At 41.9% G+C, this 144,179-nt stretch overlaps 3 protein-coding genes across 3 annotated transcripts; 1 reads left to right on the top strand and 2 right to left on the bottom strand.

The window, feature by feature from the left end:
- The first annotated feature begins 35,783 nt into the window (after nt 1-35,783).
- On the top strand, nt 35,784-122,068 carry LOC135208393 (zinc finger protein 239-like). The gene is made up of 2 exons (XM_064240517.1): nt 35,784-35,932; nt 120,589-122,068. Exon 2 carries the CDS (start codon nt 120,653-120,655, stop codon nt 121,544-121,546), a length of 894 nt encoding a protein of 297 aa, XP_064096587.1. The 5' UTR covers nt 35,784-35,932; nt 120,589-120,652; the 3' UTR covers nt 121,547-122,068.
- On the bottom strand, nt 59,613-61,610 carry LOC135208168 (uncharacterized). Its single transcript, XM_064240304.1, has 3 exons — nt 61,412-61,610; nt 60,413-61,023; nt 59,613-60,086 (listed from the first exon to the last, which is right to left on the bottom strand). Exons 1-3 carry the CDS (start codon nt 61,608-61,610, stop codon nt 59,613-59,615), a joined length of 1,284 nt encoding a protein of 427 aa, XP_064096374.1.
- Nucleotides 122,069-123,885: 1,817 nt separating the features above from the next.
- LOC135208166 (tigger transposable element-derived protein 1-like) lies at nt 123,886-124,656 on the bottom strand. Its single transcript, XM_064240303.1, has one exon. The coding sequence runs from the start codon at nt 124,654-124,656 to the stop codon at nt 123,886-123,888; it is 771 nt and encodes a 256-aa protein (XP_064096373.1).
- Between the last annotated feature and the right edge of the window lie 19,523 nt (nt 124,657-144,179).

The following is a 144,179-nucleotide window of genomic DNA, read 5'->3' as shown; positions in this document are numbered from 1 at the left end:
GGAGCTGTCCAGTGTGTTAACCTGCATGGACAAGGCCGTCAGGGATGGTTCGGAAGAGTTAGTGTCTCACTTTGGTACTGCTTTTCTTAAGAAGAGAGCGCTGTTCTGCAATTTTACTGCAAGATCAGTTACTACGGCTCAGAAAGCGGAGCTTCTCTTTGCGCCTCTTTCGAACCATCTCTTCCCCCAGACTATGGTGAAGGACCTGGCAGGTAGCTTACAGGAGAAGGCTACTCAGGACCTCTTGGCCCAGTCTTCGAGACGTCCCGCAGTTCCTACTACGTCTTCTTTTGGACGTCCACCAAAGAAGGTTAAACCCTTTCGTGGGGCTCCTCCCTCGAGAGCTGCTCCTCGAGGGAGAGGGCTTTCAAGAGGAAGAGCTTCTTTCAAACCGAAAGCAAGCAAGTGAAGATCAAGTCCTTCAGACACCAGTCGGAGCCAGACTGAAGTTCTTTGCGGGAGCATGGAGAAAGAGAGATACACGGACCCTTGGTCCCTCAAAATCGTGGAACAGGGGTACAAGATCCCCTTTTAGATCCTCCTCCTCTATCCACAACTCCCAGAGATCTTTCTCCTTCATATCAAGGGGGGAAACGACAAATTCTTTTCGATCTTTTAGATCAAATGATCGAGAAAAGAGCGGTGGAGCAGGTCTTAGACCTGGGGTCACCAGGATTTTACAACAGACTCTTCCTGGTACCGAAGCAGTCATCGGGTTGGCGTCCAGTCCTAGACGTGAGCAGGCTGAATCTTTTCATAGAAAAGATAAAGTTCAAAATGGAAACGCCTCAGTCTGTTCTAGGAGCCTTGAGACCGGGCGACTGGATGGTGTCCTTAGACCTGCAGGACGCATACTTTCACGTTCCAATCCACCCTCTTTCAAGGAAGTATCTGAGGTTCGTTTTGAAAGACAAAGTCTGGCAATTCAGAGAGCCCTTTGCTCCGGCTTAAGCACGGCTCCGATGGTATTTACCATGATCATGAAGAATGGTACGCGGTAATGGTTTGCATTCCTGCATGGGATCAAGAGTCTCTCTTTATCTCAACGATTGGCTAGTCAGAGCATCGTCAAAGAGAGGTGTCTGAAGGACCTTCAGTTCACGTTAGCCTTGGCGAGGTCCCTGGGACTTTCTGGTCAACCTCGAAAAGTCACATCTGACCCCAACACAGTCCATCGTGTATCTTGGGATTCAGATGGATTCAGTGGCTTTTCGGGCGTTTCCGTCCCAGGAACGACAGCTGCAAGGCTTAGAGAGAGTTTCGGCCTTCCTGGGGAAAGGAACTTGCTCGGCGAGGGAATGGATGAGTCTGCTGGGGACCATTTCCTTGCTGGAAAAGTTTGTTTCCTGGGGAGGACTACACCTCAGGCCTCTCCAGTTTTTCCTGGCAGAAGAATGGAGAGTCAAAGAGGATCTGGATGCGACCTTGAAGATCACCGAATCGGTGAAAAGCCATCTAAGATGGTGGCTCAATCCTCGGAAGTTTCGAGAGGGTTTATCTCTAAAACTTCTGAGCCCCGACCTAGTGTTGTTTTCCGACGCCTCCGTGTCGGGTTGGGGAGCAACACTGGGAGGGGAAGAGGTGTCAGGCACCTGGAGGGGGGAACAGGTGTCCTGGCACATCAATGTGAAGGAACTAGCGGCAGTTTTCCTGGCGCTACAGTTCTTCGAGGAAAAGGTTGCAGACAAAGTTGTTCAAGTCAACTCGGACAACACCACGGCCCTTGCGTACCTAAAGAATCAGGGAGGAACACACTCCCGACCTCTATTTCACCTAGCGAAGGAGATTCTGCTGTGGGCAAGTGCAAGGCGAGTCAAGATCCTGACGAGATTCATCGCAGGAGTCCAGAACGTCAGAGCGGACCTTCTCAGCCGACAGGACCAAATCCTGCCTACAGAATGGACTCTGCATCAAGACGTTTGTCGGGAGCTATGGAAGCTCTGGGGACGTCCTCTGGTCGACCTATTTGTGACGTCGAGGACAAAGAGGTTGCCTCTTTATTGCTCCCCTGTGTTGGATCCAGGAGCGATCGCTATAGACGCACTGCTCTGGGATTGGACGAACTTAAACCTGTATGCCTTCCCGCCATTCAAGATCATGGGGGAAGTCATGAGGAAGTTCGCGGCGTCGGAGGGGACGAGGTTGACCCTGATCGCCCCGATGTGGCCCGCAAGAGAATGGTTCACGGAGGTAATGTCCTCCCTTGTAGATTTCCCAAGGACGTTGCCCTGGAGGAGAGATCTACTCAAACAGCCCCACTTCGAAAGATATCACCAAAACCTCTCCGCTCTAGGTCTGACATGTGTCAGACTATCGAAAAGTTGGCCAGAGCGAGAGGTTTTTCTAAATCAGCTGCAAAAGCGATCGCCAACGCAAGGAGGGCTTCATCGAGAGCTGTTTACCAGTCGAAGTGGGCTTCCTTCAGGGCATGGTGTAGAAAGGAGGGAATATCCTCTTCCACTACCTCTGTGAGCCAAATAGCCGATTTCCTGCTTTTCTTAAGGAATGTGCAGAAGTTGGCAGTCCCTACCATCAAGGGATATAAAAGTATGCTGTCAGCAGTCTTTCGGCACAGAGGCCTAGACCTTACTGACAACAGAGATCTTCACGATCTCTTGAAATCGTTCGAGACAACTAAGATACCTCAGGCGAGACCTCCTTCCTGGAACTTAGACTTAGTTCTAAGACTTTTGATGTCGAGTCCTTTCGAGCCTCTCCATACTGCGTCTCTTAGGAACTGACAAAGAAAGCTCTTTTCCTAACTGCTCTGGCGGACGGCGAAGAGAGTTAGCGAAATTCAAGCCATTAGTAAACAGGTGGGCTTCAAAGGTGACAACGCTGTCTGCTCTTTGAGTCCCACTTTCTTAGCGAAAAATGAGAACCCGTCTAACCCTTGGCCCAAGAGCTTCGAGATTAAGGGTATGACAAGCCTTGTGGGCCAAGAACCTGAGAGAGTCCTGTGCCCTGTCAGGGCTCTCAAGTTTTCCGTTCGCAAGACGAAGGAGGTACGAGGTCCCTCAGATAATCTGTGGTGCTCTGTAAAGAGACCCGATTTACCATTGTCCAAGAATGCTTTGCTTTCTTTCCGGAGAGACTTTATAAAAGAGCTCATTCATCTTACCAGAAGACTGATTTGAGCCTCTTGCGAGTAAAAATCTCCTACCGAAGTCAGGAGCGGTCGCAACCTCGCTTGCCTTCCAAAAGAACATGTCGATCAAGGACATCCTTGATGCCACCTTTTGGAGGAGCAATTCTGTATTCGCCTCACACTACTTGAGAGATGTGAGAACGATATACGAGGACTGTTGTTCTCTTGGGCCATACGTGTCTGCAGACACAGTCTTGGGGGTCTGGAGGTAGCTCTTTCCTATCCCTTAGTTAGGTTTTAGGTTAGGTTTATTATTGTGTTTTTAGGTTGTGGTGAGTCTTGTGTGAAGATCTCCCATCCCTTAGTTTAGTGTTCAAAAGGGTCTTTGGATTAGTTGGGTCAGGTGGTGGTCAGATTGCTCTTGCCCCTCTATTTATGGCTCGATGGTCTTGTCACGTTGAGGTTACGTCCCAGTTGACAGATCATCCAGAGCGCACCAGCACTACAGGTCTCCACCTGGCTGGCAACTCTGATTAAGCAAAAGCAGGCTTAAGTGACAGTAATCACAGAGTCTACTTTGCTAACAGGTGAGGAACCAAGATATATATTATCTACTTAATTTAAGTTTCCTACAAATCCTATTCTGTCTCTTCCCACCATCCGAAGGTGGGATTCAGCTATATATATATCTGTCAGGTAAGTTGCATGAACAAAATGTTATTGTTATAATACAATTAAGTTTGTTCATACTTACCTGGCAGATATATATAATTAAAGTGCCCACCCTCCTCCCCTCAGGAGACAGTGGCATTAATAAAATATGAATAGAAAATGGCAATGGTTCCTGATATCCGCCTCCCAGCGGCGGGAATGGGTACTACCACCTGGCCGCCCACTGCGTGTGCCGCGAGTTTTGAAATTCTGTCGGACTTCAGAAAATACAGCTATATATATATCTGCCAGGTAAGTATGAACAAACTTAATTGTATTATAACAATAACATTTCTAACATGTGGTTAGGATCAGGTGGTCGGGATTGGTTGTATGCTCCTTCATAAGGTGTATTGTCATATAAGTGGATCAGCACCCATTGACAAAGTCCTTTCAGGCTCTGCCGAGTAAGCGGATAAGACCCCATCGGCAGACCCACAAGAACTCTTGGCCATAGATCATATATCGCTAAGTTTCTTGAGGTGATGCAGACTACTGGGCAAACACCCACGAAGTCTACCACCTATCAGGTAGGAACCAAGGTTTTATTTATACCTACAACATATGTTGTTTACCTGTCTATTCCAGAATTAGCTGTCTCTTACCCTCCACCAAAGGGTGCCAATCAGCTAAGTATATATCTGACAGGTTTGATTGTATGAAAATGATATTGTTATGATACAATAAAGTTTCATACATACTTACCTGGCAGATATATACGATTATGGCCCACCCAGCCTCCCCGCAGGAGACAGGTGGAAGAGAGAAAATATGATAGAAAACGGGAATGGTTCCTAGTCCTGCCGCCCAGGGCAGGCCGGTAGATCACCTGACCTACCTGTAGCGAGTGGCGCAAAATTTGAATTTCTGTCGGGGACGACGGAGTCTTAGCTAAGTATATATCTGCCAGGTAAGTATGTATGAAACTTTATTGTATCATAACAATATCATTTTCATACAATCAAACCTGTCAGATATATACTTAGCTGATTGGCACCCTTTGGTGGAGGGTAAGAGACAGCTAATTCTGGAATAGACAGGTAAACAACATATGTTGTAGGTATAAATAAAACCTTGGTTCCTACCTGATAGGTGGTAGACTTCGTGGGTGTTTGCCCAGTAGTCTGCATCACCTCAAGAAACTTTAGCGAGATATATGATCTATGGCCAAGAGTTCTTGTGGGTCTGCCGATGGGGTCTTATCCGCTTACTCGGCAGAGCCTGAAAGGACTTTGTCAATGGGTGCTGATCCACTTATATGACAATACACCTTATGAAGGAGCATACAGCCAATCCCGACCACCTGATCCTAACCACATGTTAGAAATGTTATTGTTATAATACAATTAAGTTTGTTCATACTTACCTGGCAGATATATATATAGCTGTATTTTCTGAAGTCCGACAGAATTTCAAAACTCGCGGCACACGCAGTGGGCGGCCAGGTGGTAGTACCCATTCCCGCCGCTGGGAGGCGGATATCAGGAACCATTGCCATTTTCTATTCATATTTTATTAATGCCACTGTCTCCTGAGGGGAGGAGGGTGGGCACTTTAATTATATATATCTGCCAGGTAAGTATGAACAAACTTAATTGTATTATAACAATAACATTTCTAACATGTGGTTAGGATCAGGTGGTCGGGATTGGTTGTATGCTCCTTCATAAGGTGTATTGTCATATAAGTGGATCAGCACCCATTGACAAAGTCCTTTCAGGCTCTGCCGAGTAAGCGGATAAGACCCCATCGGCAGACCCACAAGAACTCTTGGCCATAGATCATATATCTCGCTAAAGTTTCTTGAGGTGATGCAGACTACTGGGCAAACACCCACGAAGTCTACCACCTATCAGGTAGGAACCAAGGTTTTATTTATACCTACAACATATGTTGTTTACCTGTCTATTCCAGAATTAGCTGTCTCTTACCCTCCACCAAAGGGTGCCAATCAGCTAAGTATATATCTGACAGGTTTGATTGTATGAAAATGATATTGTTATGATACAATAAAGTTTCATACATACTTACCTGGCAGATATATACGATTATGGCCCACCCAGCCTCCCCGCAGGAGACAGGTGGAAGAGAGAAAATATGATAGAAAACGGGAATGGTTCCTAGTCCTGCCGCCCAGGGCAGGCCGGTAGATCACCTGACCTACCTGTAGCGAGTGGCGCAAAATTTGAATTTCTGTCGGGGACGACGGAGTCTTAGCTAAGTATATATCTGCCAGGTAAGTATGTATGAAACTTTATTGTATCATAACAATATCATTTTTCCTAACTATACAAACCTGAGGTCCTTTACATATAGTCCCACCTCATGCCACCCCTCACTCTGCGTTTTTCCTGGGCCTAAAGCAAAAGTGATTCTTCACCTACCAGTCGCGCTGCGCGCGCACTGTCGGACAAGCAGTTAACTATCGAACTCCCTTGTTCGAAGCTTACGACCGTTCCAGCTGCCGCTAGTTACCTTCCTATTGTTAAAGGACCTCAGGTTTGTATAGTTAGGAAAAATGCAATTTTCAACAAATTGCCATTTTACGAAGAGCATCACATGCTTATTTAAGTTCGTATGGGACTTTCATATATCACATTATGTTGACGAAACTTCAATCTTTTGAATGGTATGCTTAGAGTTGTAATTGTATTCTTGTTTCACCATTTAAATATCGAGTGAATAAGACCCATCCAGCGTGATGAGGGTTGGTCGTCCGTGATTTTTTACCCTATCTGTAATGTTTATTTACCTTACTCAAGATTGCAGTTGCAATCAGCACAATAAAACAACATTTTGTTGCCTATAGGGTAAACAACCGCATGGCCTGAATCAACTCACCGACGATCACGGCATGTCACCCTCCGAAAAAGTACTTATAATGCGTCCTGACACCGGAGATGGGCATCAGTCGCGACTTCTTGTTGGTGAGAGACGGAGCTAAAGACCTCTACTCTCCTTTCAAAGTAAGTACTTTTTCCAAAGTTAGAAATTAAGGCCAAATTTAAAGCATTAAACAGAGGGTAGTGAAAAGGGTGTGCAACGCAGTGCAAATCTCACCAAAACGTTTTCGAAATTTTTATTTCAAACATCTAACTCACCTGGTAGTTATATGTTTAACTGTCTTCGGTCCACCACTTACAATGGTATAGAACGGAGATCAGTTATATGTCTATTCTTGCTACTGTGATAAGCAAGCATTGTGGTTCTTTCCCTTTCTCGTTGAAGTGACATCAAGTAGATTTTGTTCTTCTTCAGAATTGGGGAGATTACTCAAACTTCCTGAGTTAACTTCTTAACAACTTTATTTCTCTGCTCTATCACTGGAGTATAGGAAAGGTTGGTCAGATGACCGCTCAGTTTGAGGATTTAGGTAGAACTAACTTTACAAGAGGGTCGCATCGATAGCTTAACGCTAGCTATCTCAGTGTTTACAAGAAATAACAAGTAGTATGTAGCCATACGGCTCGGAAGTCATGTGTTTCCGCTACAGGTGAATAGGTCGACAGCTTCCCATGGAAGGTGTTGTGACCTGTTTACAAGAGATGATAATTGTTTATACAGACAAATGCAACCAGGCCACTGCAAGCATTGCATGGCATGGTCTAGTTTTACGTCCTGTTATGGCTGTTGATCACCCTCCTAACTCGCCAATGACCCCTTGGGTCATGGGTTTATTTACAGATATGGAAAATATCTGTATTTAAGTAATGTATTGCATTACATTAGCTTTGTCAGCTACCTGCCAAGCACTGAACATTAAAACTTACGTTAAATATGTTTCATAGGAGTGTGATCTTAGTCATAGCCATAATCAAAGGACTAAGGAATAATATGCAAAAATTATATGTAAAAAATACATACATAATAGACATACTCATAAGTAAAGAATAATGCATGGAAAATACAGATCCATGTTTAAGATAAATGCATAGTCATGAGGATACATACACAACAGAAAGTACTATAGTGCTGATAATTGCATGACATAAGAATTACATTCTAAAATGCATGTTATTAAATGAAACGGTGGTACCATATAAAATAAAAGGTTAGCATGTATACATGAATGGTTATAATAATTGGTAACTGTTTAAAAATAGGTGTTACCGGAAGACTATAGATATATAATTCATATGATTGTGCACAAGATATAGATTCCAGGTACGTACACGCACCAACATTTTAATATATAGGGCTTCAATATTTAATTAGGTGCCCATAATGGTATTGTTTAACTATTCATATTAATATACAGGCAGTCCCCGGGTTACGACGGGGGTTCCGTTCTTAAGACGCGTCGTAACCCGAAAATCGTCGTAAGCCGGAACGACGTTGTTGAAAACATGTCCACAGGGAAAATTTCACTAATTTGCAATTTTTCTTAGGGCCGTATCTCTAAAATTATCACTAATTTACTTTTTTCATGTGCAACACTTTGTATTCACAAATTACTGTATATTTTCATTAAAATACAAGAGAGAGAGAGAGAGAGAAGAGATGAGAGAGAGATAGAGAGAGAAGAGAGAGAGAGAGAGAGAGAGAGAGAGAGAGAGAGAGAGAGAGAGAGAGAGAGAGAGATTACATAAAACCATTAAATTCGTTGACCATTGTATGGCATTGTTACTTTCCCAGCTCCAAGTGTCACTGGAGTTATGAGGTAGGGAAATTGATACAGAAAAAGACGAAGGGAAGAATTTTCTTTTGAAATTAGTTATCGTATTATTACTAATTCTATTATTATTATTATTATTATTATTATTTGAAAATATAATAAACACGTGCATCTACCATAAAAATTTTTTCATCTCGGTAAGAAAGAGGATTATCCTCACAAGTGAAATGGAAAGGTCATTTTCATCTCTTTAAAATACGACCATTATGAATTTTGTAATTAAAGTTTTATTATTATTATTATTATTATTATTATTATTTATTTTATTTTATTATTATGTATTATAGATTTATTATTATTATTATTATTATTATTATTATTATTATTATTATTTTATTATTTATTAAATTAACTGAAATTAGCAATAAACATTTTACATACAAGTACCATAAAAATTCTTTCATCTCGGTAGAGAGTTTATCTCACTCTGTTCTCTCAAAAAATACTTTATAACGCTTCCAGCGAAAGAGAGGGAGGGAGTTACCACTATGACACATTATTATCTTGTGTGGCAAAAAAGAGAGAGAGAGTTAACCTTAATTAAAAGTGACATGGATAGATTAGTACGTATTGTATTTCTTTAAAATACTATCACATATGAATTTTGTAATTACAGTTATTATTATTATTATTATTATTATTATTATTATTATTATTATTATTATTATTATTATTATTATTATTATTATTTGAAAGTATTAAAAACAAATAGTACAAGTACATAAAAAATCTTGAGTCTCAGTAAATGAGAGAGAGAGAGAGAGAGAGAGAGAGAGTGAGAGAGAGAGAGACGAGAGAGAGAGAGAGAGATTCATGAGCACTTGATTGCAACACAGCAGCTCTTCCCCCTCCTGGCTGTCACAGAACTTGATATATATACTGACAGTTTTAGTACCTGGAGTTCGAGAAAAGGTTACTGAAAGAAGACTGGGATTTCCTTCATTCTTCCATAATTTTTTAAATATATAAGCTAAAATCTTACTAATTCACTATGGTATTTTCTGAATGAATTGATATTATTGCTGTATAAATTAATATAATATTTGAAAAATAGTAAATCATTTAATTATCATACAAAAAAACATACATCTTTGTAGTAGAGAGAGAGAGGAGAGAGATAGAGAGAGAGGAAAGAGCCAGAGAGAGAGGGAGAGAGAGAGAGAGAGAGAGAGAGCGAGAGAGAGAGAGAGAGAGAGAGAATTATTATTATGTGATATCATTTCAACTTATTAAACTTACTAATACAGTATTAATCAAAATTAATATTTGAAAATTAGTAAATCATTTTTGTATTATAAAAATGTATTTAGTCATGAAAATAAACATCAAAATACACTAATTAGTGATTATTTTTGTCGGAAAATACAGAGAGAGAGAGAGAGAGAGAGAGAGAGAGAGAGAGAGAGAGAGAGAGAGAGAGAGAGAGAGAAACTATGGTTTTTATATCCATGTCTAAGTAGAGTATAAATAGATTCTTTAAGTGAAATAATGTTTCAATGATATTTTGCTGTTTTGTATTAAAGGATATGTATACTGTTTGAGAATGCGTTCCTTATCCTTGACTATGGTTACCATACAGTTTAATAGCGTAAATTAATTTATGCGCCCTCCGCTCAGAAACTAGTTCTGCGCATGAGGTATCGTTAAAAAGCATAAAAAACCGTCGTAACCTTGGAATTTGCGTTGTAATCTAATAACCAGAAACTTAGTTTTGTTAATTATGTATACTGGAAACAAGCAATGATTTTTTCATTATTTGCACTTTTGGACTGTTATAAACTGCACATCCCAAGCTAGTGTATTAATGCGCTCGGAAACTAGTTCCGCAAATGAGGCGTCACTAAAAAAATTTTAAAAATACGACATAAAAAGTGTCGAAAATCATCATAACCTCAAAATTTTTGTTGTAATCTAATCAAAAACTTATTTTTATTAATTACTGTGCCAAACGATAAAGGATTCTTATCATAGTATGCGTTTTTTAAAAGCGTCGTTAACTCGGAGCGTCGGAAGCGTCAGCGTCGTAACCTCGGAACAAGTGTCGTAACCCAGGGCGGATTTTTCAATGAACATTTAAGAAAAAGCGTCGTAACCTAGGAACATCGTAAGCCGGAGCCCATAATGGTATTGTTGAACTGTTCATATTTATAATTATATAGATATATAATGAAATGCAATGTCTCGGAGTTTCTTGTCATACATGTTGCCAGCGTACGGACCGCTTTTCACACACAACTCAATTCCAGACAATTTTCCTCCGAGTCAAGTAAAATGGCCAATTTCAAATGGCTCTGACGGTAAACGCTTTCAGCGCGATAGGAGTGTTGTCTGGACGTGGCATGATGTTCCTCTGAAGATCCATCTGTGTTCGCCTCAACCTACGCCAGGCAAATATGTTAGCGGTGATGAGAATCACTACCGTAACGCATATTACAGCCAGCAACACGTAGAAACGTAGATTCCCCTCTGCATAAGTCCTTGACGTGTGGTCCATCTCAGCTAGTTACGTCAAACGATGAGCCACCTTCGCGTTGTATGGGAGAGGTAAGGCGGGGATTATAGTGCTGGTCCACGAGAAATTCGCGAAATAAGCCCGTTCCCGGATGATAGTGTTAACTCCTCGGACTGTGTAGTTCGTTGACGTCCTGATACAACTGTCAGCGGCAACGAAGATCTGGGAGTAGGCCGTTGATCCGTCTGGACACGAAACATGAAACCCTTCCTTGTCGTATCGCATCCACGATCCGTTGTTCAGCCTGTAATTGAACTTATTATCGTCAAAAGGATAAAGTTTTTTCAGACAACTTTCGTGTGTATGGGAGAGAGAGAACCGTTTAGCACTATACCTAACTCGCATGAATTCATTGATATATGATGGAATTCAAAGGAGTCAGCTGTACAAACTTTATTATTCATGGCATCTGAACAGTGAGTGAATTTATCTAAGTCCTTGATGACTGTATATGTTTCCTTATCAGGGGAAATCAATACGTGTCCCGTCAGATTGGATATCACTGGACTTGAGTTATTCGTCATGAAAGTTGGGAACGGTGCGATTTTGTATGCTTGCCATGCATCAGAAGAATCAAAGGGAATGGTAATCATGATCCTGTAATTTTCAACGCTTACTGATATTAAACTATAATAAAATTCTATCTTATGGGCGTCTAACAAAGGAACATAATCCAGTTTTTCCCGTCCGTTCTCGAAAGTTAAAGTCAGATCTTTAACAGGCAAAAGATGTGGTGATAAAACACCCCTTATTGCTAGCGTGATAGCTTCCACATAGTCTTTTGATTTCTCAATAAAATGTGAAATTTTGGTCCGGATATGATCAATTTTCGAACTATAATACGCTAACGTTGCCAGCAAGTGTTGCACTTCCATAATCTGATCGATATTACTAGAATGTACGTTCACCAAACTCATTATTTGATTAATTGATGATAATTGTTTACGAAGTTCTGACAAAACTAATTCGTTTTCATGTTGCAAAAACTCAATTCTCTTATTCTGATCATTAATTTTAAGACGATTTGAAATTCCTAAGCCTAAACTTGCAACAGATCCAAAGATGTTTAGTGCAGCAAAGATAAACGGGTTGCGTCTTTCTAGGCTATTGTGTCGCACAGTCCACATCAGCAGATCTCGAGCCAGACCTTCTGCCTCGGCAGTTTTATTTTGCAAGTCGTATGATAACATTTCCGCGACACTTAGTGTTTGAGCTAGCGAACTCTATGGATTAAAAGGAAAATGACGTTGGTACATTTCATTCAACGATACAGCGGACCTCGACAGGTCGCTCTTTAGGTTAATGACGTCATCCTCCGGTAGGAAAATCGCTTGCATATCCACTTCTATACCTATATTACTTGCTGTAATGAAAACGTCTTCTGTTCTTTCAATAATAGTGCCATGTGAAAAATCTATATTTTTATACATTCAACTTCCCTGTCAGATATATACTTATCTATAGACTCCGTCGTCCCCGACAGAAATTCAAATTTCGCGGCACACGCTACAGGTAGGTCAGGTGATCTACCGCCCTGCCCTGGGTGGCAGGACTAGGAACCATTCCCGTTTTCTAATCAGATTTCCTCTGTTGCCGGTACCATCAACATTGTTATTGGTTCCTCTTGACTGGATTTTCTTTTTTCATCGACAATTGATCTTCTTGACCGACTTTTGGTGACGTATCTGGATTGTTGGATTGGCATACGCTTTTGTGGATTGTTTTTGTGGACTTGCTTTGGATTTTTCTTATAATGTCTGACGCCGGAATGGTGATGAGATTTTGTGTGAATGTAGGCTGTAAGGTAAGGTTGCCGAAAGCTTCGGTCGATCCTCACACTGTATGTAAGGGTTGCAGGAAGTATGAATGTTCTTTTGCTAACACCTGTAAGGAATGCGAGGGTTTGAGTGAGAAAGAGTGGAAGATTCTAACTTCTTATTTGAAGAAGTTAGAGAAGGAGAAAATGAGGAAAGCTTCCTCTAGAAGTATGAGTGGATCTAGATCTAATGAACTAGTTCTTAGTTTGGGAACTTTTTCCCCTCTTGTAAGAATTGCCACTTCTCCTTCCTTTTCAGCCTCTTCACTTATTGCAGATCCTGCAGATTCGGCAACGGAACTAGCGGATCTAAAAGCTGCCTTTAAAATCATGGAAAGTAAAATGGCTGCTTTGCAAGGTAAGGTTAGTGATTATACAGTGGACAGTGATTTGAGTGCCCCCAGTGTAGTGGAGGGGGCGTCTGGTCGGCTCCGCAACGCTCCCAGGTCTAGACCTCTTCCAAGCTCCCAAGCCCAGAGGAGAAGGAATGTCGAAAACCGTAAGGAGGTTGTGGAGATTCCCCACCGATCAGGCATCCCTTTGGCAGGTTCTGTGACACCCCAGACTGCCAGGGATCGCTATTGTAAAAGCGTCCTGCGTGAGTGTTTCTCATCGTCTGAATCTTCGTCTCCTAGACGCGGTTGGAGGGATTCTGATCGCTCGCGACCATTGAAGAGGAGTTGGAAAGCACCGGCTCTTGACTCGAGCCCGGAACGCTTCCCAGAGGAGTCTCCTTCGGATATCAAGAGGACAAAGAGAGCTCTCTTGTCTCCCGTAGCTAGCGTGGAGCCACTAGATACTTCCACTCCTCCTTCTCCTCCTCCCGAGGAGGATAAGGAGGAGGCTACTACGAGAATCCTCCTCGCCATGCAGGAGCAGATCTCTTCGTTAGTGGGAGTGCTCTCAAAGGAACCTCCTCGAAGGAAAGATACTTCCCTTCCCATCAAGAGGTCCTCTCGACGTATAGAGGTTCCTTCCTCCAAATTAGTTTCTTCACGTCTTGTCAAGAAAATGGAAGGAGTATCTGAATGTCCTCCTGATATGAGAACGTTTCCTCTTGCCAGGAGTGAAGTACCCTCCAGGCGCGAAGCGCCTACCAGGAGTGAGGCTCCAACCAGGAGCGAGGAGCCAGCCAAATGCAAGGCTCCTGCTAGGAGTGAGGAGCCAAGCAAGAGCAAGGAGCCATCCAGGAGAGAGGCTCCAGCCAGGAGTGAGGAGTCATTCAGGCGTGTGGCGCCAGCCAGGAGTGAGGAGTCAGGCAGACGAGTGACTCCTGCCAGGAGTGAGGAGTCAACCAGACGTGTGACTCCTCCCAGGAATGAGGAGTCAGCCAGGCGTGTGACTCCTGCCAGGAGTGAGGAGTCAACCAGACGCGTGACTCCTGCCAGGAGTGAGGAGTCAACCAGACGTGTGACTCCAGCCAGGAGTGAGGAGTCAGATAGACGCGTGGCGCCAGCCAGGAGTGAGGAGTCAACCAGGCGCAAGGCGCCAACCAGGAGTGAGGAGCCAGCCAGGCGTGTGGCGCCAACCAGGAGTGAGGAGTCAGCCAGGAGGCAGGAGTCAGCCAGGAGGCAGGAGTCGACTAGACTTGTAAGCGGGAAAGTTTCTGGTAGCTCTTCCCCTTCAGATCGAAGGAGGTCTTGGAAAGACTCATCCTCCAAACGGGAACGTTCTCCCTCTTCCGATCTTGTACTAGAAGAGGTGTCGGAAGACGAGTCTCCTGCGAACGAAGGACTGTCTAACTACAAAACGTTAACCTCCTTATTGCTTCAGGAGTATGGAGACACTCTTAGCCCGGCCGCTCCTCCTTCGCCTCGTTCGCTTTTCTCCAGTACTACGACCGTAAAGTCCTCTGCTTTTCTTAAGATGAAACCAGCTATTTCTATGAAGAAGGCCCTCCAGTCTCTCGATTCATGGATGGGCACGAAGAAAGAGTTGGGCAAAACAGTGTTCTGCATGCCTCCTTCCAAACTTCTAGGAAGGAGAGGCATTTGGTACGGGACAGGAGAAACCATGGGTCTTTCTCTCCCTGTATCAGCAGACTCAGACTTCTCGAATCTGGTTGAAGCTTCCAGACGACACGCCTTAGGGTCGGCCAGATCGACATGGAGCATTTCGTCTTGGAGGTTTTCAATTTCCTGGACTGGTCTCACAGAGAACCGCATTATTGTTCGCTCCTTTGTCTGATCATCTGTTCCCTTCTCAGTTAGTGAAAGATATATCACGCTCACTGACTGAGAAGGCGACACAAGACCTCCTTGTGCAGACAACGAAAAAGAATCGCCCTATAGTGTCAACTCTTAAGAAGGACTCTCGTCCTCCTCAGCAGCCCTTTCGTGGCCCTTTCGCGACGGCTCGTCCCCCCTCCAGAAAAAAGTGCTCAGACAAAAGAGGAAGGTCATCCTTCCGGCACTTCAAGAAGAGAAAATGACTCTCAGATCCTCCGAACACCAGTAGGCGCCAGACTCCTGAACTACGCAGGACCCTGGGCGTTGAGAGGAGCCGACTCCTGGTCGATGTCGGTTCTAAGGAAGGGATACATCATCCCCTTCAAGGACAGTCCTCCCCTAACTTCTACTCCTCGGGAACTGTCCGCGAGGTACAGGGACCCTATGATGAAAGATCCGCTCCTTCGAATGGTGGATTAGATGTGGGAAAAGGAGGCCATCGAACTGGTGCAGGATCCACACTCCCCGGGATTTTACAATCGCCTTTTTCTAGTCCCGAAGGCTTCGGGGGGGTGGAGACTGGTACTGGACGTAAGCGCGCTGAACCGATTTGTGGAAAAGAAGTTCTGCATGGAAACGTCCGCCTCGGTTATGTCAGCCCTACTTCCAGGAGATTGGATGGTCTCACTGGACTTACAAGACACGTATTTCCACGTCCCCATTCATCATTCGTCGAAGAAATTTCTTCGATTCATGATAGGGGGCAAGATTTTTCAATTCAGGGGTCTGTGTTTCGGCCTGTCTACAGCTCCTCAGGTCTTCACGAACCTGATGGCGAATGTAGCGAAATGGCTTCATCTAGAGGGAATCAACATCTCCCTCTACTTGGACGACTGGCTAATCAGGGCCAAGTCAGAGAGCCAGTGTTTGGAGGACCTTAGGTTAACACTAAATCTGATACAGTCTCTGGGATTACTCGTAAACCTCGAGAAGTCACAATTGATCCCTAGCCAGAACCTGGTTTATCTGGGGATTCAGATGGATTCTCGGGGTTTTCAGGTGTTTCCTTCACAAGAGAGACTCACTCGAGGCTTGTCAAAGATCTCGAACTTCTTAGAGAAAGAACACAGTTCAGCGAGGGAATGGTTGAGCCTGTTAGGGACCCTTTCCTCGCTAGAGAAGTTCTTTCCTCTAGGGAGGCTTCACATTCGCCCTCTACAGTTCTTCCTGAAGAAGGTCTGGAATTGGAAGACGGGGCACCTTTCAGACTCTTTCCCGATCCCCCTGGAGGTGAAGAATCACTTGAAGTGGTGGTTCATCCCTCTCAAAAAGAACGAAGGCGTGTCCCTTGTCCTGCGGAACCCCAACCAAGTGTTATTTTCCGACGCTTTGGAGTCGGGATGGGGAGCAACGCTAGGAGCAAGGGAGGTGCGGGCACCTGGACAAAGGAACAGGTGTCATGGCATATCAATTGCAAAGAACTAGTAGCCATACACCTAGCCTTAAGGTTCTTCGAAACGGAAGTCAGAGGCGGGGTGGTTCAGGTAAACTCGGACAACACCACGGCTCTGGCTTACATCCGCAAGCAAGGAGGGACTCATTCATTCTCCCTCTTCGAGCTAACGAGGGATCTGTTGATCTGGACCGAGGAAAGAGGCATAACTCTCCTCACGAGATTTGTGCAAGGAGAGAGAAACGTGAGGGCAGATAGACTAAGCAGGAGAAATCAGGTCTCTCCCACAGAGTGGACTCTCCATGCAGAAGTGTGTCAAAGTCTGTGGTCCCTGTGGTTCCTCTCCAAGAGGATAGAGATCTTTTGCTCTTTAGTAGAGGATCCAAGAGCTTTTGCAATCGACGCCCTTCTCCTAGATTGGTCGGGCCTGGATGCCTACGCCTTTTCCCCATTCAAGATTCTGGGGGAAGTGCTCAGGAAGTTCGTGGCCTCAAAGGGGACGAGGTTGACCCTCATAGCCCCATTTTGGCCAGCTCAGGATTGGTTCACAGAGGTACTGGAGTGGATGGTGGACTTCCCCAGATCTCTGCCAAGCAGAACAGATCTACTCAGACAACCCCACTTGGAGAGGTTTCATCAAAACCTCCCCGGTCTCGCTCTGACTGCCTTTCGACTATCGAAAGACTCATCAGAGCGAGGGGCTTTTCTCGCAAGGCTGCAAGCACTATCGCTAGAGCCCGCAGATCTTCAACTAGGCAAGTATATCAATCGAAGTGGGAAGTCTTTAGGAGATGGTGCAGGTCGAAGAAGCTGTCCTCCTCCAATACCTCTGTAACCATCATTGCCGATTTCCTCCTTTTTCTTAGGGAGGAATCGGACCTCTCTGTGTCAACTATCAAGGGATACAGGAGTATGCTATCAGCAGTATTCCGGAATCGAGGTCTGGAGATAGCCGATAATAAGGATCTCCACGATCTGATTCGGTCTTTCGAGACTTCGAAATCGAGAACTCCTAGAACACCTAGCTGGAATCTGGACGTGGTCCTGAAATTCCTCTCCTCGGACAAATTCGAACCTCCACATCTTGCCTCCTTTCGGGACATCACTAGGAAGTGTTTATTCCTATTGTCCCTCGCTACAGCCAAAAGGACGAGCGAATTGCACGCTCTGAACTCTAAAGCTGGCTTTAAAGGAGGTGTGGCTATCTGTTCGTTCCAGACATTGTTTCTGGCGAAAAATGAGAACCCTTCAAAGCCTTGGCCCAGGAGCTTTGAAGTAAAAGGCCTATCTAACCTGGTAGGTAGAGAGATAGAAAGGTCTCTTTGCCCAGTTAGGGCTCTTAAATTTTATCTCAATAAAAAGAAGCAGATGGGACAATAAAAAGAAGCAGATGGGAGGTTGTCAACAGGGTCTTTGGTGTGCTGTGAAGAACCCCAAAAGACCCATGTCTAAAAACGCCTTAGCCTTCTTTGTAAGAAGTGTGATTATGGAAGCGCACAAGAATTGCCCGGATGAATCCTTCAAACTTCTAAGAGTTAAAGCTCATGAAGTAAGGGCAGTGGCTACGTCACTAGCTTTTCAAAAGAATATGTCACTGAAGAATATCCTCGAAGCGACATATTGGAGATGCAATTCAGTTTTTGCATCTCATTACCTGAAGGATATAAGGGTGACTTATGAGAAATGCTTCTCTCTCGGTCCGTTTGTGTCAGCGGATACGGTACTGGGACTTGGAGCAAAGACTGATCCTTAAACATTTTTTTTTTTTTATATAGATGTACGTAAACCCTCTTGTCAGATATGTTCTTGGTTTTCCTACTAGCAGGGGTGCTTGATGTCGCACAGGCGGCCGTTGCCTTTGTTAGTAAGGAACTATGTATGTATATGGCTAGTAGGGGGGTAAAAAAAATTTTTTTTTTTTTTTTTTTTTGTATTATAAAGTGTGTGTGCTTTTTTATGCTTCGAGTTATTTGTTGTTTGTGAGGAGTTTGGGGATAACTCCTTTCAATCTTTAGAACTACCATGGATGTTAGGATCAGGTGATCGGGATCGGTGTTGTGCTCCTTGAATAAGGTGTATTGTCATGTTAGTGGATTAGCACCCAATGACAAAGGCCTTTAGGCTCTGCCGAGTAAGTGGATAAGACCCCATTGGCAGACCCACAAGAACTCTTAGCCATAGATCAATATCTCGCTGAGGCTCTTGAGGTGAAGCAGACTCCTGGGCAGTAGCCACGAAGTCTTCCGCCTAATCAGGTAGGAACCAAGGTTTTATTAATACCTACAACATATGTTGTTTACCTGTCTATTTCAGTAGTTAGCTGTCTCTTACCCACCACCAATGGGTGCCAATCAGCTAAGTATATATCTGACAGGGAAGTTGAATGTATAAAAATGATATTGTCATGATACAATAAAGTTTTATACATACTTACCTGGCATATATATATGATTAATGGCCCACCCAACCTCCACGCAGGAGACAGGTGGAAGAGAGGAAATCTGATTAGAAAACGGAAATGGTTCCTAGTCCTACCCCCCAGGGCAGGGCGGTAGATCACCTGACCTACCTGTAGCGAGTGCCGCGAAATTTGAATTTCTGTCGGGGACAACGGAGTTTATAGCTAAGTATATATCTGCCAAGTAAGTATGTATAAAACTTTATTGTATCATGACAATATCATTTTTTGTTTTAGCGCTCTTCCCACACGACAAAGATGTCTGAACGAACAGTACCACTCCTAACAATATATAAGCTTCATTTTGGAAACCTGCAATGAGTAAAATATATGTAATTACTCATGTTAAAGAAAAATGTTTACATACAAATATTATATATACAGTGGTCCCCCCGTATTCGCGGGGGATGCGTACCAGACCCCCCCGCGAATAGTTAGAATCCGCGAATGTTTGGAACCCCCTCCAAAAATACTCATAAAACTTAGCTATCCTTAACATGCAAACACCAAAGTAGCTAAAAGGACCATCCTTCATCAAATATACATAAAACATCCTATTATGGTTCATATTAATCTTTGAAATATTATTAATACTGTTTTAAAGTAAATCTTACATTTTATGGTTATACATAAATACGTACATACGTATTATGTACGTACTGCATGACTTAGTTACGTATGTGAAAATAATTCAGTCCCCCCATAAGTATTCAGTCATGCACGTTTTCTTTCATACTGTTATTATTTGAGACATCCATTTTCTTTTTACAAGGGAAACAAATGTATGTGAAATCAGAAGCGATAGAGAGAAAGAACAAAATTTGTATGAACATTAAACAATTGTTTTATGCTAGTACAACATATGTAAACCGGGTACTCACCAGTGATGAATGTTGATTAAAGATGATGATGATGAATTAGCCGTGCAGTCTGATGAATGACGATGAAGATATGACTGCACAGCTAAGCAGAGGAGTTACATATCCTCTGAGGGCGCCTCTTCACCTTCAGGAGGTTCTTCGGGAGGCATTGACTCAGGCGATTTGGGAGGCACTTCTTCAGGCGATTCAAGAGGCACTACTTCAGGCGATTTGGGAGGCTTTGGAGGGTCTTTCTTCGTTCGTGTGATGAACATTGTGATTGGCAACTGCTGCCGTTGCTTCTTCATGGTGGTGAGAGCTTGATTATAGGGCTCCAATGCTGTGTCTAGAATATTAGAAAACTTCAAGGAGCGCTCCATGTAAGGATCCCATGTTGCGACAAACTCCTGGAGGTCGTTTACCATTTTTTTAACTTGGGACAGGCGTTCCAAAGTCAGGCCCTCCTCCTCCTCCTCCTCCTGATCCTCTCCTGAACCTGGAGTGTCTTCTTCCTCGCTGGCGGACTTCGTCAGCTCTTCCAAGTCCTGGTCGGTAAGGGGGTCAGAGTGGGCATCAATGAGGGTGCCGACTTCTTCCTCGGTGATATCGTCAAAGCCCTCACCGCAAGTCCAAAGAATTTTTGCCAACTGGACTGCCTTATTAATGGCTGAATGCTGGATTTCCTGGGGAGAAAAGCCTGTATAATTATGGACACAGTCTGGCCACAACTTACTCCAGCAGGCATTCAGTGTCTCCTTCTTCATGTCCTTCAACGACCGGTCAATGACAGACAGACATGTGGCAATCGTGAATTTACGCCAATAATCTTTCAGCGCAAATTCACTGTCACGGTCCATTGCATCAACAAGGTGCTGGAGGGAGTTCCCGGTGTAGAGTGCCTTGAAGGCATGGATGACGCCCTGATCCATAGGCTGGAGGAGAGAGGTGGTGTTGGGAGGAAGGAACTCAAGCTGGACTCCTTTGGAATAAAGATCGAGAGGGTGGCCACCAGCGTTGTCCATTATCAGCAAGACCTTGAAGTTGATGTCCAAATCGGCCAGGTATTGCCTAACTTGAGGAATGAAACTCTGGTGAAACCAGTACTCCGTCAGGACTTTGGTGATCCAGGCCTTGGGATTATGCATCCAGAAGACGGGCAGTAACGCCTTGTTCTTGTTCTTGAGTGCCCTGGGATTTGCAGCCTTGTAAATGAGGCCTGGTTTCAGCATGAAACCAGCCGCATTCCCGCACATCAGGAGGGTCACCCTGTCCTTTTGTGCCTTGAATCCGGAGGCTTTAGCTTCATCCTTCATAAGGTACGTCCGGGACGGCATTTTCTTCCAGAACAGGCCAGTTTCATCCATATTGAACACCTGTTCTGGGCGATATCCTTTCTCCTTGATTATTTTCATGAAGGCCTGCGGATATTTTGCGGCTGCCTCTTTGTCTGCAGATGCAGCTTCCCCATGTAGGGAAACAGACTTTAGATGGAACCTTTTCTGGAACCGGTGGAACTATCCTTTGCTAGCCTGAAATCCTTGGGGAGCTGAGGACGGTCCCGGTTGTGGTTCTTCTTCTTCGTCTTCCTCTTCAGGAGCTGGTTCTCCAAAGCCCAAGAATTCCAACGTCCCTTCTTCATCGCCTTCCAGTGCCTCCACATCTTCGGCTTCGGCTTCCTCTTCCTCACCACCTTGTGAAGCAGTAGGAGTTGATAGCTGCTGGTAGATCTGTCGTGCTTTTTGGCGTATGATGTTGGAGTCAAGGGGCACGTTCTTCTTCCTGCAGTCCTTTATCCAGAACGCGAGTGCAGATTCCATTTTCACGATGGTTTTGTCTCTCACTGTGGACACAGCCTTTGCGGTGCCATAGAATGTTATACTAACACTTTTTCTTATTTCATTTTCTTTTTTCTTTATATATCTAACTGTGCTCTCATTCACTTTAAAATGGCGGCCGACTGCAGCGTAACTTTTTCCCTCCTTCAACATATCGAGAAGTTTCACCTTCTCATCAAGCTTCATTACGGTCTTCTTTCTTTTAGCTTCTTGGCCAGAAGCCTTAGGAGGAGCAGGGTGCTTTTTAGGGGCCATTTTCGGTACGATGCACACAGATATTTGCTGATACGCACAAGAGCTTAGCGTTAACGTTCGCGTATACCTGTAAGTTTCTGCGCAGTGAGGCTGCTGGGTGCTAGATGCGCGATACCCACAATTCCATCTCCGTGAAATGGGGCCAGGGTTCAACCAATCAACACCAAGTGTACAACCAATGAGCGACAAGGAAAGTGAATGCTGCTCCTGGATTGGCTGCTGTGCAGACAACAGCCAACAGCGTTTTAAATATCATTTCGTTTGGGTACTGCTCTAAGAAGGCGTCACGGCATCATAAGATTTGTTTATCTGCGGAAAGTTGGCTTGGGTAGAGCATCTTTTAAGAAAACCCGACTTTGTTACTGACATTTTGCTGTGTTTACATGAAAGTATTACAGAACTGTAATATTTGAAAATGAATAAAGCTTTTTTTCATCATAAAAATGCACTTTGTCACGAAAATATACTAATTATGTACATATGAAAAATACACTTACATGTACTGCGTGCCGCAGACAGAAAAATACGTACCCTACTACATATAGGTAATCATTGTCTTACGTACTTTAGATATGGTCTGCATACTTTTAGTATCATCCTATAACACTTTATGTATATACATATCATATTTAGTAATCATCTTAAAACATTTCATAAAATGTTCAGCCTGCACAATGCGTACCCAATTGACCCAATACGTATGTATGTAAGTTCAGTGGCAGTTTTGCTAAACTAACACGTTTCACGCTAGATCTGGAGTTTTCAGATTTAATCTAACGCCATTGTTTTCCAATTTGTGCGGTTGCGCAATCCTAGAGATTTTTATGATTATCTAGCGTGAAATTTGGCGCGTTATCGAAGGTAATAGAAAAATTATCAATAATATATTAACACAGTGGTGCTTAAAAATCTGTCCTGATGCCAATTTTACAAAAACAACAACTGTTACGTGTGTGACACACCTTTGAATGTCTTTGAGACAAACCCTGAGGCTATAATTATAAGATTATAGGGGTTGTTTTTCATTTCCAAGTACTAATTAAATCTCCTTCCTACATCTGCCCTGCCCTCGATCTCTCTCTTCTACATCTTACAGTTGTCCAAGTGAGAGTTTTTTTTTATGGGATAACATAGGCCCTCCAATTGCCTTTTCATCTGGAAAATATTTATTTTGTATACAATATCCTTTTCTTGGCTGGGAAGTTGATGTCTATCCATGGCTGTGAGATGACCAGGAATGACATGTAAGTCGGTGTCAGAGTCACTTTACACTTCTGTCAGGCCAAAACTTTGTTGCCATATCGTATTCAAGCAATATTCCTTTATTGTTTCTTATCTATTAATTTGTCAGAGAGAGAGAGAGAGAGAGAGATGGCTGTATACAATTGTTTATTTTCTCAATCGCCAAACTCACTCTGTTATGCTTTATTTCATATTACCTTCCTCACCAATTTATACCTACGATATTAAGAAATCAAGATTTGTATAAAGGAGAAATGCCTCTAGACATATGCCGGACCACCGGAAGTGGTCCCTGGAGAGAATCTAAGCAGCTTATCTGTGGATAGAGATTTTTTTTTATTCAATTAATAAACAGAATAACCATATTATGAAATGTCCATGTACGAATAAACACATGTAAAAATTCGCATCCGCGAATAGCGGGGGTGTCCGCAAATAATTATAGATATGTTCCACAGAGAACCCCGCGAATGGGTGAGTCCTCCTGCGAATAACTTCTAGATAGGTTCCAAAGAAAAATCCGCGAATGTGTGAGTCCGTGAATCCAGAGAACGCGAATACGGTGGCCCCACTGTAATGTGTTTGATATTAATAATTAATTGATTTTAATCATTAATATACAAACCCACTTTTTGTGATAGCTTCGATAGCCGCCTTTCTACTTTGTTAAGGGTCGGCGGCAAGGGTATGCCAATATCTTTATTATTATATATTTTCGCCCTTTAATGTTAGGACGAGACATGTATTCATCCGAAATTTGCGCTTGCACTTTCAAAATTACCGAGGGGAAACTTTGGAGCTTTATCCTTTTGTTTCTTATGGTAATTCCTCTTTATCGTCCTTTCGCTAGCTATCGACGAAGATGGAGGAGGGGGTGTTGGTGTTTGGGGTATCTCCCATTTCGGAGGGCGTTGCTCTTGGATGTGAGAGGAGTATCCTTATTATTTTAAATCATATTTTCATACAATCAACTTACCTGTCAGATATATACATAGCTAAGACTCCGTCGTCCCCGACAGAAATTCAAATTTCGCGCCACTCGCTACAGGTAGGTCAGGTGATCTACCGGCCTGCCCTGGGTGGCAGGACTAGGAACCATTCCCGTTTTCTATCATATTTTCTCTGTCGCCGGTGGTATCAACATCGTTGTTACTACCTCCTGACATTCGCTACCGTGGACTGGATTTGGACTTGCTTTTGATTTTTCTTCAAGAATGTCTGATTCAAGTGGTTGTGTGAGAGTGTGTGTGAATGTAGGCTGCAAGGTGAGGATACCGAAGGCTTCGGTTGATCCTCACACTGTATGCCGTAAATGTAGAGGTTTTGACTGTTCTTTGACTAACACCTGTCATGAGTGTGAGAGGTTGAGTGTTGAGGAATGGAAGACTCTAACTTCTTATTTGAAGAAGTTAGAGAGGGATAGAGTGAGAAGGGCTGCATCTAAGGGTGCGGGTAGTACAAGGCCTATTGAGCCTTTTAATGATTCTAACTCTTCTTTAAACCATGCATATGATTCTAATTCTGTATCAGGGCCCTCACAAGCTTTGCATTCAGATTCTGCCTCAGAAATCGCTGATCTGAAAGCTACACTTCAGAGGATGAAATCCAAAATGGCTGCCATGAAAGGTAAGGATTGTGAAAGTGACGCATTTAGTGAAGTGAGTGCCCCCAGTGTTGTGGAGGGGGCGTCTGACCGTCTCTGCGACGCTCCCAGGCCTAGACCTCTTTCAAGCTCCCAAGCCCAGAGGAGAAGAAAAGTCGAAAGCCTTACGGAGGTTGTGGAGAATTCCCCCCAGTCAGGCGTCCCTTCAGCAGGCTCTGTAGCTCGACAGACTGCTCAGCACCGCTATAGAAAAAGCGTCTTCCGAGAGTGCTTCTCTTCGTCCGCTTCTCCCTCTCCTAAACGAGGGTGGAAGGATTCGGACCTTTCCAGGCCCCTGAAAAGGCACTGGAAAGAACCTGTATTTGATTCAAGCCCCGAACGCTTTTCTGAAGAAGCGCCTTCCTCGATCAAGAAGGCTAAGAGGGTTTTGACGTCTCCTTGCTATGACAAAACTCCTTCGAGGTCTCCCTCTCCCGTTGAAGAGGACGCCGGAGAGGCTTCCAAGAGGATCCTCTTAGCTGTCCAAGAACAGTTATCCACCTTGGTAGGAGTTCTTTCGAAGGATCCTCCTCGTAGGAAGGACGTGAGGCTTCCTGTCAAGAAGTCTCGTCTTCCTTCTCCCGCCAGGAGTGGGGCTCCTGTGGGACGTGAGGCGTCTTCTAGGCGTGAGATGTCTTCCGATAGCGAGACTTACGCCAAACATGAAGCGCCAGACCAGCGTGAGTATTCATCCAGACGAGAAGCGTCTTCTAGGATTGAAGCGCCAGAGAAGCGCGAGCAGCCTAACAGGCGCGAGGATTTAGCCAGACTTGAGACGTCTGCCAAGCGAGAAGCATCAGCCAAGCGTGAGGATTCAGTCAGGCGCGAGGCGCCAGACAAGCGTCATCTAAGCAGGGATGAAGCGCCAGAGAGGTGCGAGGCGCCAGCCAGGCGCGAGGAGTCAGTCAGGCGCGAGGCGCCAGCCAAGCGCGAGGAGCTAACCAGGCGCAAGACATCTGCTTTGATTCATAGGGGCTCTGTACACGCTCTTAGCCCCTCTCCAATTAGGAGTTTGTTTCCCGCAGAGAGAGAGATTGGGGAGGAATACCCAGACTTGAAGTTGGATTCTCCTTCTGATCCTTTCATGGAAGAGGACTCAGAAGACGAGACTCACGGCAGAGAAGGGCTGTCTAACTACAAGGTTTTGACAGCTCTTCTTCTTCAGGAATACGGAGATTCCTTGACCCCTGCCGCTCCTCCTTCTTCACGCTCTCTTTTTTCGTGCACCAAGACGCCAAAGTCTTCGTCTTTTCTGAAGATGAGGCCGACGATATCAATGAAGAGAGCTCTTCAGTCTCTGGATAGCTGGATGCTAACCAAGAAGGAGTTGGTTAGAACTGTTTTCTGCATGCCTCCCGCTAGACTTACGGGCAAGAGAGGTATTTGGTACCAGACTGGGGAGAATATGGGACTCTCTCTCCCAGCTTCGGCTGAAGCTGACTTTTCCAGTCTGGTAGACGCATCCAGGAGACATAGCCTACATAATGCACGCGTGACTTGGGGTCTTTCGGAGCTGGATCATCTCCTCAAGGGACTCTTCCATGTTTTGGAAGTGTTCAACTTCCTGGATTGGTCCCTTGGGGTGATGGCCAAGAAGGCCCATGCCTCGGAAGGCCTCGACCCTGACGTACTCCTCTCGATCTTGTCGTGTATAGACAAGGCGGTACAGGACAGCTCAGGGGAAGTCTCTTCCTTATTTGGAGCCGGACTCTTGAAGAAGAGGTCTGTTTTTAGCGCTTTTCTGACAAAAGCAGTATCTCATTCTCAAAGGGCAGCATTGTTATTCGCTCCCAGGTCTGACTTTCTGTTCCCTGCGCAGTTGGTGAGGGACATTTCCCGTTCGCTGACGGAGAAAGCGACACAGGATCTTCTCCTTCAGTCGTCCAGGAAGAAGAGACCAGTGGTGGTGGGAGAGAAGAAAGGTGCTAATACGCCTCTGCAGCCCTTTCGAGGAGGTCCTCCCTCTAGAGCTCCCTCAAAAAGGAAAGCGACTGAGAGGAGAGGTAGAGCTGCTTTCCATCCCTTTAAAAGGGGAAAGTGAAGTGGCGTTCCTCCAAACACCAGTGGGTGCCAGGCTCCGGGATTTGCGGAAGCCTGGGCACTCATCGATACAGACGCTTGGTCAATGTCTGTATTACAGAAGGGATACCTCATACCCTTCCTGGACAATCCTCCCCTGACTTCAACTCCGCGGGAATCGTCCGCCAATTACAAGGACCCTGTGCTGAAAGATACTCTTCAACGAATGGTGGATCAGGTGTGGGACAAGAGAGCGATAGAACTAGTGCTGGATCAAAACTCCCCGGGGTTTTACAATCGCCTTTTCTTGGTTGCGAAATCCTCGGGGGGCTGGAGACCAGTTCTAGACGTCAGCGCTCTGAACAAATTTGTTCAGAAACAGAAGTTCTCGATGGAGACTTCTTCGTCAGTCCTTGCGGCTCTTCGCCAAGGGGATTGGATGGTTTCTCTGGATCTCCAAGATGCCTATTTTCACGTCCCGATTCATCCTTCGTCGAAGAAGTACCTCCGTTTCATGACGGGGGGAAGGATTTTCCAATTCAGGGCCTTGTGTTTCGGCCTTTCCACTGCTCCTCAGGTCTTCACAAGCCTGATGAAAAATGTGGCGAGATGGCTTCACCTGAAAGGTATCAGTATCTCTCTGTACCTAGACGACTGGCTCATCGGAGCAAAATCAGAGAGACAGTGTTTGGAGGACCTTGCTTTGACCCTAAACCTGATCAAGACCTTAGGATTACTCGTGAACCTCGAGAAGTCCCGACTGATCCCCAGCCAGAACTTGGTCTATCTGGGGATTCAGATGGATTCTTGGGGTTTTCGAGTATTTCCTTCTCAAGAGAGACTAACGATAGGCTTAGAGAAAGTCTCTCTCTTCTTAGGGAAAAAACGTACTTCGGCGAGGGAATGGTTGAGCCTTTTAGGGACCCTTTCCTCGCTCGAACAGTTCTTTCCTCTAGGAAGACTTCATCTCCGTCCTCTTCAGTTCTTCCTCAGAAGATCGTGGAACATGAAGACAGGACTTCTTTCAGACAGTTTTCCCATTCCAGTAATGATGAGACGTCACTTGGAATGGTGGTTGCCCCCACTGAAGGAGAACAAGGGTACTTCCCTAGAGACTCAGAACCCGAGCCTTGTATTTTTTTCCGACGCGTCGGAAAAAGGTTGGGGAGCAACCTTGGGAAAGAGAGAGGTGTCAGGCACCTGGAATGCAATTCAGGTGTCCTGGCACATAAATTGCAAAGAACTGTTTGCCGTACACCTGGCCCTAAAGAGCTTCGAGCCTTTAGTGACGAACAAGGTAGTCCAAGTGAATGCGGACAACACAACCGCCCTTGCTTACATTCGAAAGCAAGGAGGGACACACTTGTATGCCCTGTACGAACTCGCAAGAGACCTTCTTTTGTGGACATCCCAGAGGAACATCTCCCTCTTGACGAGGTTTGTTCAAGGAGTAAGGAACGTGAGGGCAGACAGGCTGAGCAGGAGGAACCAGGTCTCCTTCACACCGAATGGACCCTCCACTCAGTAGTTTGTCGGAGTCTCTGGTCTCTTTGGGGGACTCCTCATGTGGACCTCTTTGCCACGTTCCTCTCAAAAAGACTGGAAGTCTTTTGCTCAGTAGTAGAAGACCCCAGAGCTCTAACAGTAGACGCCTTCCTTCTAGATTGGTCTCATGTAGACGTATACGCTTTTCCCCCATTCAAGATTCTGGGACAAGTGCTCAGGAAGTTTGTGACCTCGAAGGGGACGAAAATGACCCTGATAGCCCCCTTTTGGCCAGCTCAAGAGTGGTTCACGGAGGTACTGGAGTGGATGGTAGACTTCCCCAGATCCCTCCCACAAAGGATGGATCTTCTCAGACAACCACACTTCGAGAGGTTTCATCAAAACCTCCCCGCTCTCGCTCTGACTGCCTTTCGACTATCGAAAGACTTGTCAGAGCGAGAGGCTTTTCTCGCAAGGCTGCAAGCGCGATCGCTAGAGCCCAGAGAACTTCCACTATGCGAGTTTACCAGTCTGAGTGGGAAGTATTTAGAAGGTGGTGCAAGTCGAAGAAGTTGTCCTCCTCCAGTACCTCTGTAACAGAAATCGCCGATTTTTTGTTATTCCTGAGAGAGGAATCTCGTCTCTCCGTAGCCACTATAAAGGGCTACAGGAGTATGCTTTCGGCCGTCTTTAGAAATAGAGGCCTAGATCTGGCAAATAATAGAGATCTACACGATCTTGTTAGATCATTTGAGACCATGAAGTCTAAGAATACATCTCCCCCAAACTGGAACCTCGACGTGGTCCTGAAGTTCTTGTCCTCGGGAAGATTCGAACCTCTGCATATGGCCTCGTTTCGTGACCTAACGAGAAAATGTTTGTTTCTTTTGTCACTGGCGACAGCTAAGAGAGTTAGTGAGCTACATGCCCTTGATGATAAAGTGGGATTCAAACTAGACTCAGCCATCTGTTCATTCAAAGCTTTATTTCTGGCGAAGAATGAAAATCCTTCGAATCCCTGGCCGAGAAACTTCGAAGTTAAAGGCTTATCGGGTCTCGCCGGCAGGGAAGCTGAGAGGTCTCTTTGCCCAGTAAGAGCTCTAAAGTTCTACATGCAGAGGAAGAAACAGTTGGGAGGTTCTAGACAAGGTCTCTGGTGCTCAGTGAAGGACCCTTCAAGACCTATGTCCAAAAATGCGTTAGCCTTTTTTGTTAGGAACGTCATTACCGACGCTCATAAGGCCTGCACGGACGACTCTTTGAAACTCCTAAGAGTAAGAGCTCATGAGGTGAGAGCAGTAGCCACGTCTCTCTCTTTTCAAAGAAATATGTCACTAAAGAATATCTTGGAACCGACATATTGGAGGTGTAATTCAGTGTTTGCTTCTCACTATTTAAAGGACGTTCGTGTAACCTACGAGAAATGTTTTTCTCTAGGTCCTTTCGTGTCTCTGGGCACAATCCTGGGTACAGGAGCTAACACCAATCCTTAATATGATGCATAAGTCTACTAGATATGTTCTAGACTTTCTGCTGAACAAGTGCAGATGTCGCACTGGCGGCCAGTCACTTTCGTTCAGTAAGGAACTCTTGTGATATCTTTTTAGATGAGTATCATTTATTTTTTTTTGGAAATTATGTGTGCGTGTGTAATTTGGTTTTGAGTTATGGTTGTTGTGAAGAGTTTGGGGATAACTCGGAACAGTTATTAATACTAACATGGTGGTTAGGATCAGGTGGTCGGGATTGGTTGTGTGCTCCTTCATAAGGTGTATTGTCATATAAGTGGATCAGCACCCATTGACAAAGTCCTTTCAGGCTCTGCCGAGTAAGTGGATAAGACCCCTTCGGCAGATCCACAAGAACTCTTGGCCATAGATCACATATCTCGCTAAAGTTTCTTGAGGTGATGCAGACTACTGGGCAAACACCCACGAAGTCTACCACCTATCAGGTAGGAACCAAGGTTTTTTTTTGTACCTACAACATATGTTGTTTACCTGTCTATTCCATAAGTAGCTGTCTCTTACCCTCCACCAAAGGGTGCCAATCAGCTATGTATATATCTGACAGGTAAGTTGATTGTATGAAAATGATATTGTTATGATACAATAAAGTTTCATACATACTTACCTGGCAGATATATATGATTAGGGCCCACCCAGCCTCCCCGCAAGGAGACAGGTGGAAGAGAGAAAATATGATAGAAAACGGGAATGGTTCCTAGTCCTGCCACCCAGGGCAGGCCGGTAGATCACCTGACCTACCTGTAGCGAGTGGCGCGAAATTTGAATTTCTGTCGGGGACGACGGAGTCTTAGCTATGTATATATCTGCCAGGTAAGTATGTATGAAACTTTATTGTATCATAACAATATCATTTTCTTTCTTTTACAGGCAAACAGTGATAGACAGTGATAGTGATTACAACAGTAGATGGTTGGATATCTCTTCATGTTGGTTATCCTAACCTTGGAATTGTACCTGTGACTCGTAGCATGCTGTGATATTGGTCCTCGTGTGTGTGTACTTATCCTCTGGTGGTAATCATATTCACTTACCACTGCTATCCTGGAGTTTCGTCACCGGACAAAGCCTTCGCCGCTGCCCTGTGATTATCAACTCTATTCCTGCTGGTAAATATACCTCATCCTGTAGAAGAAGTCTTGCAGAATTTGGAGAAGTTTTAGAGGAAGAGAGCTCGTCAAGTTTCGTCATTTTCCTCTTCGAAATCATCATATTTTTAATCAGCCTCCACCCCTTTGACTTCTAAGGCTCCCTGCCAAAGAAGGAGAAGTCTTCCCCCCTAAGAATTCTCGTCACGGGACTTATAAGGGTCTGCCTCCTCAAACTAAGGAGTCAGTTGGGTCATCTGCTGGCCTTCCCGATCCTTCGGGAACGTGTTCGCGAGTCCCCGAGTGCACATAAATCTTCGGATTTGCATGCATCCAGAGTCGGTGACGTTGAGTCTGCTCACCATCACGACTCAGGCACGGAGTGGAAGAAAGGAGCTAGTCACTCAGGTGATTCGCACCTTGCCGGTGATTGCTTTCGCAGTGATTGCTTGGTTCCCAGGGTTGATGTGACGGTCTCGCAGGACCCTGAACGCAGAGACCAGTATGGGCTCCCCCATTCGGTCTTGACGAGGACTTGGACGTGTCAGAAGACGGTAATAGCTCTCTCTGGTCAGGTGCACGCTCAGTCCCACCCAGATGACGGTCACGTTCACATGACCGACCGGTCCCGGCGGTGGCAAACGTTTCACCTACCGTGCGAGAGTTTCGTAACCCTCCTCGGGAAAGCGTTTTCTCCAGACGATAACGCTTTCCTAGACTCACGTCGCAGCCTTCACCACAGGTTGATGGCTGCCTGTGACTTGCTTCTCCTGCAACTTCTGCTAGCAAGGTGAGCAAGAGCGTCCAGTCTTCCTCACACGTGTGAAACTTGGTTGCTGATTGGGTGCAGTGAAGCCAATTACAAAGCTCCCAATCTAGTTATTAATGCGCTTACGTTATAGATCACTTACAAGGGCAATAGCATTACTGAATCACTCATAAAGGGAAAGTTACGTTATTTAAGAATGAGTGAATTGATACACGATTATCAATATTTAAATTACTTCCCAAATATGTTATGTTATCAAACACTAATAACAGTGGGTTATCTTAAACACAAAACAAACTAATTTCAAACATAAAGGGCTTCTCGCAGCATCTCAAACAATAATGGTGAATCAGTTAAGGTATGACAATGGGGGGATATGATGCTGTAGGTTCACATGGGGGAGGTGAGGGACAGGTTCACATGGGGAAGGGGAGGGACAGGTTCACATGGGGGAGGGGAGGGACAGGTTCAGATGGGGGAGGGGAGGGACAGAATAATTGCACATATCAATGAAATATAAAACAGTATAAGAAATAAAAGATGGCAACTGCACTAAACTCGCTTCATAACTGTACCTCAGTCGAAACTAAATCAGAGCTCCTTGATGGCGTCGATGGGAGAAGGGACAATCACTGATAATCAGACTGATTTGTGGCAGGGCCTAGAAGGCACAGGAAGAAAGGGGGTTATCTCAGGTGAGTGTGTTGCTTTCCTGGTTGTGAGAGCGGGTCTAAGGCCTGTTCTTCAGGACTTGTGTGCTTTTAAGCCCTCCGAGTTAGTTTAGGTGGCAAGCCTGTCAGTCCTTTTGTGACCCGTGACCCGTGTGGCGGCCAGGTGTGAACATACATGTAGCATGTGCTCAGATTACAGCATGGCAGCAGTTAATATCTCCCTCTCTTAGGTGCCTCCTGGATCCAGGTAACCTTGAAGAAGCGAGGCGGGAAGGTAGTGTTCGGAAGAAACAATGATTAGTCAGAGATATCTTATGAGTAGTAGAGCGAGATTTATGAGGGGTGAGTATTTCTGTATTTTCTTACTTCATCATTACATTAATTTGAGTTGGAGATGACTTAAATATATGATATTCTGTTACCAGATGCATTGACTAGGTAATAGACCATTGTCTTCAGGTGTGTTACTGAGAAGATAAGTACCTCCTCATCAATATCCTGAAACTCAAGGCAACATTTTGGGCCCGCCTTGAGTTGCGGAATATGATTTTGAGGCACCAATTGGTACTATTAAGCAACAACACCACAGTAGTGGCATTAGCCAACAAACAAACAGTGTTTCATTTCCCTCCTGTAAGGTTAACATGCAGGTGCTCGAGGATAACTGTTGTGTACTCGATAGCTCTTATCAACCAAACACATTTCAAGATGAAATGTACCAGCAAGCGACTCAGCTTCCAGAGTCGTGTGACGGGCAGGGTGTTGCTTTCTCACGTCAAGATTGTTCGTCTTAGTATTGTTTCTCCTCAGTGGAGGGTTAACTACTAATGAGGGACCTCTCTGTCTGGCCATCCCCCCAGAGACCTAAGGTCTCTGATTCTTGATTAGGGTTCCTGTCTCATGTTCCGCACACACCCTACGAGAATCATTCAGACAGGTATGTCTTAGTAGACTCCCTATCATCTTTCTGTTTACCCTCAATAAAAAAGAAGTCTGTAGGTCTTCTGCTCTATAGCGCCTGACCCATTGGCCAGGATGATGATTCAGGATGACCTTTTCAGTTCAAATCGACAGTTATGTCTTCTCTCAACATTTTTTTAATTTGTTAGGTGTTCAACAAGCAACTATGCTTCCCAGCCTATGAGAGGAGATCCCTCCTGATCCAACCTTCAGCACAAGTGATACAATCCCTGTGTCTTTACGACTGAAAGACTATGCAACTTTCCTTGCAAGCATAGGCTATCGCTGAGCTGCAAAAGAAATAGCAGGATAACTCTGTCGGTCATTTGTAACATTCCAGGGATTGGAGCCATCGTCGCTGATTTGTGTCATTGACATGACTTTTTCTCTGGTCAGAATCACAAGAGTAACTTTTCCCCCCTAGTCTTTCACACAAAGGGTATTGTATCTCTTCTGTCAATATTCAACTATTAATGAGAAACTACTCTCATGTCTTGCCATCATAGAGACCTCAGGTCTCTAGACGGCATTGACTCTCGTTTAGGGTGCATATGCCCTTGCAAGACTCATTAGACAGAGTTTCGTTTTTCAAGACTGCATCTCGTCTGGATCCAGTATTGGCGAAGAGGTAAGATGATTTGCTTGGAACTTCTTCATTATCACCCATCAAAAGGTGGGTATAATGTCTCGACTCCGTCTCGGTTGTCGTAATGAACTCTGAGTAATTTGGTATCTGTTGGAAAGTTTGAGTCCTTCATGATCCCATGCACCTTAGACTTTGTAATTGATGATCCAGATCAATCATTACTTTGTCCTATTAGCATATTGCTGTACCTTTGGAAGACCTTGACAGCCTTGACATGATGTCAATAACCTTTCTCAAGTACTGACTTACCAAGGGAAATGTGTCTGATGATACATCTTTCTGTGCACCAACTATGGCGTCACCTGTATCCCTTCCCGAGAGCGCACAGTTTCAGTGGTTTAGTCTTCCTCACATTCTGAAGAATATCTCGGACTGGAAGAGGAATGTGGTCTCATCAGGACTACATTTATGACATTTATGTCTTTCTTCCTTTGGGTCTTTGCCCACAAGCCCTTGGAATCTTTTTTTTTCTTGGACCTGTGGTGGACACTCAACAAGTTTTCTTCTTACCTGGCTCCTTTAAGAGGACAAGTTGCATCTCGCCTAAGGTGTACGGTTCTAGAGGTGAGAAGGATTCGAGCATGAATGGCCTCTCCCCTTCCTGGTTCCTCGGTCTTCTACTTCTCTTCCTTTAGGCTGAGAATAAGACTCGAACCTATACTTGCTGGACTGGCATCTGATGTGGCAAATCTACACATCAGGCTTCCTTTCTATTTTCTTGTTAGAATCATAGAAGCACTCCCGCTCCTTCCTCTAGCAAGGGGAGGAAAGATCTTCTCAGGTCTTTGCCTTAATGCCTCTGCCTCTATATTCTTCTCAGCCTGTTTTTGTATGAGTTATGATTCCTCACTCATTCAAAAAGGTCCAGAAATCTGACTCTTGATTTTGCAGTTCTTATACTCCGATCAGTTTGTCAGAGGCAGGGCACTTCTTGCTCTTTTGACTAGGAGGAATAGCCCAGGTGTGCTGCTGAACTCCAGTCAGTTCAAGAGAGACTATCAGATTCCTCCCTCCAATAAGTGAGTATTCTTATTGTAAAGGACTATTGTAAAGGACTAAGGGTTTGTATATCGTGTAGGAACAAATCACAGTTTTTAAAAGTTAGTTGTTATATATTTCTTAAGTATACACATCTGAGGTCTTTTACACTAATGCCCACTTCATGTCAACCCTCAATCTGAAACCTGGGTCGAAAGGCACACTTGAATGTTTACATCCCGGCAGTTGTATCTCCCCACCTACCAGATGGCAGTTACTGTCTAACCACCTAGTTGAAGAGTTTTAACGGATGTGTTGAAGCTTCTTTGTAGGTTAAATTCCTGTTATAGAGGACCTCAGGTATGTATAATTAGGGAAAAATACAATTTACTTTTAAAATTTATGATTTTTCATACATAAGTTGAACCTCACATGGTCTTTACCTATCTATTGATGTACAAAGCCTACCCCCCAATTTAGATGTTTTATGGAACTAGTAGATAGATATCAGGGGCAGTGGGGGCCCGGATACCCTTCTTGATATTAAAAATACCCTAATTCCCTCAAATGGTGGTTAGGCTAAGCTAGGTCAGGGCATTGGCTGCACCCTAAGGGAAAAGGCCAAACCAAGCATACCTTAGGGTGACCCCCTAAAGACTTTGGGTGTTTGGACTTATCCCCATGAATTTTTCTGCCTCACAGTGGGGTGGACTGCCGAGGAAGGGGTCACGACTTTTTTGGTGGGTGGCTGGGGAACAGTGTCTAAGGTTATTTTAGAGTAAGGTGTGTCTGGACATAAGGACATATTCCTTGGGGTAGAATGCATGAGTAAGGTATCACAAATTATTTGGTGGGGGGAGGGGGGAGTCCAGGGGAAGCAAATAAGCCTAATACACTTCCTATATGTATTTATAATGATGATCTGTTTCTTCATCTTGCAGATAAGTCATGATGCATCGAATGCGACTTGGTCAGAGGTCCTCAGAAAGTGAAGAAGTACTTGATCGTTAAGAAGGAAGTCTATTTGTTGGTTGTGTTGGGAATGTGTTAGGACCGCTGTTCATTTGATTTTTCTGTAAGTATTTAAAAGATTATTTGTATGTTTATGAGTATATACTGTTGTTCAGAGAGAGAGAGGAGAGAGAGAGAGAGAGAGAGAGAGAGAGAGAGAGAGAGAGAGACTATATCACCCATGAATGTTGCACACTACTTTAGCTCCTTTTATAGGTGACCTTGTTTGTGCTGAGGATATTCCTTGCCAAGGAGAGGAAGAAAACATTGACTTTATCTTGTATCCTTTTGGTACTGACTCTGCCGTGACACTTGTGGAAAACTAAGTGGGCTTTCTCCTCATAATGGGATTCGTATATGTCTGAAGGTCATCTACCTTACAGTACTTGACCTGAACGTGTCACACTTTTGACTATGATGCTGGGTTGTCTGTGGGTTTCCAGGGAGTTTCTGAAAGTACAGTACTTGGAACTGTTCATTGTTATCATCTTGGAGCATTTGGGGAGCTGCTTTGGAAATTACTTTTTATCTAGAATGTTTCTTTTGTAATGTTTGTGGTCAGGTGTGACATTTCTTTCATCCTGACCAGTTCTCAGTAATGACCTATTTCCCATCATCAAGGGTCAGTTGTTCCAACATAATATACAAACCCTCGGTCCATTAAAGTAAGAATTACTTAAGGTAGTTCGGTAGTTAACTACTGGTCCGATAGTCGGGAGTCCCTCCCAACCAGACATAAACATTCTAATTTACTTTCTGGCACCGCCTAAAGTAGACTTATGCTTCATTGCTTTCTGCCTTCATTATATTCCAGTGGGATCTTTTTGTTTTTTCTTATCTGTGAATATGTGTTTTCCCATTTGTTATACAAATTATACAAATCCTCAGTCCTTTACGTTAGGAATTACAGTGGAACCCATTTATTCACATTCTCGGGATTCACAGATTTTTCTTTGGAACCTATTTAGATATTATTTGCGGGAGGACTTGCTCATTTGCGGGTTCTCTGTAGAATGTAACTATAAAATTATTTGCACCACCCTGCCCCCCGCTATTCTCAGATGCAATTTTTTTGTACAGCAATACATATTCAGTATTTTCATGTTACTGTATAATATATGACATTAAATATTATTATAATATTAAAGCATGCGGCACTTACTTGTGATGAAAGTTGGTTATAGGTGATGATGATATAGCTGTGCAGCCTTATGAAAGAGGATGAAGATAGACTGCACAGCAAAGTAGAGGAGTTACAGATCCTCTGAGGGCGCCTCTTCGTCTTCTTCAGGAGGGGCTTTGTCAGGGATTTCAGGAGGCACCACTTTTTTGAGGTAATTGTACATTTGTACAAATAAGGCATGATAGGGCTTCACTATTTCATTAACAGTATTGATGAAATTTGTGGCCCTTTTTTCATTCTTATCCCATGACTTAACCATTGTCTGTATCTGCCTAACTTTTCTGATCAATTTGTGCAGACCACAAAACTTTTCAAAGGCTGGTCCATTGTTGAGATAGTAGTGAAGAGGGAGACGAGTTCTTGTCCAAGAATGGCCTCCACAAGTATTTTACCATGCTCATACTCTTTATTAATGCACGCAACTGTACTTTCAGTCACGTGATAATGAACTGTTACGTCTCCATGACTTCTGCCATTTTTAACATGACAGTCACATCTATATTCTCCTCATTTATCATAACTGTAAGGGCTTCTGATGCTTAGGCTTTTTGCCAGAAGCCTTAGGAGAAGCATAACGTTTAGAAGACATTTTAAAGAAGGCTTTGATTATATCACCGAGGAGCAAGTCTGCAATCTCATTGATGCCAACTCTGACCCCCTGATAGACCAGGGTTTACAGGGGGCTTGCAAGTATTTGCAGGTTCTAGCTATTTGTGGGGGGTTCCTCAGTGATGTTGTCAAAGCCTTCACCTCCAAGAATTCTCGCTAACTGGACCGCCTTATTAACATCACAGTCCAGCTTACGCTAATGCATACCCCCGTGACCGGGCTAAAATAGATAATTGCCAATTGCAAAGAAAATATACTGGTCACCTTTCAATTAACGCATGTTTAATTAAAGCGTTTCCGATTTAAAACAAGCTAGAAAATATTAAAACATGTTTAAAAACTGCAAAAATTTCAATTTAATGTGAATTGGTGCCAAAGCATTGTTTTCAAGTCACCCGCACATCAGTTCTGCAGACGACAGCCGTCAACATAAACAGACTTAGCACAGTTCACTGTATGTATTTATTTATTTATCAATAAAGCAAAAGACTTTATGTATTGTATTTATTAATAAAGCAAAACACTATTTATTAATAGTGAGAAAGATTTTGCTCTTTTTTTTTTTTTTTTTTCTTTTTCGTCTGACCTACATAGTACAGTTATTTTCCTAGCCTAGCATGTACTATGGTATACCGTATACATACAAAGATAGTAGCCTACCCTAGGGTATACTTCATACAACATATAAGGTACAGTAATTAATATAAGCCAGTTCTGGAGGTACAACACATTTGAACTGTGATAATTCAGAAAAAAAAAAAAATAAGTGGACACGAAAAAAAAATCTGCTTTGTTCCGACATCAGCATAATTGAGCTATGTCTGGATGCTGATGGCTGTGTATAATTAAAAACGAAACTTTTAAAAAGTTATACATCACTTCACTGTATCAAATAATATTGTATGTATTCTCATATTATTGTATATATTTATAAAAGGGATTTTGACGTAGGAAAAATCTATTTCTGGGCTCGGAAGCCGTGTCACCCAGTGAAATAAAAATAATAAAATAAATAAATAAATAATAATAAATAAATATAAATAATAATAATAAATAATAATAAATAATAATAAAATAAAATAAATAAAATAAATACATTATAAAAAAAAATTAATTACATTAATTAATAACAATAAATAATTACAGACGGTGCAGTCTGTTAAGGATGCTGCTCCCTCCACCCTCAAGATCTGGGTTGGAGGTTTTGGCCGGAACGTAAGGAAGGCTAAGCTGTATATCCTATCCCAAGATATGGCAGCTTTGATCTTCCCGGCCGGAGAAATCGGCCGGATACGTTGACCCAGAAGTCGCAGCACCGATTATCGAATGAATTCGGGATTCAGTTATTGAACAGCAATAGGCGGAATTGCCGGAGCTTGGGTTGTAAGGAGTGTCACTTGAAGTGGTTGACAATTTGCCAATTACACCAGATGTGGGCACAGGTAACAATGTTAATGAGTCTAGCTTAGTTAGTCATCGAGGTCTTTCCTCGAGTCAATCTGATTCTTCCACTCCCTCTCCTTCCAATTCCTTCAAGGGTTTCACAGGAGGATTGCCCCCTTCAAGGTCGCATTCCTTCTCTGTGATACCTAAAATAAAGACAAATCCTTCTAGTAAAACCTTGCTTAAAAGAAAACCAGAATCAAATTCAAGGCCTGGAAAAGTGCCACATGTTCATACACATATTAAACCTAGGCTGAAGTCTCTTTCTAAGTCTTCAAATCCGAGGTCTTAAGAGGGAAATTCTTCCCATTGCCCCACAAGTCACATACCATCAGCATCTAGCCATCGGATACCTCATAAGGTACCGCATGGGGGCAGGAAGACTCCCCTCTAGTCGGCCAAGACCTGTTCAATACGAATATTTTAAATCAAGTCAATAGCCTAGGTAACTTAGCAAGTTCAGTCGCAGCAATAGTCTAGTGGATTAGGTCAAAAACTAGTAGGAATTGTGCACTTTTTGAACAGATTACCAAAATTTGGTTTCTAGGAGATTTTTATGTGGTCTTTCCAATAAGATGAGGAGACAAGTGATCTGAGCACTCTGTGACCCTGAAAAATGACATTTTTCAAAATGGCCGCCTTATATTTGCCACTTTTAAAAATTTTTGCCCCGATGTTTGTTTTTAGGAATATAATTAATTATCTTGATACTTTTTGAAGTACAATGACCATAATGCACTGTTTTTTACCAAAAATAATAAATAGAACACCTTTCAAGATGGCTGCCAACAAGTCAACATTTTATAACATTTAATTTAATAATTTAATAAATGTACAAGCTTGATCTTTGGGAAAATGTCTCAAAGAGTGCATCCAACATATTAATGACAAAAAGGATTTTTCTGAGGTGCATTACAAGTGTTCCATAGACAGTCAAAAGTGCAGCCAACAATTTAACACAGTAATAGATGCATCAGAAAAAATTTAATCTTTAGGCATATGTAAAGTGTTTGAAGCTATAGTAAAATGCATTTCTCAAAAATAGTTATATCACATTTGAGTATTCATCTTGTTTACTCACACCACAATCATAATAATACAGTATATAGTTTGAAATAGTAATATATCTATAATGACTAAACTTAATTAGATTTATCATCAAAGTTACATTGTCCTCATCACAAACTATAAACCTGAGAAAAATGATCTTTTAACTACATGTACTATTTGTGCATGGAACATAATTTGTTTAACCAATGACAAACACTGTGAATACTGTCAAAAGGAGTAAATCTACAGCATCTATAACATTATGCAAACATGATATTAAAACTAGTCCAAAACAGGTGTAACAGGCAATGACAAGCCCATGTCAAAGTTATCAAACTTCTCCTGATGTAGTCATTTGCTCAGCAGGCTCCTCTACAATAACAGAGTTCAGTACATGGCAGTGTAGCCAGAGAACACTTGCATGGAGGCCTGCACGATTTCTTGCAACCACATTTTATCAGCTCTTGACAGGATTTTGCTGCCTCTGGAAGAGAAGTCCAATAGGGTAACCATTCATCATTCACCTTGCTCCATCCCCATTGCTCAGGTGATGGGATCTGTTGCATTGCAACCAGAGACTGGCCCCATACCTAAAAAATAGGATAAGTAATAAGTTACCATTTAATATTGTAGAACACAAAAAATAAGACTAATGAGAGGTGTAAATGCCTTTAACCAATAACATAAGTTTAAAATAAATCAAAAGGATGAATAAATATGTATAATGCCATAATAATAATGAAATGCGAAGTTGAAATACCTGACCCCCTTGGAAGGTTGCTCGTCTTACATGTTCCCTCAGGGCAGCTTCTGTTGGAGGGATACGATCCAGCTGTCTACCTTTGGCAAACAAAGCCTTTCGTAATTCATTGACTTTTTGACACTCACTGGTGCGATCATACAGTAGGACAACATAACGTTGCACCAGTTGGAAATCATCATCTGATATATCTCCAATAGGCTTTGAGAGGTTTACAAAGGCTTCTGTTGCCTGTGGATAGGCTGACCATACATTCCATGCTGTTCTTTTTCCTATGTTTCCAAAGGATGAGCAGGTGTCACACCCTGTAAGTGCATGGAAGAATGTGAGAGCTTTTGACTTCTGTTCCCAGAGATCGTTTGCAATTTTGTGCACCGGAATCACTTTAAATGATTTTTTCATTCCAAAGGCAATCCAAAGCTGTTCTAGTGGCAGCTGGTGAAATGTAGATACAGCAAGTACCACCACATCTGTATCCACAGTTCGTATAAGAACTGTCTTATGGCCCTGTTGAGCACAGTGTTGGGCATGCAGAAGTAGCCTGGTGTCAGCCTCCTCATGATTACTTGGATAGAGGGTGTTGGGCGTGTTTTCTCCAACATCAGGCACAACTTCAGTGTCCAGTGTGCTGTATACAGTTTTACCCGGGAACGGATGATCGGCAATATATTTGGCCAAGAAATGGTACAAATCTGTTTTGTTATCTTCTACACGCAAAAAACTCTGCCAGTTAGTTGGAATAGGTGTTCCTGCTTGGACTTGTATGCGACTTCCTGACCCTCTTCTCTGTCTTGCAAAACTCTTGAGACTTTCCTTGGAATATCTGTCCCAAACAATGTCCAGTCGACTTGCTACCTCAAGGTTCTTCTGTATGTATGGATGGCAGGAAAACTTGGTCTGCGTACTCTACAAAGGTTGCACAGCCTTTTGGTGCCAGCATGTTTACCACAACTGAACCGTCTCAGATTTTGGCAGTTGAAGAAGGAATTTCATGTATGGCAGAGGTTTGCTGATGCAGGCATCCGATGAGATCAGACTTGGTACATGCCCTTAATCCTCCCATATCAGACAGAGCAGGTGGGACAGCCTGGTTTTCATGTCTGAAAAATTCATCCATGTTCCCTTCTCTGGTTTGACAAGCAATGTACATCCGTGAAAATAGCTCAACATTGCTTTTAAGGGCAGATATTTGAAACCTGTTTCTTGAAACTGCCCTGACTCGTTTCTCTGGAATAAAGGCACATTATTCTTGTATAATATCAGTGAGAAGTGCTGAGCCTTTTACAAGTCTGTCCTCAACAAAGGTTTCATATTGTGCCTTTCCTATAGTATTGATAGACTGGATAGACAAAACTACTTCTTTGGGCATGACTTCTTTGGTATCAAGTGCTATGAGGTCTTGGCTTTCTTCATTGAAAGGATTTTCAAGTTTCTGAAAGGTATTTACTATTGCTCTCACATCCTCAGCAAACTTTGCCTGCGTTGATGGTCCTTGATCATGATGCAGACGTACCCTTTCTTGATTTGAAAGCTGGAATGAGTTTTCAAACTCCTCAGTGATTCTAACAACCTCTGGTCCTGCAGTAGCCCACTTTTGCATGGCAGCTGAGTTCTCCGTCAGACCTATGATACCGCCATCTCCTTTGATTTTGGCATTCATTTGCTCGTGCGCTTGGTCCAAGGCCATGAGAGAAAACAGGTGATCTGACCTCTGTACAACAAAATGACCTTGCTTGAATTGGACGTAGGTTGTTGGACACTTCTCTGGTAGCTGTACCATGTCTCTAATGTGAATGGGAAGCCAGTGGGCATACTTGGTATGATCCATGGAAAACATCCAATGAACTAGCTGTCCAAGGCACTCAACATAGAGATCAAAATTGCCTTCACGTAGAGAACGGATATACTGCAATGCAAGTAGCTCCAACTCCTGCACCATATTCCAGTACTGAAACTGAGGTGTACTCTTGACTCTTGAATCAACCCACATGTGGAAAGACATTGGCACTTCATATGGAGCAAGTGATGACAGGTAGGATGCATATGCTTCTTTCTTCAGTATATGTAATGCAGCAGATGTAACTTGATGCAAATAGCGTGACCTGGTCACGTGTGAGCCTTTTAGAATAGCTTCTGCACGCCCTGAAGTGGTAACACCAGCCTGGACTACAATACTGCTCCATCCACTTCCATCAAGAAGATCTCCCAACAGCTTCATTACATTCATTTCAATGTGCAGTCCCCCCATCATGATAACAATTTTGCTCTCACCAAACCTCTCTGGAAATGCCCACTGGATTCTTTTTGCAATGGTTGGTCCACTGTGATTACAGGGACCTGGCCTGGGTTGAGATTTGTAGTGGCCTTTGTTACCAGTTCCATAGAATGTGAAATCATAGCTGCAGTGTGGGCCTGCTCTGTGAATAGTGGGAGTAGAGCTATAGGGGAAGGTGGTCTTATTTGTTCTGTTGTTAGCCTACTTGCGTGGTAGGCTGCCCATGAAACATGGTCATCTGGATCAAGTTTGTCCTTTTCCAATTTCTCACCAACTGTTTCAAGCCAGAGGTCTTCTTGTTCTTTTGCCATATTGGCAATATTTGTGAGCTTTGGTTTCACCTCTCCTTGTCTTGGAACCATTGGCTCTGAACTGGGCATTTCCAGTGGAGGAATCTCTGAGTAATCATCTGGCAATGGTAGCAATTTACCTTGGTTTGGTTCAATACAGATTTTGGTTCTTTCAGTTCCAGGACTAGATACAGTAGGAAACTGAATTATGGAAACAGCTGTTCCATGAAATGAATCCTTTGATGTTCTTGAGGAAGTGTTATGGTCGATGTTGTCCACTGCCCCAACAGTGAATATGCCCTTTCTTAGAGTTGTAGGACAGACACATCCGTCTTGTTCAAACTGCTTGATGACACCATTGGCAAGAGCTGTTGAGAGCTCTTGAGTGCGTTCATATGATATACAGAGTCCATGACTAAACAAAGTATCAACAAGACTTCTTTGTCGAGTTTTTGCATGGATGAGTAGGGCTGCATAGATCGAAAATGGTGTCTCTCTGCACTTCTGATGTCTTGTAGATGAAGCTTCTCTTGAGGTCTTCTTCGTATTAAAAATCAGTAGCTGTGACAGACAAAGGGCTATTTTGGTCATAGCATCATCATCACATTGTTGATCTTTGATACAAGGTCCTTGTAATATCATCTTTACAAGGACAAGAAGACTTCTTGGGACCACATTCTTTTCACATCCTGGCTCAAAGTAACCATCAAATGAGTATTCATGGGAAAGTATATCTCTGCGAACTATTTTAGCTGCATGCATCAAATCGAATACTTCCTCATCAGCATGTGTACAAGCAATGCGGATAGCCTTTCCAATATCTCTGTCAAACATCAATATTATATCTCTTCCCTCACTATGGGCCCTGAGGTCTGGAATAAGAGCTAACAACTTTTCTTTAAGTCTAGTCGTATGCACCTTTTGGGTATATGTTGGATCTATTTTAGCCATTCTTGCATCATACATTTTCCCTAGGTCTGCAAGTTTAAATACTGGAAGTGATTCACCTCTCTGTTCTTCTATGTGTGAAACCAATTCACTTAGAACTAGCCCAGTGTTGAAAGCATCTTTTGTTCCACTGTCATCTATATTCTTCTTTTCCCTAACTTTGTTGTCAAATCTGGTCATGCATTTGTGGTGATAAACAGCATCACGAGCTGGCAAATCTCCAGCAGAAAGTTTGCCGAAAAGTTTTCTGTCTTGTAGTATATGAGCATACTCTCGGACTCTGCGATCAACATTTAGTGACATTGCTTTGATCAAAGGTGCTTCACTCTCATCTTTCTCACAGAAGAAGCATAACTCTGCTTTTGGCATGCTGTCACTGCTTAATCTAAGCTTCTTTTTTGCTGGGCTTGGTTGACAGCCAACCTCCTGCTTTGCTTTCTTTTCTTTAGCCCTCTGTAGCTTCTGGTTGTTGAAAAGGCCTTCACACGACTTGTGAAACTTGGCATCATTTTCTTGTAGCGTTGCTTCAATTCCTTTGCCATTGTCCAGTCTTTTAATGTCGATGTCCAATGGAACACATCCAAGTTGTTCAAATTCATATATATTTCCTTCCACTGGATCTACTTGCATGCACATTTCAGACATTTTCTATGGTTAAACTGTTAGCAACTACAACTACCACCACCACTAGTCTATATACATGTATGTACAACATTCAGGGCGATTGCTTCATGAAGGGTTTGGCTATATAATTGTATTTGATATTTATGCACCTGAAATAAAATGAAACAGGAATTAGATGTTTAAACAGATTGAAAGACATATACAAAAACAGATAGACAGACAGACAGCCAGTCAGAAGGACATATGGATATACAGACAGGATATAAGACAAAGAGATGGATGACACACCTGAAAACATAAAGCACCACCCTTCTATATGGTTTACTCAGGAAATCATGCAAAACCATGAAGTATCTATCATCAATGTATGCACAAAAGTTTAATTTGGAGGCAGCCATATTGAATTTTCAAAATGGCTGCCACATATATTTAATTTTTGAGTTACCTGGAAGACAGGTCACACATTAGAACACAGGTTTGGACACCAAGATCATATTTCCGTCTCTCCTACCAACGAATTTATACATAAAGGTAACTTCAGGGCAGCCATCTTGGATTTCCAAGATGAATGCCACACATGTTGGACTTCTGGTAGCAGCACGTGATAGGACACATTGATCAATATAGGTAAAGCTACTAAAATCTTGTTTCTACCTGACTTACAACAGAAGTTATAGGCATAGGTCTATTTTAGGCGGCCATTTTGAAAAATGTCACTTTTTGGGGTCATGGAGTGCTCAGATCACTTGTCTCCTCATCTTATTAGAAAGAGCATCAAAAAGTCTTCTAGGAGCCAAATTTTGATAATCTGTTCAAAAAGTGCATGATTTTTTCCTAATCTACTAGACTACAAGGTTTGAAGAGGTGTTTAAGAGATTAGGTACGCAGGACTCCCTGATTGCAGACCTCAGACAGGAGTCGGCAGTTCAGGCACCTAATAGTAACTTGGTGCAAGGTCAGAGCATGCCTGACGGAACCACGCTCCCTTCATTCCACCCTAGTAACCCTTGGAGGGTGGCGAACTTCGCTCCGTTTGTCAACGGGATGTTGACTATAGAAGGTTGTGGTACTCGTAGGCTCGAGGACTTAGAGTTCTTCCCCGAAAGGTTACAGCCACCATTCATAGGTTATGTTAGGCTTACTGAGGCAGCTCTGGTTAGAGAGGATAAGGTCCCCAAGGAGGCGCTTATCCTTTCTAGAGACCGGGCTCAGCTGTGTACGAAGCCTGGAAGAGTGGAACTGTGCAAATACTAGGGTAACAGCATTTAGAAGCCCTTTCACAATGTTTACGACGGTTGACGGAAACCCGTTACCTTTTACATCAAAGGTAGCAGAGCTTACCCTCCAGGCAGTGACACGGGAAGAGCCCATGTCCCAGCTTAGGGAGGCAGATCCCACATCATTGCTACTCCCAGGTAGGGAGGATTTGTGGGTGGATTTGCCGGCTACAATCTCGTTACTTTTGAGCATGCAATGTGACTTGTACGACTTTGCGGTTGCTAGGAGAAATTGCAGGAAGCATGTTCTATCCGAGGCTACGATTAGGCACGAACCGAACAAGCTTCTGGCTTCCTCAATTTGGGGTGCAGACCGCTTTCCAGCTTCTGCAGTAAACGAGGTTCAGGATGAGGCATCGCGTCTTAATCAAAGCATCAGGTTGCGTTGGGGTATCCCTTGTAAGCGAAAACCGGAGTCTTCTTCCCCCAGTTCTAGAGCTAAGAAGAGGCAAAGGCGCTTCCAACCTTTCCAGGTTCCACAACAGCAACCTGTGCTACAGGCTGTACCAGTCCAGCAGGTACCCGGGCCTTCGACTTCTAAGGCTCAGCCTCAGCACCATCATCAATTTGTCCTCCTTTCGCCGTCAACTAACCAACAGGCTCCCCCACAGTATACTGTGTCGCCGGCATATAACCCGGTCTATGGTAATCAGGCATTTCAACCTTTTGCCAGGGTCGCGAGGGGTGTCAGGGCTAGGGGCTCCTTTCGTCAGCGTGGAGGAACCAGAGCCCAAGGGCGAACTAGAGGTGCAGGGTCTGGAAGAGGAACCAGACCATCGTCATCTCAATGAAATTTCTCAGGTAGGAGGCAGGCTGTACCTCTTTCAGCATCATTGGGGGTTCAGCAGTTGGGCAAAAAGCATAGTATCCAGGGGCCTAGGCTGGAGTTGGAACAAGGGTCCACCTCCACCCATCACCTTCTATCAGGAACCAACCCAAGAGTTGATAGATTACTCCCGGGACCTTCTCCACAAGGGGGCAGTCTCCAGGACAAAGCATTTAAAATTTTGGGGTCGCCTATTCAGTGTCCCGGGGAAAGGCACCGACAAAGACGGGTGATCTTAGTCTTGTCCCGTTTAAGCTTGTACATTCGTTGCGACAAGTTCAAAATGCTGACCATCTCTCAGGTACGGACCTTACTTCCCTGTGGGGTCGTCACCACCTCTATAGGTCTTACAGACGCCTATTATCATGTCCCGATAGCTCGGCACTTCAGCCCATACCTGGTTTTCAAACTAGAGAAAGCAGCCTACTACTTCAGGGTGATGCCCTTCGGACTGAATATAGCCCCAAGGGTTTTCACAAAACTAGCGGAGGCGGTGCAGTTTCTAAGGTCTCAGGGTATATTGGTGGTGGCGTACCTAGACGATTGGCTGATCTGGGAGTTAGACAAAGACAAGTGTATGCAGGCCACGGACAAGGCCATGTCTTTCCTGGAACATATAAGGTTCAAGATCAGAAGGGCCAAGTCCCGTCTGACCCTGGAGTCCAAATTCTAGTGGCTAGGTATCCATTGGGACTTGGAATCACACACTCTTTCCATTCCATCAGGAAAGGGGAAGTAGATTGCCAGGGCAACAAGACAATTTTTAAAATGCAAAAAGACTTCTAGGAGGAATCAAGAGAGGTTCCTAGGCTTGCTCCAGTTTGCCTCAGTCACAGGCGTTCTGTTGAAAGCCTAGCTTAAGAACATCAATTGGGTTTGGCGTTCAAAGGCCAATGCCAGTTGTTGGGACAAGATTGCCCGGATACCTCTGCTCCTCAGGAAACGTCTCCGTCTTTGGGCAAAGGCCGCGAACCTAGGCAAGGAGGTTCCATTGCATCCCCTCCCTCGTCCCTAGTGGTGCACAAGGACGCATCACTCACAAGTTGGGGAGGTTATTCACAGCACAGGAAGGTTCAGGGAACTTGGTCACCTCAGTTCCAAATGCTTCACATCATCGTCCTGGAAGCTATGCCAGTGTTTCTGACCTTGAGGAAGATCCGTCCTCCGCAGAAAACTCATATCAGGTTGGTCCTCGACAGTGCGGTAGTGGTACACTGTATAAACGGGTGGTTCAAAGTCAAGTCATGTGAATCACGTGATGTTAGCAAATTTTTTCTCTAGCAGCCAAGAACACCTGGCATCTATTGGCTACCCATCTGGCAGGAGTCCTCAATGTCGTAACAGATGCACTGTCCCGATCAGTCTCCCTGGAGTCAGAATGGTCTCTGTAACGGGAATCTTTCAAGAGAGTTTGCAGGAGGGTACCGGGTCTGGAAGTAGATATGTTTTGGTTTGGAAATCAGCTGATGGCAAATATTAGTTTATTTTGCCATATTTACCTCTATTCTGTGCAAATTTTTTGCTTCTAGTTAGCATAAATGAATATCTAGATACTTTACTTATATGAGACAAGGTCACTTTTCGTTATACAACGAATTTTTAAGTCTAAATATGACTTGTATAAGTCTCGTTGTGAACTGAATTATTTTTTTTTTGACAGATTGTGCTGGGAGCATGATTATTGCTTAAAAAAAGATGATTCCATTTGCTATTTTCACTTGCTTTCATCGTAATACATTACATAGCGCCATTTATAATGTAACTACGGTAATTGTTTACTATTATACGATGGTTGAAATGCAAGCAATTGGATGTAGCTGTTATCCAGTTCGGTTGTACTTAGCAAAAAAAGTACGAAGTTCCCGAAGTCCAGGAATGTAACCCCCCTTATTACTGTTATTCCTTATGGAAAAAATATTTTTCATACAATCAACTTACCTGTCAGATATATACAATAGCTAATACTCCGTCGTCCCCTTAGAAGCAAATTTCAAATTTCGCGTCCACACTGCCCTTAACAGGTTAGGTCAGCTGATCTATCCAGGCCTGCCCTGGGCGGCAAGGACTATGGAACCCATACCCCGTTTTGTTCTATCCATATTTCTCTGTCGCCGGTGGTATCAACATTGTTGCTATTACCTCCTGACTTAGATTCATATTTCATCCTTTGATCATCGTTTCTCGCTTTTTGGTGACGTATCTGGATCGTGTTTTGGCATTCGCTACTGTGGACTGTTTTGGAATAACTCTTTTGGATTTTCTCAGTATGTCTGATTCAAATGTGAGTGTGAGAATGTGTGTGAATGTAGGCTGCAGGTGAGGATACCGAAAGCTTCGGTTGATCCTCACACTGTATGCCGTAATGTAGGGGGTTTGTTTTTCAGTGTTCTGCTAATAATACTTGTAAGGAATGCGAGGGATTAAATGCAGGAGAGTGGAAGACTTTGACTTCTTATTTGAAGAAGTTAGAGAGGGATAGGGTTAGACGTCTGAAAGGTGTGAGTTCAAGGCCTATTGAGCCTTTCACGGATAATTCTAATCCTACTGATGTAGATTCTCCCTATGTATCTCATTCTCAGAGTGCTTTTTCGGATTCGGCCTCGGAAATCGCCAATCTGAAAGCTACAATTAGAGACATGAAGTCCAAGATGGCTGACTTCAAAGGTAAGGCTAGTGAAAGTGAGCATTACAGTGAAGTGAGTTCTCCCAGTGTTGTGGAGGGGGCGTTTGATCGTCCCTGCGACGCTCCCAGGCCTAGACCTCTTCCAAGCTCCCATGCCCAGAGGAGAAGGAAAGTCGAAAGCCTTAAGGAGGTCGTGGGGAATCCCCAACGGTCAGACGTCCCTTCAGCTAGCTCTGCTTCATGGCAGGCGGCTCAAGGGCGCTATAGAAAAAGCGTCCTTCGCGAGTGTTTCTCGTCCTCTCCCTCTCCCTCACCTAAACGAGGGTGGAAGGAGTCGAACTTGTCGAGACCGCTGAAGCGTCATATGAAGGAACCTGAAATAGATTCTAGCCCAGAGCGCTTCTCAGATGACGCTCCTTCTTCTATTAAGAAAGCGAAGGTGGCGTCAGCGTCACCTGACGTGTACGCAGAAGTACCCTATCCTTCTTCTCCCCCGAGTGATGACGAAAGGCGTCATGCACTGGACGTGGGAGAAGCGTCAAGGAAGATAATTATGGCAGTTCAAGAGCAACTGTCCTCTCTAGTGGGAGTTTTAGCGCCCCGTCGGAAGGACGTGACGCTTCCAATTAAGAGGTCTCGTCCTCTCTCACCTGCTCAACGAGAAGCGTCATGCAGACGTGAAGCTGCTAAACGTCTTACAGAAGCTTCGAGTTCGAGAACGAGAACGGTGGCTTACGAAAGTTTCGTAACGCCAGAGAGACGTAAGACGTCTTGTAGACGTGAAGCGTCATTGAAATCGGATCATAGACGTGACGCTCCGACCAATATTGTGACGCCAAGTAGGACGCCTTTGGAGAGCGGAGCGTCTTCCAGGCGCGAAGCGTCATCAAGACGTCAGCAAGAGACGTCAGCCAGGACGCTTGGCGAACGGGAAGCGTCATACAAGCGGGAAGCGTCTTCTAATTTTCAAGAGAAGCCTGAGCTTGTGGCGCCTTCCAAGACTATTAAAGCGGGAAAGAGAAAAGATTATCATTCCCTTAGCCCCTCTCCTATTAGGAGTTTGTCTCCTCCAGAAGAGGAACGTACGGAAAGGAGAGCGGAGACTCATGTAGATCCCGAGTTGGATGAAAACTCGGATGATGAATATCATGGAAGAGAGGGTCTGTCTAACTATAAGGTTTTGACTACCCTGCTTCTTGAGGAGTATGGAGACGATTGACTCCTGCCGCTCTCCTTCTCCGCGCTCGCTCTTTTCTAGTGCTAAGACGAAGAAGCCTTCGTCTTTTCTCAAAATGAAGCCCACCATTTCGATGAAGAGGGCCTTACAATCCTTAGACTCATGGATGAAGTCTAAAAAAGACTTAGTGAGAACAGTCTTCTGCATGCCTCCAGCAAGATTAGCTGGGAAAAGAGGCATTTGGTATCAGACGGGAGAGAATATGGGTATTGCTCTCCCTTCTACAACGGAAGCAGATTTTTCGACCTTAGTTGACGCTTCACGTCGACAAAGTCTCAATTCGGCACGTATTACGTGGGGAATTTCGGAACTGGATCATCTCCTCAAGGGACTCTTTCATGTATTGGAAGTCTTCAACTTCTTAGATTGGTCCCTTGGGGTGATGTCCAAGAAAGCCCATGATTCGGAAGGAATCGAACCTGAAGCCCTGTTATGCATATTGTCTTGTATTGACAAAGCGGTACAGGATGGATCTTTTGAAATCTCCTCATTGTTTGGAGCAGGTCTTCTAAAGAAAAGGACTGTATATGGCGCCTTCTTAACAAAGGCAGTCTCTCATGCTCAGAGGGCAGCTCTACTGTATTCGCCTCTTTCTGACTTTTTGTTCCCTTCTCAGTTAGTAAAGGACATTGCGCATTCTTTAACTGAGAAGGCGACTCAGGATCTTCTGACGCAGTCAGCAAGAAAGAAGAAACCTGTTTCTGCATCGGACAAGAAAGGACCTAGTACATCTGTGCAGCCCTTTCGAGGTGGTCCGACCTCCAGACCTCCCACAAGAAGGAAGGCTCCGGAGAAGAGAGGTAGGTCTGCCTTTCGTCCCTTTAAAAAGGGAAAATGAAGATTTCTCTCCTCCAAGCACCAGTAGGTGCCAGGCTCTGGGATTTGTGGAAGCCTGGACACTGATAAACGCAGACGCATCTTCATTGGCGATCTTAAGGAAGGGATATCGTATCCCTTTCCTGAACACTCCTCCCCTAACGTCAATACCAAGGAACTATCAGCCAAGTACAAGGATCCTGTGCTGAGGGATACTCTTCGATCGATGGTGGAACAAATGTGGACAAGAGAGCGATAGACTAGTACGGGATCAAAACTCCCCGGGGTTTTACAATCGCCTTTTTCTGGTTGCGAAAGCCTCGGGAGGCTGGAGACCAGTACTGGACGTCAGCTCTCTGAACAAATTTGTTCAGAAGGAGAAGTTCTCCATGGAGACTTCTGCTTCAGTCCTAGCGTCATTACGACAAGGGAGATTGGATGGTGTCTCTAGATCTCCAGGACGCCTACTTTCACGTCCCCGATCCACCCTTCATCGAAGAAGTACCCTCCGTTTCATGACGGGGGGAAGGATCTTTCAGTTCAGAGCCTTGTGTTTCGGCCTGTCCACAGCTCCTCAGGTCTTCACAAGCCTGATGAAGAATGTGGCGAGGTTTCTTCACCTCAAAGGAGTAAATGTCTCGCTGTATTTGGACGACTGGCTCATCAGGGCCAGATCAGAGAGACAGTGCTTGGAGGACCTAAAGTTAACTCTATTTGATCAAAGCGTTGGGATTGCTCGTGAACCTCGAGAAGTCTCAGCTGACCCCCAGACAGGACCTAGTCTATCTGGGGATTCGGATGGATTCTCGGGGTTTTCGAGTATTTCCTTCGCAAGAGAGAATCGCAAAAGGTTTGCGGATAGTCTCTCTCTTCTTAGAAAAGGAACATACGTCGGCGAGGGAATGGTTGAGCCTTCTAGGGACCCTTTCCTCGCTCGAACAGTTCTTCCCACTAGGAAGACTTCATTTACGTCCGCTTCAATTCTTCCTCAAGAAGTCTTGGAGCTGGAAAACCGGACAACTTTCGGACGTTTTTCCCATTCCAGTGGAGATAAAGTCGCACCTAGAGTGGTGGTTGCCCCCTCTGGAAGAGAACAAAGGGATCTCGCTAAAAACACAGAACCCAGACCTAGTGTTGTACTCCGACGCGTCGGAGAAAGGTTGGGGAGCGACATTAGGCTCAGAAGAGGTGTCAGGCACCTGGGAACCAGCACAGGTGACTTGGCACATAAACTGCAAAGAGCTCTTCGCCGTACATCTGGCTTTGAAGAGCCTAGAACCTCTGGTGTCAAACAAAGTAGTGCAAGTAAACGTGGACAACACCACCGCACTTGCCTACATTCGGAAACAGGGGGGGACTCACTCCTCGTTCCTTTACGAACTGACGAGAGACCTATTGCTTTGGACGTCCCACAGGAACATCTCCCTGCTGACAAGGTTCGTACAGGGAGTAAAGAATGTGAGGGCGGACAGACTCAGCAGGAGGAACCAGGTCCTTCATACAGAGTGGACCCTACACGAGGAAGTGTGTCTCGATCTCTGGTCTCTGTGGGGGACTCCTCATGTGGATCTCTTCGCAACATTCATTTCCAAAAGGCTCCCAGTTTTTTGCTCGGTCGTGGAAGATCCAAGAGCACTTATGGTAGACGCCTTCCTGCTAAATTGGTCTCGAGTAGACGTATATGCTTTTCCCCCATTCAAAATCCTGGGGTTAGTAATGAAAAAGTTTGTGGCGTCAAAGGAGACGAGGATGACGTTAATAGCCCCCTTTTGGCCGGCCCAGGATTGGTTCACGGAGGTGGTAGAGTGGATCGTAGACTTTCCAAGATCCCTACCAAGAAGGACGGATCTTCTCAGAACAACCACACTTCAAAGAGGTACCATCAAAACCGTCCCCGCTCTCGCTCTGAACTGCCTTTCGGGACTATCGAAAGACTTGTCAGGGAGCGAGAGGCTTTTCTCGCGAAGTGGCAAGCGCGATCGCGAGAGCACGCAGACCAAACCTCCACTACGAAAGTATACCAATCGAAGTGGGAGGTATTTAGAAGGTGGTGTAGATCCAAGAAGTTGTCCTCCTCCTCCACTACCTCTATAGCGGAAATTGCTGATTTCCTGCTATTCCTGAGAGAAAAATCTCATCTAGCCGTATCCATCAATAAGGGATACAGAAGTATGCTCTGCTGTATTCAGGAATAGAGGATTGGATCTGGCAGATAATAAAGATCTCCACAATCTCATAGGTCTTTTGAGACTTCAAAGTCTAAGGAACCAGTACCTCCGAACTGGAACCTAGACGTAGTCCTCAAGTTTTCTGTCATCGGAAAGATTCGAACCTCCTCATCTGGCATCGTTTAGAGACATCACCAGAAAATGCCTATTCCTATTATCTTTAGCTACGGCAAAGAGAATTAGTGAATTACATGCTCTGCAGGATAAAGTAGGATTCAAGGGAGACTCAGCGATTTGCTCGTTTAAGACCCTGTTTTTAGCGAAAAAAAAAAACGGAGAATCCCACGAATCCCTGGCCTAAGTCATTCGAAGTCAAAGGCATGTCGAGTCTCGTAGGCAGAGAAGCAGAGAGGTCTCTATGCCCTGTTAGAGCTCTGAAGTTCTACCTTCAGAGGAAGCATCAGATGGGAGGCTCTAGACAAGGTCTTTGGTGCGCGGTAAAAGACCCCACAAGACTGATGTCCAAGAATGCGCTGGCATTCTTTGTAAGAAACGTCATTACAGACGCTCATAAGGTCTGTCCTGACGAACAGTTACAACTGTTGAGAGTAAAAGCTCATGAAGTGAGAGCTGTAGCAACGTCTCTCTCGTTTCATAAGAATATGTCGCTTAAAAACATCATAGATACGACATTTTGGAGATGCAACTCAGTATTTGCATCTCATTACTTGAAAGACGTTCGTGTGACATATGAGAAGTGTTTTTCTCTAGGTCCTTTCGTATCGGCGGATACGATTCTGGGTACGGGAGCCGACACCAATCCTTAAATGTATATACTTTCTTCTTTTTGGATATGGTCTGGAGTCTCTTCGAACAATGGAGGACTTGGTTTAGCACGGGCGGCCGTCTATGTTGTTCAGTAAGAGAATCTTGTCATATCCAATTAGATGAGTATAATTTTTTTTTGAAAATTATGTATGTGTGCGTAGTGGTTTTGAGTTACGGTTGTTGTGACGAGTTCGGGGATAACTCGGAACAATCCTTAGTTCTAACATATGGTTAGGATCAGGTGGTCGGGATTGGTTGTGTGCTCCTTCATAAGGTGTATTGTCATATAAGTGGATCAGCACCCATTGACAAAGTCCTTTTAGGCTCTGCCGAGTAAGCGGATAAGACCCCATCGGCAGACCCACAAGAACTTTGGCGCCATAGATCATATATCTCGCTAAAGTTTCTTGAGGTGATGCAGACTACTGGGCAAACACCCACGAAGTCTACCACCTATCAGGTAGGAACCAAGGTTTTATTTATACCTACAACATATGTTGTTTACCTGTCTATTCCATATAGTAAGCTGTCTCTTACCCTCCACCGAAGGGTGCCAATCAGCTATGTATATATCTGGACAGGTAAGTTGATTGTATGAAAATGATATTGTTATTATACAATAAAGTTTCATACATACTTACCTGGCAGATATATACAATTAAAGGCCCACCCAGCCTCCCCGCAGGAGACAGGTGGAAGAGAGAAAATATGATAGAAAACGGGGATGGTTCCTAGTCCTGCCGCCCAGGGCAGGCCGGTAGATCACCTGACCTACCTGTAGCGAGTGGCGCGAAATTTGAATTTCTGTCGGGGACGACGGAGTCTTAGCTATGATAATATCTGCCAGGTAAGTATGTATGAAACTTTATTGTATAATAACAATATCATGTAAATAACATGATTTTAATTAACGCGAGAGCGGTGACTACATATGTATGGAAAGGTAATAGTGTGCACATGAACATAGAACAGAAAAAAAAAAATCTAAAAAAATTTCTGTACTTACCACAGCGAGTTGATTATCAAGGTTTGTGAGGGCAATAAGCGGTGAGGCAGCTGACCGAAGCGATTTCGCCTGGGATGGGCCTCTTCGCTGACACATATAAATGTATTCTAAATGTTTGCAGTTATATACAGCACATATATAAAGTGAAAGTGACTTACCCTTAAGTATGACCTGTAATGCAATCAAAGTGAAATATACCCGTAAATGTAAAATTTTTTTATATAAGTTTACTTAGATTAAAAAAAGTATGAAAAGCTATTCATTTTACATTTATCTCTCTCTCTCTCTCTCTCTCCTCTCTCCTCCTTCTTCTCTCTCGTCTCTCTCTCTCTCTCTCTCTCTCTTCTCATCTCTCTCTCTCGTCTCTCTCTCTCTCTCCTCTATGAAAGGCCAGTAATGTAAAAGTTATATTATTATATATATAAAATTTATTTGAAGTAAAAGAATATGAAATAAAAAGTATGGAAGTTATCCCAAGGTACACTGCAAATCTAAACCCCTCTCTCTCTGAAATAAAAATAGAAACAATATAGTCGTTAAAGGGAAATATACCTGTAAATTATTGCCTGTAATGCAATGAAAGTGAATTACACCTGTAAATGTAAAAAAAATTATATAAAAGTTTGCTCAAAATAAAAAAAAAAGTATGAAAAGCTATTCATCTTACATTACTCTCTCTCTCTCTCTCTCTCTCTCTCTCTCTCTCTCTCTCTCTCTCTCTCTCTCTCTCTCTCTCCTTCTCTCTCTCTCTCTCTCTCTCTCTTTTATTAGAATATGTTTTGGCTGTGGTATATTTTGAAGCATGGCAGGCATAAGCCAACGCCACAGGTAGGGCACCAGGCTGTGACAAGCTTCCATTTTCTTTCTTCTATTTTCCTTGTTTGGGAACAAATATGGCAGGTCCTTTGGCCAATTTTCTCCGATTTGGTATCGGGAATGCGTTCCAAGAAGTGGGTTTGGCACCATTGTCTGGGTGCCAGACGAGACGTTTGCAGTGGCTCTACAAATCTTCCCTTGGTGGTTCTTTGAAATTCTCCATGTTTGGTTAACAGTTGCTTGCACACATTCATAGAGAAAGTTCTCAGAGAATGGACTGTTTTGTGTGAAACTTTAACAAATTACATATATGCGTTCAACATACTCAGGTCAATGATGTGGGATAGGGCCTTTTTGTGCTATTTCATTGTTCTGCAGGTGCATGCCACGTATCCTATTTGCATGTCAGATTTGTCTACAAGCCTCATGTTCTGCACATAGTCTACAATGACATCTGGTTTATATATGGTTTCTTTTGACCTGTAGTCTTGTTTGCCAGTGGAGACCACTTGATCCGTATGAATGCCCAACAGCAAATTGGTTTCTTTTCGGTCTCTCCATTTTATGGCGAGGTGATGATCCTTTTTCTGGTAAACAGTTTCGTCTCGCTTGATATCCTTCGGGAACTTTGGCATACCCTTTCTATTTTCTCTCACAGTCCCAACCAAGCTAGTGTTGTTTTCGTGAAGATAAGTACTGAGCCCTGGGCTGGTATAGTAATTTTCCGTATAATGATATGGCCTTCGTTCAGATAGATTTCCATTAGTGTCTTCACAACTGCCCCTGAGTGGCACAAGGGATCATTTGCTGCAATATCTACGTCTGTCCCTGTATAGATAACAATGTCCAGGACATATCCTGTTTTACAGTCACCTATTACATATTTTTATTCCAAAATTGTCTTTTCATTCTTATATATTGTTTGAATACAGGTCGACCTTTGAATAGAACTAAATTTTCATCGACAACCAGTTTTTGGAAGGGATGAAAACATGTCTTGAACCGTTCCATCACCATTTCTAAAATGTCTCTTAATTTCCCACAACCTATCATTAGAATGAACGTCCCTCAGAGTATTGTCTGTAAAATGGAGATAGTGATATGTCTTGATATCTATCACATGGCATGAAATTGGAAAATATTGGTGTCAATGTAACAGATAGTGATATGTCTTGATATCTATCACATGGCATGAAATTGGAAAATATTGGTGTCAATGTAAGCATCTGTTGACCAATAATCTCTCGTGCGATGTTTGGAAACAAGAGGCATGAGTAACGTGAGAGCGAGAAAAACAAGCATTTCTCGCAAATAAACATCTACTCATTTCTTCATCATTCCTGCTGTGGGGGACTAGTCACGAGTCCTGAGTGAATGATACTGATTGGTTTTGTCGGCCATGACTTGTTTTCTTTCTAAAAGCACTAATATCACTACCACCATCATCGGATTTGCATGGGTGTGCACCGAGACCACGAGAGGTGTTAGCAAAAGCTGCTGGGATAATGAGACAAGACATGCTCAGTCAGAAGTCGAATTTCAGCAGCTATTTTCATGACAAAGGCTTAGAACAAGCTGCAGTTTGTATGCATGATCAAATACGGTGCAGACATCAAGTCCCAACTCCATCATGGAGCACCGAAATCAGACTTTGCTACATCACAACTACAGTACAACTGCTTCGCCAAGGAACGGATGTCCACAGGCATTCCAAGGACCAAGAGCCACATTTTGCAGTCTACATGGGCCTGTATGTGTTTGCCAAGATGAGGAAGAGACAAATAATTGAAATGCTCCATGAGAATGGGCTCGGCATATATGACCGAGTCCTAGAAATCTCAGCACAGTTAGGAGAGGCAGTTGTTGCACAGTATGTGGAAGATGGAGTAATCTGTCCCCCAATCTTGAGAAAGAATTTTTTCACAACTGGAGCAGTTGACAACATAGATCATAATCCCACTGCGACCACAGCTGAAACATCTTTGCACGGTACAAGTGTGTCCATTTTCCAGCATCCAAACACAGGAAATCCTGGTGATGAACGTGAGCCACTCAAACTAGATATATAGTAAAAAATGAAGATTAAAAAAGTTCCAGAGCTTCCAGAAGCATACATCACCAATAACCCCAATCTTCCTCCAGTTACAAGCCAATCCTTACCAACACCAGAGTCGTTCAGATTACATTTGAAAGAAGAATATTCTTGGTTGGAGGAAGTCTTCGTCACTGAGAATGTGGGTGATGCAGTCAGACAGTGTGACTTGCAAGAATTCTTCAAGCACGAGAATCAGTCATACCCTGCATCTCTCAGTGACAGCGGCAAGCTTCATATGTGTCAGAAGTCAGAGCTGGTTGAAATTCTTGAAGCACAAGTTAATGTCCCAGTGGGAGAACCAAAGGGAAATACAATCATCATTGACAGCTCAGCACTTATCAATGCCTCACCTCCACGTACTTCAAAAACATTTAATGACTATGCCAAAGGTGGAATCCTATGGTGCTCGGTACAAGCGGGTGGACATAGTCTTTGATGTATATGTTACAGTGAATCTGTATAATCAGGGAATATATATATTCTCTTATATTTTCAGGGAATGCGCATAATGTCTGATTCACTCAGAGGATATGTATATTCCCTGAAATTTTTAGTGAATATACATATTCCCTGATTATTCGGCCTTATTATTATACAGATTCCCTGAATCGTGTTTGGTATGAAAGAACAATGAAATAAATAGCTGAAACGATAAACAAAGCCTTGTTTTCACAATGTAAACTTGTATGGTATGGTAGAATAATGGAATAAATCACTAAAAACAGTAATACACTTCTGTAATATTTTATTTATCACATAAAACACTTGGATGTAACAAAATTTATTATGAACAGAAAATAAAACTTGTCTGTCACAAAATACTCATTTAAAATAAAACTAGTAAAAAAATAATAAGGATCGTTCTAATATTTAGAACGAAGCCTCGTTTTCACAATGCAAACTTGCATGACATCGTGAGTTGCATTTAACTTTCAGCTTAAAACATTTACATCGATTTGTTTGACAACGTTTTGAACCAGTACAGTTGCATTTGGCGAAACCTTGACCACCTGACTTCGACTCTTGCTGCACAGCAGTTCGAAGCGAAACAATCCTATCAGTTGTCACATGGTCTTTTGAATACAGTTCATACGTACATAAATCAAACTGATTCCTGGTATATTTCCCACTCAATATACCACTCTTCACTGCAATCGTGTAATTGTCATTTTCTTCAATATCCATAATTATTCCCATGATATTCCTTGGATCCCCACGACCCCTATCCACCATTGGTATCGGAATCGTTACATTGTTCCCGACGTTTCCACGGTCCATAATACGACTACTTCGTTTAACCATACGTTCAGCTTGTGAAAGCTGTGCTTCGCACGCACGTTTTCGCTGAGAGGTAATATTCTTTTGACGAACGGAGAGTGGTGATGTTGGTTCGACAGCAGGTGGTTCAGCAGTAAAACTGGTTCTTGACAGCAGATGGTTCGGCAGTAACTTGTTCGACAGCAGGTGGTTTCGACAGCTGCAGAGAGAGAGAGAGCGAGAGAGAGCGAGAGAGAGAGAGAGAACGGGAGAGAGAGAGAGAGAGAGAGAGACGGATGAGAGAGACATTACACTCACTACAATCCACATAATAACATAAAAATACAGTGTATTGAGGGAAATTTGTTATCCGTTCGACCATAAGGATACCCTACTGACCAACCTCTAATCACAGTCGTGCAAAATACTCCCAGTGCAGTGACTTGTTCGACAGCAGGTGGTTCAGCAGTAACTTGTTCGACAGCAGGTGGTTCAGCAGTAACTGGTTCGACAGCAGGTGGTTTAGCAGTAACTGGTTCGACAGCAGGTGGTTTAGCAGTAACTGGTTCGACAGCAGGTGGTTCATCTGAAGTTGTTTCTTCCGTAATTACTGCCAGCAAATCGTCCTCACTTTGGAGACGGTGAATTACATCATGTGGAAGAGCTAAAGTTGTCAGTTCTACTTTTGCATCGGATCCAAACAATGCAGCAAATGGTGACCTTCTAATGCCAGAATGGTAGCTAGAGTTTTTTTGAAACTGCACAAATTTTAAACCAACTGTCCAGTCTGTTGTATTATTATCACTCAACCAGGCTACCAACATATCTTTAATATCACAGTTTGCTCGTTCAACTGACCCCTGGCTCTGAGGATGTCTAGGTTTTCCATGAACCATTACGAGATCAGGCCAAAGCAGTTTAAGTTCTGTAATAACACAAGCAGTAAACTCCGATCCGTTGTCACTTTGTAGAATTTCCGGTGCACCAAGTAAAAGAAAAATATCCAACAGCTGATACGCAACTTCTGCAGCACGTTTTCATGTGAGAGGTCTCAATACACAGAACTTTGTAAGATGATCTTGATAGACCATTATCCACTTATAGTTGCCTTGCTTCATCGCTTGCATGTCTACAAGGTCAACTTGTGATCTGAATAGGTCGAACAACAGTCCCTTTGGTTGTTGGTCGCTTACGTTTACGCTGACATTCGATGCACAGTGATTTGTAAATAGATATTGCATCATGGGTAATGTTGGCATACTTTTTAGATAATTCCTTTACCATCTTATCGCGCCCTCCGTGGCCAGTTGCAATATGAACACGCTTAATAATGTCGAATGTATCCTCCAATGTAGCAAAATAGATAGGATCTTCATTGGCAGTCCGTCATCTAATCAACTTGAGAACATCACCACACTTGAGGATCTCATACTTCTTCAGAAGGTAGTATTCATGAGGCGTCTTTTTGCCGGACTTGTCAATTGCTGTCAGTTCTGAAATAATTTCATTATACTGTTCTTTTGGAAGCAAGACGGATTTCTTTCCTTCACTTCTTTGGAATAATTCTTCCCGAAAATGTGCTTCTAAATCACGCTCAGTTGGATTTGCCATGGTGTTGACAGTAGGAAGGATGGCGTATGACTGGTGAGTGAAACTTTGCCTGACCTTGTAGTGTTGAGGGGGGGGGGGGGTGGTTTTATAGCACCGGGGTTGGAAGGTGGTAATTAGATGGACTCCTACCATGGTTCGCTAGTTCAGTGGTTTACATTGTGTTTACATTCAAGTTTACATTGTGAAAACAGGGCTTTGTTTATCGTTTCAGCTATTTATTTCATTGTCCTTTCATACCAAACACGATTAAGGGAATCTGTATAATAATAAGGCCGAATAATCAGAGAATATGTATATTCACTAAAAATTTCAGGGAATATACATATCATCTGAGTGAATCAGACATTATGCACATTCCCTGAAAATATCAGAGAATATATATATTCCCTGATTATACAGGTTCACTGTAACATATACAAGAAATCAAGTCTGAAATCAGAGACAAGGTCAAAAAGGGGGAGAGGAATCGGAAGAAGAGTGACAGGAACAAGAGACACCAGGAAACTGGCAAAGCTTCATTCGTGACCCCAGCAACAAAACTGAACTGTTTCACTTTCTGGCCGAAAAGATGTGTGAAGCAGAAATGACAAGCAGTCATTGTCACAAAAGGAGAGGATGCCTTTAGCAACACAGTGAACTCTCTGGATGCTGTCTCCCCAAGTTGTCACGAAGAAGCTGCCAATCGAATATTTGTTCACGCTAGGGTGCATCAACTGACGGGAGCATGTCTATAATCATCAAGGCTAATCAGGAAATGTGGATTGCCTTTGGCCAAGGAGCCCATATGCGATGGATTCCAGTCCATGAGGTAGTTTCTGCGATTGGGCTTGAGAAAGCTAGAGGGATCCCCTACTTTGACGCATTCACTGGATGTGACATTGTGTCTGCCTTCCGTGGGAAAGCGAAGAAATCTGCATAGAAGACTTGGAATGTTTTTGATGATATTACTAAAACATTCACCAGTCTCAGCCAGCATCCAACATTGATTCGTGATCTTGACATGCAGAGGTTCGGAAAGATTCGTCCTCATGTACAACAGAGCAAGCGCAGCCACAGGTGTGGACAAAGCAAGACTAGGTCTGTTTGCCCGCAAGCAGAGGCCATACAATTCTATTCCACCAACACAGGCAGCCCTCAGAGAACATGCAAAGCATGCAGCCTACCAGACTGGGATCATCTGGGGCCAGGCAACCCACTGTAATCCACACATGAGCACTCCAGCTGAATGGGGGTGGACACAGAAAGGAGAAGCATGGCAGATACATTGGACAACACTACCACCAATTGCAGCAAGCTGTCAAGAATGACAAATTGCTCCTGTAAGAGGGTTTGCAAAGGAAGATGCAAGTGCTCTCAGGCAGAGCTTCCCTGCACATCATCTGCAGCTGCATATGTGAATAGTAGCAGATAGAGAAACAGCAGCAGCACGGTATGCATAACTGTGAAAATGTACTAGCCGGGACAAAACTTATGTAAAGAAAGACAAACATCTTGGTGGTCATCTTGAGAAATATGTCTCAGAGTGGTTTTTAAACAGGAAAATATAGTTCAGCAGGCTTCAAAACATAGAATCCACACTTAGATCATGAAAATCAGACAACTACAAATATTTTTAGCAAACCATCTACTTCGGGTGGTTATTTTGGCGGCCATCTTGAAAATGACTGCCATCTTGGATTTTCAGTTTGCCAATCAGGCAGATTTGATTAGTATACCTTGGAGGACACTTGTGCCAAATTTGATGCTTGTATCATCATTTGCACAATTTTTCTGTTATCTGCCCCACTAAGGGGGTGTCTGCTGTGCTGAGGGTCAAGGGAGAAACACTTCCTAGAAGGACGTGACGCTCCTTCCTCTCAGGATACGGTCACATTTGTTTCAGCCCTCCTTTCCCCAGGGGAAGGGAGGGAGGTAAGGGAAAGAAGAAGAAGAGGGGGCAAATGCTAGGGATGGCATTCCCCCTCAGCGGGTCTAGGACAACTGGCCACGGCCGACTGGATGTGGCTGACTGGCCGCAGCTCAACTGGCCGCTGGGGACGACTGGCTGCTGGGGACGACTGGCCGCAGCGGTAAGAGAGAGAGAGAGAGAGAGAGAGAGAGAGAGAGAGAGAGAGAGAGAGAGATTTTCATTATCTTTTGAAGGAAACTAGTGTTTATTTATTTATTTTTTTTAAATACCCTTTTGATTTTTGTGATTGTTGTTATTGGTTATAAACTCTTTCGAAGAAAACTGGTATTTATTGTTATTAATGGTTGTAAACTATTTTCATATTTTTAAATGAGAGCTTGATACTTTGCCAATTGGACTGTTTCCTTTTTTAAATACATTGTTGGACTTTGTAATTATTGTTAATGGTTGTAAACTATTTATTTCATGTATGCATATTATTTTTGAAAAGAGGTTTTCTCTAAGAAAAGAATAATACTTAAAAGGTAAATTTGATTAAACAGCTGAATTACATATAAGTTACATAAAGCTGAATTATTGGAATAAAAAATTTAAGAAAATAAAAGATAATTAAAGATAAAAAAGTTAAATTTCACTAAAAAGCTGAATTATTGATTTAAAAAAATCAAGAAAATAAAAGATAATTAAAGATAAAAAAAAGTTAAATTTCATTAAAAAGTTGAATTATTGGAAAATAAGAACTGCTTAAAGTAGCAGCTACATAACTATACAGTAATACCTCGAGATACGAAATTAATCCGTTCTGAGGCGCCTTTCGTATCATGAGGTTTTCGTATCTTGGACCACATTTTACATGTAAAATAGCTAATCCGTTCCAAGCCCTCCAAAAACACCCCAGTAAATTTCATAATAAAGCTAAATTGACCTATAAACAATGAAATACTACAACAATTTGGACCATTCAATACCTAAATTAATAACAAAATGCAAAATAACCTGTAAATAAAGTGTATATTAGTGTACATGGTAACAAGAAATATACTGTATGTAAAATGTGGAAGCTTACCTTTCGAGTGAGGCTATCTCCGAAAGTGGCGGCAGAGGAGGAGGAGGACAAACGGCAGATAACGTACGTACACTTAACTTTACGAAAAAGCATAAAAAATTTAAGGAAAACTATAAAACTAAAATTTACGAAACACATTAACAAAACTGTAACACTTAACTTTACAAAAAACTAAAAATAATTTCTTAATTTTACTTCGTAGTTTTTTTTTTTTTCAGAATTTCAACTTCTTCACCACTTTCAGCGTTCTGTTTATCACTCGGTTCTTCCTTTTTGCTTTCAACTTTCTTTTTTTCATCAGTTGGTTCTTCCTTTTTGCTTTCAACTTTCTCTTTTTTATCACTTGGTTCTTCCTTTTTGCTTACTCCTGCTAATGCTGAAGGCCTCTTTAAAAAAATAATGATCCAAGGAAAATTGCTTCTGCCTACTTTTCACAATGTTCCTGAAACGACTCAGGCAAACGTTATCTTGTACGTAATTTACGTATAAGTTACACAATAAAGTTTTCGCACAACACGATAATAGTACTGCAACAAAATCACTAACGAATTTACGTTACTAAACGAAATCGTTGGACCGAACAAATGCTGTGTGCGTACGATAAAGATGTTGGTACGAAGAGGCCGAGATCGGTACGCCACCCCGTACGTATAAAATGCATGATGGGAGGGATGCTGTCCAATAGGAGAGAAGGATCTCATGGCAGTGACTAGCATCAGGAACCAATGGGAGAGCAGGAGGATGGTGGCGAGTCTACTAGTACTAAGATGGCGGCGCACTGCGCGAGTTTCAAAATTGTTATCCGGGCGAATCTCGGACTTTCAGAAACCTTTCGTATCTTGAAAACTTTTCGTATGTAGAGCCGTTAAATTTTTCGCATTGGCTTTCGTATCTCGAGTTTTTCGTAAGTTTAGCCTTTCGTATCTCGAGGTACCACTGTATATCTTAAGAGAAGTTATGAGCAATTCCTCTCAGATACTCTAAAATGTTTCTGTTCTCAAACTGTAGTACCACTGATTTTATATGAGCATCAGCTTCTTGGAATTTCTTCAATTTTATGGGTGTCGTTTGACCAGCAATCAACTGTTCGTAATAAAGATCTTGTCCTCGTTGCACCCTTTTCAAACTATCAATAAACTTCCATATTGTTGGGTGTTGCATCCCTAGTTCATTTCTGGGCTCAGCTCGTGTCGGCCTATGAAAGTATCCTTAAGATCATTATTTCTAGGTAAAATTAATCTAAAATTACCAGAGAAAAACAAAATTAAGAAAATGTCAGTAAAACTGACTCGCTCACTCTATAAAAGAAGTGTTGGTATGAGAATATAGGCGAGTGGGATCACTACCACGAGTCATTCACCATTTAGACCTTCCAACATAAAATCCCCACCAGAGAGAGCTGATACTAAAGGGTGATGCGGCCGCTACTACTACTACTACCGACGCCACGGACAGCAGCGCCCCTAGCGGTCATCCTTAATCATTAGCTTCGCAGCGCTAGAGTGCTTTTTCCTCTCGTGTTGTTTTTTCGTGGATTTATCTCGTCATTTACGATGGAACGTGCTGCTATTGCATCGGCTAAGTTAAGTGCCTCATAAGTAGTATTTTACAGTTTTTTAGTCTTCCAGGGACCAGTATTTTCCTTCTTATAGGTCATATACGGTCTCCCGGTTGACTCGTGGCGGCTGTGTGCCGCCTCGTGTTAAGATTTCCCGGTCTCCCATACTGGGACATCTTATACTTATGGGCTTATTATATTTACGTTCATCGTTTATTACATCGTTTTTATAGCTAGGACACAGCCCTTTACCATTTTCTCTTAGTTTGGTATTTAGGGCTATACAGTGTTTCTGGCCCAGCATCCCAGCTCTTGCTCTTCATCGGCTACCGCTGGCTCCGAGTAGTCAACTGTTCTTCGGAACAGCTTGCCTCCTCCTGGGCTTCTTTCTCTTTTGCTAAAAGTGTCTTTTCCTCCTTTACGATGTATTATCAGTGTTATTTAGGGTGTTAGGCTAGCCTAGGTGCTTGTGCCATGTGTTGGTACAGTCTGGTTCACGTGGCCCCCCCATGGTTGTGTTGCTATCGCGGCTTAGGCCACCTGCGATCATGTGTCCCTTAGCACCTTACCCTTCCCCTTCCCTCCCTACCAGGTATAGGGAGGGGTCTGGGGGATCTCCTTGGTTGCCATGACAACCACAGTAGCCTACTTCCCTCTCCCTCTGAGGAGGCCTAGAGCTCCATCCCAGCTGGGGTACAGGGTGACCACTTGTCTCGGGTACCGGGTTACCGAGCGGGTAGCTGTAGTGACGGGGAGGGGTAGGCCACCCCCCCTCTCTCTCTCTCTCTCCCGCCGTATGACGCCGGGACCCCCCCACCTATTGCCTCAGTCCCACCCTTCCCCTACCGTAACGAACGGAGCCTCCGCTGAAGCCGGGGGCCCCTTTGGTTATAGGTCCGTCTGGCTCCGCCAGTGGGCGGGGTGGACATTACTAGTGGTCTGTTGCTTGCCTACTATATCCTGTTTTCCGCTACCGGAGGAGAGCTCGCTCCTTACCCGGACACTCTTCTAGTAGACGGAAAATTTTATACTTCGTTATATATACGGATATACCCTAATATTACGGTGAATTTTAGTTTTAATTTAATTTATGGGCTATCTCCGTCGTTCTCCGTCGTGGTTTCATGGCTCCTCACCACTCCTGGTTGGAATCTTTTTCCTGTCTCCGGCGTAGCCTTAGACAAACTCCAACCGCCTAGTTACCACACGTATTACGGCGGGGCTCTGGTTTAATCTAACTTACATGCTCCGGCATGCAGCGGAGCATTTGTTAGGCTGTAAGTGTGCACCTGATACTCATGTATCTCTCCACTTACAGGCTACCAACTGTCAGGTCCCGGGTTGCAACGCAACGCTCTACGACCCCTGCGCCCATGAGGAGTGTAGGACCCACGCCCCGTGTGCCACCACCCACAATGGACTGATCGTTTGGCACCCGGAGGCTTGCACCATCTGCTACGACCTCGTTAGTCAGCTGTGTTGGGGTAAGTCTACTCTTAGACTTTCTTGGTCTTATCACTACTAACACTTAGTTTTAGCTTCGTTCAACCCTATCTCCGCCGTTAGAAGCTTCATATCGCCTTCTCTTTCAGGCTGCCGCCGTGAAGGAAGTCGCCCTGGCAACCCTGAAGGCTTGGGTGGGCGGCTTCGGGAAGAACGCCGCCAAGGGCCAGCCGTATATCCTTGACAAGAAGCTGGCCGTTCAGATCTTCCCCGGTGGCAAGTCGACCGGCTATGTCGACCCCATCTCGGCAGCGCCTCTCATAGCTTCGATCCAGCAGGAGGTGCAGCAGGCGTTCGGGTCCGTCTCCACGCAGGAGCCGGTCCCAGATGTGGCCAACCTGGACCTGAACATTGAGCCTATGGCGGTAGGGGCAGAGGATTTGTTGGTTGAGGTAGGTGTGTCGGGCGCCCAAGGTCTTTCCTTGGGTGCTCCTGGATCTTCTTCCCCTGTCCTTTCTTCTGCTTCATTCCAAGGCTTTACGGGATCTGAGATCCCTGCCCGCTCTCCCGCTCTTTCTGTACCCCCGAAGGTGAAGGGACAGAGAGAACAGAAGACTCTCCATAAGACGACTTCTAAGAAGTCGTCGTCTTCTTCAGCTAGGAAGTCTACGACTTCCTACGCTGACGCGAAGGCAAAGCCGAGCTCTTCCTACTCTAAGAGCTCTAGAAGCAAGGCTTCTAAGGAGAAGGCTCGCGCTCCGGCTGAGCCAACGCCTTCTCCGGCATCTACCGGATCTACTCCGGTAACTCCTGTTGGGGTGGCGGGACCGAGCTCCTTTGATCCCACCACCTTTTCGGCAGTTGTGATGCAACAAGTGGGAGAGATGGTTGGCTCTCTGGGCTCTAAGTTTGAACAGATGTTTGCGCAGCTGTCAAACACCATCAACCAGTCTGGCCAATCCATTCAAGAGTTAGAGAGCACGAGGACCGTTTTGCTGGACTTAACCAGGCTCCTCAGCCAAGCTCCCCTGTAGCAGGTACTGGTGTTTTGCAGTAACCTCCCTACGAATCCCTACCAGCCTTCTCCATGGATAACCCATGGAGAGTGGCCGCTTATGCCCCCTTCAAGGACGGCATGATCTCTATCCCGGAGTGTGGAACTCGAAGAATTGAGGACTTCGAGTTCTATCCTCCCGGACTGACTCAGCCTTTCATTGGGTATGCTAGGCTGACCGTTGCTGCTCTCACTAGAGAGGACAAGATCTCCCGAGAGACTGTGCTGTATAGTAGGGATCACGCACAGCGGGAATGGGTTCACTGTCTGGAGGATTGGGAGTGTACTAACACCAAACTCCAAGCTTTCAAGAGTCCGTTCACTATTTTCGCTACGGAGGAGGAGGCTTCTCTTCCGTTCGCTACCAAAATAGTAGAAGCAACTCTTCAGGCAGTCCTCAAAGACGAGCCCATGCCACAGCTGAGGGAAGCGGAATCTACTTCTCCGCTCTTCCCAGCCTTTGGAGAATTGTGGGAGAACTTGCCTGCCACGTTCTCAATAGGTAAGCTTAAGCCAGACTGCGCAATGGATCAGTTTGGCGAGAAGCTTCCAAGACTGCCTGATACCCTTATTCAGGCAGAGTTTGATGCTCGAACTAGATTTGGGAGGTCCCTTAACTCCCTAATCATTACGGAAATGGCTGCCCTGTCTTACGGCACAGAACCTTTATTCAAGATTCTGGCTAAATCACAGCTTACTGCCGAAAGCATGTCTTGCAGGAGGCCACTATCAGGCATGAGCCTAATAGACTCCTAGCTTCCAGCATGTGGGGTGCGGATCTCTTCCCAGAGGCCTCTGTGAATGAGGTGCACCACGAGGCTGCTAGGCTCAACCAGAGCCTTAGAGCTAGATGGGGTATCTCTTCCAAGAGGAAACAAGAGACCGCCCCTGCTGCTGGTAAGAAGCTAAAGAAGACAGGAAGAAGGTTCCAGCCTTACCAGAAGCAACAGCAGCAACAGCAATTTGTTCAGGCCGTCCCAGTTACACAACAGGGACAGCCGTCTACTTCAAAGCAGACGCAACCCATCCTCCTGTTGTCTCCTCAGAGTCAACCTTCAACCTCCTACGCAGTCTCGCCGGCCTTCAATTCTATGTACGAAAGCCAGGCCTACCCAGCCTTTAATAGGTTCTCTAGGGGTAGCAGGGCGAGGGGCCACTTTCGCCAGCGTGGCACAGGAAGAGCTGCAAGAGGTAAACACTTCAGAGGAGGGCGCGGAGGTCAACCCGCCTAACAACAGTGAGGCTCCCCAGGTAGGAGGGAGGCTGTTCCTCTTCCGTCACAGGTGGGGGTTCAGCAAATGGGCACAGAGCATCGTGTCCAAAGGATTGGGTTGGAGTTGGATCAAAGATCCTCCTCCAATCAAATCATTCTATCAGGAACCATCAAAGGAATTGACAGATTATGCGGAGGAACTCCTTCAGAAAGGAGCTATTGTGAGAGTCAAGCATCTAAAATTTCAAGGTCGCTTATTCAGCGTGCCAAAGAAAGGCTCAACAAAAAGAAGGGTAATCTTAGACTTGTCAAAGCTAAACTCTTTCATTCGTTGCGACAAGTTCAAAATGCTCACCATCTCGCAGGTACGGACCTTACTTCCCCGTGGGGGAGAACTCAAGGGATAATGGTAGCAGCATACCTCGACGATTGGTTGATCTGGGCGCCAACGGTCGAGGAATGTCTCAAAGCCACAAAGAAGGTAGTTCAATTTCTGGAACATCTGGGGTTCCAGATAAACAAAACGAAATCCAGACTCACTCCGGAGTCTCGATTTCAGTGGCTAGGAATCCAATGGGATTTGTCTTCCCACAATCTGTCAATTCCGGTGGTCAAAAGAAAAGAAATAGCCAAGTCTGTGAAACAATTTCTCAAATGCAAACAAACATCAAGGAGAAACCAGGAAAGAATCCTAGGTTCTCTCCAGTTTGCCTCAGTGACAGACATCCTCCTGAAAGCAAGGCTGAAAGATATAAATCGAGTTTGGCGATCGAGAGCAAACGCCAAATCTCGAGACAAGTTGTCAGTAATCCCACAGATCCTTCGCAATCAGCTCCGTCCATGGACAAAAGTGAAGAACCTTGCCAAATTAGTACCCCTTCAATATCCCCTTCCAGTGTTAACCATTCACACCGATGCCTCCCTGTCCGGATTGGGGGGGATATTCTCAATTCAAGCAAGTTCAGGGGACTTGGTCAGTTCAGTTCCGCCAGCTTCACATAAACGTCCTGGAAGCAATGGCAGTATTTCTTACCCTGAAGAGACTCCTTCCCCCGAAGAAGTCTCATCTAAGACTAGTTTTGGACAGTGCAGTGGTAGTACATTGCATCAACAGAGGAGGGTCCAAATCCAAACACGTGAATCATGTCATGATAGCCATCTTTGCGCTAGCAGACAAACACAGATGGCATCTGTCCGCCACTCACCTGGCGGGGGTAAGAAATGTGATAGCAGACGCTTTGTCCCGGTCAGTCCCTCTGGAATCAGAACTGGTCTTCTAGACGACGGGTCATTCCAGTGGATATGCCGGAGAGTCCCAGGTCTCCAAGTGGGATCTCTTCGCCTCACAAGCGAACCACAAGCTCCCTTGCTATGTGGCCCCCAACCTGGACCCTCTGGCTTATGCCACGGACGCCCTGTCGTTAGATTGGAATCAGTGGAGGAAAATTTATGTTTTTCCTCCAGTGAATCTTCTTTTGAAGGTCTTGAGCAAGCTGAGGACTTTCAAGGGACTAGTAGCACTGATTGCTCCAGACTGGCCAAAAAGCAACTGGTATCCTCTGCTTCTGGAATTGGGTCTCCGACCTCAACGGATTCCCAATCCCAAGCTGTCACAATCAGTACAAATGAGGACTGTGTTCGCTTCCTCAGGAATTCTCCAGACCCTAACTTTATGGACTTCATGAAGTTTGCGGCTAACAAAGATGCTAACATTGATCCACAAAACATCCTCTTCCTAGAAATCAGATAAAAGAGAGTCAACTATTAGACAATATGACTCAGCTGTTAAAAAATTAGCATCCTTCCTGAAAGAATCGAACACCACAACCATGACAGTTAACTTAGCTATATCCTTTTTCAGATCCTTGTTTGAAAAAGGCTTAGCAGCTAGCACTATTACTACTCACAAATCGGCTTTGAAGAAAATCTTTCAGTTGGGTTTCCAGATAGACCTAACAGATTCTTACTTTACATCTATTCCCAAAGCCTGTGCTAGACTTAGACCTTCTCAAGGCCTACTTTGCAGTTTCATGGTTCTTAAATGATGTCCTCAAACTAGCCTCAGATACTGACAACTCGTCTTGCACATTCATAATGCTTCTTAGAAAGGCGTTATTTTTATTAAGCCTGGCTTCAGGAGCCAGAATTTCAGAACTGTCGGCTCTATCCAGAGATGCGGGTCATGTGGAATTCCTCCCCTCAGGAGAAGTTCTACTTTCCCTGGATCGTAGCTTTTTAGCTAAAAATGAGGATCCTCTTGCAAGGTGGGCTCCTTGGAAAGTCATCCCACTTCCGCAAGATCCTTCTCTCTGCCCAGTATCAACTTTAAGAGCCTTTCTATCTCGTACATCCTCAAGATCCTCAGGTTCTCTCTTTATGAGAGAAAAAGGTGGCACTTTATCAGTAAAAGGGGAATCAGACACCAGATCTTTTACTTCATTAAACAAGCCAATCCTGATTCATTTCCAAAAGCACATGACATCAGAGGAGTAGCCACCTCAATTAATTACTTTCAACATATGAACTTTGAGGATCTTAAAAAGTATACTGGATGGAAATCACCGACAGTCTTTAAACGTCATTATCTAAAGTCCTTGGAATCTTTAAAATTTTCTGCAGTAGCAGCGGGAAACATTGTTTCTCCTGATACTGCATAGTAGTTGTAGTATAGATCCAGGTCTCCTTTCTACCTATCTCGTCCAACATGCCTCACCCTATTGCCATGCTACTCGGAATACTCTAGCCTTAGCCGCTAGAATCATATTGGTGGATTGTCCCTTATTTTTTTGCTAGGGACATCCACGTTATGTACATATAATGTACTTCAGTGTTTCTACCCTTATTTTTATGCTAGGGTAGAACACAATGTGTTTGTATATATTTTGTAAATATCTTAATTAAGTGAATCATTCTTTATTATTTTGCCATTACATTATTATGTGTTACTATGTCTAATATAAGTTAATTTTTAAGTACTTTATATTGATTGCTTTCTTTATCATACCATTGTATTAGGATAAGTTAGCTTTAAGTACTTTGTTTGTATACTGTAATGTCCCTGATTCACTTATATTATATATCTCTTTTTTACTATTGGGTTTCATTTGTCCTTATTCCCATCTTGTCTGTTTCTCTGGTACATTTTCATAGGCCGACACGAGCTGAGCCCAGAAAAGGGATTTTGACGTAGGAAAAATCTATTTCTGGGTGATTGGCTCGTGTCGCCCTATGAAACCCACCCTGTTTTCTTTTACCCACCCTGCAGGACAAGATGTTCATAGATTAAGGATGACTGCTAGGGGCGCTGCTGTCCGTGGCGTCGGTAGTAGTAGTAGTAGCGGCCGCATCACCCTTTAGTATCAGCTCTCTCTGGTGGGGATTTTATGTTGGAAGGTCTAAATGGTGAATGACTCGTGGTAGTGATCCCACTCGCCTATATTCTCATACCGACACTTCTTTTATAGAGTGAGCGAGTCAGTTTTACTGACATTTTCTTAATTTTGTTTTTCTCTGGTAATTTTAGATTAATTTTACCTAGAAATAATGATCTTAAGGATACTTTCATAGGGCGACACGAGCCAATCACCCAGAAATAGATTTTTCCTACGTCAAAATCCCTTTTTGCAGCCTACGATGAGCAGCTTCGGCATGATTGTTGGTTCCATCCTCATCATTTATGCATCGTTCGTAAACATTCCAAACGTATAACGGAAAAAGGGGAGAACATCTGCCATTGCCCCTTCTGTTCATTCTTCCAACATAATTGTCTTCCAGCCAATCTAGTCTTTCTGCCTTCCTCCCCCTATAAGGTATGGATTCTATGATGACGACTATTGGCTTGGTTTTGGACATGATTTAGTCTATATCTTGGGATATGAAGGAGGGTGAGGATGGACGGCATGCCACCTCACCCGTAGAACTCTAGTACCTGACGTGGTCGAGCGAGGGGAAAGTTTAATGTCAAACTCTATCCTCAATGCCGGGTCTGATCTCGACGGGACACTCATGACGCCTTAGCACTGGGGATAGGGTGTATATCCAGTAATTACCCCTAGGACGACCCTAATAAAAGGGATGACCCGTCCTCTAAGTGTGACTCCATGGTGGGTATGGGGAATATCTGGATGAACTATGTATTTTACGTTTTATGGCAACCCCCCCTATTTCTGTTGACGACCCTATGCTTTCATCAAAGGACTTGTCCTCGGAACCCAAACATCAATTTTCCATGGTCGGTCCCCAGGATCAGTGTAGTATCCCTGGGCCAAATGACAGAAGGACACAGTTGACGACCCAAAGCAATGCGAGTAAATATAATACAGCCAGGAAAACTAAACAAAAAGCATCTGGTTCCAGTATTGTCACACTGGAACCATTTGCCATGAAGAAAAATAATAAATATGAAATAGCTCCTGGGGTCTTTGTACCCAATTCCTTTAATAAATACCTTAATTTAAAGCTAGAAGGTGACAATATAGACATTTTTCAAGTGCATAGGGAAATCGTTAAATGTTGTGGAAGACAGCCAAAAATAACACCGCAGAATGGAAACATGCTCCTGGTAGAAAGCATCTCCCCGGAGGAAAGTATCAAGTTGATGGGATTGTCGAACCTTGCGGGAGTTACGGTGGAGTGTACTCCCCACTCCAGCCTTAACTCCAGCAAGGGCTTGATTTATGCCCCTCAGTTGATGGCTTTCTCTGAGGAGAGACTTTTAACAGAATTAAAAGACCAGGGTGTAATAAAGGTGGACAGGATGACAAAGAAGGTTGATAATAACAGAATACCTCAGCCTACCTTAATATTAAACTTTTGACACCTTAAGACTTCCGGAATGTGTCTTTGCAGCCTGGTATAGGTTTTTAAGGTAAAAGCAGTTCATCCCGAGAAGAAGAAGGTGGTGTTTCCATTGCCAGCATTTTGGACACACCCTACAATCATGCCGATCCAAATTGCAAGAAAATCCTGCAGTATGTGTCAACTGTGGAGAGGATGAGCATGGAATGTGCACCAGGGAACCTAAATGTGTTCACTGTGGTGAGGGACATGCATCATCGTCTCAGCAGTGTGATATATATTTACTAGAAAAGGAAATACAAGCCATTAGAGTAATAGAAAGAACAACATTTAAGGAAGCACGAGAGAGGGCCAAAGCAAAGATTGTAAGACCCGGTCTAAGTTTTGCTACTGTAGTAGCAAAATTAAGAAATCAAAAGAAAGAGACAAATAAAAAAACCCAAGTTAGGAGCACAAATGTAGAATCAAATAAAGAATCATTAAAGAGACAGCTAACTGAATCATTAGAGTCAATTGATGATGAGAATATAAAGACAAGGTTCACTAGAACCAACAAGAAAGGCCCTAGTATGGAATTGGAAAAAATTGAAGTGCCAGTTGAGATACATCCTCCACCATCTGCCTCTTTGGAGGCAAGGCCAGTGGTTGCTGGTCTGGTGCCAGCTTCTGTTGGTGCCAATTCCTCTTTGGAGGACAAACCAGCAGATGCTGGTCCCCTGGTGCCAGTCCTCGCTGGTACTTCTGCCTCATCAGAGGCAGAGCTGGCTACTGCCAGCAATACAAACACTCTCGAGGTGGTCTCTTTAGAGAACACCTCTGCTTTCTCAGTCTCGACAGAGATGGAGAGCAAAGAAACCAAAAAACCCTTCAGTGTCAAGGACACTGAAGGAAAAGATGTTGGCTCTATGAAGGCAACTCCACCCAAGAGGCCAACAAAGCCTTCCATTAAAATGCCTCCCCCTAGTAGGAAAAAGAGCTCTCCCAATCTTGTCAAAAGGAACCATAATATTGGTCCAAACAAAATAAATAAATTCACTTCCATTATTCAATGGAATTGTCAGGGACTGCGAGCAAAGTATGAGGAAGTCAAGCTTTTGATCTATGAGCACTACCCCTGTAGGGTTATGTTTGCAGGAGACCATGCTAGGTGAATATACACCTTGTCCTAGGGAATATGTTCACTATAGAACTAAATTTGATTTAGAGGTGGGAAATCATGGTGGATCCCTCATCTACATCCGTCGGAAGATTTGTGCCACACTACCAAGTGAAACTAAATACTCCACTTCAAGCTGTGGCTGTAAGAATTGATTTAAGAAGGAAATATACTTTATGTTCCCTTTACATTCCACCCAATAGCCATGTCTCCCAAGAGAACTTGATATACTTGATGGAGCAACTACCAGAGCCATTTCTTCTACTTGGTGACTTCAATAGTAGACATCCATTGTGGGGAGATGTAACATCAAATCAAAAAGGGAATATGATGGCATCTTTAATATAAACTGAAGATATAGGTCTTCTTAATACTGGAGAACCTACTCATTACCACATTCAGACAGGCACTGTCTCCTGCATCGACCTTTCAATATGTAGCTCCAACTGCAGTGTTGATTTTTGTTGGAGAACAAGTGATGACTGGCATACCAGTGACCATTCTCCAATTGTGATCGACACCTATCCCGAGATCACCACGGTGGTGCTTGGAGAAAGCAAATTGGAGAAAATTCAAAGATTTGAGTGAGTTGGAGGGGGATGCAAAAGATTTTCCAAGTGTAGATGATGCCATTGATCTACTCAATGGAACATTACATACTGCAGGTCTACACTCAATTCCTCGAACTAAAGGACTATTCAGGAGACGGCCAGTACCATTGGTGGTCAGAAAGACCTAAGGTTGTTACACCGAGCTACCAGGTCATCATTGACCAGGTGCCGTAGACATCGCACCTTGGACAATGTCATAATTTACAAACAGTGTAGGGCACGATTTCGAAAAGCCATGAAAGCTGCCAGAAGACAAGCATGGGCCGGATATGTATCCTCTATTAACAGCAGAACACCAGTCTGTAGCATTTGGAAGAAAATAAGAAAAATTCAGGGTAAATTTACACCCAGTCCTCCTCCAGTACTTAAATTGAATAATAATTCATGTTACTGATGCCACAGAAATTAGTGATATGTTTTCTGAACACTTTGCTCGAGGTCCCTCTGAAAAATCAGATAGTTCCCCAGGACATCATTTCAGAATGATGGAAGAAACAACAGGTACTTGACTTTTCATCAAACAAAGCTGAATCATATAATATGCCTTTTTCTGAAAGGGAATTTGACTCTGCTTTAGCTAGGAGCAAGAACACTGCCCCTGGTCCAGATGAGATTCCTTATGAAATGTTTAAACACATTTCAAAGAACACAAAACTTTTTACAATAAGTATTATCAATAGAATATGGGATGAAAGCAGCTACCCTAGCATATGGGAATTAGCTACCATGTTACCATTCCTTAAGCCTGGAAAAGATCCTCTCTCTGCAGCAAGTTACCGCCCCATTGCTTTAACATGTTGTTTATGTAAATTGATGGAAAAAATGGTAAATGTAAGACTGATGTGGTATCTAGAGCACAACAATATTCTAACGCCGTCTCAGTGTGGTTTTCGAAAAATGCACTCCACCCTGGACATCTTACTGCAACTCGAAGCCTCTGTCTGTGAAGCCTTTGCCTCCAAGCAACACCATGTGACAGTGTTTTTTGATATAGAAAAGGCATATGACACTGCTTGGAGACATGGGATTCTGAAGACTATGCATAATAGTGGTCTACGAGGCAAATTACCTTTATTTGTGAAATCCTTTTTACATCGTAGGTATTTTAAAGTTAAAGTTTGGCAGTACTTTATCAGAGAAAAAGTGCCAAGAAGAAGGTGTTCCCCAGGGTAGTGTTTCTCAGTGTAACACTTTTTGCTCTGGCCATAAACAGTGTTGCAGCTGTCATTCCAAGAGAGGTTTTAAAGACACTGTTTGTGGATGACTTGTCAATATCCTTTGCTGCACCCAGATGACTGTAGCAGAAAGAAAGCTACAATTAACAATAAATAAAATAGTAAGTTGGGCTGAGAAACAGAGTTTTAAAATCTCTGTAAGCAAGACTAACTACTGTCCACTTCTGTCGGATCAGGGGAGTGCATCCTGATCCAGACCTCTATTTGTATGGCCGTAGAATCCCATGTGTAGAACAAGCACGCTTCTTAGGCCTAGTTTTTGACAGTAGGTTGACTTGGGTCCCCCATATCAAACACATAAAAGCAAAGAGCCTAGAACTCTCCACATCTTGAAGGTGCTTTCTCACACCAGTTGGGGAGCTGATAGAAATCTGTTACTAAAGCTTCATAAATCCCTAATCTTGTCAAAGCTGTCATATGGTTGTGAAGTTTATTCTTCAGCCTCCTCATCTAACTTGAGAATTTTAGATTCGGTGCATCATTCAGGTATTCGTATAGCCACAGGAGCTTTCCGGTCGTCACCAATACCTAGTATGCTAGTTGATGCAGGAGAGATGCCCCTTGAACTCTATCGCCAGTCCCATCATTACTTAGGTACTGGTTTAGAGTGCAAAGACTCCCCAAATCTCTGGCATTTGCTGTGGCAAGTAGAAATATTTTTAACGGTTATGAAAGTCATCCAAGGTATCCCACTCCTTTTAGCTATAGAATTAAAAAATATTTTAGAGGATACGAATATTAAAAAATTTCCCATTATTCCCTTTGTGTATCCCAGTACTCCTGTCTGGAGGTTACCTGATGTGAAATTCTGCAGGTACTTCAGTGGAGCAAAGAGGGATAATCTGATGAGGAAATGAGGTCCATATTTTTTAGAGCATGTATCAGAGCATGTAGATACAAGTTTTATATTACTGATGGCTCTAAGGTCCAATCTGGCGGTTGGATATGGGGTTTTGTAGCGAATCTTTTAACCGAAGAGGTGCACTTTCACCCTTCTGTTGGCCTCAAACTTTACAGCTGAATTGTATGGCATCCTAATAGCACTGGAAACATATTACAACACTCCCAGTTTGTAGCTATACAATATTTTGTGACTCCAAAAGTGCCCTACAGTCCCTGGAAGTCTTTAATACTGATCATCCCTTGGTGTTGAAGATCTTGCAGTGGATTTTTTTGCACCAAAATAGAGGCAGCATTGTTTCATTTTGTTGGGTTCCCGCCCATGTGAACATATCGGGAAACGAAGAGGCAGACAAGCTAGCCAAATCAGCAGCGCAAACTTTGGTACCGAGAAAATGCCCTGTTCCATATCGAGATACATCTATGATATATGGAAATCCATCCCAGTCAGTTATGGGTACTTAAGTGGGACAGAGTAGGCCCCAATAAAATGAAAGAAATTGACTAGTCAGACACACCCTTGGAAATATGACCTAATACCAAAGGAACGGGGTGGGAGATTGTATTGTGTAGATTACGTATTGGCCATACGCGTTTAACTCATGGCTATCTGATGGATGGGGAGAATGAGCCCTTCTGTGACGATTGCTTAGTTTTCCACTAACCGTTAGGCATTTGCTGGTTGAGTGTCCCAGTCTGGTGGAACTTAGGAATCGTTTTTTAGGTTATAGTAGTGGAGCAGGGGGTAATTATAGCATGGCAAAACTGTTGGGAGAAAGCGCATGTATTAATAACATTATCTCTTTTATCAAAGAAGCTGGTCTTCTCAAATATATCTGACAGCTGTGCTGTCTTAGTATATACATTTTTTTTTCTTTTTAATAGTTTTACTGTTTATGTGATCAATCACAATTCTTTTTATCGGAATATTATTTATATTTTTATCAGAAATTTAATTTATTTTTTAAATCAAATTTATATATCTCTCATAAGATAAAGTTATTTTGAATGTTGTATAATATATTATAATAGTTAAAAGATCACATTTAGTATTCGGCGTCGGTGACCCTGGTAGTTGTGACGCCAGATAACTCTCAATCAATCAATCAATCCAGCCAATCTAGAAGTTCTAGAAGTTTCTGTGGAAGGTCATCTGCTAATTCCATTATAGCTGCTGTAATACGATCGGGTGGTACAAATGCTAAGGCAATTATCATTTTAGCATGCAGAGCAAAACTGGCATCAGTATTGTATTGTTGAGATAATCCCAATTTTTTGTAGACATTCTGCACAAAGTGGAAAAAACAGCCCCTAATATTAGTAGATGGGAAATAATATTGAAGACTTTTGAAATGCCCTATTTCATAATCACAGTATATTACTTCTGGCTGTAGACTTGTTTGAATTTCTAAAAGCATAGAAAACAGTTTACCATAAGTTGTACTTCGTTTATTTGGAAGTAGCGCATAGATAAACGGATGCATACCACCGTGCATCTCACCAAGAATCACATACACTTGACAAAAAAGCGGTGGTGTGATTTTGAACGTCCCATCCAAAAAAACAAACCATTCTTTACGTTCCTTAAGGTAAGTGTGTATTGCTTTCCCTTTCCAAATATAATGATTCTGCAGGATGAATCTTGGTTGTTTGCTAGAAGAAATTTCTCTGATCCATAATTTTGAATATCAACAGGAATAACCAATTCTTCTCAAGATGTAGGATTAGGAGGGTATGCAGACAAATTTTTACGTTCTCTTCTCACCATTTTTTGCAAAGCGCTATGGCTAGGCATGACTCCTTGGCATGCTTCATTAACATTTTCTAAACCTTCGTTAATCACAACAGATGTTTGTTCCATTGTTTCTGAAGCCCACAATTTTATTTTCGATCCTATTTTTCCTTTTTCTACTTGAGCGGGGTCAGCATTATGTGAATGCTCATTGATATTTTTTACAATTTCACCATTCTTTACATGTATTCTGGCCTTGCATAGTCTTCTCCTTTCACATCTCCAAAACTGTGTGATATTATCAGCTCCATGTCTATCAAAAACGTATATATAGCCATCTCTCACAAACTTTCCTTTGCCTCGCTGTGAGAGTATACCTGATGCCATTGTAGAAGGTTTACTGCAACTAAATATTTTAATCTAAACTTAAAATCAATATTTCCTAAATAGGTAATCCTAGCCTTTCCAAAAAAAAGGAGAAGAAAATAGTTTACAACCATTTTTGTAAAATAGCATTGTTTCGATGTTACTCATTAATTGACATTTACTGTATCTAAATATTTTCTGTGAGAGAGAGAGAGACAGACAGACAGACAGACAGAAATAAATTTTTTTCTCATCTCTTCGTCTATGGCCAGTTGGGCTGCGGCCAGTTGGCCCCTGCGGCCATTCGGCCACGGCCAGCTGGGCCATGGCCAGTCGGTCGCGACCAGTTGTCCCAGCTGCTCTTATCGGTGGGCGGTTGCCTAGTGAGCTATTAGGCAACATGGCAGCGCTATGGAGCTGCGACCTGGGTATTGGATGTTCTTCAGGAGGGATATCTTCTTCCCTTCTAGTCAAGGCTATCCCTCACTGACTCTCCGGTCTGTCTTCAGACGTACATCCCTGGTTCTGCCAAGGATTTTTCACTGAAAGAAGAAGTGCAAGCGATGCTAAGCAAAGGAGCTGTAGAAGTTGTACAAGATCCATCACCAGGGTTCTACAGCCGAGTCTTCCTCGTGGAGAAGGCCTCTTGGGCTGGAGACCGGTGATAGGTCTCTCTCCTTTGAACCGATTAATTTGCCAGACTCGGTTCATGATTGAGACAGCACACTCAGTGCTCACTTCGATCAGGGAGAATGACTACATGCTTTCGGTGGATCTGAAGGATGTGTATTTCCAGATGCACATCCATCAACCCTCCAGGAAGTACCTTTACTTTATCCTCGAGGGGACGATGTTCTAATTCAGGGCATTTTGTTTCAGACTCGATCACCCCTCAAGTGTTCACGAAAGTGTTCACTTTGGTATCAGCTTGGACCCATTTGACCGGGATACGTCTGTTGAGGCATCTTGATGACTGGCTACTCCTGGTGAGCATGCCCTCGCAGTTGCTACAGGACAGGGACCGTCTCCTCAACTTTTGTCACGATCTTGGGTTCGTGATAAATTTTGAGAAGTCGGATTTCGTTCCCAAGCAGAGGGTAAAGTACCTGGGCATGCTAATATGGTAGCATCATATGTGTTCCCCACAGACTCAAGGATCCGAAAGTTCAGGAAGGCAGCTCAACTGTTTCTGTCCCGGCAGGAGCAGCCAGCTTAGCTTTGGCAAGTCATGATCGGTCACCTGTTGTCACAAATGAAGATAGTCCCTCAAGGGCATCTTCATCTGTGGTCTCTTCAATGGAGAATAAAGGAGTGTTGTTTACAGGCTAGATATCCTCAAACCTTCCTTGTCCCTCTTAACGAAGGAGGTGAGGAAGGATTTATCCTGGGGACTGGACGACAGGAATCTCGATAGGAGTGGAGGTCCACACTAACCCTCTGGACATGCTTCTGTTCTCAGACGCATTGACCGGCGCTTGGGGCGCACACCTGGAGGAGTTGCTGATTGCAGGAGTGTGGGATCGACATAACAAGCACCTTCACATCAACATTCTGGAACTCAGGCAGCCTGCCTAGCCCTCCAAGAGTTCTGGGATCGAGTGATGGGACACTCCATGATGTTGATGACCGACAACACCACAGTAGTGGCATATGTCAACAAGCAGGGGGCCTAGTGCCCCTCTCTCTGCATCAGTTGATGGTGCAGGTGCATGAGTGGTCTATAGCTCATTCAGTAGTGCTGTCAGCCAGATACATTCCAGGCAAGTGGAATGTAGTGGCAGATAAGCTCAGCTACCAGAATCAGGTGGTAGGGACAGAGTGGTCCCTTCACACGGAGTTGGCAGAAAGATTTTTCATCCCGTGTGGGCATCCAGTCATAGACTTGTTTGTCACCCAGCACAACGGGAAACTTCAGGTTTTCTTCTCCATAGTGCCGGACCCATAGGCAGCTGCAGGACGCATTCCAACATCCTTGGGACAATCTAGATGTATAGGCCTTTCCCACATTCTGCCTAATTTGGAAGGTGATCAGCAGGGTGGTGATCACCCAGAATCTCTGGATGATTTTGGTGGCTCCCATATCCCGTATCTGTTGGCTCTTCTCTGAGGCACCGCGAGAGATTCCCCCATTGCACAACCTTCTATATCAGCCGCACATTAAGTGGTACCACTCGGCAGTACAGTCCCTGTGTCTTTATGGCTGGAGGTTATCCGCCATCTCTTGCGAGCGAGAGGCTTTTCTCTCCAAGCAGCAACAGAGATGACAGGATACCTCAGACAGTCCTCTGCAGCAGTGTACCAGGGAAAGTGGGCCGTCTTCTGTGGTTGGTATTGTAGACAGGGTCTCTTTCTGCTCAGAGCCACTCTTCAGCAGATCGCCGACTTCCTAGTCTTTCTTCACTGAGAGAAGCTCCTCTCTGTAACTACAGTTAAGGGCTATAGGTCTGCCTTGGCCCTGGTCCTAAAGCTGCGAGGAGTGGATATATCCACTTCTAGGGAGATTTCTCTCCTTATGAGGAGCTTCGAGAGGTCTTGCCCACCCAGGGAACTCAGGCCTCCTGAGTGGGACGTGACACTTGTCTTAAAGAGTCTGACAGGGATCTGACCCTCAAGACCGTCTTTTTTTGTTGGGCCTGGCATCAGTGAAGAGAGTAAGTGAGCTTCACGCTTTCTCTTAAAATGTTAAGCACTCAAGAGGATGGGGATCAGTTACACACGATTTCGTCTTGGATTTCATAGAAAAGACTCGACTCCATCAGTCCCAGATGCTAGATTCAAGTCCTTCACGATCCCCTCCCTAAAGGACTATTGTGCTTGATCCAGACGAAATGCTACTATGTCTGAGTGTCAACGCATCTTCATTAGCACCAGGGTGACCAAGAAAGAAGTGCCCAAGAACACTATATGTTTTTGGTTATGTGAGATAATCAAGAAAGTGTACTCCTCTGAAGATGAGATGACACCCGTACCTTTCGCCTGAGAGCCCACGAAGTCAGAGGTATTGGTCGTACCCCTGCGTTCTGCAAGAACCTGTCAGTTCCACAGGTACTGAAGGCGGGGTTTGGTCCACCAGACCACCTTTACTTCCATCTACTTTCGGGATATAGCCCATAGTCCTTGGACACTTTCCTTGAGACCCATGGTGGCTGCTCAACAAGATATGTCGCTTACCCAGCTCCTGTAACTGGACAAGGTTGCATCTCACCATTGTGAAACCGTGCGAATGAGAGTGTGACTGGATTATCTTTCCACCTTTTTCATTCTTCTCTCTTCTTGCAGGCAGAGTCGTGGTCATCACACGGTGGAATGGGTAGCTGATGCAAGTAAGCTATATTAAAGAGCTGCATTCTATACCCTTTCGTTAGGATATAGAAGCATGTATCCGTCCCTTCCCTAACAAGGGGGGAAGGGAACCTTGGTATGAGACAACCCAATACTTATGTATTTGTCTTTTTGCTACCATTTATAAAGGTTCTTGTTTGCTATTCATAAGAGGTTACACTTGTCTCCCTCTTATGAAGTGGTCAAGAGGTCTAGCCATTGGTCATGCAGTTCCCATACTCCGACCAAATGAACAGAGGCCAAGTTTCCCTCCTCGCTCTTACGACCAGGAGGGAGACCCTTGGCTGGGCAAAAACCAGTCTGCTCACAAGACTATCAGATTCCTGAGTCCAGTAATTGGGTCTTCCTGATGTAAAGAACTGAGGGTTTGTATAAGTGTAGGAACAAATCACAATTTTTTCAAATGAATTGTATTGTTCCTAACTAAATAAATTTGAAGTCCTTCACATTTAGGCCCACCTCAAGCCACCCCTCACTCTGTTCCTGGCCCTAAAGCAAAGTGGAATATTTACGTCCTGTCAGGCTGGACTCGCAACCGGACAAGCAATCATTGCCTAACTACCTTGTATAATCATCAACGGCCAAATTCCATCCTACGCTGAAAGTAATTCCTAATGTAAAGGAACTCAGGTTTGTATAGTTAGGAAAAATACAATTTACTTTAAAAAAGTGTGATTTTGTTTTCATAGTATGCAAACTCATGAATCACAATTGCTCAAAAAGCCAAGCCCACCTTCTCCCAGCGTGTATGTCCCGGAGGTGGTGGTAAAAGATGCAGTAATTTTCGCTCTCTTGTAGATGTGGAGCCTCATGCCCTTTGCACCTATTGGCAGGGGACGTGAGTGCTCCAGAGATAGTAATTGTGCAGAGTGTTGCAACTGGTCTCCAGAATAGTGGGAGAAGTTTGACAGGAGGAGGCGATATCGTAGGAAGGTGGCCAATGCTTTGTCTGGGGGTAACATGACCCCAACAGCGACCTTGGTGGCCAACCCTTCGTCATCAAGAAGTGTTCTTCAGTCGCTGGAATCTTTTAACCTTTTAAACCCTCTGATTTTCGATATATTTGAATGGCTGCTTTTACTGAAAAGAAGAGGAAAAGAAATAAAGTTCTGTTGGGTGCCTTCCCATGTTGGGGTGGATGGGAATGAGAAAGCTGACCGACTGGCAAAGTCGGCAGTCAACTCGCCAGAACCCACAAGATGCCTACTACCATATTGGGATTTATATCCTCTAGTTGGTCAGAGAATTAAAGAATGTTGGCGAACCCAGTGGGAGGATATTTTAACTAATCAAAAAATGCGCTGTATCACGTCATCAGTAGTGTCTCCTTGGTCATATCCGTATATGCCAAGGAGACAAGAAACGATGTTGTGCAGATTGAGGATTGGACATACAAGACTCACACTTGGGTTCTTGATGTCTCGTGAAAATCCTCTGTTTTGTGAGAACTGTAATGTGCCCTTGACTGTGAAACATTTGCTGATTGAATATCTCAGATTCGGGAATTTGAGACCTAGGTTCCTGTCTTGGGGTCCTGGCATGGCAATGGACTGTTCACAGGATAACTCAATGAAAATCAGAGTGGTTTTAAAACATTACAATAAGCCCAAAAGAAGTAGATATCGCCAGGACCCAACCTTGATTCACTTTGATTCTCTCTTTGGGAAGTCAAAATGGTCAAGGTTTTTGAACTTACAAGCAGACAAAGACATATCTTTATTAAAATTAAAAAATTACTTATTGAATTGATGCCCATCGCAAGAGATGAGCATAAGGCAAATTAAAAAAAGGGAATGGTTGGTTGAAACAACCAAAAACCAATCAGAAAATTATCAGTGTATCAAAAATATAGACAACTTAAATATAAATGTCACAAGGCATGATACTATGAACAGTGTGCAAGGCACAGTAGTAGTACCAAATCTTGATGAAACTCTAGATAAATTAATACTTTTAGATTCACTTAAGAAAAGATATAATAACGTTGAAGACTGTGAAATATATGAGGTCCCAAGCAGGAAAGACAAAAGTAAAACTGAAGATAGCCAAGTTAAACTTCAGTGGCCAAACTTTGCCCTTGAAAATTAAAATGCTGGGATTAAATAGGGAACTAAGAGTTATGTTTCTAAACCTATGCAATGCAATAACTGTTGCAAATATGGTCATACAGCATTTAAGTGCAGAAATATTCATAGATGTGCCTTTTGCAGCTTGCAGGACCATATAAATCACGATAAGTGCCAAAATTTCAACCTTTGGTCAACTTTGACTCGACCAAAATGGTCGAAAAACGCAATTGTAAGCTAAAACTCTTACATTCTAGTAATATTCAATCATTTACCTTCATTTTGCAACAAATTGGAAAACTCTTAGCACAATATTTCGATTTATGGCGAATTTTTGAAAAACACTTTTTCCTTACGTCCGCGCGATAACTACCGAACAAATCAGAAATTCTTTCGTCAGTTTGTCGTAATGTTTGCACCGTTTTATATTAGCTGTTACATAAAGTTTTATATATGAAAATGTGTGCAATTTCATGTAGAATACAACAAAAAAACAACCCATGTTTGTAGCTTTTATCAATTTTGAAATATTTTCATATAAATCACGATGTGCCAAACTTTCAACCTTTGGTCAACTTTGACTCGACCAAAATGGTCAAAAAATGCAATTGTAAGCTAAAACTCTTACATTCTAGTAATAAACTATCAATTACCTTCATTTTGTAACAAATTGGAAGTCTCTAGCCAATATTTTGATTTATGGTGAATTTTTGAAAAAAACTTTTTCCTTACGTCAGTGTAGTAACTACCGAAAAAATCAGAAATTCTTTCGTCAGTTTGTCATAATGTTTGCACCGTTTTATATTAGCTGTTACATAAAGTTTTATATATGAAAGTATGTGCAATTTCATGTAGAATACAACAAAATCAACCCATGGTTGTAGCTTTTATCAGTTTTGAAATATTTTCATATAAATCACGATAAGTGCCAAAATTTCAACCTTCAGTCAACTTTGACTCGACCAAAATGGTCGAAAAACGCAATTGCAAGCTAAATCACTTACAATCTAGTAATACTCAATCAATTACCTTCATTTGCAAGAAACGGGAAGTCTCTAGCATAATATTTTGATTTATGGTGAATTTTTTAATAAACTTTTTTTTTTACGTCCGCATATTACGAATTCATACATCATATTGTGATAATATTTTCTTTGTGTTGCTTTGATCATTTTACAATTTGTTATATACCAAAATCATCGCAATTTAGTGTACAATACAACAGAAAAAAGTTAACTCATTAGCTTTAACCGTTTTGCTCACAGCGCGATTTGTATACAATTATATATGTCGCATTTTTTTTTTGCGCTGTCATATATTCCAATATTTATATATAATAATGATATTTATTTTCATTTCTGATGGTTGCATACTAAACTTCAGGCAATGACAAAAAAAGGAGCCAAAATTGAACTCTTTAATCTTGAAAACTAAATGTGCTGTGATTTTTAAAAAAAAACTTTTGTTCCGCTTTGGCGCTCACTCCTGAACCCCGCTGCCATACGGGAGACACTTTCGGAAATACCGGCTCGGCGTTTAAGGGTTAACTTGCATATAAAAAATATACCCCCATATGATTATTTGAGAAATCACAATAATACAAATGAATTCTTTGTGTCCTTCATTAAAATGACAGCAGACAAAGCAGCAGACAGTTTTACTATTAGAAATAGATGCATTAAAACCTTTATATAATAAAATATCAGCCAAATTTTGAAAAGAAGTGATAAAAGGTAAAATAATATCTTGGAGGTCCTATGTGTCAGAAATAACAAGCAAAACATCCATTCAAAATGTATAGGAAAAATTCTGAAAAATAAATGGAACAAACACTAAACACCTAGACAAGCTATATTGGATAATGGAAATAAATTTTTAGATCCCTTCAAAATAAGTAACATACTTGGGGCAAGTTTTACCAAAATAAGTAGTGACAAAAATCTAGACAAACATTTTTAAAAAGTAAAAAACAAAGCAGAGTCTATTATACTTAATTTTGAGAGAAAGGAAGATATAAATTATAATAAGTTCAATATGGAATAGTCAGAATATGCTCTCTGGAACAGCAATAAATCTGCCCCTGGAGGTGATGATGTTTGTTTTGAGATGATTTGCCACCTAGCACCTCTGGCAAAATCATACTTATTAAAATTTTATGATCATTTATGGCTCCAAAACTTTTTTCCAGATGAATGGCGAAATGCGATAATAATTCCTATACAGCAACCTGGAAAAGACACTAGTAATGCAAATAATTATAGACCTATCTCTTTAACAAGTTGTTTTTGCAAGTTACTGGAGAAAATGGTAAATGCACGACTTATGTGGCACATTCCTGAAAATATTCAGCGTCCCAAAGAAAGGGACCAACAAAAGAAGGGTGATCTTAGACTTGTCCCGTCTAAACTTGTACATTCGTTGGCGACAAGTTCAAAATGCTTGACCATCTCTCAGGTGCGGACCTTACTTCCCGTGGGGCCGTCACCACCTCTATAGATCTTACAGACGCCTACTATCATGTCCCGATAGCTCGGCACTTCCGACCATTCCTCGCTTCAAACTAGGGAAAGAAGCCTACTCCTTCAAAGTAATGCCCTTCGGGCTAAATATAGCACCAAGGGTTTTCACGAAACTGGCGGAGGCAGTGGTGCAGGAGCTAAGATCCCAGGGTATATTGGTGGTGGCGTACCTAGACGATTGGCTAATCTGGGAGATGGACAAAGGCAAATGTATGAAAGCCACGGACAAGGTCATGTCTTTCCTGGAATATTTAGGGTTCAAGATCAACAGGACCAAGTCCCGGTGACTCCGGAGTCCAAGTTCCAGTGGCTAGGGATTCATTGGGACTTGGATTCTCACACTCTTTCCATTCCAGCAGGAAAGAGAAAGGAGATTGCCAAGGCAACAAGACAATTCGTTAAAGTGCAAAAGAGACTTCGAGAAGGAATCAGGAGAGGATCCTAGGCTCGCTCCAGTTTGCCTCGGTCACGGACGTTTCTGTTGAAAGCCAAGCTCAAGGACATCAATCGAGTTTGGCGTTCGAATAGGGCAAATGCCAGTGTCGGGACAAGTTCGCCCGATACCTCTGATTTCTCAGAAAACCCCGCCTGCGCCCATGGACAAAGGCCGCCAACCTAGCCAAGGAGTTACCGTTGCAGTTTCCTCCCCCGTCCCTAGTGGTTGCATACGGACGCATCGCTGACAGGTTGGGGAGGTTATTCACAGCACGAGGAAGGTTCAGGGAACTTGGTCACCTCACTTCCAAAACACTTCACATCAACATTCTGGAAGCTATGGCAGTGTTTTCGACTTTAAAAAAAGCTCCGTCCTCCAAAGAAGACTCATATCAGGTTGGTCCTCGACAGTGCAGTAGTAGTACACTGTATAAACAGAGGTGGTTCAAAGTCAAGTCATGTGAACCACGTGATGATAGCAATCTTTTCTGTAGCAGCCAAGAACACCTGGCATCTGTCGGCTACTCACCTGGCAGGAGTCCACAATGTAGTGGCAGACGCCCTGTCTCGGTCGGTCCCTCTGGAATCAGAATGGTCACTGGACCAAGAATCCTTCGAGAGGGTTTGCCAAAGAGTACCAAGGTCTAGAAGTAGAATCTTTTTGCCACAGAGGCAAACCACAAGCTGCCCCGTTTTTTACGTAGCCCCCAATCTGGACCTCTGGGCATACGCTAAGGACGCCCCTGAGCATAGATTTGAACAGTGACGAGATCTATTTATTCCCTCCAGTGAACCTTTCTCCTGAAGGTTGCTGCACAAGTTGAGGATCCTTCGAAGGGTCAGGTGGCTCTCATAGCCCCCTCACTGGCCCAAGAGCAAACTGGTTTCCCCTTTCTGGAACTAATAGGTCTTCGCCCTCACCCTCTCCCGGACTTTGCGACTATCGCAACAAGTTCAAACGAGGGACTGTGTTCGATTCCTCAGGTCTTCACAAAACCCAATAACTTTATGGATTTCATGAAGTTTGCAGGTAAGAGAGTAGGCGACATGATGCCACAGAAAAACATGTTGTTGGAGTCAGACAAGAGAGAGTCTACGCTTCGCCAGTATGAATCAGCAGTTAAGAAATTTGTCTTCGTTCCTCAGAGAACAAATATCAAAGTATGACTTGAACGTGGCCCATAACCTTCTTCAGGTCTTTGTGTTTTAACAAGGCTTGGCAGCTGCAACAATACAACCACTAAGTCAGCTCTGAAAAAGATTTTGTTCTCGGGTGGTGGTATCAATCTAACAGTCTTATTTCACCTCTATTCCCAAGGGCATGTGCACGTCTACGGCCCGTTCACAGGACCGTGTCAGTGTATGGTTTCTTTAATGATGTTCTTAGGTTAGCCTCGGAAACAGACAACTTCAAATGTGATTACCAAACCATTTTGCGTAAAACAAAAACTAGTTCTTATTGAGTCTAGCTTCAGGTGCCAGAATTCAGAGCTGTTATCTTTATCTAGAGATTGAAGCGCATATTGAGTTCCTTTCCTCGGGGGACGTGTTGCTTTCGCCAAATAAGCAATTTCTAGCTAAGAATGAAAGACCCCTTGATGAGGTGGTCTCCATGGAAGATGTCCCGCTTCCGCAGCCCTCTTGATTTGAGACTCCTGCCTTGACGGGGAAGTTACGCATTTCCAACCTATGTTGAAACTGCGTAGCGGGCAAGTAAGGGCTTTTGAACTGGGAGAATTATCTCCTAGTTTGAATCTAAATGTCTCAATTTTTCTCTTACTTGAAATCTTCCAATCTCTACTTTCTTTCGCTCAGTTGCTCCCCCTAGCTGTCCTCCTTCTCTTCACTAAAACCCTCGTGCAGGTTAGGTAGGAGCTGGGTCTCTGAACTTAGGCTTTACTTGATCCAAATGGCAGGGGACTATAGTGGTTTGGTCCGCCGCTCGATTTATGTTTGGACCCTGAGGATATTGATGTTGGACTCTACATCAATATTATTGGGGCGGGACTACATGTGGGGGCTTGCTTATGGAATCGGGGAGGTATAGTCTCCACAGTAGGACTCTCGGCAATTTATCCGGATTGCCCTCTAAAATAACATGCGTGGTGGATGATTGCATACTAGCTATGCCCTCGGTCTATCAAGCGGGTTTGCTTACACTTGAGCAATCATGTTATGTTAGAGCCATCCCTGTTCGGGGTAGGGGTAGGGAGTGGACATATGGGGTTGGTCTCTGCTGTGTGTCTTTGGTGAGGGGGAAGTCTTTGAGAGGAGACCAGTTTTTTACCATGGCTTGCAGTTGTTTCTTGTAATTTCAAAAAAAAAAAAGAAAAAATGGAATTTGACTATGGAACTCAGTCCCCAGGAACATGTGACCCCATGACACTAGATAACCATTCTGAACCCCTGGAAACGAACAAGGACAACTTTTGTTACACTTCAATCCAAAATATAGCAACCATGGAGCCTTTTACTAGGCCAAAAAGATTTATCAAAAGAAAATTCCAAGCCTAGCCCTTCGCTAGCTTTTTTTAATTTTGAATCACTTTTGGAAAAGACAGTGGACAAGATTTTTGACAATAGAAAGTGAAAACAAGATTTCAAATTTAAAATTGGAAAATTATTTACTGACCAGATACCCAACAGAAAACATGAAATTTCGTCAAACGCAAACAAATACATGGATAGTGGAAACCCACTAATAAAAGCCCAATCAGAAAACTACTTACAAAATTACGAACATAGATAAAACATAAAAATAAAAGTCACCAAGCATAAATAAACTTAATAGTATTTGTGGTACAATAATCCTGCCAAATAAGATGACGAACAAATTAGATAAAAATATGTTAATGGACTCGCTCAAGAAAAAGATATAAAAACATTGAAGATTGTGACATCATGATATCCCAAGTAGGAAAAATTCAAAAATCAATATACAAATAGCTAAATTGAAATTTGAAGGAAATGAACTCCCTTTAACTATTAAAGTATTAGGGCAGACGAGAGAGATAAGACCATATATCCCTAAACCCACTACAGTGCAAATCATGTAATAAATTTGCCATTCAAATAAAAAGTTGTAGAGAAGCTCCAAGATGTGCATGTTGTGGATCAATACAACCACACAACAAAAATGGACTGTGAAAAAACCCAATTTGCATAAATTGTGGTCAGAATCACCACTCAAGATCGAAGGAATGCGCATATTACCTATACAATACTGAACTAAAAATCTTACAAGAAAGGAGTGGAATGTCAATAAGAGAAGCAAAAAGATAGAACTAAAAGTTAAGAGGTTACAAGACCCAGCAAGGAAAAACACATATAAAGAGGTAGTAAAATAAAGAAGCGCAAAACCAAATTCCTACAATATTGCACAGTATAAATCAAACTTTGAAAATACTCCTAATATAAAGGCCCAAAATTCAAGCTCGGAAGCTACAGAACATATAAGCACACAAATTTATATAATATATTACCAACACCAGAAATGCAAGAAGACATGATGAATGTGGAGGACAAAAGCAAAATACAAGAGCTAAGTCAAAAGACAAAAAAAGACTAACTTGAAACAAGCCCCACCCAAAATCCAAGAAACAAATTAAACAATCCGTAAGACCCAAAATCTATATGGAAAAAAATGAATACCGAGAAGACAAAGTCAACGAAAATTGCTTGCAAAACTAAAAAATGAAAAAAGAGAAACCCAAATAAAAGAAAAAGTTAAAACATCAGATAAAATTGAAGAAAGTATTGAAATAGAACCCAAGATCCAAAAAAGCCATTTTTAAATGCACCCCTATAAAAAGAACACCTGAGACTCTTCAGCCAATAAAGAAAACAATAGCGAAATACATCACCCACAAAAGAAAAGAAACAAAGTACAGCAAAATTAATATACAACTTCAATAAAATAAATTCAGAGTTCAGGAAAAACAAATTAAAAAAGATATTAAAACAAAACCCAAACCTTTTTTAAAATGTCTATTTTACAATGGGAATATTAGAGGATACGTATCAAATAATGAAAAACTTAAAAACAATCATTAATTAGAGAATGTAATGCAAATATCATTTGCTTAAACAGGAAACTAAAATAGGTACAATGTTCTCAAGCTGGCTAAAATTATAATGTGTGGAAATCAACACTAATTTTAAATGACAACAGCCAAGGAGGAACTGCATCATAACGCATTCGTCAATCAAATGCCAACCTGTTAGGATTAAAACTCAGTAATACAGGCATGTGCAGTTCAAGTATTTCCTGGAAAAAAAAATAACAATATGCTCCAATTATACAGGGAACCATCTTAGAAAGTCGCTTAATAGATCATCTTGGAAATAATAGACCACAAGTGGGAAGATTTAGAAAATCTAATAGAACAATTACCAAGACCTTACCTATTAGTAGGTGACTCAACGCCAACATCCCATGTGGGGAAGTACTCATCTGACAGGAGAGGAAACATGTCCTAGATTTTATAGATAACAAAAAATTTGATTATTTTAAATGATGGTTCTCCAACAAGATTTGATGTTTATCATAATACCTCATCTGCAATAGACATCACTTTATGTTCCCCAGAAATTGCCACAGATTTCAGTTGGAAAGTAAATAATAATTTATTTGGGAGTGACCACTGGCCAATACAAATTGAGCTAAAAATAATAATAAATACCTAGAATATACCGAAGAGGAAAATGGGGAGGAAGCAAATTGGAATTTTATATAAAGAGAAACGGTGATTAACAAAAAAATATCTGACTTACAAACCACATAGATGCTTATGAAACATCTATAAAAAAAACAATAGATGATAAAGCAAATGAAACTATTTCCATTACCTCAGGCAATCCGGACTAGACCCACTGGTACCCTGGTGGAATGAGGAAATGTAAAAGCAGCAAGGAAGATAACGAGGACATGCTTTTAGAAAAATATCTGAGACCATAAAATGTGATGCCAATAGAATTGCATATTTGAGAGGCTAAAGCAAAGCAGAAAAAGAATATTCAAGATAGCCAAAAGAAATTCATGGAAAGAAAAAAAACTAAATATTAATAAAATATAAATTCTAAAAACTCAAGACAAAGAAATCTGGAAGAAAATAAATAAACTGCAGGGTAGATATCGGCCAGAAACCCATTATGCCTACATTAAAAGTAGAAAAACAACTATATTTCAAACCCCAAACTAGTAGCAAATGACAAAATGGGGAAAAATGCTTCGCCAAAACATCTAGTATCTCGAACTATACAAAAAAAATTCCAATTAAAAATCAAAAAATTGATGTCCCAAATACCCAATAAATCTAATAACAGGAAATCTATAATCTTCCTTCACCATCCTGAAGAACGGAAAATGTCCTGAAACTTGCAAGTCCAACAGCTCAGGGGAAGACAACCATTAGATATGAAATTGATAAAAAATCTACCAGATGAAAGCAAAACCTTATTAGAAATGAAATTGAATTATGGCACTCTCACAGCATACCTAAAACCTGGAAAGAATCTTTAATCATACCAGGATTAAAAACCAGGAAAAAGACCCAGAGTCACCCAAGCAGCTAAGGCCCAATAGCCCTTACTAGTTGTCTAAGTAAGATATTTGAAAAAATGGTGAATAACAGATTAATATGGGTATTAGAAAATAAAACAGCTATTATCAAAACAGACAGTTTGGATTCAGGAAAATAAAAGTACCATAGATCCCCTCTTAATGATTTACAAGGGAGATACAAAATTCAATGGTGGTAAAAAACAAACAATAGGAGTATTTTTTGATTTAGAGAAGGCATGATGACCACCTGGAGGGGTGGGAGGGATTTTTAAAAAAATAAAAAAAAATTGATAGAATGGGGAATAGGAGGCAATTTTATATGAATATATTAGGGAATTCCTATCTGAAAGATATATAAAAGTCAAAGTGGGGGCAGAAAATTAAAATCTCTGAATCATTTATCCAGGAAGGGAAGGAATTCCCCAATGGCAGTGTACTAAGTGTGGCATGTTTGCTATAGCAATAAATGAGATAATTGAAATTTGATCCCACCCAGGAGTCCAAGGATCCCTTTTTGTAGATGACTTTGTCATATATAGTAGTGGCTGAAAAAGCGCTGACATAAACCAAAACAGATTGCAAGCAGCCATAAATAGGATAAAAAAAAAATGGGGCCGATAACAAGGGTTTTAAAATTTTCACCGCAAAAAAAATAAAAACTAAAGCGGTAGATTTACAAGATCAAGAAAAACAGGAATTAATTCCTACTTTATTCATAAAAAATGATATAATTGAATATGATGATGAGATAAAATCCTTGGTGTAATACTTGAATAAAAAAATTACATATAAAGAACATATAGAACAACTGGCGATAAAAGTAAGAAAATCCTTAAATATAATAAAAGTAATTGAGCATAATGACTGGGGGTGCTGATAGAACCTCTCTGATAAAAGTATATAAGGCTATTTGTGTAAGTAACTTGATTATGCGTGTCAAGTATATGGTAGGTTGCTTCTAAAACCCTATTAACAAAACTGGATGTCATACATAACATGGGTATTAGACTATGCACTGGAGCCTACAGAACTTCCCCCGTGGAAAGTCTGTATGTAGAAGCAGGAATAGATCCCCTGAAAGTACGAAGAGAAGAAATTGGATTAAAAATGTAGCTAAAATAAATAAACCTTAATGATAATCCAAACACCCAAATATATGAAGAACATAACAAATAATTATGACAATAAACCAAGAGCCTCTAAACCATTGGAAAATAGATTAAAACCTGATATAGAAACACCTAAAAATAGGAACAAGTAGCATATCAAAAAATAACCACTCCGAAAATACCTCCGTGGAGACATGCTAAAATAGAAAATCTGTGAAAAAACATTTAATAAAAAGGTAACCCGATGCACAATAAAGAGTGAATTTCTGTCACACCAGGAAAAATATAAACGGGACATTAGTATTTATACAGATGGTTCCAGTCGAAGGAGGGTGTAGGCTATGCTGTAGTAACAAAAAATATAAAAATAAGGGAAAAAATTCCCAAAATATGCTCGATATTCCACTGCAGAAAATAAATGCTATATTAGAGGCTATAAAAACACAACCTTTATGGGTGGGGGGAAGGCAAACGATAACCTTTGTAATATACACGGATTCTTACAGTGCTTTAGAAGCGCTAAGACCCAATACACAGTTTGTCATCCCCGTAATTGAAGAAAAATAAGGGAGTGGATAGAATATAATAAGTAAAATGGAAATCTATAAATATAAACTCTGTGGGTCCCTTCCCATGTTGGGCATAAAGGGTAATGAAGAGAGGTGGATAAAAAAAGCCAAAAAGGCAGTAGTAAAAAGGAGTCTATCAAAAAAAATACAAAATTACCTTACAATGACATTAAAACAACAATAAATGAATACTGTCAATCAAAAATGGGTAAAAAGAATGGCTAGAATTGAATCATAAATTAAAGCATATTAAAACCATCTGTAAAACCTTGGAATAGACAAACAATGTCAAAGAAGGGGAAGATGTCATATTAACAAGATTAAGAAAGGACACACATACTTGAACACACAAAATACTTGATGTTGCAAGGCGAGGAAAAGACAGGCCCCTTACTGTGACCATTGTCGTACTCTTGTCACCAGTCCGTCATCTGCTAATTGAATGTAATAAATTCAAAAGAAAACGAAGATCCAACAACATATATAACATACCACTTGAAGAACTATTAGGAGAAAATGCCCCGCTTGAAAACATAGTAAATTACCTCAAAGAAATAAACCTGCTTTATATGATATACACGTCTTATAGTATCATAGTTATACAGTAAGCGCTGAATGGCCTTTGCTGCCCCAGTGCTTGGTGTTACACCTAAAAAAATTTATAAAAACCAAACCAAACCAAACCGCTCCGCAGGATCCATCGTTATGTCCTGTTAAAACTCTTAAGGACTATTTATCTAGGACGTCTACCTATCCGAAGGCCCCCTTTTCATTAGAAAAGATGGTGGTACACTATCTCTAAAAGGCATTAGGCAGCAGATTTTATATTTTATCAAGAAAGCCAGCCCAGGGTCATTCCCCAAGGTGCATTGACATTCGGGCAATAGCAACTTCTGTTAACTTCTTCAAATATATGGACTTTGATGATCTGAAGAAGTATACTGGTTGGAAGTCACCCTTGGTTTTCAAAAAGCACTACCTTAAGTCTTTAGAGGGATCTTAAATATCATGCAATAGCTGCAGGAAGGCCAGTGTCTCCTACTGCTACATCATTATAGTACCGTCCTTGTGTCATATGAATCTTTTCAATTATGCCAGCCTCATTAACATTTTACCTACCCTCAGCAAATGCCTTAGCTATTAGAATAAGTGTATAATCGTGTATAGTTTTACGTACATACAAATTATCTGTAATTATTTTATTATGTATGTGACTTGTTGCAAATGTTGCCACATGTTTTGGCTATATAGTATATTTTGTAAATAAATTGTATTTTTTTCCAATTCTAAACTATTTTATTATTTCCTTTGATTTCATTAATATGATTTTTCCTTTCAGGATAGTATAGCTTGGTGTTTCTCTGGTACAATTTCACGGAGCGACACGGCTGAGCCCAGAAAAGGGATTTTGACGTAGGAAAAATCTATTTCTGGGCGAGGAAGCCGTGTCGCCCAGTGAAATCCCCCCCTTTTTTCCTTTTTTCCCCCCCTTTTTTTCCCCCCCCTTGCTGTGCACCAAGCTTCTTTGCTATCGATAAGTATGACGCCGCAGTCCCCTTCAACAGGGTAGCTGGGTGTGACCTATAGGTCGGCTCCCCGTTTTCAGGGTCTTTTGATGAGGAAAAGGCTAATTGGAGGGGTTGCTGTGGTAGTGTTTAACACTCGCCCCAGTTCTATACCGACACCTTTTATTTAGGTGAGCGAGTCAGAGACTTCTGACATGTCCAATTTAGCAGTTCTCTGGTATCATAGCAATATTTTACTAGAAATAGTGCTAAAGAGGACACATTTCCTCGCCCAGAAATAGATTTTTCCTACGTCAAAATCCCTTTTTAAGTCCTTCACAGTTTGGTTCACAACGTAATAGGTCTACATTAGATTCTCTGTGTAGTTTGGAAGACCATATACGTAGAGGATTTGAAAGAAAACAAATTACAATAGCTGTCTTTTTTGACATTCAAAAGGCATACAACACTACATGGAGGTATGCAATATTAAAATCGTTACATAATGATAACATACGTGGCCATCTTCATAAATTTATTAAAACCTTAATGACTGATCGCACTTTTCAGGTGAGAATAGATAATGTTTTTTCCAAAATATTTCTATTTCAAAATGGAGTTCCACAAAGTAGCGTCCTTAGTGATTACTCTGTTCACATTGGCAATTAATGACATCAGTAACATGCTACCGGTCAGAATTAAAAGTAACTTGTATTTGGATGATTTTGCAATATATTACACAGCATCACGCATAAAACATCCAGAAAGAATGATTAATAAAACTATAACAAAAATAGATGAATGGGCCTCATCAGTAGGCCTTAGATTTTCCGTAGAAAAAACCCAAGCTGTCATGTTTTATAAAAGTCTTCTTCTTCTTCCCAGCTTTATCCCTATTCGGGGTTGCCGTTTCTAATGAGTCTCTTCCATCTACCTCTGTCCCGTGTCATTTCCTCCCATACTCCCTTCTCCCTCATTTCATCTCTAATGCAATCTCTCCACCTGGTCTTAGGTCTTCCTCTCCTTCGTGTTCTATCCTCCTCCACGTCCATCACTTCTCTTGCCATGTGTTGCTCTTCTCTTCTCATCAGGTGGCCATACCATCATAACCTTGCCTCTTGCACTTTCTTTGATGCTTCAGTGACCTTTACTGTACCCCTAATATGTTCATTTCTAACCCTGTCCTTTTTGGTTACTCCACTCATCCACCTAAGCATCCTCATCTTGGTTATGTTCAACTTTCTGCTTCTGCCCTCTGTTTTCTTTAGAGGTGCTGCTTCCAATCCATATGTCATTGCTGGTCTGACCACTGCCTTGTGCACTCTGCCCTTTAGTCTTATAGGGACTTTCCTATCACATATGACACCAGACACCTTCCTCCAGTTGTTCCAAGCACACTGAATCCGGTTGTTAACCCTCTTACGCCGGAGCGGTAAAAAAAAAAATTGTCTCCCGTGTGCCGGAGGTGTTTCGGAGTGAGCGCGGAAGCGGAAAAAATATTTTTTTCAAAAAATCACAGCGCGCTTAGTTTTCAAGATTAAGAGTTCATTTTTGGCTCCTTTTTTTGTCATTGCCTGAAGTTTAGTATGCAACCATCAGAAATGAAAAAAATTATCATTATCATATATAAATAATGCGATATATCATAGCGCAAAAAATGAAATTTCATATATAATTGAATTGTATTCAAATCGCGCTGTGCGCAAAACGGTTAAAGGTAACAAGTTACTTTTTTTCCGTTGTAATGTACACTAAATTGCGATCATTTTGGTATATAACACATTGTAAAACGATAAAAGCAACACAGAGAAAATATTATCACAAAATAATGCATGAATTCGTAACGCTCGGATGTAAACAAATATTTTTTTCAAAAATTCACCATAAATTCTTAATATTGTCCTAGAGACTTCAATTTCTTTCAAAATGAAGACAAATGATTGAATATTACTATACTGTAAGAGTATTAGCTTACAATTGCAGTTTTCGACCATGTCTGACGAGTTAAAGTTGACCGAATGTCGAATTTTTTTATATATATATTTTTTATATGCAATTATTTCGGAAATAAGAAAAGCTACAACCTTCAAATATTTTTCGTTTTATTCTACATGAAATTGGGCACATTTTCATATATAAAACCCTATGAAATGCCTAATATGAAACGGAGCAAATATTCCGAGATTGGGACGTACGTATTTTGGAGATTTGTGGCGGAGAATCCGCGCGCGGAGGGAAGGAAAGATTTATTTTAAATTCGCCATAAATCTAAATATTTTGCTAGAGACTTCGAATTTGTTTCAAGATGAAGGTAAATGATTGAATATTACTAAAATATAAGAGTTTTAGCTTACAATTGCGTTTTTCGACCATTTCGGTAGAGTCAAAGTTGACCGAACATGGTTTTTTTCTATTTATCGTGATTTGTATGCAAATATTTCGAAAATGAGAAAAGCTACAACCTTCAATTATTTTTCGTTGTATTCTAAATGAAATTGCGCACATTTTCATTTATAAAACTTTATGTAACGGCTAATTTAAAATGGTGCAAACATTACCACAATCGCACGTATGATTTTTTCGGAAGAGTTACCGCGCGGACGTAAAGAAAATGTTATTTTATTCATAAATTCACCATAAATCGAAATATTGTGCTAGAGACTTCCAATTTGTTGCAAAATGAAGGTAAATGCTTGAATATTACTAGAATATAAGCGTTTTAGCTTACAATTGCGTTTTTCGACCATTTCGGTAGAGTCAAATTTGACCGAAGATTGAAATTTTGGCAATTATCGTTATTTATATGAAAATATCTCAAAACTGATAAAAGCTACAACCAGGGGTTGTTTTTAGTTGTATTGTGCATGAAATTGTGCACATTTCCATATATAAAACTTTATATAATGGCTAATTTTAAAATGGTGCAAACATTACCACAATCGCATGTATGATTTTTTTCGGAAGTTACCGTGCGGACGTAAGGAAAAAGTTTTTTCATAAATTCACCATAAATCGAAATATTGTGCTAGAGACTTCCAATTAGTTGCAAAATTAAGGTAAATGATTGAATATTACTAGAAAATAAGCGTTTTAGATTACAATTGCGTTTTTCGACCATTACTGTAGAGTCAAAGTTGACCGAAGGTTGAAATTTTGGCAATTATCGTTATTTATATGAAAATATCTCAAAACTGATAAAAGCTACAATCATGAGTATTTTATTGTTGTATTCTACATAAAAATGTGCACATTTTCATATATAATACTTCATGTAACGGCTAATTTACAATGGTACAAAAATTATGTCAAAGTGACGAAATAATTTCCGAGATGTGTCACAGATACTTTTTAGTGCGGCAAGAAAGAAATTCGCGCTTGCGCGCCTGCGTATCGATTGTAAACAAAACAACACCTTGATCCGTGAACTCCCAGCATCCCCCAAGGCGCGTGATTCAAAAGTTTTCGGCTGGTAGGCCTATAAGTATTTTTCCGCGAATTTTAAAAAAAACTTTTGTAAGTCGACGTAAAATACGTCCAGTCGGCACACGGGAGACAAAAAATGTCGACGTAAAATACGTCCAGTTGGCGTAAGAGGGTTAATTTCCTCTTCCATGTTCCCCTCATTGTCAATCACTGAGCCAAGGTACTTGAATTTATGAACCCTTTTGATGTTTCCTCCGCCTAATTTCATTGTTGTTTGCTGGTCGCCATCCAATTCGATTGTCATATATTCTGTCTTTTTCCTGCTTATTCTTAAACCTCTACTCTCCAAGGCATATCTCCATCTTTCAAGTTTCCCCTCCAGTTCTTCCCTGTTCTTGGCTACTAAGACTATGTCATCTGCATAGAGCAGACACCATGGTGGCTCCTCCCTGACATCCTCTGTTAACACATCCAAGACGATGTTAAACAGAAGTGGGCTTAGAGCAGATCCCTGATGTAGCCCGACTCCAACTTGGAAATTTTCTGTTCTTCCAACTGTAGATCTGATGCTGGTCTTTACATTTCTATACATCTTCCTGATCATTCTGACATACTTCTCCATCACTCCTCTCTCCCTGAGACATCTCCATATTTCCTGTCATGGTACTCTGTCATGTGCCTTCTCAAGGTCTATAAAGGCCATATGCAGGACCTTTTGCTTCTCTCTGTTCTTTTCCATAATTTGTCTCAGAGCGAAAATACCTTCCACAGTATTGAGCCCCTTCATGAATCCTAGTGCTGTCTACCGATGAAAACTTGTTGCCTTAATCTTTCATCCATAATTCTTTCTAATACCTTCAGTGTATGTGACATGAGCTTTATTCCTTGGTAATTTTCATAGCACTGTATGTCCCCTTTCTCTTTGAATATTGGGATTAATATATTTTCTCTCCATTTTTCGGGTATTGTCTCACTTTCCATAATCTTTTTCATTAACTGCCATGTTTTATAAAAGTAAAATTTGGAAAAAAGGTGAAGAAGCAGAATTAAAAATTAGCCAAACTGCAAAATTTTTAGGTTTGATATTTGATGCACACCTGAACTGCAAAGTCCATATAACTTACATAAAATCAAAATGCAAAAGAGCATTAAATCTAATTAAAAAAAACTATCACACACATTGGGGAGCTGATAGACATACTCTTACTATACTATAAAGCAACAGTGCTATCAATCATTGATTATGGAAGGGAAATACTGTATGGGTCAGCTTCAGAAGCAGCACTGAAAATATTAGACCCAGTTCACAACGAAGGCCTAAGAATATACACAGGAGCATTTAGATCCTCACCAGTTCCTCTGTACAAGTTGAATGTAGCGAACTGCCACTGTCCCTCCATAGAGAATTCATAACCATGAAAAGTGCATTAAGAATTAAGACAAATGATTCACCAACAAAAAGTCTATTTGAGCCAAAGGATGTCTTTATAAACAGTCATTCACCACCTTTCCCAGTTAGAGCTAATAGATTGTTCGAGTCACTGGATATAAATATACAAGTACCTCCAAAAGTAAAGTTACCGCTCCATTGGACTATGATTAAAGTAAAGACTTGCACTCACTTAAAATATTTATCAAAAAGTTATGCATATACCCCAGAACACCATAGACAAAAAACCATAGAACATATAAGACAAAATAGTTCACATTATGCAATATATACCGATGGGTCTAAATCTCAACATGGAGTAGGATATGCAGCTATATCCCAGAACAAAACATATAAATTTTCTTTACCAAATCCCCCTAGATGCTGACCCCTTGACGTGGGTAGGGGGCTTAGGGACCAGCAGCTGGGGCGTGATGCCTGGTGGGGTTGCTTTCTCACTGGTCCTTGGGACCCAGCTGCTGATCCAACTAAATTAGTCAGAACTTTTTCTTCTTTCTGCATTTTTTCATTCTTACTAATCCTTCTCCTTCATGTAATTTTTTTTTTTTTTTTTTTTTTTTTTTTTTTTTTTTTTTTCTTTTTTTTTTTTTTTTTTTTTTTTTTTTTTTTTTTTTTGATTAATTATGTGGAAATTTTACTTTGTTTTACCTTTGCTAAATTTACTGGACCTGGTAAACAGAAGAGATATCATAGCTGGGACTGGGGTTTATATCTGGAGCTAAATAGTGGGAACCGTGGCAGGACCATCAGCTGCCCGATAATGTTTGGACCTGAGTGATATCAGGCGGAACTATTTTGCAGGGCTGGACCACGGATTCCAGGGGGGTCTAGTTTTGTGGATAGGACTCTCGGCATTCTGTCCGGTTTGCCCATAATGTGATTAGAGTGGGGATGATTGTATTCTGGTAATACTCTCAGTCCTATCAAGCGGGTTTGGCTTACACTTGGGCCACTCTAATTATGTTGTGCCATCCCCTGTGGGGTAGGGTAGGGATGCGGACATTTGGGAGTCGGTTCTCACTTGTGCCATTAGTGGAAGAATAATCTCCATGAAAGGTTGATGATATCTTTTTAAGGTTTTCAGGTTTATTTATATATATATATATATATATATGATATTTTTTTTTTTTTTTTTACTTTGATCTTTATGGAATCAGAAAATAAAGATACAAGTACCCCTGGACCCTTTGATGGCGGTAAATCGGCACAGGTAACGACTACTGGAACCTCCCTGACAACCTTCCTCTGGAAAAATCAAAAAAATCTTCCAGTGTAATTACACTGAAACCCTATGCTCCTGTACAGAGTAAAGGGAAATTAAGCAGAAGACATGTTTGAAATTGACCTGGTATTTGAAAAGTCATATGAAAAGTATTTAACTTTAAATTTGGAAGAAGATGGTTATGATATTTTTGCTGTATATCGAGACATTGTGAAGTGTTGTGGCCGTGAGCCTAAGATTTCCCATGAAGGTAGAGGAAAGCTGACGGTGGAATCTACCTCAGTCAAAGAGACTGAAAAACTGAAAACTATTATCACACCTTGGAGGAGTCAAAGTACAATGTGGAGCACATGCTTTTTGGAATCACTCCAAGGAATGATATATGCTCCCCAACTGATGACATACGCCGAAGAAAAACTTGTAGAGGAACTAAAAGATCAAGGTGTAATAAGAGTTGAGCAAATGAAGAAAGAAGGTAAATGGAGTCTTTGTACCACTTCCCAATTTGATTATTACATTTAATTCTACTAGATTACCTACTGTAGTAAAAGCAGCCTGGCTACATTTCAAGATTAAACATATATCCCAAGAAGACGAGGAGATGTTTCCATTGCCAGGATTTGGACATATGTTAGGGTCCTGTAGACAGAAACTGCAAGGCAAGCCAGCCATTTGTGTCAAATGCAGTGAACCAGAGCATGGCATATGTAATAATCAAGCCAGATGTATACATTGTGGAGAAAATCATCCATCATCTTCACTTAATTGTGATGTATACATCATGGAAAAAGAGATTCAAACTTTAAGGGTAACAGAACGTATCACATTTAGGGAGGCAAAAGAGAGAGTATCGAATCAATATGTTAGACCAGGAATATCCTTTTCCAGTGTCGCTGCCAACCGAAAGAGAAAATATAAATGTTAATAAGGATAATTTGAATAAGAAACTGGTAACGACCCTTACTCGTGCCTCTTTGGAGGTGGCGCCACCTTGTTGCTGGCGCTCTTCCTCTTGCGGAGGCTGCGCCAGTGATATCTGGTGCTCCTGCCTCCTCGGAGGCCGTGCCAGTGATTTCTGGTACTCCTGCCTCTTCAGAGGTGGTGCCAGTTGATTCTGGCGCTCCCATTCTTTAGAGGCAGTGCCGGTGGTTTCTGGCACCATTGCTTCTATGGAAGCAGAACCAGTGATTTCTGGTACACCTTCCTCTGTGGAGGCTGTGTCGGGTATACCTGGCACTCCCACCTCTCTGGAGGAATGTACTAGCTATAAATGCTTTGGAGGATGCACCAGTGTCCAATCCTCACACCCCTCCTCAGGCGACACCAGCTTTGTTCTGCTGTTCCTGAGACTGATAACCCTCTAAAAAGGAAGGGGCAGCCCTAAAACAATCGGTCTCCTTGCCAGAGAGCAAGGTTGTAAGCTGAAAGCTCTTAAAAGAGGCTCCAATGTAACAGCCTCTAAAGGAAAATAAAATTCATTAATTTTCTCCAGGGAACTGTCAGGGATTGAGAGCTAAATGGAAGAGTTAAGGCTGCTCATATTCAGAAGTTGTCTCCTGGTTTGTAAGCTCTGCAGGAGACCATGATGGTAATAATATGTGCCCCAGCCCACGAGTATACATCCTATCAACTCCACTATAATTTAAATGTTGGAAGCCATGGTGGTGTTGTTTTGTATGTTCGAAATGACCCCCACCCCACAAAATCCTATTATTATTCAATCAGCATTGCAAGTGATTGGTGTGCAGATCCATTTGCAAAGAAAATATACAGTATGCTCTCTCTATCTACCACCTAACGAGTCTTTCCCCATCAATGAATTCAACTCTTCTTTATTCAAACAGTTACCCCACGTCCTTTTCTGATTTTGGAGATATGAATGGCAGAAGGCCCTCTTTGGGGTGATATCATCACCAATCAAAGAGGAAGGTGCTTAGGTTCCATCATAGAAGATGAAAAATGTGGGGATCCTCAACTCTGGGGAGTCTACGCATTTTCATGTTCAAACAGGCACGTTATCAGCAATTGATTTATCTATATGTAGTGATGACTGTCTTATTGACTTTACTTGGAAAGCTATAATTGATAGATTTACCAGTGACCATTTTCCAATAGTGGTGAGTGTAGCATCAAGTCCTCCATCTTCAAGGCTACCCCAAATGGAACATTGGTAAAGCTGATTGGTCAACGTTCCAGGAGCACAGCTCAATAGATGACTCTGCTGATGACTTTCCCTGTGTAGATGACGCTCTTGACTTTTTGAATACAATAATGTTCTCAGCTGGTCTTCAATCTATACCTAGGACTTCAGGCAAATTTGTCCGCCGACCAGTTCCCTGGTGGACTCGTAAATGCCAGGAAACCCATAGAACTATGAGATCTGCCTTCACCAGACCGCAGACGAAAATGTGAGTATTATCGTGTAGAATTTCGAAAAGCGAGAGCTCATTTTACGCATGGAAATCAAAAAAGCACGAAAAGAATCTTGGACAATTTTCATATCTTCACTAAATTCAAAAACTCCTCTGACCCTAGTTTGGAAGAGAGTTAGAAAAATAGCAGGCAAGTTCACTCCTTGTCAACCTCCAGTTATCAAGGTGAATGGTTTGCGAGGTAGCAGACCCCCAGTTAGTGGCAAATGAGTTTGTTAATCATGCTAATGTTGCTAAGAAAAACGATGATAGATCCTATTCAGCTCAAAGACGGATAATGGAAACAGTCGAATTCGAAATTTTAATTTTAATACCTCAAGACATGAGCAGTACAATGCTCCTTTACTATTAGAGAATTTGAATCGGCTTGAATAAATGTAATGAATCAGCTCCTGGACTGGATGATATAACATATTCAATGATTAAGCATACCCCTGAAAATACCATACTTTTCATATTAAGCCTAATTAACAGAATTACCGAGAACATATCTTCCCCAAGCTTGGGAGAAGTTAAAATTACTGCCATTTGTGAACCTGGAAAAGAATCCGTTCAAGACAGAAAAATTATCGTCCTATTGCATTGACATCTTGTTTGCGTAAGATCATGGAAAAAATGGTGAACACACGATTGATGTGGTACTTGGAGAGAGGTAAATACCTTTCGGCCTGCTCAGTGTGGTTTTCGGAGTATGCACTCCATAACTGATGTATTGGTACGAATGGAATCTTCAATATGTGAAGCTTTTGCCAACAAACAGCATCACATCACCGTTTTTCTTTGATCTAGAGAAGGCTTATGATACAACATGGAGATATGGCATTTTGAGGGTCCTTTATGAATGTAACCTGAGAGGCAATTTGCCCCTGTTTATTAAGGCTTTTTTGTTAAAAAATAGGATATTTCAGGTTCAGGTTGGAGCAACATTGTCAGATGTGTTCAATCAAGAAGAAGGAGTACCACAAGGAAGTTGTTTTAAAGTGTAACCTTGTTCGCCTTGGTAATCAATGGGGTTTCTAAAATAATTCCCCCAGATATAACCTATACCCTATTGTAGATGACCTGTCAATTTCCTTTGCAGCATTAAGGGTGGTGGTAGTGGCTGAACGCCGCCTTCAGCTCTGCATTGATAATATAGTAAAATGGGCTGAGGTTATGGTTTTAGATTTTCTGCCAGTAAAACGATAACTATGCACTTTTGTCGTATAAGGGGAATCCCACCCTGATCCAGATCTATTCATTCATAGGCAGAGAATTCCTTGTGTTGGTGAAACAAGGTTTCTTGGTTTGATTTTTGATAGTAAGCTGACTTGGATTCCACATCTGAAATATGTTAAAGCAAAATGCTTGAAAGCAATGAATTTGCTGAAAGTCGTGTCTCACACTTTGTGGGGTGCAGACCGAACTCAGATGTTGAGATTATATAAAGCCTTGGTCTTTTTCAAAATTAAGTTATGGGTGTGAGGTGTACACTTCTGCGGAAGCAAATAGCCTTAAAATGCTCAACTCAATTCATCATGGAGGAATACGATTATGTACAGAGACAATTTAAATCATCTCCCACCGAGAGCAATGCTTGTAGATGCTGATGAGGTGCCACTGGATCTTCATTACAAGCGTCTGCTGGTTCGGAGCTGGTATAGATTCCAGAGGCTACCTAGGTCTTTAACCAGCATTTGTATGAAAAATGAAAGGCATTGGCAGTTTTATGAAAAATCACCCCAAGCAACCTCTCATCCATTTGCTTTTAGAGTCAAAATTTTATTGTCCGTGAATTAAATATGCCAAGATCGAGATTTTAGCAGCAAAATATTCAGTTAGTCCCCCCTGGAACTTTCCAGAGGTAAAATTTTGTAGATATTTTAACTTTACCAAGAAAGAATTGTCCAGTGAGGTCCATGCGGTCAATATTTTTAGAACATTCCGTGCAACATGATGACTCCATTGCAGTTTTCACGGATGGCTCAAAGTCAGATGCTGGCGTCGGCTTTTGGTGTAGCCTTCCCTGATGTAGAGAGAAGTGGCAGGTTATCATCTGTTGCATCGATTTTTACAGCAGAATTATATGGAATTTTAAAAGCTTTAAAGGAAGTTTTAATTTGGAATGAAAATAATTTTATTATATATTGTGACTCAAGAAGTGTTCTTCAGTCACTGGAAATTTTTAACCCTTTAAACCCTCTGATTTTAGATATATTGGAATGGCTGCTTTTACTAAAAAGAAGAGGGAAAGAAATAAAGTTCTGTTGGGGTGGCTGGGAATGAGAAAGCTGACCAACTTGCAAAGTCTGCAGTCAGCTCCTCAGAACCCACAAGATGCCTACTACCATATCGGGATTTGTATCCTCTAGTAGGTCAGAGAGTTAAAAAATGTTGGCAGTCCCAGTGGGAGGATATTTTAAATAATAAAAAAATGCGTAGTATCACGTCATCAGTGTCTCCTTGGTCATATCCGTATATGCCAAGGAGACAAGAAACGATGTTGTGCCGATTGAGGATTGGACATACAAGACTCACCCATGGGTTCTTGATGTCTCGTGAAAATCCTCCGTTTTGCGAGAACTGTACTGTGCCCTTGACTGTGAGACATTTGCTGGTTGAATGTCCCAGATTCTTGAATTTGAGACATAGGTTACTGTCTTGGGGTCGTGACAGAGTAGGTAATTTTATCCTAGCTACAATTCTTGGAAAGGATTGTAATATAGAGCAGCTATCTATAATAAGGAGGGCGGGCCTTCCTTAACCAAATTTAAATTATACATAGATTGTCTATGTAAGAACTTATATATGAACAAAATTTTTATATAATATATTTATAGATCTTTTTATATGAAGTTTATCAAAAATTTAATTTTTTTATATTTAATTTATTTCGGTGTCAATTACCCAGATGATGTGACGCCAGATATAATACACAATCAATCAATCAATCTTTACCCAATAATGCCTCAGTCTTCACAGCAGAGTTGTGTACAATCAAAGTAGCTATCAAAATTATAAAGCAAACATCATTCAATAATATTGTGATTTTTAGCAACTCAAGAAGCGCTATAGAAGCTGTTCAGAGTTACTATCCAAAAAAGGGATTTTGTACGTAAGGAAAAATCTATTTCTGGGGGGCGATTGGCTCGTGTCGCCAGCGAAATATCCTTTAATCTATTATTTCTAGGGTAAATGTACTAACACATACCAGAGAATAAATAAAATAAAGAAAAAGGTCAGTATAACTGACTCGCTCACCCTCCAAGAGGGTGTCGGTATGACACTAGGCGAGTGAGACCACTACCACGAGCCAAATGCCAATAGAAATCTCCCACTACAAAAACCCTCCATGAGGGGAGCCGACCCACAGAGTGCAGCTAGTACTACTACTACTCCATCCCATGCTGCCGACTGCTGCGCCTCTGGTGGCCGCCATCCTGAAGTTAGCAGACAATCTTGGCGAAGGGATGGGTAGGGTGGGATTTCGCTGGCGACACGAGCCAATCGCCCAGAAATAGATTTTTCCTTACGTCAAAATCCCTTTTCTGGGCTCAGCTCGTGTCGCTGCGCGAAATCGTACCAGAGAAATAGCACAAGATTGTAAACAAAAGTAATAAAATAAATCAGAATAGGTCTCAAATAAAAGAAAAAAATAAATATAAAAAGAATATAATTGCTAAAAAGATACATATACACAGTGATACAAAAATAGAAATATGCTTAAATTACACTTAATTCTAATCATGTTTCTTAACTAAGGTAATTTACATATATACAGAGGTAAAATGGCTTACATGTATCAAAATGGTATCTGTGTAAAGGCATGTATCAAAAATATTATAGCAATTAATATAATCAAATGAACAAATTAATCAACAATGATAATATATAAAGGAATGTATATGACTTAATATACAAAACCCGTAACCATTATAAATAAGATGTATCCCCTAGCATAAAAATAAGGGGGTGGTAACATCCATGAGATCAATATCTATAATCATCTGTGAGTGTCCCTAGCAAAAAAATAAGGGGCACCCACTACACCATTATAAAAGCAGCTAAGACACAAGGTGAATGTAAATGAACAAGGCAGGAATAGACGAACTGTTGGGTGAGGCAGGTAGAAAGGAGGACTGAATCTTCTACTACAGATTAGCTAGAGTCAGGGGAAACTATGTTACCCGCTGCTACTGCTGAAAATTTCAGAGCTTCTAAGGACTTAAAGGTAATGACGTTTGAACACTGTCGGCGATTTTCCATCCGGTATACTTTTTCAAACTCATCGAAGTTTCATATGTTGGAAATAATTAATTGTGGTGGCTACTGCCCTGACATCATGTGCTTTCGGGAGTCAGGATTGGCTTGCTTAATAAAGTACAGGATTTGTTGCTGATGCCTTTAATGGATAAAGTTCCTTTTTACCTTTTTCCCTCTTAAAGAGGGACCCGATGAGGATGAGGAGGTCCTGGACAGAAAAGGCTCGTAAGGTTGAAACTGGGCAAAGAGATACATCTTGTGGAAGGGGTAGTACCTTCCAAGGTTCCCACCTCATCAAAGGATCTTCATTCTTTGCTAAAAAGCTACGTTCCGGAGAAAGTAGGACTTCCCCTGTGGGAAGGAATTGAATATGATCCGGATCTTCTGGATAAAGCCGACAGTTCTGAAATTCTTGCTCCTGAAGCTAAGCTTAATAAAAATAGGGTTTTTCTTAAGAGCATTATAAACGAGCATGTGTCATTATCGGTTTCTGAAGCCAGTTTTAGAACATCGTTTAAGAACCATGAAACTGACGTAGGCCTTACAGAAGGTCTAAGTCTAGCACATGCCTTAGGAATAGACGAGAAGTAGGAATCCGTCAAGTCTATGTTGAACCCAAATTGAAATATCTTTTTCAAGGCTGACTTGTTTGTCGTAATCGTGCTAGCTGCTAAACCTTTTTCAAATAAGGATCTGAAAAAGGATATAGCTGAATTAACTGTCATGATTCTAATATCTGATTCTCTCAGGAAGATTGCTAACTTTTTGACAGCAGCATCATACTGTCTCAAAGTTGAATCCCCTTTTATCGGATTCCAAGAAGAGAATATTCTGAGGGTCAATATTCGCATCTCTTTTTGCCGCAAATTAACTTCATGAAATCCATAAAGTTAGGGTTTTGAGAATCCCATGAGGAAGCGAACACAGTTTTCGTTTGTACTGACTGGGAGAGCCTGGGATTGGGGATCCGAAGAGGACGAAGGCCCAGTTTCCAGAATTAGGGGATACCAATTGCTCTTCGGCCATCTGGGGCTACTAGAGCCACTTGACCCTTGAATGTCCTGAGTTTGTTTAAAACTTTCATGAGGAAGATTCACTGGAGGGAAGACATAAATCTTCTTCCAGTTGTTCCAGTCTAGAGCCAGGGCGTCCGTGCATAGGCCAGAGGGTCCAGGTTGGGGGCTACATAACACGGGAGTTTGTGGTTCGCTTGAGATGCGAAGAGATCCACCTGTAGCCCTGGAACTCTTTGAAGGATCCATTGGAACGAACCGTTGTCCAGTGACCATTCCGACTCTAGGGGCACTGATCGGGATAGCGCGTCTGCTATGACGTTTCTCACTCCAGCTATGTGAGTGGAGAGAGATGCCAACTGAACTTGTCTGCCAGGGAGAAGATGGCTACCATGACATGATTTAGATGACGTGAACTTGGAGCCTCCTCTGTTTATACAATGTACTACCACTGCGCTGTCCAGGACTAGCTTTATGTGGGGAGTACTTTGGTGGGTGGGCGCAACCTTTTTTAGAGTCAAGAACACTGCCATTGCCTCCAGTACGTTTATATGGAACTGACGGAACTGAGGTGACCCAGTTCCTTGAACCTTTTTGACCTGGGAATACCCTCCCCGAACCGCTTAAGGACGCGTCTGTGTGGATGGTGATCCCTGGTTGGAGGGAACTGAAGGGGTACTGACACTGACAAATTCTTGACTTTCGCCCACGGCCGAAGTCGATTCTTTAGAATCAGAGGGACTGAGGATAGTTTGTCCCTGGACCATGACATTTGCTCGTGAGCGCCAGATTCTGGTTAGGTCTTTCAGTTTGGCTTTCATTAAGACGTTCGTCACTGATGCAAACTGGAGAGAAACCCAGGATCCTTTCCTGAGTCCTCCTTGACGCCAGTTTGTAGACTTAGAATTGCTTGACTGACTTCGCTATTTCTTTCCTTTTGGTTGATGGAATCGACAGAGTATGGGAGGATAGATTCCATTGAATGCCCAGCCACTGAAAGTTTGACTCTGGAGTGAGTCTTGACTTGGTCCTGTTTATCTTGAAGCCTAGATATTCCAGGAACTGAATCACTTTCAGTGTAGCTCTGTTGCATTCCTCGACTGTTGAAGCCCGAGATCAACCAATCGTCGAGATACGCTACTACCATAATCCCTTGTGTCCTGAGTTGTTGCACTACCACTTCCGCTAGCTTCGTGAACACCCTGGGTGCCACGTTGAGTCCGAAGGGAACTACCTTGAAGGAGAATGTCTGGTCTCCTATCTTGAAACCCAGATACGGACGGAAGTGTCTTGCAATAGGGATATGATAGTAGGCGTCTGTAAGATCGATAGAGGTGGTGACGGCCCCACGGGGAAGTAAGGTCCGCACCTGCGAGATCGTGAGCATCTTGAACTTGTCGCAGCGGATGGCTAAGTTTAAGCGGGACAAGTCTAAGATTACCCTTCTTTTTTGTGAGCCTTTCTTTGCACGCTGAACAAGCGACCTTGAAATTTTAATCTCTGACTCTCGTTATAGCTCCTTTCTGAAGGAGGTCCTCCGCCGTACTCTGTCAATTCCTTGGAAGGAAGTTGACGGAAAGGTCTGGATGGAGGTGGGTTTCGTCAACCAGCTCCAACCCAGGCCTTTTGACACTATTGCTCTGAGCCCATTCGCTGAAGTTCCACCGGTGGCGAAAGTGAAACAGCCTCCCTCCTACCTGAAGTTCTTCATTGTGTTCTGGTAACCGCCTCGGCCTCCTCTGAAGTGCTTTCCCCTATTAAAGGGGCCTCCCGATCCTCTCCCACGAAAGGAACGCTTACCTCTGCCTACCCTTACCGAGCAGGTCATACTTCTGTGAAGCTTGACTCTCGAAGGCTTGATTGTAAGCTGGAGAGATGGCGTAAGAGGATGGAGGGCTGAGGCCTGAGGGGATATCACATAAATTTGGCTGTGATTGAGCTTTAGAAGTGGAAGGTTGGGCTGTTTGCACTAAGGGCGACCGGCGGAACTTGCTGAGGAAAGCGTGGCTGCTTTTTCTGGTAAGGTTGGAAACGCCTGGTTTCCTCTGCCCCTTACCTTTAGCTGTTAGGTCTTGCCTCCTCTTAGCCGTAAGGACCCCAACGGTCCTTAAGGCTCTGGTTCAGCCTCGTAGCCTCTGACTGGACTTCCTTCACCATAGCTTCTGGGAAGAGATCTGCTCCCCAGATGTTAAGACGAGAGTAACCTATTCGGCTCATGCCGAATGGTTGCCTCTTGTAGGACATGCTTCCTACAATTCGTTCTAGCAGTGGCAAACTCAAACATATCTGGCTGTACCGTTTGAGTCAGGGATTTGGTCATGAGCTTAAAAAGCGGTTCTGAGCCATAGGCTATGGTTTGCTACCTCGGTCATAGCCATAGAGTTAATTGATCTGGCTAATCGCGATTTCGCGTCAAATCAGCCTGAATAAGGCTATCTGGGAGCCTGGGTAGCTTTTCACCAAACTGCTCCATAGCACAGTCCGGTTTTGAGTTTTGCCAGCTGAGAAGGTGTTTCTCCGGCTGAGGGGAGTAACGGAGATGTGGGATCTGCTTCCTTCAATTAAGGTATGGGTTCCCCCTTCTGGGCCGCTGGATGGTAGACCTCGCGATCTTTGTCAGGAACGGGAGCGGGGTACTCTCATCCATTGTGATGGTAAAGGGAACTCTTAAAAGGTTGTATCTTGGTATTAGAACAATCCATGTCCTCTAAACACCTGAGCCATTCTCTCTGAGCCTGGTCTCGTGAATAGAGGACTGTCTCCTTTGGTACCCTATCATCCCGAACCATGGCTGAAGCTGTAAGCCTTGCGTAGCCTATGAACGGAGGCTGGAGGTCTTCCGGGTAGAACTCGAAGTCCTCTATCCTTCGAGTTCCAAATTCCGGTATAGAAATGAGACCGTCTTGGAAGGGGGGCGTATGACGCTACTCTCCATGGGTTGTTCATCGAGAACGGAGGTAGCGAGTCATACGGAGGAAGCTGAGTTCCACTTGTATTGGAAAGTGGAGGAGAGGCTAGAGGGGCTTCTCTCAGTCCGGCTATAATGGAGTCTTGGGAAGTAATCCTATCCGACAATCGAGAGATCATTTGTTCCATGCTACTCTTTAGGGACCCACCAGGTCGCCCACCTGTTTGCAACAGGCCAGCATTGGAGTCCAAAGCCGGAGCTGCTGCGGAGGGGTGGAGGGGTGGCTCTGAATCGGAACCAGGGTAGCGGAACTGGTGACTGCCGGAGTGCGAGATCTCTCTCTGGAGGATTTACTCCTCGAGGACTTTAGAGCCGGAGCTAGAAGCTTTAGACCTGTCTGCTCCGGGATTCCCAGCCGGAGACTTACGCGAGGAGGATGAAGCCGAAGTCGTCTTCTTAGACGACGACGACGTCTTAGTCAAGGATTTCACTGCTTGACCCTTGACCTTAGGTCTAACCGAAGCGTCAGGAGGTATACAATTCATCACCTGTAAAGCCTTGGAAGGATGGAGAGGTTGCAGGAGTAGAAGAAACAGTTACGCCCAAGGGTGACCCTTGGGTGTCCACCTTACCTACCTCGACCAACAGGTCGTCTACACCTACCATAGGTTCCACATTAATATCTATAAAGTCGCGACGTCCGTGGAGATATCCTGGTCTTGGTCAGTTAATGAGGCAGCCAGCTGTTGTTGGATGAAGGCGATAGTCGGGGCCGCCTCTACTGGGTCGACGTATCCTGTCGCCTTGCCTCCGGGGAAGATTAATACCGCCAACCGTTTCTCTAGGATGTAGGGCATCCACCCTTGGCGGCGTTCTTCCCAAAACCGCCGACCCAGGACCCGCAGGGTTGCCAGTACCCCCCAACACGTTACCACCCGGCCGGACCGAGAAAGCCGGAGAGGTCGAGTCCATCTGGGTCTGTACCGTCTCCCTAGCCCCTCCGCCTGGGGGGGAGAGAGGGAGGCAGGCTCGGGTATGTGGGGGAGCGAGCATGGGCAGACCGACCCACCCTCCCCCGACTCTATGGAAGAGCGGGAGGAGGGGGAAGGTGACTGGGCAGGCGTCTGGCTGTCTCGTGATCACGTAGTGACCACGAGGCGGTAAGACCAAAACAAGACAACTAAGCCTAGGGCAAATCAACTGATCAGAGAGATGCTATCGGGAAGCAACTGAACTGAAAAGCAGTAGCATATAGGCCCACTGGGCCAAAACCAACTGATCAGAGAGATGCTTATAAGGGAAGCAACCGAACTGATGAGCGGGTAGTATAGGCTCAATGAGCCAGGACCTAGGCTAAGCCAGACGCCTAACAAACCTAACCATAACAAAATACATAGTATAAAAATTAAAATAAAAATAAAAGAAAGAAAGCAATATAGTAGGAGAAAAAATCCAGGAGTGTACGACTAACCCGAAGGCAAGTCTACCACTCAAAAGCTAGTCAGAGGCCGATACTAAGAGCCGGGACTAGGGTCTGGATAGAAGAAGCCTACATAAGGTAAAAGACATGCATGCATGACAAACCTGAGTAGACAGTACCCTAAGTAAAACGGATAAACTAATATAGAGCGTACATAGATAAGGGGATGTTCTAGGTATGGGAGACCAAGAACGAACCCACCACGAGGCAGAACCATGCTGCCATGCTTCCGACCCAGAGTTCGTATTTATACCTAAAAAAACGGCAAATACTGTCTCAGGGCCGGAAAAAAATCAACTAACCATAAATACTGAGTACTTAACTTAGCTGCTGCGATAGCTGCACGCTCCATTATAGATAAATCCAACGAAAGGGCACACACACGAGAGAAAAATAGCACTTGTGAACTCGTGTGCGCTAACTGAAAAGGATGTCCACCAGAGGCGCAGCAGTCGGCAGCATGGGATGGAGTAGTAGTAGTACGAGCTGCTCACTCTGTGGGTCGGCTCCCCTCATGGAGGGTTTTGTAGTGGGAGATTTCTATTGGCATTTGGCTCGTGGTAGTGGTCTCACTCGCCTATGTTGCATACCGACACCCTCTTGGAGGGTGAGCGAGTCAGTTATACTGACCTTTTTCTTTATTTTATTTATTCTCTGGTATGTGTTAGTACATTTACCCTAGAAATAATAGATTAAAGATATTTCGCGCAGCGACACGAGCTGAGCCCAGAAAACAATAATATTGTACAGCAAATTCAATTTGAACTCCACAAATTGTATAAAAATGGAAAAAAAATATTGAAATGTGTTGGATCCCTGATCAAGTGGGGAGAAGAGGAAATGAAGAGGCTGATAAAGTAGCTAAAGAAGCAGTCCACATGATAAAAGCAAGTGTAAACACCCCTACTAGCAATTATATTATATAAAAACAATAATTGTAGATAAATGGCAAAATGCATGGAATGAAGAGCCTGAAAATAGTAAATTAAAACAAATAAAACTGGATGTTGATAAATGGAGTAATCCTGACGCGCTTCCGTATAGGCCACACTCGTCTGACGCACGAGCACTTGATGAGCAACCCACGCGACCCTGCTCCTGAGTGTTCAGAGTGCAAGGTGTTGGTAACTGTCTGACATGTATTGTGTGAGTGTCCAAAGTATGACCAGCAGACTGTCAACTTTTTGAAATAAAACAATAAAAGAAATTTTGTCAGTCTTTTCTTAGGAACTGTGATTTAATTGATAAAATATAAGACAGAATATTTAATGAGTTTTAAAAGTTACTTGACTAATTCTGATTTTTGATAAACCTTTTTAGTATGTATGTATGGGGGACATGAGTGACCTATTTGGTCCCAGTTCTTTGCCTAAGGCTAGACCTGGCATTTTATCTAATCCTTCGGGCCAGCCCTAGGAGAGCTGAAAATCAGCTCAGTGGTCTGGTTAAACTACTTCTATAATAATAATAATCCAAATATGCATCCATTGGTCTTTCCATAAGTACTTTCACTTTGTCCTTGGGGAGATCATGTACCAGTTCAGGGTACTCTGTTTTGGGCTCTCAACTGCTCTCCAGATTTCCACAAGTGTGTTCACCCTGGTGTCAGCTTGGGTAAATTCGCACGTGGTATGCCTATTGAGATATCTCGATAATTGGCTAGTCCTTGTGAGCTCTCGTTTGCAGTTGCTACAGGACAGGGATTGCCTTCCCGAGGTTTGTCGCGATCATGGGATTGTGATAAATCTCAAGAAGTCCAATCTTGAGCCCAAGCAGAGTATAAAGTATCTGGGCATGCTTATAGATATGGTAGTAGCAAGAGTCTTCCCCTCAGACTCTTGTATCAGCAGAAGTTCCTGACTTCAGAAGTGTGGAACCGACATGACAGATACCTTAACATTAACATCCTGGAACTTAAGGCAGCTCTCTGGCTCTCCAAGAGTTTTGGGATCGATTAATTGGACACTCTCTGGTGTTGATGAGCAACAATACCATGGTAGTGTTATATGTCATCAAGCAGGTGGGTCTTTTATCTCTCCTACTTCACCAGTTGACAATGCAGGTGCACGAGTGGTTAGTGGATCACTTGGTGGACCTGTCAGGTAGCTACATTCAAGGCAAGAGGAATATAGTGACAAACAAGCTCAGCCGACAGAATCAGGTGATAGGGACAGAATGGTTCTTTCACGGAAAGGTTGTTCGATCTGTTCACCACCCGGCACAACAGAAAACTCCAGGTCTTCTGTTCTGTCATGCCTGACCCATAGGCCACTGCGGAGGACACATTCCAACACCCATTTTGTCTGATTCTCAAGTTGATCAGCAGAGCATCGATCACCCCACATCCCACGATTCTGGTGGCGGCTATTTGGTATCCCAACCTTCTAGCTTTGCTCTCCGAGTCACTGAGAGAGGTTGCTCCCTGACACAACCTTCTGTGTGAAGGTTGTGAAGGTCAGTGTCTTCTTTTTGTGCCGCGCAGTAAGATATGTCTGGATATTTCAGCCAGTCCACTCTAGTAGAAAAAACCAGGGAAAATGGGCTGTCTTCTGTGGTTGGTGTCAAGGTACTCTTCAACATGTCACGGATTTTTTTGTCTTCTTTCTCCAAAAAAAACTTTTTTCTGTTTCAGCAGCGAAAGGCTGTTGAGTTGCCTTCGGTTTAGTCCTTCAGCTGAAAGGGTGGATAGGATATCTCCTCCTCTCTGGAGATCTCAGTTTTGATGAGAAGCTTCCAAAGGTCTTCCCCATCCAGGGACCTCAAGCTCCCTGTGTGGGACATGACTTTCATTCTGAGAAGGAGCCTGACTTGTGCACCGTATGAACATTTACAAGAGTCATCAGACAGGGATCTGACCCTCAGGACCATTTTCCTGCTTGCCCTGCATCAGGGAAGAGAGTAGGCAACCTTCATGGGGTCTCTTTTGATGTTCAACACTTAAGGGGATGGGGATCTGTCTTGCTCAATTTCATCCCGGACTTCGTAGCGAAGACTCAAAACCCGTCCATCCCTGACGCCAGGTCTGAGTCTTACAATCCCCTCTTCAAAGGACTTCGTAAATAATGATGCAGACAAAATGCTACTGGTCTTGTTAAGAGTGCTGTGGCACTAACTGAAGAGGATTCATCTTTTCTGGCTTGAGTGTTGATGACTCTTCGTTAGCACTGGTGCATCCAAGAAAGAAGTGTTCAGGAACGCTATTATTTTCTGGCTTTGTGAGATGATTAGAAGAGCATACTCTGCTGCTGGCGTAGACGACACCAATACCTTCCATCCGAGAGCTCATGAGGTCAGCAGCATTCCAGAAGAATCTGTCGGCTCATTAGGTTTAGAAGACTGGAGTGTGGTCTCCCTTGGATACTTTTTCCTTCGGACCTATGGTGGCTGCTCAACAAGTTGTGTAGCTTACCCGGGTCCTTTATCAGGACCAGGTTGCATCTTGCCTTAGATGTACGGTTGTGGATGGGAGAATGAATGAGGGTGTGACTAGCCTCTCTCCATCTCTGTCCTTTCATCTTTCTTCTCTTCGTTTGGGCAGAGTGGAATCGGCTGTAAGATACAGGAATTGGCAATGATGCAGTTAAGTTGTGCAATCGAGCAACCATTTTATTTATCTTTTAAGATTATAGAAGCAACTCCCCTTTCCTCTAGCAAGGAGAGGAAGGAGGGTCCCTAACAGTAAGAGAAACCCAATGCTTATATTTGCTTTACTGTCTAACTCAGATTCATCCCTCACTCAAAAAAATAAAAAGCCCAGAAGTCTGATGATTGTTCATGCAGTACCTGTACTCTGGTCAATTCATCAGAGGCATGATTTTCTTCCTAGCTTATTGACCAGGAAGAAAATTCAGTGTGTTGAATTCCAGTCAATTTTAGAGATTCATTCAGATTACTCCCTCCAATTGTGAGTTGTCCTAAAGTAAAGAACCAGGGGTTTGTATATCGTGTAGGAACAAATGAGAGTTTGTATATCGTGTAGGAACAAATGAGAATTTTTAAAAATAAATTGTATTTTTCCTAACTACAAACCGTAGTTCCTTTACACATTATGCACACCTCATGCCACCCCTCAATCTGATACCTAGGCCAAAAGCAAAGTGTAATGTTCATGTTTTGGGCGGGTGGGACTCCTGCCAACCGAACCGTAGTTAAACCACCTAACTACCTTGTTCAAAAGTCTTGCAGCCATTTTCTGACATTTCCAAAAGTAATTCCTAATGTAAAGGACCTCAGGTTTGTCTAATTAGGAAAAATAAAATTGATTTTTAATAAATTTTTATTTTTCTAATGTAAAGTAGTCTTTTCTACCTCAAAATGCTCATGTAATTCGTATAAGAAAGCAAAGCCATTCTTCTGTAAATAGGTATATAATGTTCCCAACTCATGAAAGAAAGAGATTGTTCATTTGATTGTCAAAATTAGAGTAAGTTGGGAATTTGTGGTAAAGGCAGAAGCTGGTTGAAGTGTCGACCAACATTGGCCTGAATAAATTTGTTGATTCCAAACAGCAACCAAGGATGCTGTTTTATTTCTTTTGAGACAACTCTTGTCCAGATGAGCATTGCATTGTGATATTTTTTCCAGAAGATGCTTTTTTTAGAGTTGTTTTGAACGGTGCTATTCAGAAAATGTTTTTTGCAGATTGTCTATTTTATTTCAGAGCATTCCAAACAGAGGAAAAGTTCTTCAGATCCTAACTAGGATTGCATATTGTACATGTGAAAATGGAAGCTGAAAAATCGTCATCATTGGTGTTAATTAAAGAAGAGAAGGAGAATTTGGAGGCAGATCTCAATGAAAACACAGGTGAAGGCCCTTCATTTGCAGACCCCTTAGAAGTCAAGGCAGAACCAGAATTTTTTGAACATGGTGAATTTGATGTGAACTGTTCATCCCAATCTATTAAGCACGAAGAGAACCGCTCTCGAAGCTGTGATGACGAAAGCAGAAAGAAGATCTGTATTGCAGAAGAAAATAGACATTTGGATAAAACAGATGCATTCTCAAAGAGAAGTAACACAGCAAGGGAGCTAATAACTTGTGCTGAATGCCAAAGGACATTTTCATGCATGAGCCGCCTGAAATCCCACTTGAGAACTCATACTGGAGAGAAACCATATAGTACTTGCTCTATATGTCAAAGAAGTTTTTCTGAATCAAGTTGTCTCAGAAAACACATGAGAATTCATACTGGTGAGAAAACATATGCTTGCCCTACATGTCAAATCAGTTTTGCTGAATCGAGTCATCTCACAAAACACATGAGAACTCATACTGGAGAGAAACCATATACTTGCTCTATATGTCAAAGAAGTTTTTCTCATCAAAGCCATCTCAAAATACACATCAGAACTCATACAGGAGAGAAACCATACATTTGCTCTACATGTCAAAGAAGTTTTTCTCAATCAAGTGCTCTCAAACCTCACTTGAGAACTCATACGGGAGAGAAACCACATACCTGCTCTATATGTCAAAGAGGTTTCTCTCGTCAAAGTGATCTCAAAACACACATGAGAACTCATACAGGAGAGAAACCATTCATTTGCTCTGTATGTCAAAGAAGTTTTTCTCGATTAAATAATTTGAAAAAACACACGAGAACTCATAGAGGATAGAAACTATTCACTTGCTCTGTATGCCAAAGAAGTTTTTCTCATCAAAGTCATCTTAAAAGACATGAGAATTCACACTAGACAGAAACTGTACGCTTGATCTATGTTCAAGTAGTTTTTGTTAAATTCTTTTTACCTTGAATTCTGTGTGTCTGTCTGTCCTCGAGTCTTGCAACTCAATTTTCTACCTGCTCCCTTTGTCCGATGGACTTGAAATTTTGCCTGGTTACTCAATGCTGATGACAATACAACCTTAAATAATCAGTAGGTCAGCAGTGACCTCTAGTGACCCTACAGTGACTTCTCCCAGTGTCTCTGGATTTGTCACAAATTCTTTTTATTGTACTATAACACTTCCCTCTTTATTCCCCCTCCACTTCCCACTTCCCCCCCCCCCACACCTTCCCTCCATTCCCTCCCCTTTCTCTCCCCTATCCCTCCCTCTCCACTCCATCCCCTTCCCATTTCCCCCTCCCCTACTTCCCCTCAACCCCACACTCCCCTCTCCTCCATCACCCTCCCCTCACCTTCCATATTCCCTCCCCCTCCCCTTTCCCTCGTCTTATTCCTTCCTTCCATCCCCCTCACCTCACCTTTCTACTCTCCCTTCCCCCTTCCCTCCCTTCCCCCTTCCCCAATACACAGACATCTGTATCAATATCTACAGTCATAAATTGGTTACAATTTCTGTCAAAACTAAAAGTATAAAATAAAAAAATACAAAGAAATAAAACTAAAGCATTCTTTTATTAAAAGGCTTTAAAAAGTAAAAAAATAATTTTTTTAAACACGCTAGGATTTTCTTACTATTAATAATCATGTCTACAAAAATAAAAGTGTGACCCCAAACTTGGAAGGAAGTGCTACAAGAAATTAAAAAATATATATATTTCCTTTCTTGGAGCATTTCCTTGAACATCTGGGCCCCATGGTTTTATTTTTGTGGACATGATTAATTGTAAGAAAACCCTGGTGTTGCAAAAAATTATTTTTTACTTTTTAGTACCTTTTAAGAAAAGCATGTGTTTTATTTATTTATTTTTTTTAATTCTAAAATTCTCGAAGGACACAGTGAAAGTCATTGTAGAGAGAGGACATTCTCCATTCCTACTGTCAAACATGTTGGACAGTTTCAAGTGCTTTGAGATGAATCATGAAAATTCATAATATTTAGAGGGCATTTAATTGTACTGAATGCCAAAAAAGGTTTTTAGTACAGTAGATCCCTGCTTATTTGGGTTCAGCAATTGCTGATGCAGTTTTTTTTGTGGACTGTATCTCCAACCTTATCATGGAAAATCCACAACATCGCAGATTCTGTGGAACATATCTCCAAAATTATCGCTAAAAATTGCTACTTTGTAGATTTTTTTAAACAATACTGTGTATTCACTAATTATTTTATGTTCATATGGTTTCCATGACTAAATATACCCAAATTACACCCTGTAGTGGGGCTGTACCTTCAGTGCACCTTACTTTGTGCAATGTAGGCATTACTTAAGGTTCTTTGCATTGTCTCTTTGACTCCTCTTTGACCCCTAGTTGCAGCCCCCTTCATCCCCTATCCTATACAGTTCCTCTGTTCATAAGCTTTTTTTCCATCTTTCCACCCTTTCTTTACAATTGTTTCAACATAATTTTCAGTTCTGAATGATCTTATAGGTCCCAGTGCTTGGTCAGTGGCCTAAATTTTGTATTTAGATCAGTATTACATAAATTACACTCTTAAATAGAGTATGCTACTGTTACCTGTACATGTAATTTTACTGTTCAGTCTACTTAATGGAAATAAATATACTACTGTATACTGTGAAAGAAGTTTTTATTTTCCTTCCATATAAACCTTACAATACTAAATCAAATTTTTTTTTATTTAACTTACATACAAGCCTTACAGTAAATCTATATGGGTGCTGTACTTACAAGTGATTATGTTGACTAAAGATAATGATAATGAATAAGCTGTGCAGTCCAATGAATGAATGACTGTAGTGTGGACAGCAAAGCAGAGGAGTTACATATCCTCTGGGGACTCTTTCTCTTCTTCAGGCAGTTCCTCCACCAACTACAGTTTTTCAAGCACTTCTTCAGGACTTTTGAGAAAAAACATATGATAGACAGCTGCTGCTGCTGACTCTTCATGGTGCTGAGGAGGTTATTACATATAGGGTACCACTAACCTCTCAATGCCATTTGTAAACTTTAGGATGTGTTCCATATAAGGATCCTATGCCAAAAAAATTCTCCTCCGCCTCCTTCAGCGTCCTGATAAGTCCAGACAGAGGGTCCAAAAACAGGCCATCATCATTCTCCTCAACCTCTGAAGCTGTTGTGTCTTCTTACTCGCTGGCAGATTTTGTCAGCTCTTCCAATTCCTGGTCTGTCAGGGGGACAGAGTGGGCATCAGTGAGGGTGCCGACGTCATCCTCAGCATTGTCATGGAAGCCTTCTCCACCAAGGATTCTCACCAATTGTACTGCCTTATCAGTGGCTGAATGATGAATTTCCTCTGGAGAGAAGCCCTTATAATCATGAACACACTCCAGCCACAACTTCCAGCAGGCAGTAAGGGTGTCTTTCTTCATGGCATTCAATGGTTGGCCAATGACAGACAGACATGTGGCAGTTGTGAATGTATGCCAATAGTCCTTCACCGAAAATTCATTGTCAGTGTCCATCACCTTTACAAGACGCTGTAGGGAGCTGTGAATGATCCTGGTCCATAGGCAGGAAGGACTGCATCGTAATAAAGATCCACAGTGGCCACCAGCATTGCCCATTACCAACAGTACTTTGAACTCCATGCCCAAGTTGTTGAGGTAATCCTTCACTTGAGGCATGAAACTCTGATGGAACCAATTAGACGTACGGACTTTGGTGATCCAGGCCTTGGCGTTATGCATCCAAAACACTGTCAGTAAATGTTTATTCTTATGCTTAAGGGGCCTGGGGTTGGCAGCCATGTATATAAGGCCCGTTTCAGCAAGAATCCTGATGCATTTCTGCATATGATAACGGTAACCCCCTCGTGGGCCTTGAACCCGGGAACTTTGGCTTCCTCCTGCATAAGCTATGTTTGCAAAAGCATTTTCTTCCAGAACCTTAACCATCACAAAGACAATTGCAAAAATGTGCTTAGGCACTGAATTAAACTCCGAACTACAAATATAGACTTTATTCCAAAAGATAAGCAAGATTCTATCTGTGAGGGAAAATTAAAGTAGTAAATCATTGTATGTAATAACATTACACCCAGATGAACCTGCCACTTAGAAAACAGTTCTTTGAAACTACACCTGGCTAACCTCAATTAGGGGGGGGCAGGGTTATTACCATCAGTGCACCTCGTTCGGTGCAATGAAGCATTAAGGTTCTTTGCAGTGTACCTTCAGCCCCTAGCTGCAACTCCTTTCATTCCTTTTATTGTTCATATTCTTTTTCTTCCATCTTACTGTCCACCCTCCTAACAATTGTTTCACAGTGCATCAGCAAGATTGTCCTCCTGTTATACCTTTCAAACCTTTTACTGTCAATTTCCGTTTCAGCGCTGAATGGCCTTAGTTGCCCCAGTGCTTGCGATAATGCCAAAAATCTATATAAATCAAAATCAAAATACACCTGGCTAACTGAAATGAATCTGCAAATAAAACAAAAAATGAGACATCTCTCTTTGAACCCAGGTATGCTCGTTCCACAAATTAAAAAGTCACATTGTTTAAAACAGTCTCTTCATTATGTAATACACAATTATGGGCTTATCAAGAATGGCAATTAATTGGCTGTCATTAAAAAACATGAAATATTAGTATATTTTATAAATGAATCATCATAAATGAAATTACTAATTCTAGGAACTTGTGACGGCTTCCTAATATGAGGAAGGAATAGGCTGTGGCTGCACTCGATGTTTGGTTTGGTGCTTGTGGTATGCGTAAGTCTTTAATAAGGAAAAGAAAAGGACCACTTGCACTCACCAGGTGATGTGGTTAATTGAAAGGCTCACACCTCATGGCTGAAGTATTTCAGTGATAAAGATAAAAAGCTGGAGAGAAACAAAATTCAAAGGACACCGGCGCATATATTAAAAGCACGCACTGTGAATAAAAGACAAGAATAAAAGTCAGATTCGTTATTATTATTAAATTAAAGGTAATTCTCTTGGCTTATGAGTTAATGGGTTTCTCTCTCTCTCTCTCTCTCTCTCTCTCTCTCTCTCTCTCTCTCTCTCTCTCTCTCTCTCTCTCTCTCTCTCTCTCTCTCTCTCTCTCTCAGAGAGTGTAAACAGTGGTATATGATGAAATTCTCTTTTAGTCTTTTGTAATTTCAGGGATTAGAACCGTCCTCCCTGGTTGGCATCATGACAGGATTTTCCTCTGTCAGAATCACGAAAGTTAACTTTTTTCCGATTCAACTGTGAGACATGGGTATCACACTCGCTCTAATCCTTCACATAAGTAGTATTGTGTTCCTCAGTGGAGATTCGACTACTGATGAGAAATTTTCTCTCTTGCCATTCCAGGAACTATTCCAGGCATTTGTCTCTTGTTCGGGATATGCAAGAACAAACAAGAGTCATCAGACAGTTTTTGTTACTGAAGACTGCATCCCGTCTCTCTTTGGCAGGATGAAGAGGATAGATGGGTTGCACAATGTCACCCTTCTGAAAGCGGTGTTTTATGTCGCAACTTTGGCTAGGATGTCGTATCATTCGACATCTGTCTTGATGGGTTGTATCTTTTATGATTCTCCAGCCTTGGACTTTATATTGATTAATTCTAGATCAATCGTAACTTTGTCCTATTGATGGGTACTGGACCTGTGGTGACTTGACGCCCTTCTTTGGATATCAACTTCCTTTCTCCATTACGGGCTCACCAATAGAGAAGTGTCAAGGAAATGGCTTCCTTCGGGCCCTGTGAGATCTCGAGCCCACCTCTACAGGTAGCTATGTCGATTGCACGCTTTTTCCAAGAGCACACAGTGACAGTGGCTTGGTCCTTTTTCCAACCTACAAAGAATATGTCAGACTGGAAGATACTAGATGTAATCCCATGAGGACCACATATGTCTTTGTTCCTTCGGGTAGTGGCCTACAGGTACTTGGAACACCTTTTCCTTGGACCTCAGTGGATACTCAACAAATTGTGTTTGCTTACCCAACTCCTTCGAGAGGACAAGTTGCATCTCTCGCCGTGTGCAGTTCTAGAGGTAAGAAGGATGCAAGAGTGACTGGTCTCTCCACCTTCCCCTCATCCTTCTACTTCTCTTCCTTCGGGTTGAGAATAGGACTCAAACTTACACTGGCTAGTTGGACTTTTGATAGGGTAAGCTTACACATCGAGTTTCCTTTCTACTTTTCTTATCAAAATCATAGAAGCAATCCCGCTCCTTCCTCTAGCAAGGGGAGGAAGGAGATGTGAGCAATAAGACAGGAACATCTCATATCTTTGCCTTAATGCCTCTGGCTCTTTATATTCTTTACTGCTTTTTTGTATGAGTTACGATTCCTCACTCATTTCGAAAAGGCCCAAAGGTCTGGTTTTTTATCTTTCAGTTCTTAGACTCCAATCAATATGTCAGAGGCAGGGCACTCCTCCTTGCTCTTTCCACCAGAATGAATAGCCCAGGTGTACTGAACTCCAGTCAGTTCTTGAGACTCAGATTCTTCCCTCCAAACAGGAAGTCTTCCTATTGTAAATGACCGAGAGTTTGTATATATTGTTTAGGAACAAATCACAATTTTTGAAAGTGAATTGTATTTTTCCTAACTATACAAACTTGAGGTCCTTACACTAATTGCCCACCTCATGCCACCCCTCAATCTGAAACATAGGCCGCAAGTAAATTTAGTGTTTACGTCTGGGTAGGCAGGTCTCCCCACCTACTGAGCGGTAGTTACTGCCTAACCACCTTGTTCAAGATTTTAACGGCCGTATTCCAGCCATGCCATTTGTAATCCCTATTGTAAAGGACCTCAGGTTTGTATAGTTTGGAAAAATACAATTTACTTTCAAAATTTGTGATTTTGTAATCATTATGTGAAAGTAGCAAATTTTAAAATTACATATTTTTAGTTCATATTACTAATGTGGAATTGCCCAGAACATTAACAGTACTAAAATTTAACCTCTACAGAACTTGTGTTTGGAGGTTCCTACAGGGACACATGTTTTGCACTGCATTAGTCTAACATTTGCATTGAATCTGCAAGTACTTAGTCTACATTCTAATTGGTACTGTATTGTGTACAGAAAACTTCTATGCATTAATAAAGATCACCTCACTTTGCCACAGATAATCTGTGAAGGAACACATTTTCTTCAGTATCATGTTAATTTTCCTCAATAACATACTCTACATAAGTAATATAAAAGTGAAGTAATTGCAGTAAGAGAAAATGTCCCTAAATTATTTGTAGTATTTGATATAAGCTATGTTGAATCTTTAGTCACTTAATGACACAAACATATTGTTCAAAATCCAGTCTGTGAGTTATTCATGATGCACCGACTGACATTTTTGGCAGTTTTCAGCTTGTTACTTTGACACTTTGTTTAGTGTAATATTTTGATTAGTAATTTATCTAACAATATCTGATGCATAATATTGCCTTTCACAGATGTAGCTCTTGGGTGGAGGGGGCCTGCCAAGGCTTAGTAACTGATAGAGTAAAATGGGGCCAGGGTCTGCTAAAACCCAGTCTTCTGTATCTGAAATCTTGCATAAACATTTTCCTTAGGCATCATTTTTTACCTCCAGAGAGTCACTACTATGTCCATGTCATAAAGGCTCTAGGTGCTGGTCTTGGTGTCAACGACTAATGAGTGGCAAATCAAAACGTTGAACAAATTGATATGGTATAAGGTGCTTCATTGTGTCATTTGATTTCTCTGTGAAGTAGATTTAAGTGGAGGCCTTCATTTACAGTTTTTCTCCATGATATCAAAGAGCTGTCTTGCTGGTTTCCCTGCTGCTTTGTCCGCTTATGCTATTTCTATTCAACTGCTTTTCATCAAGACATCAAGCTTTTTTAGATCGCAGTCTGTTTCCCACCCATTGCACAGCACGTTTTTCCTTTACCGCTTCATCCTTGAACTGATCCTCTTGTGCACCTGCCTGAATCTAAGGTTCTCAGACCTTTGCAAAACAGCCTTAATTTTCTTTGAAAGGGCCGTTATCCCTACATAAGGGATCAGTTGCCAGATGCGCCTTCTCCACCGCCTTCTATCAAAGGCATTATTCTCCACAAAACCTCTTCTCTCCATATCCTCCTTCACTTTACCTCGCCACCTAATTCTCTGACCCTCTCTCACTCTCAATCTTCTTGTAACAGGTTCCTCCCAAGCCCTCTTCACTCTCTCCTCGTCATCCATCCTCAACACATGCCCATACCATCTCAATCATGAATCTCTTATCGCCTCTGTAATCTTTACTAAGCCTGTCTTCGTATTTCATAATTTCCCAATTTCTCATGCAGCTATATTCCCATAATCCACCTCAGCATTCTCATCTCTGTTCTCTCAAGCTGTACTTCTTCTTTTCTTCTTAAAGCCCATGTTTCCAATCCATACATTAAAACCCACCACTAATGTTCAGTTACGGACTGTGCAGGCAAATCTTCGCCACTAACAATACAGTCTTTTCCCTCAGTTCTCCTTAGCAGCCCCAGAGTCAGTACTCAATTCTCTGGCTGCAGTTGGCCTGCTGACATCATAAAAAAAAAAGAAAATTCATAAACGTCAAAAAAGACGTCCAGTGAAAGAGTGGTCGAAAAAACTAATTAAATACTTCCATGTTAATTTGTTAAGAGTTTAAATTTAGAATCAAGGACTTTCATAATGTAATGAATATTTTATTAATGAAGGAAGAGTTCCATGGAAAGATAATCAAGTTGGTAATCATTTGCTTTCATTTCAAAGTTGACAAATATAGGCCAAATATTTTCCTGTTTCATTAAAACTAACTTGTTTTCATTTTAAGATCAACTTTAAGATTTGTTACAAGGAGTAAAAATACATAGTTTATTCCTGTGTTTCATTAGTGTGTTGATTAGTCTAATTTCATTTCAAAACTAAATTAAGCGGAATTTATGCTATGAATAAAACACATAGTCGAATATTGTTTGATTTTGTTTCATCAGAAAGTAGAATATTATTTTGTTCTCATTTTAGAAATGAATTACATACTTGAGCATAATCATGAATAGACATATATACAGTGGACCCCCATATTCGCATTCTCCGGATTCGCGGACTCTCACACTCACGGATTTCTCTTGGGAACATTTCCCCGCATTATTCACGGAAAATTCGCCCATTCGCAGTATTTTTCTATGAGAAATAGCCACAAATTCCTGTCTTTTTTTCTTTTTTTTTTATAAATTTTATCATAAAATGCACTTTTTGTGATAAAACTATGAAAAAAACTAAGTATAAACATTTTTAGTGGGTTTTTCTTGAGTTATAAATAACAAAATAGGCTCTTTTTTAGCATTTTTATAAGGGTTCCAACTATTCGCGGGTTCTAACTATTCACAGGGGGTTCTGGTACGCATCCCCCGCGAATACGTAGGCCTATTCTTGTTTTACATTTTTTGTCCTAATAAATATTTATTCTCACTGAAAAACTTGACTTGCATATATGAATTATAACCACGAATAAACTTATATAGGCTTAATCTGTTATGATAGCCTTTGTATTTTACTTGCCAAAGCAAAGTCTCATTCATTCATATAGTACATGGTTTCAATGAAATCTATAAGACATTCAGGAATGGTGGTACCACTTTCAGCCTTCATCACACACAATTGTTTTTCCTGTGGAAAAATGATAAATATATATTATTCTGACATCTGCATCAATTATTAAAAACACTATATATCATCAATTAAGGTATAAAAACTTTTCAATTTAATAAAACCCAACTCAATGTTCTTGACTGTTACATGTTATCTGTTTGCAGACGGACAGTGAACTGATCCAAAAAAGTTGCTTCTACCATGTTAATGTTGTAGTGTGCATGCGCAGCAGTTTGACCGGATGCTCATCAGTTGAGATGAGCTATTTACTTAGGCACAGCAAGAGAAACTGTGCATGTTGTCCACGCTAACATCCAAGTATAACTGCACTGGCATAACTGAATGTTAGTAGTGGGCTTAACATTGTCTCATCACTGTGCCATAGATCTTGACTTTTAGCTTGGTTTGCATTTTCTAATCACAACTATTCCACCTGTTTTATAATTGAGCCACTTCTTTCTTGTATTACTATTCTGCCTCTGTCTTCCCTACTGCTCACCAAAGCCTCAGTTTTATTCACATTCACCTTTAAGGTACCCCTCTCTGAAGACTCCTTCCTGCCACTCTCCAACATATTCTCAGTAGGTCTATTTCATTTTCGGCAGTAATCATCAGACCATCAGAGCACAACAACTCCATAGCTCTTCATTCCTGATCTCTTCAATTAATACATCCATAACCAGCACAAACAAAAATGTGCTTAATGCTGACCCCTGGTGTAATCCAACACTAACTTCAGAGTTTTCTGTTTCCCAAATTGCTGTTATTACTTTAATGCTAGTTCCTCATTGGATGAGTGGTTAACGTGCTCGCCTACAGATGGAATCAGAGGAATTTATTTCTGGTGATTAGAAATTCATTTCTCGACATGATGTGGTTCGGATTCAACATTAAGCTGTAGGTCCAGTTGCTAGGTAACCAATTGGTTCCTAGCCATGTAAAAATATCTAATCCTTCGGGCCATCCCTAGGAGAGCTGTTGATCAGTTCAGTGGGGTGGTTAAACTACGATATACTTAACTTTTACTTTTGTGCTCCTTCTTTGATATATCATCTTGACCAGCCTAACCAACTTTTCTGGGACTTTCATCTTTCTCAAACATCAAAACATCACTTCTCTTGGGATTTCTCTAGGTCTGGACCTCAAGAATGCAAATTTTCAAATATCCATCCACTTAACTTTCAGGGTTACGGTGCTCCAGTTCAGAGAACTTCGTTTTGGGCTCTGAACTGCTTCCCAGGTGTTCACCTGAGTGTTCATCTTTGTCTCAGCCTGGGCCATTTCACACACGATATGTCTTCTGAGGTATCTCGATGATTGTCTAAGCCTGGCAAGCTCTTGGTCATAGTTGTTCCTGGACATAGAGTGACTTCTCGAGTTTTGTCAGGACCTGGGTATCACGATCAGTTTTGAGAAGTCTGATCTCACACCCAAGCTGAAGGCAAAGTATCTGTTATCTGGGCATGCTGATATATATGGTGGCAGCAAGTCTACCCCTTAGACTCGCATATGAGCAAGTTCAGAGAGGCAATGAAGTTATTCCTGTCTCAATAGGAAGAACCAGCTTGGCAGTAGCAAGTCATTCTCGGTCACCTGTCATCCTTGGAGAAGCTGGTCCCTCAAGAGCAGCTTCACCTTTGTTCTGTTCAGTGGAGAATGAAGGAGTTTTGGCCTCCTGCAAGGGACTCCCCGTTCTTCCCAGTTCCTTTCTTGGAGGAAGTAAGGAACGACTTCTCCTGGTGGTTAGATGACAGGCACCTTGTAATATTAGTGCCATTAGGCACACCCAATCCTGAGATGCTTCTATTTTGGGATGCATTGACCAAGGGATAGGGCGCACACCTGGAAGAGTTGCTGGTTTTAGGTGTGTGGAACCAGAACTTCAAACACCTTCTGTGATGGCTGCTTTGACCACGTCACAAAACACCAAACTTTTATCAAGTAGTATTCACCAAAAGACCATACTAATTCCACAAAAGGTGGAATAGTATCCAACTTCAATAAGAGTGCAAAGTCAATTCAAGGGGACATAGAAAATACCACAAAAAAATACTTAATTTTAATACATATGTTTCAGACAGAAATAACACCTGAACCTCAATAATACAGTATTTAATGAGAAACACTCACTCTTATCTTCCTGCAAAAGAAAACTAATGCACAATTAAAGACAGGTCATCAACATACATACAAAAAGGGGAGAGGGTCCAGAAAGGAGGAGGTAAACGAAAAGTAAGAATATCCTAACAAATACAATCTAAATATCCCTAACAACTTCCTCTTGGAGGACAATATCAAACTCCACGTCTGGAGGCTTAATCTGGGTGGCAGGGAAAATTGATCCCAAACTATGGTGTTGGAAGGCTTCCACAAGCTCCACTAATGACTTCAGCAGAGGATCACAGGTCGTGATCTCAATAAATAAATATAGGTATAACAGTTATTACCTTGGGACAGAGAGGTCCCCTTGGCTTTTACTGAACCAAGGGCAGTACACAAAATGCAGAATAAAAGGTCCTTGCTGCTGAGTAAGGATTTCCAATAAGCTATACAGTGTCAAAATGTAGTTCTGCGATATGGCGAGGAATAAATATAGTTCCAACAGCAATAGTCATGCCCTTCAAGGTTAGAGGCTCAGAAACACACTGAGGCAAACTCCTTCAAGAGAAAACCTCCATCCCTCGGATAACAAGGGATCCCAGCCACGTCACCAACACAACTTGAAAATATAAAACAGTCGTTAGCCAACAACATACAGCAATATAACCACCGGTGAGGAGACAAATAGCTAATAAAGAAAGAATACAATTCTTCAATATTTAATCTCTAAAAACTTAAATAATAACTAGAAATTAATGACAACTAAGTTACACTCCACATCAATATTCTGGATCTCAAGGTGGCATTTTATGCCCTACAAGAGGTTCAGGATCTGGTGATGGGGCACTCCATGGTGTTTATATCAACAACACCACTGTACAGTATTGGTGTAGGTCAATAAGCAGGGAATTTGGTTTTCTTTCAGCTCCAAATGTTGGAGGTGCAACATTTGGAGCTGAAATCAAACAACATTGCAGAAATGTGGTTTGATCTTTTGCAACTCACCACCTATAGATCTCTATGCAACCTGGCACAACAGAAAGCTCCTGGTGTTCTGTTCTGTTGTGCCTGACCCAGGGGCAGCAATAGGAGACGCTTTCCAACACTCATGGACAATCTCCAAGGCCTACGCTTTTCCTCCATTTTGTCTGATTTGTTAGGTGAACAATAAGGTCATGCTCACCCCTAATCTCTGGATGACACTGGTGGCTCCCAAGTGGCCACATGCAGAGTGGTATCTGGGCAGGTAAACCGCAGGTTTGGCAACACTGCCTTTCACCTCAGCACAGCTCAGTAAGAGGGCATTTTTTTATGTAACCGAATTGTACTCGTTACAATAACAAAAGTCAGGAAAATAAATGGTGTTCCAGCAAAGCACTTTTCAAGAATTGAATTGAATTTATAAAATTTGTGGCCATTTGCCACGCGCCTGAGCCAAAGGCCATTCAGCGTATATATATCAACTGGATATATTTACTAATAAAAGGTACACTTATATAATTAATCCAAATTATTAAAATCAAATTCATATTAGCACCCTCTCCTAAAATATCTGACAAAGGTTTGTTGGTGAAACCAAACCGACGTCTATGATTAAAATAAAGAGGACAGTCAACAAATATATGCCTCACTGTAATGCCAACATTACAATTGGAGCATTGAGAAACCTGCCTCTCTGCTCCACTAGTTAAAAGATACCTGTGTGTTAAAAACGCATGCCCTCTACGCAGGCGTGTTAAAACTATACTAGATCTTCTATCCATCTCAACAGAAGGGGACCAGAGATGAACAGAGGGTCTGATCGATTTCAGCTTTAAATTACTATTTAAGCTGGACCAGTGATTCTGCCACTTAGTCTTACAAAATGATTTAATAAAAAGTTTAAAATCTTCACAGGGAGCCCTCACAGAGTGGGAAGCCCGGGAGGAAGCTGCCTGCTTAGCGGCTGTATCAGCCAGCTCGTTACCACGAATTCCCAAATGCGAGGGAACCCAACAAAACTTCACACTGATGTGTTTTCGAGAATGCAGAAGGACCAGCCAATCCTGCACCTCTTGGACGAGTTGATTAGATGGCATCTAACTTCTGGAGTGCAGCTAGGGAACTCTGGGAATCACAATAAATAATATATGAGTCCCCAGTCCTACCTGTACTAAAAATAAATTTCAAAACGCTAAAAATAGCATAAATCTCAGCATTAAAAATTGAGAACTTAATAGGGAGGCTTTTTTAAATTGTTCTCTCACCGACGATGACAGAACATCCAACTCCATTTGCTGATTTTGATCCATCTGTATATACAGCAATCGAGTTACTATGCTCAGAAACATGGGCCAAGAAGCTACTTTTAAGCTGGACACTTGAGCTGACCTTTTTGTTGTCTCTAACTTGGCAAATATCTAAAGGAGGCCTACACCAAGGAGGGAATTTAGAAAATGTAGTTTCCATAACCAGTGGAGGAATAAGGCCTACCTCTCTCGCACTGATGTTTAATCTAACTTCAAGGGGCTTAGGCAATGTAGGTCTAGTTGGTGCTCTGTCAACAGGATGTTTTATATACTTAAAATTTGGATTAGATTGAGAGGTTAGTGCTCGGGACAAATATTGGAGACCCTGTCCTTCCCTCCGAATGAAAAGAGGAGGAAAACCAGAGTCTACATAAAGGCTCTCAACAGGAGACGTTTTAAAAGCACCTGCACAAATATGCAATGCCATATTGTGTACTACATCCAGCTTGCTAACAAGGTCTTACATGCCGAGCCATAAACCTGAGATCCATCATCAATCTCACTCAAGCATAGGGCCTGATAAATTCTTAATAAAGTAGTACGGTTAGCTCCAAAATTCAGGTTACTAACAACTTTTAGAATATTGCACCGCTGTTTAACATTTACTGCAGTCTCATTTATATATTCAGCAAAAGTCAATTTTTTGTCAAAAATAATTCTTAAATATTTAACTAAATTTATCTCATACAACAAGATAGAACCTTCTAAAAATAAGGTTGGAATCTCTTCCCTTCTTCGTGTTCTACGAAAACGTATAGCTTTAGTTTTTTCAGCAGAAAATTTTAAACCTTTACTATTGGCCCAGGTAGTAGCAGCATTAATTGCAATCTGAATTTTAGTACAAGCTTCAACTGCAGTAGCTCTACTACACATAACAATATCATCCGCGAATGCTTGACCAGTTACTCCAACAGGGATATGTTCAAGTGAACCATTAATGGCAATATTAAAAAAGGTTGGACTAAGCACACTCCCTTGTGGAATGCCTTCTTCCTGAAGATACTCTGATGAGAAGGCAGAGCCAATTCTGTCTTTAAGGTACCGGTCAGACAGGAAGTCTTTGGCAAAATTAAACATATTGCCACCAATACGCCATTCAACCAGCTGCATTAAAATACCAGCCCTCCAGGTAGTATCAAGTGCTTTTTCCAGATCAAAGACCACAGCAATGGTTTGATTTTGGACTGCAAAAGCATTTTGAATCTCACGTGTGAGACATAATAAGGGATCCAAAGTATTTCTATTCTTGCGGAAGCCAAATTGCCTCTTTGACAACAGGCTCTTTGTTTCTAATAACCATATCAGACGAAAATTCACCGTTCGTTCGTAAATCTTGAAAAGACAGCTGGTAAGAGCAATAGGCCTATAACTTTTGGGATGACTAGGGTCCTTTCCGGGTTTCAAAAAAGGAACTATAACAGAGTTTTTCCACAACTTGTATGAAGTCCCTGAGAATCAGAATTCGTTTAAACTTTAAAACATCGGACAACGAATTTTTTGACCTAGAGGTAAATGAAAAAATTCTGCATAATAATATCATCTTCTCCAGGTGATGTTGTAGAGGACAAAGATAAGGCATATTCAAATTCGACAATAATAAATGGAAGGTTATATGCCTCAGAGTTAGAACAAAAAGGCGGAATAAACTATAGTCGGTTTCTAATATACGAAAATTCAGGGGAGTAGTGTGGACTGGGCTTGAAATGCATTGAAACGTGCGAGCAAAGGCCTCTGCAACTCTCTTGCATCGATAGTAACTACCAAGTTGATTTTCAAAAAATCGGTAAAGAGAAGGGAAAATTTCCTTGTAATTTATGGAGTCTATCCCAAAATAGAGAAAGTGGCACAAGTTATACTTTAATTCTGATATGTACCTACGAGGATCCCTCTGCTTCTTGAAAACTTGCTTTGTTTGGCGAGGTTTTCTTGATATTATTTATTAACCAAGACAAGACGCTCGATATCGCTTGTAACGGCTCTTGCAATTTTCCTACTCAAGGCACATTTATATTCCACAAGGTAGCAGTGGACGACGGGGTTTACCCTGATGTTGTAGGAATTAACGTCATTGCCCCTCCAATCATTCCACTAGCGAAATATAATAGACAGCCGAGGGGCAAGGGAAATTAATTGGCTTTACTGATTGACTTTGGGTAGATTTTTCATACAGCTGCAATCTGCTTTCCTGTATTTCCATTTGGGTATAAAGATGGGAGGGTGTATTTGTACATACTTAAGAGGATAGGATAGGGTCGCCTCACATAGAGGATTTTCATTCCACTGACCATTCGTCTTAATTCATAATGACGACGAACATATGTAAGATCAAGTGCTGAACTCGGAGTTATGTGCTACATCAAAACCTGAGTAGGGAAACCGTCGTTCACTTTAAACTACATTCATTACAAGCTAGCATCTTTCAATTATAAGCCCCCCCACGGTGATCACACCTACCTTATCCCACAAAGTATGAGTTTGCATGTGAAATCCCCATCAGAATGAAAGGCTGGGGTAGTTGGTTAAAAGTGATTGCAAATCTCAACCCTCTAATTGTCTTGGATTGCCAGAGCTCTGTCCACCAATCGAGTTTCTAGGCCAGGTTCTAGATAAAGAGAGCACAGAGTGACCCATTTGTTGATGAAAATCTGTGTTGCACAAGCTTGCAGTATCGAGTCTAATTGGATAACTCTTTGTGGTAATGACTTTGCCGCAATAATACATGTGCCACCATGAGCACGTTCACCTACAGGTGGTGGAGATCAGTGAAAAATAAAGTTCTGTCCACAGTTAGGAGAAACATTACCAAGTTTGGTCTCTTGCAAACAAAGGGCAGCTAAATTATGCTCCTTGAAAAGGACCCGGACCTGTTCTCTGTTTGAATGGAAACCGCGTATGTTCCACTGACATAGAGCCATTATTTACTATTAATTTTTTTTTTTTTTTTTTTTTACTTTTTTGGACCTGGAATGGGCTATTCTGGAAAGACTTGGTCTTTGCTTTGCAGAGGAACTTGGCAGATCCTCAAGAGACCTACTATTTCCTCTCTTGAGAACCCTACTATGGTGTGGGGATATAGGTGATGATGATGAAGGTGCAGGATGCACCTGAGCCTTATGAGGTGCACTGAACAAGGTTTCATTCTGGGACATACCCAGATCAGGCAGCAAAGCTACCTGTGAGGCTTCTACATCAGAAGCCCGAGAGACCTCCCAGAAGCCCATAGGAGTCCCATCGGGAGGGGACAAAGGAGCCTTCATGGATGAAGGCAGAGATGCTGAATGTACTTCGAGCGCAGAAGGGGATAGCTGAAGCTTGGGCTTAGAAGTTGGCATCCTAGATTGATCTTTTTTTATTCGATTTTACACTTTTCACTACATCACTATACTGAGGTTTTAGGAACAAAAGTCTTTTTGCCTGGCTAACACTTAGATGTTCAGCATGAGCTTTCTCTACGGCTGCCACTTTATTTTTAAATGACTCACATTCTTTATGCCTTGCATTATGATTTCCCTTACAATTTATACATAATATTGGATTAGAACATTTGCCTTCATGCTTTTGTAATGAGCAGGCAGCACATAACTGGTTTCTAGTACACACCTTTGACAAGTGACCATATCCAAAACATATGAAGCATTGGAGTGGTCTATGCTTAAAAGGTCTAACACGAAATCTCTCCTTGTCAACATATACATCATCAGGAACTTGATCATTATTAAAAGTGAAAATAATCATTCTTGATCTTGGAGCCTTGAAAATCTTCCACACTTTATCATCACACATTTCCAGCAATTCTCGTCAGACAGTTCATATAGGTCTTGACTGAATACCACTCCCTTAGCATAACTAAAACTATAGTGTGGTTTGACCTCTTTTATCATATTAGTATTTTTCAGCTTAGAGATCATGTGACCTTGTCTATAAGACTTTGCATGAACCAAAAAACTGTTCTTTCCAAATCTAGTAATATCAGAGTTGGTCATTGTTCCTACCAATGTTCTCAAATGTTTCCTGAAGTGAAAAAGATAGCAAAAGTCTGATTTTGTTGAAACAATCTGCCACCTGGCAGGTAGAGGTGTCCTCACCTTATGTTTCCCCTCTGTAGTTTCCTGACTGACCCTAGCTGGATAAAAGAATCTACTTCAATATTCTGGGGTATTTTATGAATTAATACACACTAAGTTTTCCATAGATGAACACCTTAAAGCATTCATGGCATTCTTATTAGTAGTAAACTCAATCCAAACCCTCCAAAATGCAAAATCTTCAGTTTCACAATACTTTATGACTTTAATTTCACCATACCTTCCAAACATTTCCATAAATGCAAAACAATTTAAATCTGAGGAGAGAGAATCAACATAAAGGATTCTCTCCCCACTGCTAGAGCTTTCCAATGCCACATCAAGGTCTTGTCATGGGTCGTCTTCTGTGTAACTGAATTTTCTTTAGGATTGTCCTTGTTCGTGCCAGAGGTCGAAGAGGAGGGTAGTGTCAGGAGGTCGCATTGTCCAGGGGAGTTTATTATAGGGTCGTTAATCATTATTCCTTCAACAGAAATTTGAAAAACCTACTGCAAATCAGGCAGAAAACCAGGCCCCCTGCACCAACCCCTCTCTCACCAAAGACACTCAGCAGAGACTGACTCGCGTATGTCCACTCCATACCCTACCCTGAAGGGATAGCTCTATCATAACATGAGTGGCTCAAGTGTAAGCAAAACCCGCTTGATAGGACTGAGGGCATAACTAGTATGCAATCATCCCCATTCATGTTACAATAGAGGGCAAACCAGAAAGAATGCCGAGAGTCCTACCGTAGAGACTATACCTACCCGGATTCCGCAGGCAAGTCCCCCATAGGTAGTTCTGCCCCAATAGATATTGGTATGAAATCACATCATCATCATCAGGGTCCAAACATACTCGAGAGGCGGACCAAACCTCTACAGTCTCTGCCATTTGGATCAAGAAAGAGCCAATGTGCAGAAGCTCAGCCCCTGCCCAACCTGTAAGATAAGAAGGTTTTAGTGAAGAAGGGGGGACAGCTAGGTTGAGCAACTGAGTTAAAGATAGTAGAAGAGTGGAAACAAAAATTTAAGAAAGAGGAAAATTGAGACTTTTGGGTTCGAAAGCCCTCTTGCCCGCTATGCATTTTTAGCCATCAACGGAAAATGCGTAACTTTGTCAAGGCAGTCTCAAATCAAGAGGGCACTTTTCAAGAAACTTAGGCTTTCAGATATTTATGTGTAACCATTTCGTAGTGACAGTTTCTCCCTTGCCTTACTTTTTATAAAACTCTTTACACATAAGTTTCCTAAATTTTGATTCCATCTGTGATGTCTGATTGTGTGATTAACAAGGGCTGGTGCCAGTCACTCTCAGGCGTGATTTGGATAACACCTACAATCACGCATCAGCTTCCTTTCCTTCTTGGGTGCGTGAACTGGTAAATAAACAGCTCCCATCCCCCCCACCCCTGGAGGGTTCGTAAGCCCCAATTGCACAGAATTGGCAATGATTGCAGACCCAATTATCTCTCCCCTGGTGATATTGACATCTGTGTTTATTTCTTACCTGTTTTGGCAAACTTCCAGCTGAAGAGTGTTTACCAAGTGTCTTCATGCTGACAGACCCCTTGAACACCTCTTTTAAGTTTGACATTAGGAAAGATGAAAACTGTGATCATGGAACATTCCTGTGATATCCGACATCTCTCTCTCTCAGCACTTCAACCCAAATTATTGTTCCAAACTACATCATATGACCATTGTGCCTTTGTATTATTTCTTTACAAGGGAATATGGTGTCAGTGCTTGATATCTACTTCATCTCAGTGGGTGTAAATATGCTGTGCAAGCTTGCAGAGTTTTATTTTTAAGGGCGATGCAGTCAGCATTCCCACTGTTGGAGGAGGACGCAACTGAGTACCCAATGCTGCAGCCACACTGGTGGCTGCAAACGGGAGTCCCATCCACTGCTACAAGACCCGGACCCTCAAGATATCCATCCTGGGCCGCACCTACGGCTGGCCCTTCATCATCGGGGACCTCAAGGTTCCTCTGCTGGGGGCTGACTTCCTGGTGCATCACGGACTTCTGGTAGACGTGTTTACTGGACATGGGGTCGTGCACTAAATTTATGCGACAACTTGCCTACTCTCTCTCTCATACGAATATTTTCTGTCATTGCTCCAAGGAGTCTGCGCGCTGTATTCCTACACCCTTAATTTGTCTAAGGAACATTTGCCAAGCCATGTAACCGCACAGTTCATCTATGGATATGGTCAACTTCCATATTAAATAGTACAGTGAATGATTCTTTCAAATTGTTTCTAGTTGTAGCATTCTCATCCTTCTTCATTTTCTTGGTTCTTATGACATATTCCTTTTCAGGATGCAAGTTTGCGGTCACTTGAATGAATCAACATTGTTTTGTCTAGCTTTAAGAATTTTTATTTTATTTAATTATCAAGTTCTGTTTTATGTCTGTGAGCTTGATGTGGGTCATCTGGCCCATCTTGTATGCTTTCCAGTCAACTATGATCTCTGTTACATTTATGTTAATAGTTAAACTGAAGGAAAAACACAAACACATGAATAAAATAAATGTACAAAATATATATTTCAGAATTAAATCATAGGCGAGTAAGTTTGGTAAGTTTGAAATAAATGAAATGTATACATAACAGATCTACATCTGTTATGTATACATTTCATTTATACATTTCTTCTTATTGAAGATCTGAAGCGATGGTTAGCACTGTTGGTAGGTCACAAGCTTCAAAAGTAATCAATAAAGGGGTGGACAAGTCTATATTGTTAATTAGCCCGAGTTATGCGGCTACCCCAGATACGAAATAAACAAAATCACTAAACAACACAAATTATTTTCAACCTTTCTATAACCAAAAGTTTAAATAACATTAATACTATTCGTTTAGTTATATTTATGTAAAATATAAATACCTTCATATGTAGTGGTAGGTGACAGGCGGCAATCACAGATAAATGAGGGCGAAGATTGAAGTCACTTACGGAAAGCCAACAAAGTTAGTGGAAGAAAAATAAATGAACTCCAACTCACATCTCTAAACAACTATTAAACCAGACAATAGATGACGCTGAGATTACCCGACAAAAACCATTCAATAGATGGCGCTGCTATTACCTGACAGTCTAGCTTTAAGAATTTTTATTTAATTTAATTATCAAGTTCTGTTTTATGTCTGTGAGCTTGATGTGGGTCGTCTGGCCCATCTCGCATGCTTTTCAGTAAAACAAGAGCAACATGGTCTCCTAATGCTGGTTAATTGATATCTGTTACATACAGGCAATGTAAATATAGCTTGTAATACTAGTACCGAGTTAGCATGCTGAAACAATTGTTTCCTAACTTTTACATTAAATAATTCTAATATAAGCTATTGAAACCCAAAAATAGATAGAAAGATAAATAAATAAATAAATAAACAAATAAATAAATAAGTATATAAAACTGGGCTTTACACAGTTGTTACTTGCAGTCGCTTACTAAGTATCCCTGAACTTTTTTGGCAATAAAGGATATGGCTAATAAACTTCTTACCTTAGTAAAGTTCATGATAAACTAACGCTTCTACCTTGTGGCCCTACGGTCGTATTAAAAATGTTATAAACGTTTTACCATTCCTTACAAAAAAAAAAAAAAAAAAAATAGTCTATGGGCCAATAGCATTTTCCCGATGTTGGTCATCATCATAGTAAAAGTCAGTAGTTTGGAATAAAACACTCGCAATAAGCCTTTGTACATAAGAATTTTCTTGAATGAAAGAAAAGATAAGGCAAATAACGATTTTTAGTCGGCAGGCCAAGATCCTAAGAAAAATAGAGTCGAGAACAGACTCACTTGTTTACATTCTGTTTAACATGACATGGGTATTTGAAAATAACCGAGTCAATGAACTATTTCTTTTGAACTTTCAAAAGTGTGTGCTGGGCACTGTGCAGTGATATTAATTTTCATTTTCTTTGATTTAATTTGATAAAATGTTAGATTATATATATAATATATATATAATATATAATTTATTATAAATATATATATTATTATATATAGATATATATATATATATATATATAGATATATATATATATATATATATATATATAAATATATATATATATATATATATATATATATATATATATATACTATATATATATACATATATATCTATATATATATTATCATAATATATTATATATATATATATAAATATATGAAAATATATAAATATAATATTATAATATTATATATAGATATATGATTATCAGATATATATATCATTATCATAGATATTACAGATATAATATATACATATATATATATTAATATATATGTATATGAATAATTATCACATCACTGTTATTCAAATAAATTATTCGAGCCACAAATGTCCTTTAATATCTAATTCGCTCTACCTCGGAATTGATATATTTTCATATATGTATAACAAAGGAGAATTTTTTAGTTGATAATAATTTCGTCCCCTCATTGGATCGAACCACCATCCAGCGGACAGGAACGAAATCAGGACGACATTGACGTTAACGATTCGGCTAACATGTGAGGCATAAGTTTACACCGATTCTGACCTTACAAATCACCGTCGAACTCTGTTATTAGTAATTAGAATCGATATCCAACCCCCTCTACCATGTTAGCATGTTGGCTCACCGTCCTTTTCACTTCTAGAATCCCATTTGTAAAGAACTTGAGGGAACAGTCCAGCGAGGCTGTACGTGAGTGTGACCCGATAGGGTGGTGTGTTGTGCGTGACCAAGTAACATGTGAGTAATCTTTTAGATCTTTGCCAACTTCGTTTGTAGATAGAAATTTGTGATGATTGTAGAAAGCCCGAGTATCAGGGATAATGTTTCAGTGTTCTGTTTTGTAAATTTAAGTGATTTTGTCCTGCTTTAGCAGAGTTCACGCGGCAACGTAACCACGTGACCGTTTTGTGCGTTTGAACAATGAATGGCATTTGATTATTTCAATTTCCTCATGTACATTTCGTTATGAATGTAAATATTTATTTTTGTAATTAAGTAGCCAAAATTTAGCATGGTACCTTATTCGCCTGTCCTTGTGATAGGGCTGGTAGCTTTTCCCTTTGGATGGATTTATTGGCCGTAATGAATTCACGACACTTCTTACCAGTTTTTTCTTCACTGACGACAAAAAAAAAAAAAAAAAAAAAAAAAAAAAAAAAAAAAAAGTGCCCTGATGCGAAGAACAAAGTTCAAGCTTCTAAAGTAAATAGGTATCATGTACTCCGTGTACTTCTTTTCCGTATTCATTGCATGTAACTTTGAGCAATACCTGGCAACATGGTACGGTAGATGCACTATGTAACATTGCACTAGTTTAAAATGCGACTAAAATACCATAAATAAATTTAGACTTT

Source organism: Macrobrachium nipponense, chromosome 35, assembly GCF_015104395.2.
Source record: "Macrobrachium nipponense isolate FS-2020 chromosome 35, ASM1510439v2, whole genome shotgun sequence".
In the NCBI taxonomy this organism is placed as follows: domain Eukaryota; kingdom Metazoa; phylum Arthropoda; class Malacostraca; order Decapoda; family Palaemonidae; genus Macrobrachium; species Macrobrachium nipponense.
This window is presented reverse-complemented; position numbering and strand designations above follow the sequence as displayed.

Excerpts from the sequence above, each read along its gene's own strand:
- LOC135208166 (XM_064240303.1), bottom strand. The coding sequence starts at position 124,656 with ATGGTTAAGGTTCTGGAAGAAAATGCTTTTGCAAACATAGCTTATGCA.
- LOC135208168 (XM_064240304.1), bottom strand. The coding sequence starts at position 61,610 with ATGGCAAATCCAACTGAGCGTGATTTAGAAGCACATTTTCGGGAAGAA. Across the intron at positions 61,024-61,411 it reads GTATGAGATCCTCAAGTGTG|AAGTTGCGTATCAGCTGTTG; the intron begins GTGATGTTCTCA and ends AACGTGCTGCAG. Across the intron at positions 60,087-60,412 it reads TGGGAGTATTTTGCACGACT|CGAAAACGTGCGTGCGAAGC; the intron begins GTGATTAGAGGT and ends ATTACCTCTCAG.
- LOC135208393 (XM_064240517.1), top strand. The coding sequence starts at position 120,653 with ATGGAAGCTGAAAAATCGTCATCATTGGTGTTAATTAAAGAAGAGAAG.